The sequence below is a fragment of the Castor canadensis genome, chromosome 13 (genome assembly GCF_047511655.1).
Source record: "Castor canadensis chromosome 13, mCasCan1.hap1v2, whole genome shotgun sequence".
NCBI classification, from domain to species: domain Eukaryota; kingdom Metazoa; phylum Chordata; class Mammalia; order Rodentia; family Castoridae; genus Castor; species Castor canadensis.
In genome coordinates this window covers 37,615,592-37,753,470 of record NC_133398.1, presented here as the reverse complement: position 1 = coordinate 37,753,470, position 137,879 = coordinate 37,615,592, and the positions used below count along the sequence as shown (strand labels likewise).

Genomic DNA, 137,879 nt, shown 5'->3' with positions numbered 1-137,879 from the left:
TTTCCTTTTACCAAAAAAACATGGGACCTTGGGCATGTTACCGATGCCCTCTGGGTCTTAAGTTTCCTCATCTGTAAAATGAATATGACAATGGTACTTTATATTTTTTGTTTCTTTTGTTTTTTGGTAGGACTAGGGTTTGAACTCAGGGCTTTGTACTTGCAAAGCAGGCACTCTATTGTTTGAGCCACATCTGCTCTGCTCTGGTTATTTTTGGAGATGGGGTCTTGTGAACTATTTTCTGGGGCTGGCTTTACCCTCAGTCCTCTTGATCTCAGCCTTCCAAGTAGCAAGGATCACAAGCTTGAGCCACTAGCACCCAGCAGTTTTGTCTTTAATATTAAATACACCAAAAGGAGAGTGATGGAGAGGGTCAATTCAAATATGATATACATGATACATTGTAAGAACCTTTGTAAATGTAAATGCCACAATGTATCCCCGACCAGCACAACAATAAAAGAAAAAACAAAAACAAAAATACACCAAAAAACCTAGCACAGTGCCTAGACACATTAACCATGCAATAACTACTTTAAATGCAGTCTTGATTCTGGAAGGTATTCCCCTTGGTATACCCAAGGGATGAGACCGAGGGAGACTTGGGGGCACTTGTCAGGGCCACTGAACTTGAATTGGGAAGAGCATTGTCACTAATGGGACTTAGTATCTGCTAGTCATTCTCTTTTGAAGATGAGCTGAAAGCTGGAGGTATCCCTCACATAGAAGGAAGAACTTGATAGATAAGTCAAAAGGGGAGGTCACTAGAAAGCTCTAATGAATGGCAGGTCACATACCCAATTGGGCCCACCTTTGATGTAGGAGTGGAAGGGGGAAAAAAAAAATGAAGTTACAGAAAATGTAAGAAGGGCCAGGAATGGTGGTGCACACCTGTAATTCCTTGGGAGATGGAGATCGGAAGGTTCACAGTTGGAAGCCAGGCTTGGCACAAAGTTAAGGAAACCCCATCTCAACAAACAAGCTGAATGTGGTGGCCTACACCTGTAATCCCAGACAGGAGGGAAGTGTAGGTAGGAGGATCAAAGTCCAAGGCTGGCCCCAGGCAAAAACACAAGACCCTACCTATAAAATAACTAAAGCAAAAAGGGTTGGGACATTGTTCAAGTGATACAGCACCTGCCTAGCAAGCATGAGGCCCTCAGTTCAAACCCCAGTACTAAAAAAAAGGCTACAGACCTAAGCCTGGGAGAGGAGGGGCTTTTTGGGCTCTAGGCAGAGACCTCTAGAGGAGTGATACACAACCAGAAGAGCTGGTTTGTACTGAAGGTTTGCAAATCAAAGGTGAGGAGGGGTTGTACTACATATCTTCTTTTCCTACGATTGTAGACTTTTGGTTTTGTTCTCTCTTTTCTGGTCCTGTCAAATGTTCTTTACCTAGGTTAAATGATGTGGGAATTTTCTGTATTCTCTGTGGTGGGCACTGGCTTTAAGCTAGTAATGCTGGGACAGTTAGGTAGACAGGAGGCATTTACTAGAGAAATGCCAAGGCTATTTATTCTTTCAAGGAACATGGATTGTGTGTCTTTTTTTTTGGCAGTAGTAGGGTTTGAACTCAGAACCTTGCTCTTGCTAGGCAGATGCTCTTACCACTTGAGCTATGTCCCCCTACCCAGTCCTTTTAGATTTGTTTTTTTTTTTTGGGTCTCACGTTTATGCGTGAGCCAGCCTGGACCACGATCCTCCTACTTACACTTTCTGCATAGCTGGGATGATAGGCATATGCCACCACACCCAGCTTTTATCAGTTGAGATGGAGGTCTCTTGAACTTTTTGCCCTGGTTAGGGTTGAACTACAATTCCCAAGTAGCTAGGATTATAGGCTTGAGCCACCATGCCCAGTTTCTGTGTGTCTTAATCCTACCGTATATCCTAGCAAAGGGCTGGGTACACAGAAAGCACTTACTGCAGTGAATCATGTATACGTTTAACTGCCACATCCTACACTAGCCAAGGGGCCCTTCCTCCACCTTCTGGCTCTTACTTGGTCCGCGATGACAGTCTGGTGCTGGTATATCCCAGGGTTAAGCTGCCAGCGACAGAACTGGCCTCTCCAGCCGCGGGTAATAGTGCCTCCACCAATGCCACCCAAGGGACAACCTAGAGAGGATCGAGATGGTTAGTGCGGTAAGGGAAGAGGAAAACAAGCCCAGTTCTCACTTTCCAGACCATGAAGATTGCTTCTTTTTAAAAACCCTAGGGAGTGGAGCAGTGCACTTTACATAAACTGGAAGCCTCTTTGCCTAACTCTGCAGTAGTCCTGGGGGTTGGACCCTCTTTGAGTAGGGCAGAGCTGGGGTGAGCTCACCGTAGATCTGTCTCAGGGGTGTGCAATTGATCATGTCGATGAAAGGTCTCTTCTTTTCCACTTGGGTCTTCCGGTACCACCACTTCAAGTACCTGAGGAGCAAGCGGTAGTGTGAGTGCAAGGGGGTGGAGTGGGCAGTTCCTCACAGGCTGCAGTCATCTGGCTTTCTCTGACACCCAGCTCTAACTTCCCTCGAAATGTTTCAAGGTGGCCAATGCCTATAATCTCAGCACTTGGAGACTGAGGTAGAAGAACTGTGAGTTTGAGGCCAGCCTTGGCCACATAGTGAGACCCATCACCTTGGCCCTCAAGCCTCTCTTTCTCTTGATCACTCATGTCTCCTTCATCCTCCCAGCTCCCCCAGCACCAGTGTATGACTGCCTTTGTTTCTCCTCTTTATTCTCCTCAGAAGGGACTTTCTGATCTTTCCTTTCTAACTCCACTATCACTGCTTTGGTTCAAACCTCCAGGAGCTTTTTGTGTGAGGTTTAAAAGGGCCAGTTACATTTTCCTGAACTACATCTTCTACCACCTACCCCTACCTCCCAAAGAAGCCTAAGCTGCCAAAGATAACTTTCTTCTTTTTAAAATGATTTTTTGGGCTGGTGGAGTGGCTCATGCACCTGCCTAGCAAGTGTGAGACCCTGAGTTCAAACCCCACTACAATCTCACAGCAAGAGAACCAGTGTTTATATTTTAGACCATTTCCTCCTAAGTCTTGTTTTTCTCCCCTGTTGTAGCACTGAAAACTGTAAGCATTAAGATTTTGCTCTTTCATAAAGAATAAAAACTTTGCTAAAAAAAAAAAAAAACTCCAGTAAACCCCAACATTTTCCTGTTCTTACCCCTATCTTGTATTTAATAGGGAAATGGTTGGGGTTGCCCTAATAGTAAATGATTCTGTTTTCAAGGCTCGGCCATCTGCTCCAGCCTGTCTTCTAATCTTATTCCCTACAAATTCTCATTAGGATGACCCATCCTAAATGAGACCCAGCCTAGACTCTTTCCCCTTTCTACTCTCCTCCCTACCCAACTGCCTGATGCCCAATGTTCAGTCACATCACTTCTAATCAAGTAATTGGGTGTAAGTAAGCCCTTGAGCCTCAGTTTCCTCATCTATAAAATGTGGGTGCCTCCTGCCCTAGCTATCTCATGAATGATTGAAAGATCAAAGGACATAACAGATAAAAAAGCCATAAAGTAGAATACCTATGACAGGTATGATTACTGTACACACATTATCTCAATTCCTAATCAGGCGCTGCCTTATTATTTCAATGTTTCTCATGTGAGTCTGACCAATTTTTAAGTTCCTTGGGAAAAGGGATAGTGACAAAGACTAGTAGAATGTTACCCTAGCTTTAAGCACAGGGCAGGGCACATAGCCTGCAGTCTATAAATATTTGCTTCATTTATAAACGAAGAATGCACAAGCAGTGGGACATAAGCGCAATGGCAGACAGACTGGAGCAAGGTCAGCATACTCTGCAGGTGGAGAGAAAGACTTGGAAGATAAAAGGTGAGATGATGGGGAGGTAGAAGGTCTTCTCTGCCAGCTTAACCAAAGTCCAGGAAGCTGGACTTTGACACTAGAAGCCAGGAAAAATAGGTGGAGGGAAGGAGGGTGCAGCCAGGATCAGGGGCAGTCAGGGAGAAGCAATGCGAGATACGAAGATAGGCAGAACAAAGGGCTCTCTGGCATAGAACAAATCCTTAATGAACATGTGCTGAATGAGTGCACTCTGGCTGAAGAGAGAGCAATCAAAATTGAGCTTCTACCAAGTGGAGGCCTGGAGAACTGTCTTGCTGGAGCTCCTGATCAGAGTGCCCCAGTTCAGCTCTCTCACTCACTCCCCTGATTTAGCAGCTGGCCATTCTTCACCTATTTGGCCTCCATAATTTCAACCCCAACTTAAGACTTACTCTGAATTCTTTTCCTTGTACCACCCCTACTTTTTCCTCAATACAGGATCTCATCCCATTCCAAAAGCTCTGTGTCAAGCATCCCTACCCTATCCTGGTATGAGGAGCCAGGGTCCAGGGGGCTGAGCAACAGCTTTAAGTCTGTGTGACTCAGCTTGTATTTAGGGCCTAAGGGGTTAGGATGTCCACCTTGTCCTTGACCTCATTTTTTCTCCACCACATGCAACCCCTATGCTTCTCTCAGCACCCTCAGTATTCACTCTGACCCACGGCTTTCTGGATAGAGTTGGACTGCCTCAGTTTCAGAAGCAGCTTCTTCTGGGACAGGCCACCCATAGACACTAGTAAAGGAGTCAGATGCCCAAGCAGCACCAGGCTCCTCCCATTACCCAGGGCTGAGGTTAGCTAAATGGCCTCCACACCAGTCCCACAGCACTGACTGGGGAAGTGAAGAGTCCCTTACTTTAGAAGCTGTCAGGGATGAGTTTCCCAACTTTTATGCATCCCTCCCTAGCTCTGTGTTTATGTGTGGACTGACTCAGTATGACCTCAGGGTGATGCCTTCTGTCCTCACATCTACCTGTTCCTGTTAATAGGTATGGCCCCTCATCACTAGTCTTTGAACTCAGTGAGGATCCAGAAGGGTGTTTTAGTCCAGGATAAGCTCTGGGGTATCTGTAACCTTTGGGTCAGGAGGAGAAGCCAGAGAATACCAACAGTTCTGTGGCAGTGCCTCTCTAGTCAAAAGTCATCTTTAGGGGCCTGGGGATGTAGCTCAATGGTAGACTGCATGCACTCTACCACTGAGCCATGTCCCCAAGCCCTCCTCTGCTGCTTTTTGTGAGACAGGGTCACACTATGTTGCCCACGTTGGCTCTGAACTCCTAGGTTCAGGCGATTCTCCTGTCTCAGCCTTTTGAGTAGCTGCGACACAGGTACACACCACCTCACCCAGCTCCATCTTTGCTTTTTATATCAGGAGTTGTCTATCCCAGAATAGAGTGAACCTCTCATCAACCTCTCAGGGTCAACAACAGGTAGGCTCTCACCTACTCCCTGGAGCTAAAGCTTGGGGAAAGAAACAGATGGGTGCTGGGACTGTGACACCATGTGCCTAAATAAGGTACCTCAGCTGCTCAGGAGAATCTGGGGTTGGGAGCCACCCCCTCTCAAATAAAACACTGTCAGTACCACAGCACCCAGACTATCCTTTTCTACCTTGCCACAAAGTATAGCTAATCCCAAAGGGACGTCTTTGGGAAAGAGGGAGAGCATTGGAGAGAGCCTTAAATGGGAAAGGCTGACTGCAAGACCAAATGTTCTTACATTTTCCTGCTGGAAAGACAAAAAACTGGAGAAGAGTATTACAAAGGGATATGACTTGTTCTCATCCTCCAAAACCACAAGCCTAAAACATGCTGGGGACAAGTGTCACTTGACTGGGACCAGGAGCCCACCTTCTTCCCTACCCTTTCCCACTTCTGTGGGAAGTCCTGAACAGGAAAAACGTGAAGCCCAAGGCATTGAAGACAATGGCATCTACTCACCTCAAGCCCATGCCGAAATGCTTTATCACGTTGCTTAGGGAGACATTGTTAGCTTGAAAGGGTTTCCTCTTCTCTGCAAACTCGTGAGCCAGGCAGATGCGCCAGCCAAAGGGAGGCACCTGGTAGCCCCTAGCTTTACCCTCATAGGAAGCCATCAGCTGCTCAGAGTCCCCTGGATGACAGTAGCCTGGCTCATTTTGGAGTCGACGGTCCACAGGGCACTCGCAGTCTGTATCCTGCACAACATCAGTGTCTGCAGTATCTTCAGGACAATAAACCTGTGGCTCCCCTCTGGCACAGTTGATCTGATCCGAAGCTGGGACTCCAGTTCCCATGTTCCCTGGATCCTGGGTCCCCACGACCTCGATGGCCCCGGGTCCCAAGCCCTCTGACACAAAGTATCTCGCCAGCCAAGTCCAACTGCGGGTGCCGGTTATACTTAGGTGCCGTCCCGGCGGGCCCGGTGCTGGGGAAAACTGAGATGAGCTGGTGTCTCGGTACAACCAGGGAGCTCTTGCTGCAGCGGAGGCGGCGACAGCAATAGAGCCGCCTCAGGCTCCTCTATCGTCGTGTGTCTAGATCCTGGGCGGGAAGGGTCGGGCCCCTTCGTCATTGGGCCGAGGTGACTAGTTCGCCTGGCCGAAGGCCGACTGTCCCGGCGGAGAGGGGAGGAGTCCCGGAACCTGCCCTCAAGGCCCCGCCCCCGGCCCGCAAGGCCCCGCCCCCGGGCCAGCCCGGGAGCGCGCGCCGACCTCGGCCCCGCCCCTGGGCTGCGGCACCAGGCCCCCATCCAGCGCTGGGCGCCGGGTCCCGCCGGCCGGGATCCCGGGGCAGCGCCCACGCCCAGGCGCCAGCCCGTGGGAAGGTGACCCACAGCCCCGGGAAGACCCGACCCTCTTCCGGTCCAGCCAGTCGGGTGCTTCCGGCCGGAAGGGGCTCCTCGGTGGGGCGAGGTAGAGAATTAAAGGAAGTCCCGCCTCTGCCGCGCCACCGACGCCTCGTTCGCCGCGGCCCACCTGGCCCAGTCCTGAAGGGGCGGGCAGGTGAGGGCCTTGATACTCTGAGACCTCCTCACCTCTCCCCCGGGTTCTGACCGTGCGAGGTGACTGACAGGCGGCGGTGGTACTGGGCTGGGACGTGGAGCCTTGAGGGAAGCGGGGGCGGAGGCCAGCTGGGAGCCCCGGGGGACGTAGGGGACCAACCTGGCGCCGAGGGGAGTTGGGGGGTCTGGGGCCGAGTCTACACACTCTCATCCGTCTGCTTGCTCCTCAACCCTCCGCCACCGAAGTGTTGACTGCCACTTTCCTGAGCCTTAAAAAGAAAACACCTCTTGGTCTCTGGGACCCAGTTCTAGGTATACCCCCAGGTGCTCACCTCAGACACCCCTTCCTCCTTTCTTGTTTGCTGACCCCCGACCCCCTGTGTTTCCGATTAGATCCGATTCCAGAGCTGCCATGATTGAAGTGGTAGCTGAGCTGAGCCGGGGTCCCGTATTTCTGGCGGGGGAGGCGCTGGAGTGTGTAGTGACGGTCACCAACCCTCTGCCCCCTACGGCCACTTCTGCATCCAGGTAGGGATGCTGGTACTGAAGGTGCTGGCCCTTCTGGAAGGAAGCCTGATATCTCTGATGCTAAGCCAGAGCTCAGGTTTTTCTCTAGCTACAACAGCAACCACCACCACCTTGCTTATTGTGCTCCCATTATAGAAAAGGGCTGTTTAACAGAAGATGTGGATGACATAGCCCTACACGCTCATTTTCTTCCCACCTCACGTCTCATTCCCTTTTGTACCCATGGTATAATTCTCTTTGCTTAATGGTTTCTCTTTGGGGTTCTGGGTTTCCTGATCATTAGGACACCCACCTAATTTTGTTGGTCTTATCAGACAATGTGGTAGAGACATCGGGAAAGCATTTGTGAGGTCAAGAACTACCCCCTGATGCTTCCTTTTCCTCTTCCCTCAGTGAGGCTCTGGCCTGGGCCAGTGCCCAGATCCACTGCCAGTTCCATGCCAGCGAGAGTCGTGTAGCACTGCCCCCCCCTGACTCTAATCAGCCAGATGTCCAGCCTGACAGCCAGACTGTCTTTCTGCCACACCGAGGTTAGAGATGGGTCATTTGTTTTGGAAGGGGGGGGGTGGAGTTATTGTCACAAGGGTTAAGTTAAATTCTAGTATGTCATGGTCCCTGTTCCATGGAGATGTGGGGGAAGGTAACGATTGCTTTGGGGCTATAAGACTGTGTTCCCATATCACAACAGGAAGAGAAGAGTTAGCAGTCTTTCATTGCCTCCACTTGCTGGTCTAATCTGAACAGGGCTGGACATCAGAGTCATTAAATTGCAGTCTTTCTCGCCTTTTGTAGGTGAGAGGGGTCAGTGTATTCTTTCTACTCCACCAAAAATTCTGTTTTGTGACCTGAGGCTAGACCCTGGAGAATCCAAATCATGTGAGTGACTGTCCCCAGCCCTGAAATGCCTTCTAAGTCTCTTGGAGGGAGGACTTCCCTAGCTTCCTCTGGCTGCCCTGACTACTGCTTCCCAACCAGACTCCTACAGTGAAGTGCTGCCCATAGAGGGACCACCCTCCTTTCGGGGTCAGTCAGTCAAGTATGTCTACAAACTGACCATTGGCTGCCAGCGTGTCAACTCACCCATCACTTTACTCAGGGTCCCTTTGAGGGTTCTTGTGCTGACTGGTAAGTAGGGGTCCTGGAGGTAGGGGCTGTAGTAGAGGCTTGCCAAGGCAGAAATAGTCTAAGGGCTTTCAGGAGGGGCTGCAGGAATGCTTTCTGGTCTTAGGGAAGGTGCTAAGGAGTTGGGGGAGGGGCGAGTGTTCTAGAGACTAAGCTGTAGTCTAAACCCTAACTCTTATCCCTCCCAGTATTACCTTTCCTCTCATTTTCTAGGCCTTCAGGATGTCCGCTTTCCCCAGGATGAGGCTGTAGCCCCATCCAGTCCGTTCTTGGAGGAGGATGAAGGTGGGAAGAAGGACTCTTGGCTAGCTGAGCTGGCTGGGGAGCGCCTCATGGCTGCCACATCCTGCCGCAGCCTCCGTGAGAATTCTTTCAGAAATGCCCTACCCCGTCCCTCCCTTCAAAGTGTTTCTGCCTCAGTTTCCCAACTACCACATACTTTGGTGAACCAACTAATGTCTCACCTAATTCTAAAGAAGAATCCCACCTGTTGGCCTCTGGGTCCCAGTCTTAGACATTCGCAAGTAGAGACTCCAGGTTTACAATGTTTCATTCTTCCCAGATCTATATAATATCAGTGATGGCCGAGGGAAAGTTGGGACATTTGGCATCTTCAAATCTGTGTACAGACTCGGCGAGGACGTGGTGGGGACCTTAAACTTAGGGGAAGGAACTGTAGCTTGTTTGCAGGTAAGAAGGGAACAGAGCTGCTGGGCATAAAGAGCTAGGATGGAAGAAGGTCCTGAATAGAGTATAGGGATACCCTCTCACCTACCGTCTGCACTTCCAAATGCACCATCTTTTCCTGCTCCCAGTTTTCAGTAAGCTTGCAGACTGAGGAACGTGTACAGCCTGAATATCAGCGGCGCCGTGGGGCAGGGGGTGCCCCCTCTGTTTCCCATGTGACTCATGCCCGGCACCAGGAGTCTTGCCTACACACAACCAGAACCAGCTTCTCTCTCCCCATCCCTCTCAGTTCTACCCCAGGCTTCTGCACTGCCATTGGTGAGCCCCTAACTGTTACGAGAAGGGAGTAGGGGAAGTTGAATGCTATGCTTAGGTAGTATGTGATGGGGTTTTACTCCTAACCTACTCCTAGACATACCCAAATGTAGTCTCTGACCTTTCACATTTTCTCAGATCTTCAGCCTCTACCCATTTCTTAGATGCACTGACCCTAAACTCTTAACAGCTTTGTAGAACTGGCACCCTACCCCTACTTAATGGGACCCTGTAATGCACTGATCTTATTCCTCAGCACATTTATTTCAAGCTAACTAGTCTTACTGTCCCACTCTTGGTTTACTAGGTGGTTAACACTCCTAACCTGGATTTACATCTCTGGTTAACATACTAGACTTCTTTTTTTAAATGTTCTTGATCATAGCTCCTGACCTGTGACTCCTCCTCTTCCTAGATTGTTGTTTTTCCTTCTCATTCACTAACCACATCCTGCCATTGGCTTCTACTCCTACTTAATTCGTTTTGTTTTTTTTTTTTTTTTTACGGTGCTGGGGTTTGAACTCAGGGCCCACACCTTGAGCCACTCTACTAGCCCTCTTTTGTGATGGTGTTTTTGAGATAGGGTCTCGCTAACTATTTGCCTGGGCTGGCTTCTAACTGTGATCCTCCTGATCTCTGCCTCCTGAGTAGCTAGGATTACCGGTGCCTGGTTTCATACTTGTTTTTTTGTTGTTGTTGTTGTGGTTTTTGGTTTTTTTCTTGGTTAACTGGAGTTTGAACTTAGGACCTTGTGCTTGCTAGGCAAGTACTCTGACATTTGAGTCACACCTTCAGCTCTTTTTGCTTTAAGTTACTTTTTAGATAGGGTATCACTTTTTGACTGGGCCAGCCTGGGACTCTGATCCTCCTATCTAGTCCTCCCACAGTTAGGATTATAGCATTATAACACCATACCCAGCTTACTTGTTGAGATGGGGGTTTTGCCAGCCTCAAACTGAGATCTTCCCAATCTCTGCCTCCCAAGTAGGTAGGATAGCAGGCATAAGTCACTACATTAGACAAACTTACTTCTAATGACTCTACCTTTGTCTTTTTCTTTCATAGTGTCCCTGAAGTGGCGATTGCATTTTGAATTCGTAACATCTGGAGAACCAGAATTGGCACTCCTGCCCCCTATGGAACAGCCTGAAACTGCCACCTGGACAGGCCCTGAGCAAGTGCCAGTAGATACCTTCAGCTGGGACCTCCCCATCAAGGTGCTGCCTACAAGTCCCACCCTGGCCTCATATGCTGCCCTAGGCCCCAGCACCAGCACCATAACCATCTGAAACTGGCCCACCTGCCCACTGTGGCAGTAGGTTCTTCAGATACTGAGAACTCAGCACCTGGACTCTACTGGGGCCCACTTTTCCTACCTGGGGCCCAATGGCAAAGACAATGAGAGGCTGGCTTTCTGCTATAGCATTTATTTATTCAGAATAAATTGGCAGCTGCTAGTGGTTTCCCTGGAAGTGGCAGCAGCAGTGAGCAGTCAGCAGATGGATGATCAGTTGAGTTTAGCTGGAGTGGGGAGCAGGAGCCCCAGAAACAGGGGTGTTAGCTGAGCCCCACTCTAGGTCAGACCCCCTTCCTTTGCAGGGCAGCCGAGGGTCAGATTTTTGCACCAGGGAAAATTGGCAGGTTCCTGCCTCCTGATGAATCTCACACTCAGCAGGGAAGTCGATGGGATGCTGAGATCTGGGGAATCAAGCATGGGGAAAGAGCACAATGAAAAGCCACCTTTATGGCTCCCCATTCCCTCTCATAGCCATCCTTCTATATCCTCCTTTAGTGTCACCTGGTTCTCCTAACTCAGCCCCCATATAAGGACTTTTTTGTTGTATAGCAGAAGTAGTTTCCCTATAGACCCACCTCAGCATCCCTCACTTTGTGGTCTGAAGCCTTATCTTTCTCACTCTTGTTAGTACCAGTCTCACTCTCTGGCCAGTCTCATCTACTCTTCTGTTCATTCTTACTTCACAGCAACTTAGTCACTCCCTGGCCATCCCCCAGTTACACACATCACAGGCATTCCGTCGGGACGTTCATGGTAACTCACGTGTCACAGCAGCCCACACCGACGGGATGCAGACAGGTGCAATGGAAACAGTCCTTGCGGAGCCAAGACTCACCCAGGGTGAAATATTTCCCCTCATAGTGACAGGGGGCTAGGAAGGATGAGAAATGTTAGTGGGTATAGAAGTGGTGGCAGCAATCTCTTCTAGTCTGGGGTGGGAGAGAGTCAGTGTACACTAATCCCCATATGTAGTGTTTCCTATTTCATGGCTGGAGGGAATCTGGATATTCTGACCCAGGGTTACTCTGAGCCCTTGCCCCGATCCTCTTCCTTTCCTAACACCTGATCCCACTTTACCTTGAGCTTGGAAGTAGCACTTGCTGTGGACTCCTGGGTACTGCAGAAGCAGAGACACCAACAAGCAGACGATTCCCCAGCCTCCCAGGATCTTCTTGGCCTGTCCAGCCCAGAGCATTCCTAGGGCCATTCCTGCAGCTCAGTCCTCTTGGACCCTTCTTGGATTCTGTTCTTCTCTGGTCTTGTCCCCTTGGCTTTGCTTTGCTCCTTAAGTCTTAGTGTTTCTTTCTCCTTGGGATCCTGTCACACCATCTCTGTGCCCTCTCCTCTCACAGGCTGGGGATGTTTATAAAGTGAGGACCCTGGCCCCCTGCTGAGTAGAGCTGGAAAAGCTGTAATTCTGTTTCCTGAGGTGAGGGCATGAAAACAAGAGGTTCAGCTTTTAACAAGCTGTGAGAGCTGATTCATGCCCCCGCACAGCTAGAGGGAGGGAGGTGGCCGTGGAAGGGGCACTGAACTGGGCATTTCCCAGCAAAGAGGTGGGAGGGGTGAGGCTCCAGGTGGTCCCCAGATCTCCTCCTTGACCTGGAGAGAGGAAGCATTCCACCAGCCCTTCTTCCTCCCTGCCCCACTACCACCACCAGCAGTGTGTGCTGGGATCCCTGCCTGGACCGGAGGAAGGCATTTCCTGGGGATGGTTAATCCTGTGCCACAGCCAAACCAAGGAGTTACAGCAGGGTGCAGCAGCCAGAGGCTCCAGGAGAGCAAGCAGGCATCTGGAGTAGAGAGTATATTTCTCTCAGACCTTGGGCAGGGTTTCCCTGATACAGCTGAGAAATAGAATTAACCTCAGAGATTGGGGGGAACCTCACTTTTTCTCAGGTATCCCAGAGATGAGCATATAGAAGAGTGCTTGCTTCAGCAGCACACATACTAAAATTGGAATGATACAGAGAAGATTAGCATGGCCCCTGTGGAAGGATGACATGCAAACTCGTGAAGCATTACATTAAAAAAAATGCAGAAGATGCAAGATTGCTCCATCTCTGGGGATGCTTTCAAAGAGAAGCATCTCCAAGCATCTTAGCAGGATGAATCAGGCCAGTTTCACAGGGGTGCTCCTTCTTTCCTGTTGATGGAATGAATCTTCAAGAATTTATCCTTTGGCATCTTCCTTTAAGTTTCCTGCAGGTTCTGGAGGACCCAGGATGGGTGATTGAGAGCATAGGCTGTAGGGACAGACTACTGGGATTCAGATCCTGACTCTATTTACTATGTGACCTTGGGCAAGTTACTTCACCTCTCTCATCCTGTTTCCTCAACTATAAATCCAGAATAGTAATGCCACCTCACAGAGTTGTTATGAGATAGCACATCATATACTCTTAGCACTGTCTTTGGCACATGGCCTTCAGAAAAGATTAGCCATGATTGGTGCTAAAGCTTGGAGACACAATGGGTGACATTCTTTTCTCTGAATGACATTGATTGAGCAAGCATGTCTATATGCACAGCTGCAGGCTTCAGTTAGGGACTGTTCTCTCCTGACCAACTTCTGACCCTTTTAGATTCATGCTCCATGTCATCCCTACCACCTCCTTCAAAAACAGATGCCTGTTTTGGGGAGGGAAACATTTTGGTTTGGGTCCTTGTATTCTTGAATTCTGTACGTCTGGTTTAAGAAACAACACTGATAAAGCTGCTTTCCCCATGTCAGTATCCCCACCTCCACCCTGAGAAGGGGTATCATTTTCTCATCCTCCTTCCAGCTAACTTTAGGACTTGTGCTTTTCCTTATAAAGATTCTTTGTTTTTTCCTCTATCCCCACTCATATGAACTCTCAAGTTCTCCTTTCTGACCACTGTACTGCTAGCCATGTACTTGGTACTGGCCTGGTCAAATTGGCTTTCTTAGGCTTTTCTACATTTCAAAGGCCCAGCTATTTCCATACCACCTACAGGACATTTACTGTTTTTTTCCTTCTAAGTCTCTAGTCCCATTTACTCCAAGACTTGCTCCCTATCACATAGTGTGTCAAATACAACTACTTCTTGCAGACTTTCAGAGGGCCACTCTGCCTGTCACCTCTACTCAGAAAAACCTGTCAGTGCACCTGGAACTCCCTAGCTATCCTCTTCCAAGATACTTTTTCTCTGGCAGATGATGTAGTTCAGTAGGAGAATGCTTGCCTAGCATGTTTGAGACCCTGAATTTGATCTCCAGCACCACAAAACAACAAGAAAAAACTAACAAAAGTCCACCAAAAAAAAGAAACAACAACAAAAAAACAAGATACCCTTTCCCTTTCAGAGGAGTGCCAAGAAAAAAATGAAAACTCACAGCTGCAGCAGGGTACAGTAGGCTGCTGTGTGGGAGGCATGGCCTTGACCATTCTCTTAACTGGAGGTGTGTGGAGAGGGCATTAAAAGGCCTATCTAGAACAAGGGCCTGTAAGTCTTGTTAGCCGTCAGTAGCTGCCTTGAGGTGGTGGTGGTGTGTGGGGGGGAACCACCTGACACGCAGACGCCTTGCCGTGTAGTACCTTCTGCTCCTGCAACCTGGGGCCAAGGCCATAGGGAGCGGCCGTGGGTGGGGAAGTAGGGAGCATGGAGGTGCTGATGATGCGCAAAGATGGAGGGGCCCCCGTGGGCATTGGTGTGTGAGGCTTAGCTGCCTGGAATGGAGATGGGGTAGGCAAATATTGGGTATGGGGGGGATGTTTTGGAAAGAAGTTGCGTTGAGCAGGATCTCCCTCCCAGAAGCTGGGGTGGGGAGCAGAACGAAGGTGTTGATGTGTGCGCGTGTACCGCTGTCAATGGTTAGGACCCAGTCCTCTGAGTCCGTGGGAAGCGACCGTTCGGGGGCGCGGTAGTTGGCTCGCACTGCCCGCGCAGGGACAAGGAAAACATCCGCCGGAGGCCCGGCCGGGAGGCGCGGCCTGCACCGGCAGGTGCGCGGGGTGAGGAAGTGAGCACATTCCGGCCCGGCCGGCTGCCCTGCGGTGAGTCACCGCAGACCCTCGCCCGCCTCACAGGCAGGAGCCAGAGAGCAAGGCTTTTGGGGATCGCAGAACCGGGGCCTTGGGGCCGGAACCCAGGAGAGTTTTTTGTTTTGTTTTTGTTTTTGTTTTGTGGGGGGGGGGGGCGATTTTGACTGAAGTACCAGGAAGGAAACGCCAGATCGGGCCTCTGGAACCCATCAGAGATGAGGTCTGCCCAGAGGCTGTGTAGACAGTGAAGGGTTGGTTTTAGAGAGTCTTTCGGTTGTGGCTCAATCATCAAAAGCTTTCTTTTCTTTTTTCTTTTTGGAGGCATTGGAGTTTAAACTCAGGGCCTCATGCTTGCTGGGCAGGCTCTCTACCACTTGAGCCACTCCAGCAGCCCTCATCAAAGGTTTTTCAATGCTGGGATGAGAAATGTTGGTTTGGCATCGGAAGTAGAATGGGAACCTTGTTCTCTGACAGAACAGTAGTGGGTGGTGTAAGAGAGAGGTTATCTGTGTCTGCCATTACTGTCTACATCCAGTATTTGCAACAACAAAAAAGCACTGATCTGCTCATCGTTATAGTATTTTTAAATTGCATGATTATATCTATCACTGTTTAAGTAATTCCGATTTTTTTTTTCAGTATTGGGGTTTGAACTCAGGGTCTCACACTTGCTAGGCAGGTGCTCTACTACTTAAGCCACTCTCTCCAGCCCTTGTTGGGTTTTTAAAACAAAAAACTTGAATAAAAATTTTAAAGTTGAAAAATGTGATTCAATATACAATTTAAAAACCTAAGCCCAGCACCGGTGGCTCACTTCTATAATCCTAGCTACTCAGGAGACAGAGATCAGGAGGATCCTGCTTCCAGGCCACCCTGGGCAAATAGTTCTCCAGACCCTATCTAAAAAAAACCATCACAAAAAAGGGCTAGTGAAGTGGCTCAAGGTGTAGGCCCTGAGTTCAAACCACAATACTGCAAAAAAACAAAACAAAACAAAACTTAAGCTCAGCCAGGTACCGGTGGCTCAAACCTGTAATCTTGAGAGGAGGTGGGGTGTGAGGGGGAGTTGTAAGATGCCCCTCCATCTCTAAAATAACCACAACAAAGTGGACTGGAGGGGTGTCTCAAGCAGTAGAGTGCCTGTTTGAGCCCTGAGTTCAAACCCAGTCCCATTAAAAAACAAAACAAAACCTAAACTCTGGCTACTAAGATGTGTCAGTTTCCCCTCATTGACTGCATTGAATTCTGTGGTGTCAGTGTCTGTTTCTGCTTCACCTCTCCTTCATCTTACTATTTTTAACTTTAACTTTTCCCTGACTAGTCCTTCTACCTGCCCTGTGTATCCTGAACCCAGTAAAACATTTCTTGGAATGGGCATTAAGGTTACAGTAAACAGACAAGTAATTCACAATTCTATTATGTTTATTAAGTTACTGTCTTATGTGGATGGGTGTGTAACTAATGCAGTTTCTAAAGATAAAGCTATGTAATTCATGATGGTATTTCCATAGCAACTTATTAGTTTGATTGTTAAAATGATATTTGATGGCTGGCAGAGTGGCTCAAGTGGTAGAGCACCTACTTAGCAAGCGTGAGGCCCTGAGTTCAAACCCCAGTACCAAAAAAAGAGATATTTGATACTTGCCTCAGAGACTGACACTAATTCTTTTATGATTTTTATCATTTGCACTAACTTGGGTGAAAGGCAATTGCAAGGATTGGGATCTTTATGATTTATTTTAAAGATCCTTAAACTTTTCAGTTATCTTTGGTCCCAAACAAGAAAATCTGGGTCAGTTAATTAAAAAGGAGAAAAGAAAATTTCCTATTTTGGGCCCTGTTGCTTTCTCCCATGCTGTTTCAGCCCAGCCCTGCCTTACTCCCAGTGGCCTTTCCCTTCATTCCGTCTTTGCTCTGCTGGGCATCTTTAGAGGAAAACTTCACACTAACTTCCTCTGCTATAAATTCTCTCCTTCCTCTCATCTCTATACTTCTTTCTGCCAACATACACCACTACTTCTTCACTTTTTTTTTTAAAAGCCCACAGCCCTTTCTGGATCTTTTCCATCTTTAACACTCTCTTGTTGAAATTCTCTTTTTCTTTGATGAGCCCTCAGGCTTTTCAAAGGCTAGGTTTCAAGTATTTATTCTGCACGGTCCACTTCTGCCTTCCTTCCTCTTCTATCACCTTTTTTCTTATTCCAGACTGTTTCTAAATTCTGTTATGCTTGCTTTCACCAAAGCCATAACCTTTTCTTCCTCTAGACACAGTAAAAGATGCTTATGGCTCCATTATTTTTCCTGTTCAAAAAAGTTCTGAAAATCACATCTCCTTCTGTCTCTTTTCCCAGCATTTGTGTGTCCAGAAAGACGACATCGCCATTCTTAGAAAGTTTATTGAGTGTCAATTTAAGTTTCATGTTGGGCTGGGCACTGAATAGTGAATTTCATAATCCTAGTATCAGAGTCCTAAATGCTTACAGACAAAAGATGCTATCACGGATGTGTGCATGAATTGTCATGAACTCTCTCTCTCTCTCTCTCTCTCTCTGTCTCTGTCTCTCTCACACACACAGATAATAGAACCATAAGCCACCATATGAATATATATTCATGAGTATATTCAGTACATTACATTATAATCAAGCAAAAATACATTTTGGGGTGGAAGGTGTAAATTAGTAAATTCATAGTTAGGATAGAAATTTTAACCAGTTCAAACTGGAGAAGGGTAAGAGGAGTAAGATGAAGATACTTCCTGAAGGAAGCTGAGTTGGGAGTTGAAAAAATTGACCTAAAGCTATGATGAATGACAGGAGCATGGGTAGAGGGCCAGAGTTCCAATCATATATATTTGCTGGACTCCAAAAGCCCATATATCTTTATTTAGAGAATAGAAAAGATTCCTGTGTTCTTACTCCAACTATACTTAACTTTCTATTAATAACACATATTGAAGTTTTTCATCCCTGTCTCTGTACCATTGGAACCATTCTTACCAAATATTTTTTCTGCTTACAAATCATACATTTGTGATAGCCCCCACCACCAATAATTAATTCCCATTTTGCCACCATTAATTGTTGCTAAATTCCCTATTTACTGATATACTTTAATATTTTTTTGATAGTACTGGAGTTTAAACTCAGGGTCTTGCACTTGCCATACCATTTGAGCCACACCTCCAGCCCCATGCTTTAATTTTTCCAGGTTGATCCACAATCTACTTGTGGTAGTAGTAACTTAAAATTCCATTTATGACTCTTGCCTTTATCTTATTTCTTAAATAATAAACTTAAAACTAGAGACTTTGAAGAGCATTAGTTTTTGTTTTACCCAAAGCAAGATTTATAATTCTACTTATCTCAGATACACTCTGCTGGGCCATCTACTGAATGGAATTGGTCACCTCCTGAGGTCACCTACTGTTGTCTAGCTTTAGTTTCTAGAGAGCTGTGGTGTTGTAGTCTGTTCTTACTCATCTATTTTTCCCCTTAATTCTGCTCTTTGAAATAATATGGCAGAAGTCTTTTTTCCATGTAGCTGCTCTTTAAAGATTTGAAAAGCTATTTGTTTAAGCTTTCTCTTTAACTCTGTCCAATAGAGCTTTCTGTGACAGTGGAAATGTTATCTTTCAGTAGCCATTAGCTAGCTACATGTGGACTGAGCACTTGCATTATGGTTAGTGAGACCGAGAAACTGAATTTTAGATTTTATTTTATTTTAATTTAAATCCAACTAGCAAGATGAGGCAAGTGGCCACTGTGTTAGTGCAACTCTGAACTCTTTGGGAGTTAGTGTCTTCTCACATGGCTGCCTTCTTGACTGCTTCAGAAATCTTATCAAACATGGTAGAGGCTGTAGCTCAGTGGTAGAGCACTTGCCTGGCATGTGCAGGGTCCTGGGTTAGATCCTTAGATCTGCAAAACAAACAGGAAAGCATAGTAAAACATGTAACGATGCTCTTGGATCTGTCTGGAGACCAGGCTCACATTAAGCAACTGAGAAAAAGCTCAAACCCAACTCCCAAAGCCCTGAACAGTAATGTCAGTTTTTTACTGAAGGTTTCTTAGAAGGGAAAATGAGGTTATATTTCACATCTCATATCCTCAAAGCAGAACTTAAAATGTCCTCATCGAATCTATTGCTTTCCCTAAAGTTCCATTCCCTAGTGGCTCCCATAGTGGCTACCAAATCTCTCCCTTTTCTTTCCTCCTCTTTCAGCCTTACCCATCCATTTTCTTTTGAGAACCGCCATCTACCTTCTTCACCTTTAAGGGAAGTTTTTAGATGTGCTCTTCACTTTCCCTTCTTTTTCATCATCTATGCTCAGTAAAGCCAATTGGCATTTTTGGTACCCACCTCCTTGGGGGTGGTTAAGGACTACAGGATGATAACTACACATAATTCCTAACCTGCTTCTAGAAGTTTTCTCATCTTCTTATCTTTACTGGAGATTATTTAAGCATTCTTTTGCAGATATTGCTAATGGCCTCTTTTCATTCTAGATCTATACTTGGACACATCCTAAAATTACTTCTATACATAGTTCTTTTGTCTATTTTCTTTGTTTTTGATTTTCATTTTTTGCCTCTATGTTTTGTTTATTTGTTTTTTGTTTTGTTTGGAGTTCTGGGGTCTGAACTGAGGGCCTCACATTTGCTAGCAGGTGATCTACCACTTGAGCCACTCTGCCAGCCTTGTGTGTGTGTGTGTGTGTGTGTGTGTGTGTGTGTGTGTGTGTGTGTGTTGGGTATTTTAAGATAGGGTCTCTTGAATTATTTGCCTTGAACTTCAAACCTCTATCCTCCTGATCTCTCTTTCCTGAGTAGCTAGGATTACAGGTGTGAGCCACTGGTGCCCAGTCCCTATGTTATTTTTTGTAGACTTGTCATCTCTTTATTAGTCTTCTGGACATAAATATGCCATATCCACTGAGGGAGTAGCGTTCATTTCCTACTCCTATCACTTAGTGTCTCCATCCTTTGATTCTCTTTTAGGCTCACCATCTCTGTCCATACTCCTCTTTATTGTCTGTTTTTCTTATCTCCTTCTTTTGGTAAAATTCACTGTTAAAAAATACTTTCTGGGGTCTCAGTTTTTTGTTTTGTTTTGTTTTGGTTTTGGTACTGGGGCCTATACCTTGAGCCACTCCACCAGCCTGTTTTTGTGATGGGCTTTTTCAAGATAGGGTCTGATAAACTATTTGCCCAGGCTAGCTTCGAACCACCATTCTCCTGATCTCTGCCTCCTAAGTAGCTAGGATTATAGGCATGAGCCACCAGCACCTAGCTTCAAAATCTTTCTATCTCATAAGTATCTGTACTGTGACCTAAAGCTCTATATAGCATTGATTTCCTGTGGGTTGGCACTGATGGGGTTGTGGGGGACAGAATATCCTCTCGTGCACAGAGTTTGTCAGTCTTGGCACTGTTCATGAATTTAGTGGATAATCATTTGTTGTCGGAACCTGTCCTGTACATTGTAGGGTGCTTAGCAGCTGTTCACTAGATGCTATTATACCCTCTCACTTGTGACAACCAAAAAATGTCTCCAGACCTTGCCCAGTGTTCTGTTGGACAAAGTTTTCCCCCATCCAATGTTGAGAACTATTGTGCTAGAATATTGGCTTCCTGAAATTAATTAGATTATTCTACTTTTTCTCTCCAACTGCTGATTTATTTGCTTAACTTGGGCTTTGAAAGTGGGTCTTTCCCTTACTTGGCAGAAGACAGCCTCTTAAATTTGCAGGTCCCCAAGCTTATCCTGGATGCACTGGCTCAGAAACATTGGAGGTAAGGCTGTAGACCACTTGACTAGTAGTATGTGTAAGACCCTGGTCAAAAAAAGGGAAAAAAGAAAAAAAGAAATCAGAAATACCAGAGGCAGAACCTAGAGATTTTTTTGGATGGGGGGGGGCAGTACTGGCGTTTGAACTTAGGGCCTGCTCTTGCCAAGTGCCAAGTAGGTACTATGTTGCTTGACCCATGCCCTCAGCCTTTTTTTGTTTTAATTATTTTTCAGGCATGGCCTGTGTTATTTACCCAAGTGACCTCAGACTGAAATACTCCTTCCTCTGCCTCCAGAGTAGCTGGAATTATAGAAATGTACCACCATGTCTGGCTTATTGATTGAGATGGAGTCTTGGTAACTTATGCCTAGCTGACCTTGAACTGCAATCCTTCCAATCTCTGCGTCCCAAGTAGTTGGCATTATAAGCATGAGCCACTGTGACCACCTAGCCAGAGGTCTGACTTTTACATAACATTCTCCTCTACCCCAATCAGGTAATTCTTATGCCCTAGGCTTGACCCTCCTGTGGCATAACTGATGCATTACCCACATTTTTTTCCTGCAGGTCTTCCTGGTGCTCCAGATTTGCTTCCGCTCTTGGCCCCACAATGCCAACACAAATAGGGAGGCCTCAGGTTACCAGGACAACTGGAGCACAGGAAGCCATAAATGCTTAGCACTCCTGCAGGCATCACGGATGGCTATCATGACTCGCTTTCTTCTTAGGGACTCAGTCATATTTCTTACTCTCTATCCCACAAAGCATTCACACTAGAAGATACACAGGCCTGGACTACAGACCTGGTAGTGGAATGTAAAATTGGTGGGATGAGTAATGGTAAATGCAACTTTTGTTCTAACATTGATATTCCATGTTACTTTCGCAATAATTGAATTTGTAATTGTGAGAATTACATTTCCCTGAAAGCTGGTGAGATTGCAAGCTTTGAAGTCAGAATGCTTTCATTTATTTGTACTATTGATACCTATTTTCTGTGGGACTAAGGTTTGAATTCAGGGCTTTGTGTTTGCAAAGCAGGTGCTCTATTGCTTGAGTTACACCTCCAGTCCATTTTGCTCTGGTTATTTTGGAGATTGGGGACTTAAAAACTATTTGCCTGCGGTTGGCCTCAAACCAGGATCCCTCAATCTCAACCTCCCAAGTAGCTAGGATTACTGGCACGCAGTGACTCTTGGATGTTTTCACATCCTTCTCCCTCCACTGCCCCCCTCTGCACCACACACACATGCACACACTAGATGTCTTCATAATTTGCTTTGGGCCAAAAGGTTTAGCAATCTACTTCTGACACTCAGGAAGCAGCTAATGTTTAGCCAGAAAATAAGAGTTGCCGAATAATAAATTAGGATTCTATTTACACTTTATTATTAGAGTTAAACATTTGTTCAGTGAAGATCACCTGGCTTAAGTCCTTTTATTTTTTTAATCAATGTATATTAATTTATAAAGGGGTCTTGCTGTGATATTTCCATTCATATATAATGCACTTGGATCAAGTTCACCGTTATTCTTTCTTATCTCCCCCCCTGCCCCTTTTTAACCAATTTTTAATGGGTTTCATTATTCTATTTTCATACATGTATCTGAAGTACTTTGATCATATGCATCCCTCCTTCACTATGTCTTTCACCCTTCCCCCTTTAAGTTCCTTTAAAACCATGAATAAATGAAAATCCATTTGCATGTAGATGCTTGAAATTTTGAATTGGACTAAAGCTCCATCTCCATGGAGCTTTTAAGGCAGGCGAGAGCAAGGGAGAACAAAGGATTAAAAATAAGAAGTTCTTGATATTTCTCTTCCAACAGTTGGAGGATTGTTCTGGGGAGGAGGGATTAGATTCACGTAGTTAGAAAGTAGGATAAGAACCTTTACTTAGATGACAGTGATGGGGAGAAATTTGGCTTGAGAAGAAAGGACTTTTGAATGATTTAAGGACCACAAAGTAGAATGAGCTAAATTGTTAGGCAGTGAATTATTTATGCCTTCTATAGAGGTTAGATTATTTTTTTTTATGTAGACATTAGATTTCCATTTTGCACAGGTTTGGATGAGGTTTTTGACCTATAAGGAGACACAGTAAAATTTAGCACAAGCCAATTCACCTCTTATATGATTCTCTGGCAACTATTCAAATTACTACTATTATTCTAGGTATCTCTGTCAAGTTTACCCTCTTGAGCCATTGAATATTAGACTTAGGAGTAAGGTCTTCAGAGATTTCTCAAACTTTGTTCCTTAGCCCTCTAGAGGTTCCTCAAGAAAGTCTCAGAAGGGCTGGGATGTAGCTCAGTGGTAGAGCACTTGCCTGGCCTGTGTAAGGCCCTGAGTTCAATCTCTAGCACCAAAAAAAGAAAAGACAAAATAAAACAATGCCTCAGAAGCAGTGAGGGGTAAAATGAAGAGCTCTGGGCCCTTTACATGTGCTTCAACAAGAACTACCTTATTTTTATTTGTTTGACAAATTAGATTCCCTTCAAGATCTTTTTTTTATTCAGAAAAAAAATGGGGTGCTAAAAAATAAAGACTGTGATGTTCCCATGATCTTCATTTTATTGATAGAGAAACTGAGATATGGAACAGGGACATGTCATGCCAAAAGTCAACATGGCTAGTAAATTTAATAATTGGAATTCGCATCTATCTATTCTAGTCCCCCTGCCCCGTGGTGTGCTGGGGATCGAACCCAGGGCCTTGTACACACTAGGCAAGTGCCCTACCACTGAACATATCCCCAGTTCCTAGCTCTTATAGTTAAATCATTTTTTCTTTCACTTACTAGTCCACCTTATAATTAACTAAAAGTTTCTTTCCATTTGGCTGCCAAAATCTAGAATTTTATTTCTTCTTATCTACTACTCTGGCAGTACTGAGGTTTGAACTCAGGGTCTCACACTTGTTAAGCAGGTGTCTACCTCTTGAGCAACTCCGCCAGCTCGGATTTACTATTCTGTATTAGCCACTTAACTAGTCTCCTTGCTTTCCATACTCTCCTTCTTCTGGTCTATATTGTATACTCTGTTCCTATTTTGCTCTTAAAAGATTGTGTTCATCATAGGACTTTTCTGCTCAAAAACTTTCTATTGTTCATAGGAATTCAGTCTGATACTCTATTTGCGTTCTTTAGAATTCTCCTTGTTCAACAGAATGTTGAGCTCGAATTCATCCTAGTAAGAAGTAATGGCTATATAATAGTGAGATTAAGTGAATCCCTCCCTACTCTTAGACTCCAGCTTTGGCAGGATTGTCATGTGTACAGTTTTAATCAAAATAGAAAGTCACAGCTTAAAAAAGCAAGTTGCATAATAATATAATCCTATTTATATTACACATACATTTTTAAAAGCAAGAATAAGTATAAAATTGTCTGGAAGAAAGCACATCACACTGATAACAGATATTAGACTGAGAAAAGATGGGGGCAGATGAAAAAGGGTGAATTTGAAACATATATTTCTCTACCATGGTGAAGCTTCCCAGGATAGAAGGAAACCTAAGGAATCAAGCTTGGAACTTACAGGGGCTTGATAGCAGGAAAAGCTCAACTGCTTGCCTGCCCTACTGCTACCCATTTTTCCTCTGGCTCTTATATTACTGCTAAAGAAGTAAGTAAAATTCCAGCAGATAATTTGACTGGTTAAGTGCCATCCACATCTCTATCTGGATGCAGAAAGAAATGATCTGAAGGAAGGAACCACTCGCCAGCCCCTTGGTTTCTGTTAGGGGAGAACAAATACTAGATTTTACTCTGTTAACAAAGGCTGTGCATAGAGGGGGAGAGTTAACTGCCTGAAAGGATATCAGTGTATTCAGGAAGGGGACTTGGAGCTGGGGGCCAAAAATGACAAATTTTTAGTGCACTGCACATATACATACCACCACCACCACCATCACAGCCTCTAATCTATTCCTTGATCCTAGACTATTCTTTACCCTTGGCCCAACCCAAGCCCTCTGGGTGTGACTTTAACACTTACTGATGATTGAGAGGCAATAAATTAAGGAGCTAGGGGAGAAGAGAAATGTAAGGTGGGGCATGTAGAGCAATTAGTAGGTTTTACCATTGCTTTGTTCCCTTGCTGTGTTTATTCAGAAAGCCTGTTCAGCATCTGATAGAATTTGTAAGTTGAGTTACCAATAAAAATAATATCCATCTGGCTGTTCTAACAACCTGTACTTCTGATGGTGGAGCCACTCTTCCCTGTGCCATATATATATATATATATATATATATATATATATATATATATATATTCTTCATGCTTGCTAGGCAGGCACTCTAACACTATGCCAGCCCTCCCTATGCCCTATGCTATATGGAGTGTGGCCAAGGAAGCATTTCTACCCATCTTTTGTGGGGTTGGGGGAGAGGACCTGCTAGTACATATGCTAGATGGTTCTCTGCCTTCTTTGAAAGGTCCAGGCTCCTATTAGATTATGTAGTGTAAGTATTCTGTTTTCCCACAATGGGAAATCTTCATTTTTGAAAAGTGGCTGATTGTAAGCCAGACTGAGAATGACAGATATCACATATTCTCTTTCAAATGAAAAATCTATACCTAAAAAAAAAAAAAAAGAATGTAAACTGGGAGGTACTGTTTAGGGATGGGAACCAGCAGGAGGAGAAAGGGTGAAGGAGGGGTAGATATGATTGAAGTACATCATGTATGAGAATAGGATAATTAAACCCATCAAAATTATTCAAAAGGCAGGAATAGGATAAGAAAGAGTAATAGAGGGGATAGATTTTGATCAAAGTACATTATATGCATGTATGGAACTACCACAATGAAATCCCTTTGCAGAATTAGTATATGCTAATAAAAAAAGTGAAAATGGCTTATTGCAAAAAAGAAAAGGCTTATTTTTGCAGCTTTTATCCTAGCTTGGGGCTTATTTTTAATAATTTAACTTGGGTTAATCACAAGAGGGCATGTAAATTCACACTGAAACTCCATGAACTGGAAAACAAATGTCCTAATCTCCATTTCCACTGGAAATGCTATGTTTCAGAAGGCTAGAGGAGCAAGGATAATTCAGTACTACCAGTGGACTAATAGAATCTGCTAAGACTTGGCCAGGCATTATTGACAACAAAAAGGCTTTAGAATAGCTTCTTGTCAAGCCTGTAATCCCAGCTGCTCAGTAGGCAGAGATAGGAAGATGGCACTCTGAGGCCAGTTCAGCAAAACACTGAAAAATGAACTAAAGCATCAAAAGAGCTAGGGATGTGGCTCAAGTGGTAGAGTGCTTGCTGCAGGAGGCCCTAGTCAACCCCCAGTACCACAAAAAAAAATATATATATATATAATGTACCCACATAACAACATATGTATACACGTACAAAGTAACTCCTTAACTATTTCAAAATAATTATATTTCAACTTTGAAATGCAATTTATATACAAGAAGGTGTACCCATTTAAAATGTATGATTCAGTGAGCTTTGACAGACGTAGATAACTGTGTAAAGCATCTCTCCAGTCCAGGTAAAGAACATTTCTGTCACTTTCCTCTACTTACTACTTTTTTTTAACCTTCCTTTTTTGGTAATACTGTGGGGATGAACTCAGGGCCTCACACTCAGACTTGCTAGGAAGGTGCTCTACCTCTTGAGCCCTTCCACCAGCTTTTAAATTTTTTTTTTTTAAGCCTAGGCTGATTTTGAACCCCTGGGCTGAAGTAATCCTCTTTCCTCAGCCTTCTGAGGAAAGAGCTGGGAGGACAGGTGCGCACCACCCACACCTGGCTTTGTTTGACCCTTTGTAATCATTGACTCACCCCATTCCAAATGTTCACTAATCTGGTTTCTTTCTCTGTGGATCTGTTTTGTCTATTTTAGAGTTTCATATAAATGGAATCAAACAGTTTGTAGCCTGTTTGGCTTCTTTAATTCAGCATTCTGCTTTTGTTACTCATGTTTTTGCATATATCAATAGTTTGTCCTTTTATTGTTATTGTTGAGTGGTATTCAGTTGTATGGATATACTATACCATAATTATATGGATGTACTATACCATAATTTGTGTATCCACTCTTTTTTTTTAATGGACAGTTGAGCTGTTTCCTGTTTTTTGGGGGTTTTTTTGTGTTTTTTTGTGGGGGTGGGAGAAGCTATTATGAACATTTACAAACAAGTCTTTTTGTGTACATATGTTTGCATTTTTCTTAGATAAATTACCTCCCGTGGTGAGTGAGTATTTTACTTGGTAAAGAAGAAACTACTGACCTGCTTTCTGAATTAGTTATACAGTTTTACACTTAACAACATTAAATGAGATACCAGCTACTCTCACCAGGACCAGCATCCTCATCAAGACTTTTTTTTTTTTTTTTTTGCAGTACTGAGGCTTAAACTCAGGGCCTACACCTTGAGCCACTCCACCAGTCCTGTGTGTGTGTGTGTGTGTGTGTGTGTGTGATTTTTTTTTTTTTTTTTTGAGATAGGGTCTCTCGAACTATTTGCCTGGGCTGACTTCAAATTGTGATCTTCCTGATCTCTGTCTCCTGAGAAGTTAGGATTACAGATGTGAGCCACTAGTGCCCGGCTAGGACTTTTTTTTTTTTTTTTAACTTTAAAAAAAAATTCTAAGGGCTAGCTCAAACAGCAGAGCACCTCCTTAGCAAGTGCAAAGCTCTGAAGCCCAGCTCAGGGCTCACGCCTGTAATCCTAGTTACTCAGGAGGCAGAGATCAGGAGCAAGCCAGGGCAAATAGTTTGAGAGACCCTATCTCAAAAATACCCCATCATATACACACACACAAAAAGGACTAGTGGAGTGGCTCAAGGTGTAGGCCCTGTACCAGTACTGCAAAAAAAGTCCTAAGTTTGAATCCTAGTATTGCCAAAAAAATTCTAAGTTTCTGGAGGTATCTCATTGTGAATTCCCCTAATTATTAATGCCACTGAGCTTCCATGTGCTTACTTATGGCCAGTATTTCGTACTCAGTTCAATTCATTTGCCTATAAAAAATTAGCATGTTTGGCTTCTTGTTATTTAAGTGTTCTTTATTCTGGATACAAGTCCTTTGCAAGTATATGAATTAAAAATATTTCCTCCTACTTGGTGACTTGCCTTTTTATTTTCTTTACAGTGTCTTTTGAAGAGCAGAAGTTTTAAAGTTCTGGTGAAGTCTAATTTATTACTTATTTTAGGTAATTATTACATTTATTTAGTTTCTTCTTCCCCAAAGTATGACACCATTAACTGGAGCATTTTAAACACACGCCTTGCTGACTTTTTTTCTCTATTTCTGTGCTCTTTTTATTCAGTTTGTTTTATGGAGAGGGGGGAAGCATTTCACGGCCATTGATGTCTACTTTCCTCAAATCCTCCAAGCAATCCTTTCCCCGGAGAGTTACACTATAGAATTCTAACCATTGCTATTATGCAATATCAAAATACCTTCTATACGTAGCAACACTAGCACACGTGCCTCACCCAGTGAAACAAGGTCATTTTCTACAAATGGTATGCGAGAGGTGGCAAGGTGACGCCATGATTATGGATGAACTCACCAGGAAGTAAGTCTGGGAAGAAGAATGCAGAAATCCAATGCCAAGAGCCTAGGGGAAAGGCTACAGTTCAGAGAAGGAAGAGGATCTTCCTATGAGAGGTCAGTTGGACATTGAGAGGGAAGGGTGACTGGGGTATGAGCTGTTGCAGAAGCCATGATAAGAGTTTTAGGAAGGCAGTGTCTATTAACTGTGTCAAATATAATTGTGGTGACATTGGAGAGACATACTGTCATTGTAAACTAGCAACCTCACTATGTTCTTCCTCATCTAGATCATTTATAAAACTTTTATACTACTATTCAATCTATTCAACATGTATGGAGCTGAATACAAACTATTGTGGAGTTCTACAAAAAGGCCATAAAGTTGTGTTTTAAAGTAACATCTTTTTGTAGATAAGTATACTGATAATTTACACATGAAAGCTCTACCAGGTTTTACTGGTTATTTTAGTTCATTCTGTGCTTTTATAACAATACCTGAGAGGAGGACATTTATAAAGAATAGATTATTTCTTATAGTTCAGGTAGGGGCCTTGTTATATTATCCCATTGCAGGGTGCGGGGGGGAAGAGAGAAGGGGGCTAAATATCCTATCAGGAGCCAACTCCTGTGACAATAGTTTTGTTTCATTCTTGAGGACAGAGCCTTCATGACCTAATCACCTCTTAAAGATCTCACCTCTCAGCACTGTTGTATTGTACACTAAGTTTCCAACACTGAACTTTGGGCAATGCATTCAAACCATAGCACTGGTGTATTTGTTAAATAGAAAATAGACTTATTTCAGTGACATTTAAAAAAATGTTTTGGTGTTCTTTCATCCTTGTGATACTTTTAAAAGAAAACCCTCAGAAATTTTTATTGCAAAAGGCACTATTTTTGTGATACAGAATTGTTAAAAATACAGAATATATATACACATATATATATAAACCATACTGTTCCCAAGAAATTTCCACTGTTAACATTTTGATTTATGCTATTTCAAATTCCTACTATATGTGTGTATACATGTATGTTTTATGGAAAGTGAACTATTCCATACATTTTCAACCTGTTTTTATTTGATGTATGGGGAACAATCTTTGATACATATCTGAAATAATACTTAATGGGCCTCTTGTATTTATTTATTTATTTTTTACAGTGCTGGGGTTTGAACTCAGGGCCTTGGGCTTGCTAGGCAAGAACTCTATCACAAATAAATAAATAAATAAATAAATAAACAAACAAAAGAACTCTACCACTTAAGCCACACCCTCAGCCCTTTTTTACTTCAGCTATTTTTTCCAACAGAGTCTCCTGTTTTTTTTCCTGGGGCCGTCCTGGACAGCTGTCCTATTTACACCTCCCTCATAGCTAGAATGACAGGCTTGCATCAGCATGCCCAGCTTGTTGATTGAGATGAGTCTAGCTGATTTTTTGCCGAGGCTGGCCTTACACCTTGATCTTCACGATCTCTGCCTCCCAAGTACTAGGATTATAGAGATGCACCACTGTTGAGTCTCATCCCAGATCTTAAGAGTGATTCAATCATGCCCTTGCCTTTGTTAACAGTTCCCTCCCCATAATGCTTTTTTCTCTCTCCACTAAAACTCCTCTTCTTTTGGGAGTAGAAGGAAATTGGTCTCTTCATTCCTCTGTGTAACTCAGTCTGGACTCATACTGAGGGCAGTTAATTTTAAACTTCTTAATTCTGAAACCAGGGTCTTGTCTTTGAATAAGGTAGTGGTCAGATGTAGGATCCAACCAGGAAAACAGAAACCATTGTACATATTTAAACCAGAGGAGATTTAATCCAGAGAATTAATTAGCTGTAAAGTGACAGAAGAACTGAGAAGCCATTGGTGGGAAGGCCAGGCAGTCCAGCAATGAGCACCAGCAAGGATCTTCTATCATTCTCAGGCTGGGGAAGGAGAGGAAGCCAGGATAATTTAGAAGCTGGAAGTCTGAAGGGCATGTCTTTGGGAAAGAAAGAAGGCCAGAGAGATTCTGTCTGAGATGCTGACCAGGGCTGAGAGAAGGTGAAGGAGCACTCTGACTTTTCTCTTCCTTCTTCCTCCAGTCTTGCCAGGGCCTCCCATTGACTGAATTCAGCAGGAAGCTCAGATGCAGGAGACCTAGGGTGCGAGGGCCTTAGCCAGCCAGGGGAAGTGGGAAGGAACTCAAACTTTCACAGAACCACAGTGCCATTTACTTTTTTTTTTTTTTTGATGGTACTGGGGTTTTGAACTCAGGCCTCCACACTTGCAAGGCAGGTACTCTACTGCTTGAGCCACACCTCCAGTCCTTCACAGTGCCATTTAAATTGTTTCTTGCTAGGGAGCTCACTTGTTAAGGGTGGGCAAGACAGGAAACTATATTCCGACTTCTCATCCCCTAAAGGTTCTTCAGTAAATGTTTGTTTTATTGAGCTGAACTGTAGAGCTCCTCTTATTAGACTTTATAATGAAGAGATGAAAAATTTGAACACTTTTACACAAAGACATAAAAACATGCAACTTTTTTGTTATCCTCATTTATTTTTATTTTTTATTAACATATTATAGTTGTACTGAGAGTACTTTGTGACATTTACAAAAGTGCTTACAGTATATCTTAGATTCTCCCCCTCCATCTTTCTCCTTTATTCCACTTCACCTCCTTCTTAGATCAGTTTCAACAGGTCTCATTGTTCCATTTTTCATACACAACTTTCACCATATTTGCCCTCCTCCACCTTTCCTTATGTCCTCCCTCCTCCTCCTATGACAACCCCCAGACAGGACTTGTTTTACCTTCCTGTCCTTTTTTTTTTAAAAGACATTTTTGTTTGTTTATGATGGCTATTCAGGGAATTGGTTCACCTCTTCCATTATTCTTCTTTTTACCTTATTCTTCTTATTGTTATTGCAACAGGTTTGAATGTTCCTTATTCTTACCTGTGTAGAAAGTGCATCGACCATATTCACCTTGTTTACATTCTTCATTTACCCTTCCCATCCCATTAGTGCCCTCCTCTTAGCATGACCTGTTTTTTATATATTTATTTATTTATTTATTTATTTTATTTATTTATTTTTTTGATGGTACTGGGGTTTTGAACTGAGGCCCTCACGCTTGCCAGGCAGGCACTCTAACTTGAGCCACTCCACCAAACCTTTTTTGTGTTGGTATTTTTCGAGATAGAGTCTTGTGAACTATTTGCCTTGACTGGCTTTCAACCAAGATCCTCCTGATCTCTGCCTTCTGGGCATGATATGCTGACACCTGGCCCGTTTTACATTCTTTTCCTTCATTTTTTAGATTTCTGTTTGTTGCTTGGTGTGATTTTTGCCTTGGTATTTTACCAATAAACATTTGTGATTAAGTCAATCTAACCCCCCTCCACTGCACTTTTTCCCTTTATCTCGTGTTCAACAGTTTTCAGTGTGTTTCATTATATCTTGTTCCTACACAGAGGCGATATTTCCATTATTATTCACTATCTTTCTTTCCTTTTCCTCCTCCCTTAGTCTCCTCTACCAGTCCCACTTTTGTGTACATATTCTGTATATATTTACATGTATATATATATATATTGCTTGTATTTGTATTGGGTCTATATTCTGCATATGAGAGAGAACATGCGGCTTTGACTATATGAACCTCGCTAACTTCACTTAGATGATGTTCTCCAGTTCACTCACCTGCAAATGACAAAAGTTCTTCTTTATTACTAACTACAATTCCATTGTATATAAATATCACATTTTCTTAATCCATTCATCAGTAGTGGGGCATTTTGGCTGTTTCCATAGCTTAGTTATTGTGAATAATACTGTAATAAACATGGGTGTGCAGGTGTCTTTATTGTAACCTTATTTACATTCCTTCAGGTATATCCCTAGGAGTGGTATTACTGGATCATAAAGTAATTCTAGCTGTAGTTTTTCGAGGTGCCTCGATATTGTTCTCCATAGTGGCTATACTAATTTACATTCCCACCAACAGTGTGTGAGGGGATTCCTTTTTCCCCACATCCTCACCAGCATTTGTTGTGGTTATGTAGATTCTTTTTTAAAAAACATTTTGCCCCTTTACTATATGATCTCAAACTGCTAATGGTGAGATGTAGTTCATTTTTAATAGGAAAGACCCTTTATAATTATCATAATTAGCATTTACATAGTGCTTTACAATATGCAAGTTGCTTTCATATTTATTTTCAACATAAATAGATTTGACTGTAGGATTTTGGAATCTAGTTAGCCTCTGTCGGATTAGTTTAAAGCCTAGATTTGAAAGAAAAACATTAGGGTTTTTTTGTTTTCTTCTGAACCACAGGTGATGAGTGGACTTCTTTGACCTTTTTGTTATCAGTTATCTTCAGGGTAGTTGATGGGCGCTTGATGGGAAATGTTCTCAGCTGTCACTTGTCAGGAGAGGTTCATATCACATTACTACTCCTTTTTTCTTTCTCGGTGATCTAGCAGGTGTTTGGGGACAATGAGTGACTCTTTTACTCACATGGTGTTTTTGCAGTTGTATGTATAGATGTATAGTTGTTGTTTTTAGAACCCTATTCTCATCTAAATACATATTTTGTTTTGTTTTTAGATTATCATCCTTGGTTTTCAAGAAAGTTTATGTCAGCTTTACAGTTCAGTTCATCTTGTCTAGTATTTTGTCCAGATTCGCCTTGTGGGAAATCCAAATAATTGAATTTTTTCTTAGGTCACAGATACCACCAACCAATCTTAACTTTGTTTTATGACATTATGCATGAAATGATTTAAATTCGAATTTGAAAGTTTATTTTTCTTTTGGATACCTGTTTCTTCTAAGACTTTTTTTAGTCCTAATCTTCTTGGATTACACTCTCTGTAATACTTTATCTTTTGGTCCCAAATTACTGATCTTTAGAAAAGCCCTCTTAGTTCTGATATTACCATTCTGCCCTCTAATGGTTTTAATGTTCCTGATACAGCCCTTGTTACTGAACCAGGCCTGCTTTGCCTGCACTACAGTATGCCAATCACTAAAATGACAAGTTTTGCAAGAGAGAAAGAAATTATTCATAAAGCACCAAGCATGGAAGTGGAAGATTCAAGTTTCAAATCCATCTTCCTGAAGACAGGGTTTGGGATATTTATGGGAAGAGAAGCACAGTCTGAGGCATGGGCAAAGTTGATTGGGGGTGAAGTAATCAGTGGGAAACACATGTGTAAGCAATTTTCATGACTTCCTACATGTTCAGAAAATGGTGACATTAGCATGATATGAGGGTGGAGTTTTTGGCTTCCTGATGTCAAAAAGTCACCCACGAGACATCCAGAACCAAGGGAAGATTTGGTGATTTCAACAAAAATGTCCTTGAAGTCTCTGAAAAGTAACCTAGGCAATCATTATAACCCACATATCAAGCTGGGCACAGTGGTGCACACCTGCAATCCTAGTACTCAGGAGCTGGAGGCAGGAAGATCAAGGCCAAGCTGGGCCACATAGAGATACCCTATCTTCAAAACAAAACCCACATGTCAGAGGTCTTATCTATTGCAAAGCTAGTAAGAGACTAATATATTACTCAGCTGTGCCACCTCCAAAATTAGTGATTTTAAGTCAACTAAAACCAAGTGAAGCTAGAGGGTTTACTTAGTTTTTCTCTCAGTTTCGCTATGAGGAATTCATCATGTGAGTTTATGCACTTAAGGAAATCCCTTCCTTCCCTTTGCCATCCTTTAAAATTTCAAAATATGCACAGTATATTTTTATACTTCTTATTTATGATTAATGTTAATTTTAATTAAAAATTTTAAGTAGGTAATACTTGCACATATGTTATGAAATTAAAGACATACAAAGTGATAAATAATGGAAAAATTCTCCCTCAAAATTTTTGCTCAGATGTCTCATTCTCCTTCAGGTAAGCAGTCAATATTACCAGTTTCCAGCCCAATAGTTACATTGTAAGGTCTAATCAAATTTCTGGTTTCCTTCTCTGAAGTCTCTCAATCATTAGTAATATTTTACCATGTAGTAGAATATGTCATGACTTAATATTGAAGAAGTTAAATATATAAAAGTGTTCAAGCAGTCAGAATACTTAGAATACTACATTTTGAACATTTGTATCTGGCATGGATTGCTTCTGTGGATGTCTGCAAATCTGCAGATGTCTGGCCCTTCTTCCAGGCATTCGTTTTGCCTCTAATATCTGCCCCTCCTCTTACACAGACAAATGATGAACTATTACCTTCCTACTTGCTTTCTGGTAATCCAAGAATTTGAGAATGTGGGGTCCTTTGGCCTCTAAAGATTTCAGATGATCCTGGGTCCCTGTGCATCTGACATAATTTGCAAAATTTTGTGTGTTATATGTATGTGTGCCTTTTAAAAAATGGGAGAAAGTGAACATGGCTTTCATTTGATGTTCTGTCTGTTTTCTTTCTGTTATCTGCTGGAAACTTCAACTCCTGGTTCTTTCTCTCACTCAGATGACCTTGTCTTCATTTAGGAATGCATTGAGCTCCTTATTTCATACAACCCTCCATTCACTTCACTATTATTCTAGAAGATACTGCACAGATTTTTTTCCTGTTGCCCTGGAATTAGGACCTGGATCTAAGGATAGGGGCAAGGAAGCACTAGGTAACACACATTTTAGAGACAGCTGTGAGTAAGTGGGTCAAATACCCTCTCAGGCTTCCAAAGAAGTAGTAGAAATGGCCCTGCAATTTCCAGTCACTAATCTAACCCATTCCTCACATCCTGCCTCCATTCCCAGCCTATGCAAGATGCCACTTAAGGAGGGAGTCGTGAGCCTACCAGAGAATTCTGCCCCCCCCAGCCCCCAAAATCAAGCAAGGAGCTATCAAAGTGAATCTATGAGAAGGAGAAACTGATTTCTCATTCCAGGGTTAGATTATCTGTTTAGGCGGTGGACTTGCTCAGTGCTGTACCTATCTGAGAAGAGGAAAGGCAACCAGAGAGGTGAAAGGGAAGAGTGAAGTAGTTGTCTGTATTCCTTCTGCTTACATTAGTAAGGATATATTCTGTGCTCAGAAGGATACTGAGGAAGGTAGTTGGGTTTGGGCCACCTTGTTGGTAACCATCCAAAAGACTGCCTCCTGGACAAAAGCTAGGAACAGAACCCTTCAAGATGACTCGAAGGGTTGCAGCTTGGCTCAAGTGCCTATCAAACACGAGATCCTAAGTTCAACTCCCAATGCCAAAGGGGGAGGGGGGGAAGAAAGAAAAAAGAAAAAGAAATGATTTGGCAGGGCATGGAGCCTGGTGGCACATGCCACAACTATAATACCAGCACTCAGGAGGCTAAGGCAGGAGGATCCTGTGTGCAAGGCCTGCCTGGGCTTCATAATGAAACAGAGAGAGGGAGAGGGAGAGAGAAAGAGAGAGAGAAAGAGAGAGAGAGAGAGAGAGAGAGAGAGGACTTGGGCCAGAATTATGTATACATTAGGGTATGCCTATCGAAGACTCAGTGAGGAGGCCTCACATGAGCTTCTATAGAACTCAAAAGTGCCCCATAAGAAAGCCAGTATTTTGACATCTGCCAAACAACTGCTGAGGTAGCCTGTCATCCACAGCGAGCAGTAGTTTGCAAAGGCCACCATTAAATACACAGTTAGTTGTCCCTATCCTTCCTACTTTCCTCCCAGTTCCCAACCTCTGAAGAGCTAGTACTCTTCTAAAGAAACTTCCAGAAAATAGGAGGAGGAAAAGTGACAGCAGGACCACACTCTCCTCTCCATTTCAGGTTCCTTAAGCTATGGCTCAAGCATGGCCTACAAGAGGGGAGGACGTAAACTCTGCACTGGACCCGAGATTAGAATTTTATTTTTTCTTTTCTTTTTTTATTTAAAAATAGGGAAAGCTTCACGAATGTGCGTGCCATCCTTGTGCAGAGGCCATGCCAATCTCCAATGTATGGTTCCAGTTTTAGTATATGTGCTGTCCATGTGAGCACAAGACTAGAATTTTAAAGCAGATTGGGCTGAGTTTATAAATAACCAAAAAGGGCACCAATTATTATGGACCCTGCCCATGGCAGTGAGGTTGTAATCAGGTGTGCACATGACATTTGTCATGGCATAGGTAAAGCTGTGAAGGGGTGGGAACTCAAGTTTATACCCCACTGAATTCAATGCTCAACAGATAAGTTACATTTATCTGTCACTAAATCCATCCTGACTCCATTGTCCCTGAATCTATCCTTCCCTGCAGTCTCAGAAAATTATTTCTCTTTCCTTTAGTGTCAGTGCCTTCATCTGCACCCTTATTTATCCAGTGAGAAAACATTTATTTAACATCTAAAATATGTTGCCAGTGTTGAGGCACAGAGATGAAGCAGGATGAAATTCCTTTTGTCATGGAATAACACACCCTCAATAGGAGAGGTGGTGCTACTTTAAAAACAGTGGATTAAGTGAAGGTCTGAAAGGTGGCCTAGGAAGGCATCAAAGAAGAGTAGTTCTAAGACAAGGGAAGAGAAGATTTTTTCAGGTTGGTGGACTTGGAATATGGAGTAATGTGGCCCACTTACAGAGCCATAAGTAAGTATCTATGTCTAAAAGGCATACATGACTGCCATAAAGCTGGAGATTGTGGTGGACTAGGGATCTTATTCTCTGCTAGAGGCTCTCAAAAGTGTTAGGACTTCCACTGGATGGGGGATTTTAGAAATCTGTGGGCATTTTTTGTTGCTACTGTGATGAGAGGTGGGTGTTACTGGCATTTTAGTAGTTAAAGGCCACAGATGGTGAGCTCTACGATGCTACTCTACATTAATTAAGAATAACAAGAGCCAGGTGCTGGTGGCTCATGCCTGAAATCCTAGCTACTTGGGATTCAAAACTAGCTGCGGCAAATAGTTCAAGAGACCCTATCTTGAAAATACCCAACCCAAAGAAAGAGTGGCTCAAGTGGTAGAGTTCCTGCCTAGCAAGCATGAGGCCCTGAGTTTATAACCCCAGTACCACACCCACACAAAAGAATAATAAGAATGTATTCCATGAAAGAAGAAATTTTTTCTGGTTACTCTTTTTTCCTAGACACTAGCAATATATTTTAGATGTCAAATAAATGTCCTGAATTCTGCACAGTTGAGATATCCTGAGTTCTGCAAGATTTTTGTATGTGTTTCCAAACAGTTGTGTAGTGTGTCATAGATAAATAAGTTTGATCTGCTATCCTAACACTGGTGTTTAATTTATTTATAAAATGGCTTTTGAGCCTATGTTTCTTAATCATTCCTTGTAATTAGGTGGAAGCATCTGAGTCCTTCCTTAAGCCATCTATACATAGCTATATCAAACCATTTACATATTAAAATACTTATTATTTTATTATAAGTTATTATCCCCTCCTTTCTTCCCTCATTCTACCCCTCCCCCCATATGTGTATAGTGCTCAGGATCAAATACCTTGCACATGCTAGGCACATGTTCTACCACTGAACTGTACCTCCAGCCCTATTTTTCTTTTTATATTATAGTTAGAGCATTTTATCGATGTTTTGAACTTATGCATATAGATAGGTTGTGTCACCTATTCACTTCATTTTAGGTTAGTAAAACTACTGTTACAAAATTTGTGTTAGAAGGAGGCTTGGGTTTGACAGCATTAAGGGTCACTATGTAGCCATTGATTTTCAGTGTTATTTTGAACCTCACAGCTCAAATGACTCAAATGTTTTTGTCCATGAGCTCCTTAAAATAATAACCCTTACCAGTTTTAAGTTGAAATCTAACATTTCAACATTTACATAAATTTAAATTTGTAAATTTACTGCTAATAAGATAGTTTAGTGTACCTAAAATTTTGGGGTGGCTTGCGAAACATTTCAGTTGCATTTTTCTGTTTGTTATAAGGCAGGTTATTGAGGTATAATTTGTATGTGGTAAAATTCAACTTTTTAAATGTATTCCAGACTTTTAAAAGAAAATGAATCACTAATATATTCTCCTTGGCTGTACTGATCATAGAGAATCTTAACAAGGGCTGAAACAATTTGGAGATGGGGTCTCACAAACTATTTGTTTTGGCTGGCCTTAAACCGTGATTCTCCTGATCTCAGCCTCCCAAAGGAAGAGCACACACAGAAGTTGAGAGTCTGGAAACAGATTTTTTTAAAGATCACTTCTACATAGTTACTACTTGGAAAACTTTTCTGTGCTATTCCTTTTTGTTTTCCTTTTTTTGGCAATAGTAGGGATTGAACTCAGGGACTTGCACTTTCTAGGCAAGCACTCTACCACTTGAGCATACCCCTAGCCCTGTGTTGTCATTCTTTGAAGGCCACTGACCAGAGTTTCTCTGCAGTTGCCTCAGAGGCCCTGACTGAGAAAGTGGTAAGGGCAGGGGGCTTCTGGGACCACCCCTGCCTTCATCTGGAGCTCCTGGACATTTTTTAGACATCTTTTTTTCTGATTTATGTTTAAATTTTCATTTGAAGGAAGGATTTTGCTGCTAAAAATAACTTCTGAGAAACAGCTTCCATGGGGAACCATTTAAGGATTTTAAGCAGGGAGGTGACATAATTAAGTTTTTGTTTCAGAAGGTTTCTTTGGCGTCGGAACACATTGTGGGGGTTGGATAGGAGGGAGGCAAGACTGGAGACCACAGACTTGAAACCATCCAAAGGAAAAATCGTCAGAACTGGCACCTTGGCTTCATCCCAGAGTGGCAACACCCACTTTAGATGGAGCAGGGGCTTCCTGGATTGCCAAAACCCATTCAGCCCTCCCCCTTATTTGCACTTCCTTCCTAGACTTTGGGGGCTTTTGTGACCCATGCCTTACAGTAGTAACCTTTGAGCCTTTCCTCTTCGTCCTGTAGATCCAGTCTGCCACCAAATCCTGTTGTTTCTTTTTTTAGATTATCTCAGATTCATTTTTCTCTCCATTTCTATCCTACCCTACATTAGGCACTTGCTGTTCTGTACCTGGATTTGGCCAGAAACCTCTCCACTGGTCTTTGCCAACCAATCTTTCATTGCCACTGCTTAGCTACTCTTTTTGGTTTTCATGACATATTATAGCACATGCAAAAAGAATATGTTTTTGTCAGTTTTGCTTCAATTTTTTCTCTTCCTCTTCCTAGACTTTGACTTCTCTAGAAAATTCTAAACAGAAGGTTAGTGACAAATATATTTTCATTCTCTGCAAGCTGTAGTGACTATGTCTCCTTTGCTTCTTTTTATGTGAGGTATTTGTAAATTTAGCAGGACTTAAAGGGAAGGGAACACCTTTTCCTTTTGGGATCTGCCTCTTGCCAATTCTCAAGGAAGGACTTTGTAAAGATAGTAGAATATTAAATGAAGTGGAAGAGAGACTTACAGAGTGTAGTATGTTTGAGTCTAAGGCCATACCACCCTGACCACACCCAATCTCATCAGTGTGTATTATGTTTGAGACTTCATGCTATCAGATGCTCCCCAGCAATAGTGAATAAATAGTGGGGTTGGTAATAATGGGAGGGGTGAGAGTGGGAATAGGGAAGGAGTATGTGTACCTAGAAAGACAGGCCAAGTGTGGGAGAGCAGTGGAGGCCACTAGGACCTTCACGGACACTCACATGGGTCCTGGTCTAGGCCTGGATGGAGCAAATATGGTTCACCTGGAGCTTGAATCATCAAAAATATAAATGCATTTGGTTGCTTCTCCTAAAAATTTTTCAATTTTTCTCAGGTATCATTGGCTGTCTGTGAAGCACTTTCCATTGGAAAACTACTAGTCTGGACTATGTTTTCACTAAAGTTATTTCTGGCCCCAGTCCATCTTTTAGAACACATATTTGAACAGGTAATTTGAAAGCTGATATCTGATTTGAAAATGCTTTAACAGTTTTTTGGAGGGGAGAGAGAGGGTACTGGGACTTGAACCCAGGGTCTCATGCAGGCTAAGCTTGAGCTCTACTACTAAGGTCTTAAAACCTTTTAACTTTAAAAACAAAGAGAATCATGAACTCAAAGTAAAAGCCTTTAGCCTTTAGATAGTCACGACAGCTCTTCAAAGATGTCAAGGTAAACTGAACCCCAGGTCCAGAGCCATCCTGTGTGCTGTGTGGTATGGGAGGAAACTAGGAGTGAAGAGAAGGGGGCACGTGGACTGTGATGGTTTGACCTGTTAGAGGATTCTATCTCTCCTTCACTGAGGTTAAAAGAAATTAATTAATTTTTGTGGTTCTGGGGACTGAACTCAGGACCTCATGCTTGCTAGACAAGTGCTGTACCATTTGCCCCACGTCCCCAGCCATTTTTGCTTTTAGTTTGTTTTACAGATAGGGGCTTGTGCTAATTTTGCTGAGGCTGGCCTAGAACCATGATCCTCCTACCTCCACTTCCCAAGTAGCTGGGAGTACAGGTATGTACCAATACACTGGCCCAATAATGCAGAATTTTTAACACAGTCTTTCTTTGCCTTCTATACACTTCACTACTATTCTCTTTTAACTCCTTTTCCTTACTGAAATGTGTCTTTTGTGTTTTATCTGCTCTTACTTTCCATGGCTGTTTTCTGCCCTCTGTTGGCAGCTTCTCTTATGCAATATTTTAGCCTCCCTCCAAAAATGAAAGAACAAAACAAAAAAATTTCACTGAATGTTAATTTGAAATCTTCATTAAGTCGTTTAACTCTTATCTCTGGCTCCTTCTCATATCTTAGTACACCTGGCCAGTTGGAAGGAAAAGGGAGTCAGCAAGACACTTGTGTTAGTCACTTTTTGCACTGGTTATTTTAGAGATAGATCTTGATTTTTGCCCAGCCTGACCCAGACTGCAATCCTCCTATTGAAGGCTTACTGCTGCACACCACCGCGCCCACCTTTTTTCCATTGAGATGGGAGTCTCACAAGCTTTTTGCCTGGGCTGGCCTTGAACCTCCTGATCTAAACTCCTAAGTAGCTGGGATTATAGATGTGAGCCTCCAGCACCTGGCTCTACTTCTTAGTTTCTACCACCTCCCAATAATGCCATCAAATAATGAATCCATCAGTGGATTAACCTATTGATGATCACAGTCCTCATGATGCAATCACTTCCCAAAATCTCCACCTCTGAACATTACACCGGGGACCAAGTCTTTATCAACACATGGCCTTTTGGAGGGGCACTTCATATCCAAACTGCAATAATACCTGAGTGTGTTATCGTCCTTAACCTAGTGAAGAGTTGTCCTTAACATTGAGAATAATGACATGTCCTTGAAGTTGTCTGTGTAACAATGGCTCATCCTTATTGGGGTCTACAGGTGTTCCAGAGGGACTCATCTGGGTCTTTGGTGGCCTTGACACTGTAACTTTACACTGTACGTTCCATGAGTCAGCAGAATATCTGTAAAGAGCTCCACTTTAGAGACCAAGATTCTAGTCTTGCCCTGCTATTAAAAAGCCATGTGGAATTAGGTGCGGTGGCTCATGCCTGTAATCCTAACCTCTCAAGAGGCAGAGATAGGGAAGACTGGCTCAAGTGGTAGAACAACTGCCTAGCAAGTGCAAGACAAGACTCCTGAGTTCAAACCTCAGGACTGCTCCCTCGCCCCCAAAAGAAAAGCCATGGGAGTTAGGGGAGAGGGAAGGGGAAGACAGTTATGTGACCTCTCTCTCAGGGACTTAGTTTTCAGCTATCTTTAAATATGAGGATTGAACAATAGGTTTACTTATAGAATCTGTCCTATCCCTGACATTCTATGATTCTTTTGAGATTGTGTCATTTTGGATTTGCTTCTCTCATGAAAAGCAATCATTTGGCTTACTGATCTAAAATTGGATTTTCCCATCACCCTTCTGGCTATTCCATTCTTCTTTTTTCCTCCTCAGATAAGACAGAAGTCTTTTTCGTGGACAATGCTGGCAGCCTGGAACTAGAGTTACTATCCCTCGGTGTTGAAGGAACAGTCCTAAGGCTTCCATTTCTACTGGGCTAGAGACAGGAGAGATTGTCATTGAGGTCTTGTCTATGGCCTGTGCGTCCTAGGGATTCAAATCGTATGTTCTTTAAAGACAAGGGCCCTGCCATTCCACGTTGTTTGTAGGGACAGCCAATGTTCAATAAATAAATATCTTGCCTACAAATAAAAGTCCTTAATTTCTGCCTCAACACCACTAGGTGTCGCCTTCATCTCAGAGAAACTGTTGCTCCTCAGCCTACCCTCTCCCCTCTGCTCGGGAGCTCTTAGCCTCTTGGCACTGTGATTTCTGGAGAAGTGGCTTGAAGGGAAGAAAAATTGGCTCTCAGCAAGGAGAAGAATGGGCTTATGTGTCCTTTATGACAGTTTGAGAGAATTCCCCAAGGTCCCATAACAGTCCCCTCTGCAACCATGATGTCATCTCTCACAAGCTGTTCCTCAGAATCGGATCAGCGCTCCAGATATGGGGTACCTGAGTGAACTTAATAGGCTGGAAACTTGGGAATAAGGTGGAATCCAAGGTGGGGTGCGATGGGCTTCCGTTGTTGGGGGCCTGTTGGGCTAGCCTGTGCTGTGCAGGGAGACAAAAGAAAGAACAGGCCCCTTTGAGCAGATGGCCGGTGGAAGCCTGTGGGCAACAAGAGGGTCCATGGAGACAGAAAGAGTGAGTGGAGGGTTGAGTTCCCAGAAAGAAGGAGACTTCATAAGGAATCACTAACGTGGAACATGGGAACCCTTTGGTGTCGGGGGGTCTGTCTTCCAGTGAGCAGGCAAGTCTCCCCGCTGAAGGAATTGGGGTTCCTGACACTTAGGAGAGTAGTATGGTTTCCTAGGCGGGGGAAACCATACCTAAATGGATACCAAATGTCTGGGGATTCCTGCTGCTTCCTGGAAACTGAAGCGATTGAGGGACTCAGGGGTTGAGGGATGGGACCCTAAGAAAAGCACGATAAGTGAGGGGGGAGAAGACTGGCCCTGGGGTCGCTTTAATGAGTGAGATGAAAGAGAGAGGCCGGTGGACCAGGGGCTTTGCAAGAGGCAGGGGGAGAACCTGGCCGGCCTGCGAGGCCCTGGTGCGGAGCCCCCCGCGCTCACTGGGTGGGTTGGAGAACTGGGAGGTCCCCGGGCGCCGGGTGGAGGGTGGGGGGAGGCAGCAGGCGCCGGAGGGTGGGGCCGGGCGGGGGCGGGGGAGGGGCGGCGGGGCGAGGGCGGGGGCAGGCGGCCTGCCCGGGAAGTCACACTCGGCCGCCGCCGCCGGCGCAGCGAGCAGAGACGCGCCGGGCCGAGGCGACCTGACCTGGACCGAGCGGCGCGCGCGGGGGCCCAGGCGGGGGGCGGAGGGAAGCGCGGGGCAGCGCCGGCCGCCGGGGCCCAGGAGGAGCCGAGCGAAGAGAGAGGAGCGGGGACACGGGCGGGGCCGCCGGAGCTCCGGATGGGACCAGCGCCCGGGCCCGTTAGTCCAAGCAGGAGCTTCGGGAGAAGCCTTCACAGGGAGATTTACCCCTGCCTTTCCCTCCCCTCCGGCGCAGGCCTCGCTTCGCTCCCCGCCTGCCCATGTCCCAGTCCTTCCGTGGCGCGGACGCCCTCCCACTTCAGTCCCTGGGTCCTGTTTTTCCCAGCTCCCTGTGCTCCCAGCCTCTTCAGCTGTGAGGTGCCCCCAGGCCGTTTCTTTGTACCAGCCTGCCCCCAACCCCCATCCCATCCCAGGCTCAGATCCCCTTCTCTTTCTGGGCTTTGGATTGTCAGGCCACTTCACCCCTCACTGTCCCCATCCCGGTCGGTCGCAGGCACCCTTGGTCCCTCCCTCCTCCTGCCACCCTACCCTTCGTCCTCTGTCCTTGCCCTGGGCTGGTAGCTCACTCCTTGTCCACCCCAGGCTGCCTCCCATCCCCTCTTCTTGCGGTCCCCAGCACTTTCTGAATCCCTGCGGACTTAGCTTGTCCCTACTTCTTTTCCTGGCCCTCTTCCCCAGGCTCCAGGCTGGGTTGTGCTTGTGCCTGCATCGTAGGCCAGAGCGGCCCCAGGTTCTGGGGGCCCTGGCGCTGCTGCTTTATCCCCATGGCATTGCCATCACTGCTGCTGGTGGTGGCAGCTCTAGCAGGTGGGGTGCGCCCCCCTGGGACGCGGAACCTGACGCTGGCGGTGGTGTTGCCAGAACACAACCTGAGCTATGCCTGGGCCTGGCCACGGGTGGGTCCTGCTGTGGCACTAGCCGTGGAGGCACTGGGCCGGGCACTGCCCGTGGACCTGCGGTTTGTCAGCTCTGAACTAGATGGCGCCTGCTCTGAGTACCTGGCACCGCTGCGCGCTGTGGACCTCAAACTGTACCATGACCCTGACCTTCTGTTGGGCCCGGGTTGTGTGTACCCCGCTGCCTCTGTGGCCCGCTTTGCCTCACACTGGCGCCTTCCCCTGCTGACTGCGGGTGCGGTGGCCTCTGGTTTTGCTGCTAAAAATGAGCATTATCGTACCCTGGTGCGCACTGGCCCCTCTGCTCCCAAGCTGGGTGAGTTTGTAGTTACATTACACGGGCATTTCAACTGGACTGCCCGTGCTGCCTTGCTGTATCTGGATGCTCGCACAGATGACCGGCCTCACTACTTCACCATCGAGGGCGTCTTTGAGGCCCTGCAGGGCAGCAACCTCAGTGTGCAGCACCAGGTGTATGCCCGTGAGCCAGGAGGCCCTGAGCAGGCTACCCACTTCATCCGGGCCAACGGGCGCAGTGAGTGTGGCCCGGGCTGTTTTAGGGTCAGGGGAGGAGGGTCGTTGTATCCCTGGAGCTCAGCACTGGGAGGCTGAGCTTCCCATGGAGGAGCTATGTGTAGTGATTGGGATGGAGAAGCAAATGTGGACAGAACACCTGTGAAAGGACCCTAGTGTTAGGTGGGGGACTTGTGGGCATTGGAGGTAGATGTAGGCAAGGAAAAGGAAGTGGGAGGGGTGAGGCCTGTTCCAGGAGAATGTGGGACTGGTGATGTTGATCAATGTGGGTGCCCCAGAGTGATGGATGTGGATGATGGCCACTCTGAAATATGCATCTGTCTGTGAGCAGAGACCTCCAGCCTGGGACACCCAAACCGCTTTGTAACATAAAAATAGAGAAGACTCCATAAATGGGCTCAGGGCTCAGCAGTCTTGGTTGGGAAAAGCAGGTAAAGCTCATACTAAGAAATTCTGAGCAGCCAGTGTCTGATAGCCTAGGGAAAAGACAGGGCAGAGTGAAGATTGTGGAGGGCTGGTGAGGAGCAGCAGTCAAGGCTTTGGGGAAAGGAGGGGCTTGAATCATCATTGTCTTCCTCTGGGGTCTGGAGTTAGCTCTGACTTCTGCCAGATGGTCCATATGGCCTCAGGGCACTTATGATGTGGGCCCCAATGGGGAAGAGCATCTGCTGGGTGGTTGATTGGTAGGCACTCTTGCTGAGGAGAGACATACAGATGAATCAAAGGGGGCTGGTGGGGGACCCGGATGCTTTCTCAGGGTGCTCCTCTGTCATGTGCCTGCTCCCAGTTGTGTATATCTGCGGCCCTCTGGAGATGCTGCATGAGATCCTGCTCCAGGCCCAGAGGGAGAACCTGACCAATGGGGACTATGTCTTCTTTTACCTGGATGTCTTTGGGGAGAGTCTCCGTGCGGGGCCCACACGTGCTACAGGCCGGCCATGGCAGGACAATCGTACCCAGGAACAGGCACAGGCCCTCAGAGAGGCCTTTCAGGTATCATTTGAGACCCGTTTGAAGGAGGAGGGGAAGAGGCGCTTTGCTGGAGATTCTGTCTCTCACAAGACCCCACAGAAATCCTAGGAACAGGGCAAGAGTTGTGAGCTACAAAGCTTTCCGAGTCTGGTATCTCTCTTCCTTTTCCCCCAGCTTTGTGACTCTTCATGTGTCTGCCACCAAGACTGACTTTGGCTACTGCCAAAGATCCTAGAACACTGGCTTTCTTTCCTAAGTGCCTAAGAAAAGTGCCTACTTTCCTAAGTAGTAGTATAGACTGTGAAGGAGAAAAGTTTAAGAGAAAATCTGAGCCTTGCCTATGGGGGGCCACCACCCTTTCTGGAGAATGAGGCTTAACTATGGTATATAGTTAGGTAAAGTTCAAGAAAGAAGGTGATTATGGGACTGGTGGAGTGTCTCAAATGGTAGAGTGCCTGCTTTGCATGTATGAGGCCCTGAGTTCAAGCCCCAGTGCCACCAAAAAAAAAAAAAAGGTGATTATGTGCCTGAAACAGGTTCATGGTCAAAGTGGGAGAGGGATCCAGGAAACCTGTGCAGACAAAAATGGGGTGGGCATATTTGGGGACATGGAAGATACCGGCCTGGTAAGAAAGAACGGTTCATTTAAGGCACATATAGGAAATAAAATGGCAAAGGTATAATTAGATTAAAGAGAGCTCTTAAAGCACTAGAACTTGAATTTCAGGTCCTTGACAATTTGAGGGGAAGAGAGATAATAAATATAGAAAACAGAATTCAGGTTGAATTAGGAGAAACCAAGACAAAAAGAAAAGGAGACTAGGCAATGAGACTGATAAGCTAGAAAGGAGTGAGGTGATGATATGGCTTAAACCCAGGTGAGGATAGTAAGAATGGAGAGAAGTGGACTCGAGAAAGAATTTGTAGAGAGCTGGCAAGACTGTTTATTTCCCTCCTCTGCTCCAAACTTTCAGTGACTTATTTCCTGCAGAATAAAATCCTGACTCCAAATTGTGATGTTTAGGGGCTTCTATAGTCTGTTCTCAAACCACCGTTGCAGTCTCATCTCCCAGTGCCCTCATGCCCAGAACTCCAGCTGACTAGACTTCTCTCAAGTCCCCCCAGCACTTTGTGCTCTTTGCTCCCTTTCTAGGTGGTGCTGTTTCATCCCTCTCTCCAGGTCTCTGCTTTACAAAATCAAACCCGTAAATTCTCATACCCATGAAACCATATATTATCGACTCTTTCCCTGGCTCGCTCACCAACTTTTCACTGATTTATATATATATATATATATAAAGTATTTTTTATTTATTTATCCATATCCCTCACTTCTTCCAAAAAGGAGGTGAGATGGTTTATGGAATGACTTTAAGGTCTGTTTTCACTCCAAGATTCTTTGGTTCTAAGTAGATGTGTACAAGGGCTGGACCTGGGTGGCCATTCTTCTCCAATGAGTAAGGTTTTATGTGGCTGTGATTATACATTTGGTTGTGACTGATGAGTGTGTCTGACTGTGAATGACATATCTGTTTGCATGCCCAGTATGAGTCTGTGACTGTGACACTTGAACATGGGCAGGACAGGTTTTGTTTACATTATTAATTTTTCCTAAAATAACCTCTTACCTTTTGTGTCTGAATGATGCCTCCATGTTCTTTAAGACTCAGGCCAGTTATTTTCCCTTCTAGGAAATAATCCCTGAATCCCAGGCTGGGCTGAGTTTCCTACTCTTGCTAACTCTTTCTATCATAGAACATATTATTCAGTCCATATTTGACTTATTTGAAGACTGACTTATTCTATTAGTATTTATTGAGCACCTATTATGTCCCCACCACAACACAATAGCGATATAATCCTTGCCTTTTTGGAGTTTATATTTAGTAGGAGAGATCAATAATAAATATATAAGTAAATACATGCAAGTATAGTAACATATTCTGATAAAAATTACCAGAAAGGAAAAGGAAATTCATAGCATATAATGAGAAGAAAATGACAGAGGGGATTGTACCATAGTATGGTCAAGGAATGTCTATGACCCTCTTGGATAGGAGGACTCTGTAGTACTCTGGGCCATATTCTTTTTATAGAAGAAAAACCTCTTTCTTGTGAGATTTCCTCCTATCTAAGAGTCCCCAGTACTTGGAGGAGGAGGAGGAGGGAGCTAGTCAGCTAATAATCAATTATATTAGTGAATTCTTAGCTCTCCTCTCACTTTGGACCTTATTTGATCAGGAAAATAGAGATTTTGCTGTAATACATGAGAAGGGAAACAGTCAGTGGAGAACATGCTGAGGGGAAACTTGAAGCTTGAAATGGAGTGAGGTGGGGGTGAGAGATAATGAGGTGTTCTCTGGGAAAGCTTCCCTCATTCTTTCCTCGTGCTGACCCAGGACAGGGGATAGGGCAGGAAATCTGGGTGGTTAGTGCCAATCAAGGATGAAAGAACAGAGAACCTTTCCTCCAGAGACATTGACCCAGACCAGTCCAGCAGGAAAAGGTGTTAGGTGAGGTGAGGAGGTCTTGGCACAGAGGTCCAAAGCCTTTCTAGGAAGGTATCACCCTTAAGGTAAAGGAGCCAGCATAGGCTGCACACCAGCTACTGGGGGAGAGGGCTCTGAAGTTAAGTATGTTCATTTGGTTTTCCTCTTCCACGCAGCCATAGCTGCTCAAGGGCAGGGATCAGGTTCATCGTTGTATTCCATGTACCTAGCATGTAGTGGGTGTTCAGTACATACCTGTTGAATTTAAATGTGTGTGGGACAAGGTGCTAGTGCTTCACACCTGTAATGCTAGCTACTCAGGAAGCAGAGATCAGGAGGACTTCGGTTCAAGGCCAACCCGGGCAAACAGTTCTCAAGACCCTATCTCAAAAAAACCCCTAACAACAACAATAAAGGGCTAGTAGTGTAGCTCAAGTGGTAGAGTGCCTGCCTCGCAAGTGTGAGGCCCTCAGTTCCAACCCTAATACTGAAAAAAAAAGTGTGTTGAGGAGAGGGGGTACAGGACTAGGAATTTGTTTAGAGAGTAGAGAAGGCTGGTTTCTGCCTGTAATCCTAGCCCTCAGGAGGCTGAGGCAGAAGGGTTGTGAGTTCAAGGCTAGCCTGGGTTACATAGTGAACTCCTGTCTGAAAGGAAAATGGAAGAAAGCACTGTGAACCAAGGTAATTAATCAGGACAGGGATGAAAACTAGAGTGGAACTTAATAGGCAGTGACCAAGCTCTGAGGATTTAGGGACCCAAGCTGGCCAATTGAGGACTGTAGGGTTAGAAATACAGGCAGAAGTCACAGCCCAGATGGCTAGCATGAGATTGGGTTATAGTGGGAAACACCTGCAGCAAGAGTGGAAGAAAGGAGCTGGGTGTTGTGTACGGCTGTGATCCCAGCACTAGGGAGGCTGAGGCAGGAGGATCTAGAGTTTAGGACTCTGTCCCAAAAAAGATGTGTATGGGGAGGGGGGCATCACTGGTTTAGTTTAGTGGTTGCCTAGCATATATAAGGCTCTGGGTTTAATCCTTAGTCGAGGATTAAATGGAAGGAAGGAAGGAGAAAGAAAAGAAAGAATGGAAGAAAGCACTAAATTTAGGGCTGTAGAAGGCAGTCAATCTTCTTATAGACCATTTGTTGTCTCTTCTGGCCACTGTTGACAGCACTTCCTCCTGTGGCCAGAGCCGGTTTCAGCGTGGGTGACACAGGTAGAGGCAGGCAGCTTGGGCTCGCACATTTCCTAGGTGTACTCTTGGCTTCTACTCACCACCAAACCCATCTCTGGCAGTCTTTGCTTGCTTTTATTTATTTTTTCCACACCTGGGGTCCACCGTGAAATGGGGCTCATTTACCTACACCTTCTCTCTAGAAGCAAGCTCAGAAACTGGTTTTTTTTTAGTAGCTAATTAGTAACCATAGTAAAAACAGTCTAGCATGGCCGAAGTGTGGTCTTGGGATCCTAGAGGTCCCTGAAATTCTTGCAGGGAGACCGTGAAGTCAAAACTATCTAAAAAATAATGCTAAGATGTTATTTGTCTTCATCACTCTCGTTCTTCCATCTGTACAGTGAAGTTTTCTAGAGGCTGCACGACGTGTGATGATGTCACCTCTGAAAACCATGGAAGAGTGCTTGTGCATTCTTGTGTTTTCAAAATTTATCAGTTTTAATTTCTAATATTAGTGGATATAATCCACTTAACAGTTCTTCGGGGTTCTCAATAATTTTTAAGAGCGTAAAGGATTCCTGAGACCAAAATTTACTTATTGTTAGGCTAGCAAATATACCAACCCAGGAAATTACTAAGTGTTAAAGTATTTAAAACTTATCATGAGCCTTTATTGAAATATAAATTGTCTTAAGTCTGATCTTTCCTAGCTCTTTTGCTGACTTTACATTTGTCAACAATGTCCTATCTCTTTTTCCTTTATTCTTAGAAGTGTTACCAAGTGAACCTTTTCAGCCCTACTACCCTCAGTAGCACTCTCTTTTTTTGTTTTAACTGAGAGTGGAAGAATATTGGAAATGTATAATCAAGCTTGTAAATACTACAGTAAGAATAATTAAGCCAGGCGTGGTGGTTCATTCCTTAATCCCAGCACTCAGAGGAGATCGGTCAGGTTCCGGGTGGGATGGCCATAGATAATCCTAGCACTCAGGAAAGTCTGAGGCTAGCCTGGCCTACATAGCAAGACCCTGTCTCAAACTAACAAAGTAATTATATCATGAAGCAAACTCCATCCTATATAATGGATGTATGTTTGGAATTGGCTTCATTGTTTCCTGCCTCTAATGAACTGATTACAGATCACATGTAATAAATCTAGTATGTCTGTGATTTACATGCACTTTCCATGACAAGAATGAACAAAACTGGTAGAAATGACTAGATTTTAGCCTATCATTACACAAAGTCATGCTTTACAATATATTGAACTGAAGACTCTTCCTGAAGTTGTAACGTAAGTTTCCTCTAAAAAGAGGAAACATGAGGCTTGATCAAGAGGGTCAGGCCAGCACTTTGGTGAGGGACAGAGGCACATTGACTTGTGCCAGTAAGATGTGTACATGGCTGAGACCACATGTATGATTTACTTATCTATGCAATGTGTGTGTGGGAATGCGACTTGTGTGTTTGTCCCTGTGACATACTTCTGCTACTCAGTAAGCAGGACAATGTTGCTTATGGAAGGTGTTCCATACATGTGAAACAAGAACTCGTAGCTTTTCAGAGGCAGAATCACTGTCTCAAGTATTTCCCACAGTCCTCACAGGCCCTGAAATCTCTTTCATTCGCTGTGTAGAGGCACTGTGTGCAAGTGGCTGACATGAAAAAGTCAACATTTCACTGATAACATTAACAGTAGTTAACAACTCTGAGAGGCGCTGTTGATTAGTGTTGTCCTTGATAGTGATGGGTACCCAGAAAGGATGGGAGGGAGGAGCCTCTGTGAGCTGTGGTAGCTTGACAGGAGGCCTGATGGTGCTAGGGAGTTGAGGAAGATGATGGGCTTTGGGGATGCAGTTGACATCATCTATTACTTTCCAGTCTCACCTTCCTAGAACCAGCCCTATCTGCCTTTCATGGAGGGGTACGACTACTTCCCCAACCCCCATTGCTCAGAGTTTAGTACCCTTTCACCCTTCACACTCCGCCATGTATATTTTGCATCATGCATATGTTACCAAGTTTCCCTGTCCCACCTCTTCTCTTCCCCTTATGCTTATCTTGAAATCTGTTCACTCTTCCTTATGTGCTGCTGGTACAGACTGTATTGGTGATCACATACCGAGAACCCCCAAATCCGGAGTATCAGGAATTCCAGAATCGTCTACTGATAAGAGCCAGGGAAGATTTTGGTGTAGAGCTGGCCCCGTCCCTGGTGAGTAGATCTCTCCCCGCCTCAGAGTTCAGACTATGAGGAAGGGCTCCCCTCCCTAACTCAGCATTAATTCTTGGCTGTGGATCGAGCCCCAGTTTGGGGCTGTCTGCTTCTATCCTGTGTATTTTCTTTATGCTCCAGGGACCAGGGCGCTTTAGGAGTGAGAGGAGGGAAGAAAGGATAGGTGGAAGGATACCGCAGAGATGGGAAAGGGGTCTGGGGAAAGGGCCTCACAGGACATTTGGAGAGCACTGCTAAAGTTGCTGTCCCCAGATGAACCTCATTGCTGGCTGCTTCTATGATGGGATCCTGCTCTATGCTCAAGTCCTGAATGAGACAATACATGAAGGAGGCACCCGGGAAGATGGACTTCGAATTGTGGAGAAGATGCAGGGACGAAGATACCATGGTAATGAGGTGGGGCAGGTAGAGGCTTGAGGGCTGATATCTGGCTTAGGAGTGGAGTGGACAGAAGAAAAAACATGCCAGTGGCAACAGGGAGAGTCAGTAGGGGTTGGGAATAGGGCAGAGGTGAATGCACATTGAGAACAGGGCTGGGGACAGACTGGGGTATGGAGGGAGAGAGGCCTAGGAAAGGTCTCTTAAGTAAGGGGTACTCTTTTTTTTATCCTAGGTGTAACTGGACTGGTTGTTATGGACAAGAACAATGACCGGGAGACTGATTTTGTCCTGTGGGCCATGGGAGACTTGGATTCTGGGGACTTTCAGGTGATAGGGGAGGGGTCAGGGAATGTTGGCCCTACAAAATCCAGCTTTCAAGGGTTCCTGGGGGCAAAAGCAAAGGTTCTTGGGGCAGGGACTTATTTCCTTTGCTACAGCTGTATCCTGGCTAGGTGGCCTAAGGAGAAGAGCAGCAGGTGGTTGGAGTCTGGGGGAGGTATTTGGAGGGGGAAGGCCTGTGGGCCCAGTGTTCTGCTTCCTTACAGCCTGCAGCCCACTACTCAGGAGCAGAGAAGCAGATTTGGTGGACGGGACGGCCCATTCCCTGGGTGAAGGGAACCCCGCCCTTGGACAATCCCCCCTGTGCCTTTGACTTGGACGACCCATCCTGTGATAAAAGTGGGTGTGTGCAGGGACTGGGAGCAATCATTCCTCCCTCTCCTCCACCTTCACTGACTCCCCCTCTTAGCTGTATTTTTGTCTCTTTGTCTACAGCCCTCTCTCCTATTTCATTCCCTCAAGAAAGCTGTCTACTCCTTGCACCTTCACCTTCCTCCCCCCCCCCCACAGTCTTTCTCAGGGTCTGTCTCTCCATTCCAGCTCCACTTTCCACTCTGGCAATTGTGGCTCTGGGCACAGGAATCACCTTTATCATGTTTGGTGTTTCCAGTTTCCTAATTTTCCGGTGAGTTCTGGGCTTTTTACTGACCTACTCTTACCTCCCCATTACCAAGGGAAGGCCAGGGGTCCCTGTAATGTGGCGTAGGGGCAACAGGTCCCCTAATGTGATGGCTGTCTGTTAGACATAGCAACATCCTCCTCTCTAGCATTCTCCTTAGCTGTCTTTCAGCCTAGGTGTTTGTTCTACTTGTTTGGGATGCTAAGTAGTGATTTTTCTTTTTGAGACAGGTTCTCACTATGTAGCCCAGGTTCGCCACAAATTTGAGATCTCCCTTACTGGAATTGCATGCATGCAACACCTTGCCCAGTTTAAGTAGTGATTTTGATTAGGGTTAAGGTCAAAGATGAATTTTCCATGGATGCTTCCATTTTAAGAAAACTATAGGCTGGGATGTTATTCATTGGTAGAATGCTTGCCTGGCATGTGCAAGGCCCTGGGTTTGATCCCCAGCACTGGGGGAAGAAAAGAAAAAGATAAGAACTGTAGCAAGGCATGGTGGTACACGCCTGCAATCCCAGGACTCTGGAGACTGAGGCAGGAGGGTCCCAAGTTCAAGGCCAACCTGGGCTACATAGCAAGATCCTGTTTCAAAACCAAACCAAACCAAACCAAACAAATAAATTGTACCACAAAAGCCAAACAAAAAACCCCCTTTCACTTCCAAACTCTGTGTTTGTGAGTATGCAAAGCACGTACCAGAAATGTCGAGAATGTGTCCTGATGTCACAGTCCTGTCTCCCCAGTGTTACAATTATAGCTTCAGGAGTTTTAGTTGGCTTGAGGGGTGGCATGATTGGGCTTGCCAGTCAGCTGAGGTGTGCAGTCCTTACAGAAAACTGATGCTGGAGAAGGAGCTGGCTAGCATGTTGTGGCGTATTCGCTGGGAAGAGCTGCAGTTTGGCAACTCAGAACGTTACCATAAAGGTGCAGGCAGTCGCCTCACGCTGTCACTGGTGAGCCCTCGTCTCAGCTGTCCCCTCCACTCCGAGTTCCTGTCCTCTTACCCTGAACCTTTCCCAACACATTGGCCTGTAATGATAACCCCTGCACTACCACCATCATCTAATGTTCCTTTCATCCTTCCGCCTCCATGTTGCCCTTGGCCCCAGCGGGGATCCAGTTACGGCTCGCTCATGACAGCCCATGGGAAATACCAGATCTTTGCCAACACCGGTCACTTCAAGGTGAACAGTCATCTGCTTGTTCTGGTCCCCACCATTTCATCCTGTCTCATACCCATCTGCTACCTCTTCCCCTGAACCTCTGCCCCTCATAGCCCTCTCTTTGTGCCCAGCTGAGCTCCAGTAATTTCTAGCACCCAGAAACTTCTAATGATACCCATTTTCCTTTCCTTTTTCCACCCCCACCATCAGGGAAATGTTGTTGCCATCAAACATGTGAATAAGAAGCGCATTGAGCTGACCCGGCAGGTTCTGTTTGAACTCAAACACGTATGTAATGGAATATGGGTGGAAGGCGGGAGTAGACAGGAAGAGGAAAGGGAGAGACTATAGTAGCATTGGCTAGGAGGGCAAGGGGTTTATTTAGAATTGATTTCAAGTTGTAGGAACAACTAAGAGAAAGGTCCTCTCAGATAGCAGTAGGTTTCTGTATTTAATTTTTAGCTCTTTCAGTTTTCTTGCTTTTCCCATTGTTTTTCTGCTAGATGAGAGACGTTCAGTTCAACCATCTTACTCGGTTCATTGGAGCCTGCATAGACCCTCCCAACATTTGCATCGTCACTGAGTACTGTCCTCGTGGGAGTTTACAAGTGAGGGATAGGTGTAGATTTTGGTGGGACTCAGGGTGGTGGGGGGATGCCCCAAAGTTACATTAACTCTGCCAAATGATAGGCAGTGGGACTAGGACAGACACATGATCTCTTCCATGTCACCAGGATATTCTAGAAAATGACAGCATCAACTTGGACTGGATGTTTCGTTATTCACTCATTAATGATCTTGTTAAGGTGAGTTTTCTACATTCCTTCTTAAGAGTTCATCCACTTTTTTTGTGATAAGATCTCACTCTATAGCCAAGACTGGTCTGGAACTCCTGATCCTCCTGCCTCAGCCTCCTGAGTGCTGGGATTACAGGTGTGCCTCACCATGCCCAGCTAGTACATCCACTTTAAAATGCCTCCATAATTCAGTCTTTGCTATGATTTCTCTCCTTCTAGCCCTCTGAAAGTCTTGTTCTCACAATCTCCCTTCATTCCTGTGGTTGGATGATAAAGGATAAACAGGGAAGTGGGGTTTATAATTGAGGGAGAGAAGTTTCATCTACCACAGGGAGTCCTGTCCCCTGGAGACAGTTTTTGTTCTCTTGCCTTAGATGTCTCAGATATCTTTCTAGCATCTCTTTTTATTTCTGATTAAAAATCCCTTAGAAGGGAAAAATGAGTGAGGTCTCCAAGCATTTATCTCTGATTTTTCCTCTCCTCATTTTACTTTCCAACCAATATTTGGCATGTCTGTTGTTCAGAAACTAAAATTTAAAAAAGAACACTTAGTGGTTAAACTAGGAGAAACCAAGGAAACCCGTACTAAATCTTTGTTATTTTTCCAATATTCTAGGTTTCAGTTGTTTTCAAAATGACCCAGAGGCCATAAATTGTGGAGGCATAAAGTTGAATCCTGCATGGGTTGGATAGGTGTTTAGAAGCAAGTCTTAGAGCCAGTGAGCAAGTCTAGTCAGTCACCCTGCACTGTACCTGAAGTTGGTTTTGGTTTTGTGTTAAGTTCTCATGGAGTTACTCTTTTAAAAAACTTGTGTGTGTGAAGGTTTGCCATCAATGAGAAACATTAAAGTTAACATACTGTTCAGCTAGAGGTGTGATGATAAATGTAAGAAAAACATGAGAGAATAATGATTTAATGGGAAAGTGGTTTTGGAAAATCTCATTTGTACAGTCTTCACACAATTAAATTCACTGATTTGGAGATTTCCAAAGGTTTTGTTGATAGAAATAAACAGGAAGAGTTCATAGAAGCTAGTTATAAATTGTTCAAATTCACAGGTAAATATTAGACACTGGTGGCTTTGGCTAGCACACAGAACCTTCTATCCTTTCTCTGTCCCACCTGCACTGATTGGGTGGGCTCCCAGGGTTTTGGTTTTGGGAAGCACCACCCTACCCTCCTACAACCTGTCTTTTAGCTCCTTGTAGGCAAAGGTTCTGTCATTTCTGGCTCCATAGTTCCAGGTTTCTGCATTGGCCTGGAAGTTGTCTCCTACTTTTGTCCATTTTCCAAGTTTTTTTAATTCACTATTTTCTGTTCTTCTCTCTGGTCCAGCATCCCTCCTCCCTGCCTTTTCTGCCTCAACATGGTTATGTGTTAAAGTTTGCAACTGATTTGTCTTCCTTGGTGCATCTAGCTAATCATGTACTTGGGTTTCAAACTGTCTTCCTAATTAGCAATCAGGCATTTGAGGCCACTGTGGCTATCAGATTATTCGTGGAGTTCACCCTCATGGTTCTGTTCCTTTTACTGTTAAGAAGACTGACATCCTTTTCCAGGGCAATCATTAGTAGCTCCCCTTATCCCTGCTTTTTCTTATTCTTTTTATTTATTATTCATTAATAATATGAGGAGAAATATTGTTTTCTGTCCCTAGTACCTGGGTATCTATATCCTATTTATGGTGCCAAAAAGGATAACTTTCTGATTTTGCCTACTTCCTTGGATAAAAACTATGCAAGGGATATCTTCTAAGATCAGCTTCTTGTTTTTATGATCCCAAGATCTTTAAGCAGCTAGCTGGTGTCCATCTTATGGAGAGGAGGAAGTATAAGCCAGATGCGATCCAGATACCTGATCTGTATTCCGCAGGGCATGGCCTTTCTCCACAACAGCATTATTTCATCTCATGGAAGTCTCAAGTCCTCCAACTGTGTGGTGGATAGTCGTTTTGTGCTCAAAATCACAGACTATGGCTTGGCCAGCTTCCGATCAACTGCGGAACCCGATGACAGCCACGCCCTCTATGCCAGTGAGGCTGGTTCCCACAAGCCACTTAGTATATTGTTCCTCTGGCCTTGATTATTTTCCCCAAGGAGGGTGGGAAAGGGAGGTGGAGCAATATCAATATGGAGATGAGCCTAGAGGTGCTTGGGGGTACCCTATTTTAGGGATTTGGCTAGCCTGCTCCCTCTTTTCAGAGAAGCTATGGACTGCGCCAGAACTGCTCAGTGGGAACCCCTTGCCAACCACAGGCATGCAGAAGGCTGATGTCTATAGCTTTGGGATCATCCTACAGGAGATAGCACTTCGCAGTGGTCCTTTCTACTTGGAGGGTCTGGACCTTAGCCCCAAAGGTGAGAGTCAATCCACTACTCACAGCCTCTTCTGGGGGACTCTCCTCTTCATCCAAACCTTTTATCACCTTCAGAGATTGTCCAGAAGGTCCGAAATGGTCAACGGCCATATTTCCGACCAAGCATTGATCGGACCCAACTGAATGAAGAGCTAGTTTTGTTGATGGAACGATGTTGGGCCCAGGACCCAGCTGAGCGGCCAGACTTTGGACAAATCAAGGGCTTCATCCGCCGCTTTAATAAGTGAGAGGGCATTAAGGGGCAGGGGCTCCCCAAGGATAGAAGCTTCATCATTCTTGGTGGATGAGGTGGGGCTGGTGGGCTGGATAGAAAGTCCTGATAGTCTTGAGAATCTTAGGTGTCATATCCTACCCTTCTTGCAGGGAGGGTGGCACCAGCATATTGGACAACCTCCTGCTTCGTATGGAACAGTATGCCAATAACCTAGAGAAGCTTGTGGAGGAACGCACACAGGCCTATCTGGAGGAAAAACGCAAAGCTGAGGCTCTCCTCTACCAGATTCTACCCCAGTGAGACCTTTGTCTCCTTTTCTGAATTTTCCTTTGGGATCTGGCTCTGTTGGGTTCTGCTTCCTGAGAACTCACCTCCCAACCCTGGGAGCCCTTCTTACTATAGGCTAATGCTTTTGTTCTATCTGTGCTGCCTTCTGGCTTCTCACCCCTCTTCCTACTCTACCTCACTGTTGCTTCAGCAAGTGTAAGTGAAACAATCCTAACTTGATACACTTAGCCCCCATGCATGTATCCCCTCAAAGCCCCCCACCACTTGTGCACCCTACTTTGAGCTAACATCTTCTCAGCCACTTTCCTTTTCCTCCAGATATCACTTCACTCTGCTGCAGTCACATATCCTTTCCTCTCCCTCCCTCCCATCTTCTTTCTTGAAGTAGGGCTCACACTCACCTTTGCTTCCTATAGTTCAGTGGCAGAGCAGTTAAAACGGGGAGAGACTGTACAGGCAGAGGCCTTTGACAGTGTTACCATCTACTTCAGTGACATCGTTGGCTTTACAGCACTGTCAGCTGAGAGCACCCCCATGCAGGTGAGAGTCATAAGTGAGAGGCAGAGAGTGGGATAGGGACCTAGGAGGTTCACTGGAAATAGGAAAGACCAGTTTGTTCTAGAATTCCTATAGTTATGGCTTGTTGGTTGAGAATTCTTAGAAAGTTGGGCACAGGTTTTAGAGCCTCTGTTTTCCTATCCTCTATTAGGTGGTAACACTTCTTAATGACCTGTATACCTGCTTTGATGCCATAATTGACAACTTTGATGTCTACAAGGTGAGAGCTGGGACTGCCCTCCTATCAAGACCCTTTAAAAATCAAGTCTCCTAGATCCCCACATAATTTATGCACTCCATGGTCAGTTTTCCCTCCAGGGTCTCCAGCATCCCAGTGCTGGAGTACACTTTGTAGATAGCTGTAGCCTCCAGCATTGTGTTTGTACACTCTGATCTAATTACTGTGAATCCTTAGGTTTCCCTAATCAGTGTTAGCCTCTATCTCCTAGGGGGATATAAATACAGTGTATCCATTTTTCTCCTTTCTCCTCCAGACATGGAAGAATCATGCAGGATGTAGGTATATATTGCTGGGTACAGATTGATTTACTGGGGTGAAGGGCAAGAAATGAATAAATGTTGTAAAGCTCTTTGTTGAAGTCATTGAATTGGCAGAGGGCTAGCTTTATTGTCTTTAAGAGTAAGAATGTGCTGAATTTGAATATTGGCTTTGTAGCTAAATGTGTGACCTTGCGTAAGTAACAGGATCTCCTTGAGCCTCAGTTGCTTTTATCTTTAAGAATAGGTTATATGGAAAGTGCCTAACATTGTGTGTGGCACATAGCAGATACTACATAAATTCCTGCCAGGCTTGGTGCCTATAATCCCAGCACTCAGGAGGCTTCAGCAGGAGGATTGCAAGTTCAAGGTTAGCCCACTGTACAGCAAGACCCTAACTCAAAAAAAAAAAAAATCCTATTCCTCAATTATTTTTATTTTCCTCTATTTACTTCATTAAAAAAAAATCTATGTAGCTGGGCACCAATGGTTCTCATATCTATAATCCTAGCTATTATAGAGGCAGAGATCAGTAGGATCTCAGTTTGAGGAGAAAAAAAAATCAACCTATATCATTAGAAAGTTTTAGATATAGTGTTCCTTTACCCCTAAATACTTAGTATGTATATCCTAAATATTTCACTGTGTATTTCCTGAAGTAAAGGGCATTCTCTTACACAGCTTGGTACAAGTAGCAGTCACCTTCTGACAGTTGGGGCTATCTCACTGGCCTCTGTGCTCCTCAGTTTAGCTTGTTTTCTTACTTCCCATTTCCTGACAGCAGAGTCTATTTGTCTATGTCCTATTGCAGTTAGGATGTCCACTCATTTAGTAAATGTTTACTGAGTATTCGCAGGAGCTAGGGTGGAGAGGGAGGATTTAAAGACTCCTCTGGCTTCCCCTTCCTCCCTGATTATCAGAATTGTGGCACCTACTTTCTAGTCAATGTTCTGGCCTCCCAGGCTGTCAGAATGACTCCTGGTGTTATCTAGCTTGTCCCCCTGTGCTCTTTCCCATTCCTACTCTAGAGGTGACCTTTTAATCCACCCTTTTTAATCAGGTGGAGACAATTGGGGATGCCTACATGGTCGTATCTGGCCTCCCAGGTCGAAATGGTCAACGCCATGCACCAGAAATTGCTCGGATGGCCCTAGCATTATTAGATGCAGTGTCTTCCTTCCGCATCCGCCACCGACCCCATGACCAGCTAAGGCTACGCATAGGTGTCCATACTGGTAAGGACGACTTTTATGGAGGCCTAGGCTCCACCTTTCCCAGGCACTCCCAACCTGTTTCTTTTCATAGGGCCAGTCTGTGCTGGGGTTGTTGGCCTGAAGATGCCCCGCTATTGTCTTTTTGGGGACACAGTAAACACTGCTTCTAGAATGGAGTCTAATGGTCAAGGTGAGAAATTAGCCTTCAACCACAGCCTCGGTCTGGGTCTATCTTGCTCCTTTCTTCTGCTCTGGGTTTCTCCAAATCTCTTAATTTGAGAAACTACAGTTCCTAAATGCTGCATTCTTGGACATATTTTGGTTCTAGTAAATGTGCACTGGGAGGACCAGGAGCCTCCTGAGGGGAGGCTGGTTGGGTAAAGCACTCTCCAGTACTTCTGTTGCCTTTTCTTTGACTATTCTTTCTGCCATTCCTCTATGCCACCCTAGCCCTGAAGATCCATGTCTCCTCTACCACCAAGGATGCTCTGGATGAGCTAGGATGCTTCCAACTAGAGCTTCGGGGGGATGTGGAGATGAAGGTGATGGCAGGCCATGGGGAGGAGGGTCACGGAAAGGGAGGATGCAAGTGATTGTGGGGTTCATGGGGAAAGATAGGGAGATAAAGTGCCTAACACAGAAGAATCTGAATTATGTTCACTCCCCTGCTTCCAGGGAAAAGGAAAGATGCGAACTTACTGGCTCCTAGGAGAGCGAAAAGGACCTCCTGGACTCCTGTAAACCTCACTTCTTCCCAAGTCAGACAATCTCCTGCTGCTGGTACTTGGGTGGGCAGTGGCCACCATCTCTTCACACACCAGAAAGAGACATTGTCACACCAGATGGAAAGTGTGCACAAAAAACCTACCTTATATGAAAGTTGTAGCCCTCTGAACTCAGCCTTGTACATATACCTGACCCTTTCTGGCTTGGTCCACTTCCTCCCTGCCTTCTGTAAATATCTGTATCTAGACCAGAATATTTTGACCAAGTATAAAAGAACAACAAGAAGTCATGGTGTCATAGTATTGGCTATGGATAAGGTAACTCAGTGAATTAGCAGTCTCAGGATGAGGAAGAACTCTTTATATAAAGCCCTTCCATCAAGTATAGAGAGAATTAACTTTCTCCCCACTCACCTCTCTAGTACAAACAGAAACAGGATTCCAAATTCCATATCCACTTCCCCCCTTAACCTTTAGACAGGAGTCATTTACCCCCCTTGATTCCCCTGGCCTCTTCCCTGACAGGCAAGGGAAGACATTTCTCCCAATCAGTGGGAGTAACTGTCAGATTCATAGGGCAAAGGATGCCCCAGAGACAAGGGCACTGGTGTTGAGAAGCTGCAGTTCTTCCGGAATGGTGTGTCCCATGTCTTGATGTTACTGACACCCTGGAGGAATGCCCGTTTGAGGACAGATCCCATCCTTTCCCAAGCCAGAATAGAATAGCCTCTGATCTGCTTTCTTTCCCCCCACCCCCAACACCTAGTTACCCTCACACACCAGTAACTGCGGTGCATTCTGTTTCCAGAAGGTTTCAGGCTGCTCTTGGCGGTAGTCATGAGGCTGTGAGGGAGAAATATTGAGAAACTCCTGGCCTCTGGCCCTCTCTCAACTTCTCAGCCTCTTGCTTTCCCATTGCCTGTCATAACCCAGGTGTGCAAGTTGAGTGGGATAGGTTCTCACCTTTGTTGGGGCTGGAGGCCCTGCTTGCACCAGCTCCACTTGGTAGTCATGGTGTGTTACTGACTCGACTTCAAAGAGCTTCCTTGTGGGTTCCTGCTCTTCCAGAACCTCTTTACTGTGTAGCCCTGGGTAATGTCAAGGCCATATCCATGGTTTATTCCCCCCCCACACCTCTTTCCCAGGCTCTCACCAGATCTGGTTGTGCAGAAGCATCTCCAGTATGGCTTCACGCTTCCCTGTGGGAGCACAGAGTGAAGGTCTGATTAAGAATCAGGCCCAGAGAAATAAATTTGAGAGAAGGAAGGGAAATCTTGGGGTTTTGCCCTTATTTTTCAAACAATCCACAGTCCCATGAGAAATTCCTTCCTCTCTTTTTTTCTCTGCCTAATGGACTCATTCTGGCCTTCTCTTTGATGATTCACACCTCGAAGTGGCCGACAGAGGTTTCTTGGGGGCTGGTATGAGTCTTTCTGGGTGGTGCTGGAGGGCATGGGTGATTGTAGGTGCACTGTCAACAGTCCCTGGTGTCCATGTCGGAAGAAGAAACTCTCGGAGCCATCCTGTGACTTTGGGACTTGATCCAGGTGGTTGGTGGCTCTCTGTGGGTCCCAAGTTGAGTTACTATGATTTCCTTTCTGGTACCCACCCTTATCAAAAACTACTGGCTCCCCTAGGAAATTGGGGTCAACATTCCTGAAAAGGGAGTAGGCCAAAACCTTAATACCTCTTCCTCCCAGTTGTAGAGGAGACACTGTCCCCGTGGCAATGTTTCATGGAGAAACTTAGACTTCCCTTCAACCTCTGGGGGTTTCCATATTCCTCGGGTACCAGGTTCTGAGATTTGTAAAAATTCCCAGCGTGGTTGTTTCTGAGGCTCCGAGTAGCAGTGATGACACCAGGAGGTATAATTAGGGTGCATATCTGGCTTGAGGTTTTTGAGCCTTTGAGAAGTGCTGAAACTGAGCTCTGGGCCAGGGCCAGGACCAGAACCTGGATCAGTTCCAGAGGCAAGACCAGGACCAGAGCCAAGGACAGACCCATGGCCAGTACCAGAGGCATGGCCAAGACCAGAGCCACGGCAAGGAACAGAGCCACGGCCAGTACCAGAGCCAGCGTGAGGGACAGAGCCATGGCCTGGACCAGAGTAAGGGCCGACACCGGGGCTGGATCCAGTTACAGGGCCGGCGCTAGAGCTATGGTCAGTTGTAGTACAGGGATCCCCACCAACACAGGAAACATAGAAGGGTTCAAGGCCAAGACTCCCATGGCCTATGTGGTGGGATCTGGGATAGGCTGTCCCAAGAAGACTGTCAGAGGAGGGTTCTGTGAACTCAGAATAGGGCACTGGGATCTTTGTATACAATGCAGCCGCTCTGGCCGTGGAGGCAGCTGCAGCGGCAGACCCAGCACTGCCGCCTGAAGAAGAAAACGGTTGGGAAGTGGTTCCTAGTCCTTCCGAGCTGGGCTGTACGTCTAAGGAGCTGAAAGAAAACGAATGCGTCACGATTGTCAAAAGCACAGCAGAGGAAGTCCTCTGACCTTCCTTGTCCCCTTACGCCTGCGGCTCTTACCACGACCGCGATCCCTCCGAAGACTCGTTGGTCTCCATCTTCCGTCTCCAGCTACCGGGTTGCCATAGAGACGGCAAATAACTCCAGGAGACTGCGCAGAACCAGAGCTGGGCGGACGTGGATGGTGGGGGTGGAGGTTAGCCCTCTGCGGGGCGGAAGTCTTAAACTTGGTGCGCATCCCATCGCGACTCGGTTCTGCCGCAGCCAGAGTTTGAAGGTTCCGCTGGTCCGTAGACCTTGTCCTCCACTCTCAAGCATGATTCTTTGTGGCTAAGGTGGTTCTTTACAAGGCTATGTAGCATTAAAAGCCTACTTGGTTGTGTTTGTGGAGGAGCAACAGTAGCTTCCTCTTAGTTTTCTTATTCAAAGTTGGAAGTGGGGAAGTTTTTTTTTTTTTTTTGGTGGTACTGGGGTTTGAACTCAGGGCCTCATGCTTGCAAAGAGCGGGGAAATCTTGATGAAAACATAAAATAGCTAAAGCAAAACGGTGAGACCTAATGAAGTAGCATATAGGGAACAGCTTTTTTGTATGTGGTGTGGTTACTTCTCTGCCAATAGAAGGCTCTTGAATTGACCACCCTCCTCTCAAGCCCCCCCCCCCCTTTAGAATCTGGTATGGTCTTTGTTTTTGGTGAGTTTTGGTTTTTTTTTTTTTTTTTTTTGGCGGCACTGGGGCTTGAACTCAGCCTCATGCTTGCTAAGCAAGTGCTCTATCACTTGAGCCGCACTGCCAGCCTGGTACTGGGGTTTGAACTTAGGGCCTCCCTCTCGCTAGACCACTGAATGAGGTCTAGGATTGTGCAAACCTTACACTTGGGTTTCAATCTCTTCCTACTCATTCAGGCTACATTCAGTATTCATTTCTACTACTAGAAACTTGACCCAGGGTGGACCACTAGACATGAGGCAGATCCGCAAGAAAGTGCTTTTACAGAGCTGGTCTTTGTGTCTCACTCTGACCATTTTCAAAGGATCATAGCTCTGAATCAATTTTCTTTTTCCTTTGGGGTGTAAATCTTTTTATACATCTTTTGGCATATATTATTTGTACAGGGGGATTTCGTCGTGCTTACAATGTACCTTCATTAGATTCACCCCCTCCATCATTCTCTCTCAACCGTCCTTCCCTCATGGTATAAATCTTACATATATTTAAGACAAGGATGCAAAATTGACAGAGAGGAGGTTTATTAGCATCATGGGCTTCCTTTTTCCCTTCCCCATCCAAGCATCCAGGTCTGGGGGTCCTTGGTCAGTTGGCAGGTTCAACCTGGAGGCCACTGGAGCTGCCGGCCCCCAAGCACGTGAATGTGCAGGTGATACACAGATTGTGCGCCCATCTTCCCATCATTGATCACTGAAATGGAGCTTGAGATTAGGGGTCAGGATCATGGGAAATGTCAAGGAATGAAAGTCATACTGAGGAGCAGAAATTCATACAGGAGCCCAAGGGCCAAAGTCCACTCACCAAGTCGGTATCCATCTCCTAGGCCCTTAGCCTTTGCTATCTTCTTGGCCACAAGGAGAAGATGTCCTAGAAGCTACAGGGGATTGGGGAGGGGCATAGGTGGCTTCATTCATAGGAAGCAAAACCTCTAGCTTAGTCCAGGGATCCTCCCAGACAACCCCTGGCCTTGTTTTTCCCACCTGCTGGTCTTCTTCTTCGGCTTGACTAATCCGAGGAATAGGTTTCTTAGGAATGACCAGGAAATGCACAGGAGCCTGAGGGGCCACATCACTGAAGACGAGACACTGGGAGTGGTTACAGGTCAGAGACCATCATGTTACTTCATCAGGCCAGATGGTATCTACGAAATTCTTAAGGGGGTTGGGCCCTAAGGGGGACCCCACCTGCTGATCCTCAAACAGAATGTCAGCTGGAAGACTTCGGTCCAGGATCCGGGAGAAGATGGTTGGTGCTGCTCCTCCAGGAGCTGCTTTCTGCGCCTTAGCCACTTCGCTCTCATCACTCACACCCGAGGCTCTCCGGACCTGAAAGTGGGTCAGACACACCCCAGTGAGAGAGTTGGCAACACCTCTTCCATGTATTCAGCTGGGGCTGGCAGAAACTGGACTTTAAGCATTATTAACTTCATCCTTTTATGAACCTATTAGTGGGGCCAGATGTGGTGGCATACACCATAATCCCAGCTACCTGGGAGGGGGAGATAAGAGGATCTCCATTTACAAAAAGTTAGCAAGACCCTATCTCAAGAACCAGCAGGATATTGTGGTACATGCCTCTAGCTTCAGCTTCTCAGGAAGTGGAGGTAGGAGGATCAAGGTCTGAGGCATAAAGCTTCAGACCCTATATGAAAAATAACAAAAAGGCAAAAGGGTTGGGGGTGTGGCTCAAGTAGTAAAGCACTTACCTACCAAACATGAGGTCCTAGGTTCAAACTCCAGTACCAAAAATAAATAAATACAATAAAATTCCTATTAATCCTTCTTACCCAAAGGGAAAAGTTCCTGAATTTCAGAGCGTCTGCAACAAAGGGTAGGCCAGATGGTACTGGGCCTGTTTAGGTAATAGGCAATATTACTATGCAGGATTCAGGAGTGCAACTGATTCCTGCTACTATGTCTGTGAAATCTAGCACAGTTCAGGAAAAGGATCCAGAATGGGAGTCTCAAGATTGAGGCCTCAGTTCCTTTATCACCACTGAATTACCTCAGCTAAATCCCTCTGCCAGCTTCAAATATAAAAGGGTGGTTTGTGTCATCTTTTTTTTTTTCTTTTTTTTTTTTTGTGGTATTGGGGGCTGAACTTAGGGCCTTGCACTTGCTACTTGAACCACTTTACCAGCCCAGTTTGCATCATCTTAAGAGAGCTTGAAGTTCTTTCTGTTTACTTTTACCTATTTCCATTACATGTTTTCTGATCTATAAGGCCATTAGCTGTTTTCTTTAGGTTTTAATAAATCTGCCCTGTTTGTCACCAGGTGATCCCGCCACCAGGTTTCATGTCAAACCTCTTACTGTGGATTTTAATTCCATTAGCTTGAGTTAGTGGAGTTATGTAAGAGTTCAGCTAAGTGAACTCAGTTCCCCCAGGCCAAAGGGATTGGAGGTAGGGCTGTCCCACTTTCCCACGTGCTCAAAAAAGCCTGAAGTCAGTGCACTGAAGTTAGGCATTGGGAGAAAAAGGGCAGGATGAATTAGGCTCTGACTCTTCGAGTGGCTTCTGGAAAGTGGGGAAGATAATATATTAACACCAGTGCTCATCAGAAGGCCAGAGGCCCGAGAGGGGCAAAGGACTGGCTTCAAGAAGACAAAACTTCATTCCTGCAGGGGGCACTGAGGAGGCTGCCGGGAGTAGGGGCCAGGCCAGCAGGACTTGAGACAGGCGAGAGCAGCAGCCGCTACACTGACCCTGTCCCAACCTCGGCGCCTGGCCTGTGGAGAGAGGCAGTCATTGCTATTTCGCTTCTCCGGTGACCGCCAATCGGACCTCACCGCACAATCCCAGGGCTTGATCTTGGGGAGGAGCAGCAGCTTCGCGAGGCTTCAGAGTTGCGTGAGCCTTCGGGAGCCGCGAGCAGCGCGGCCCCCGGCCCCCAAGCGCGCCAGAGGCTGCGGGCCCCTTCCTAGTCCCCGTGGTCACTTCTCACCTGCGCCCCCCGGAGCCCTGCGAACGCCACGGCTCTCAACACCGCGGCTCGCACCACAGCCGCAGCCATCTTCCAGGAGTACTCTGTCCTGTCGCCAGCCAGGGGTGGGCAATCGCGCAGTAGGAGTGCAGAGGACATTGGCCCTCCTCGCGGCCGGAGGCGGGCCCTGCCGTCCCATTGTAGCGCGCTCCTGGGCACTATTCACCCTATTGGTTCCACCGCCACTTTAGAGGTGGAATCTTTTCATCTCATTGGCTGCTTCTGTCAACGCAGGATTTTTCCATTCCCTTGGTTTCTTCCTCGAGTCAACGTGAAAGTTTTTTCCTTTGGATCCCCCTCCTAGTTTCGCTGAGATGAATTTCCACTCCATTGGAGTGATTAAACCTGGGGCTGGATTTCTCTAGGTGGATCTCATTGACAACTTTGGCTAGACTAGGGTTGCGGATCCCCGAATGGGTGGGGCTTTCACGTGGTTGGCTCCTCCTTTTCAGGTCTGGCCCCTACTGGTGGGCTGGAGGAAGAGGGCGGGGCCCGGTCACCTGCTGCATGAAGGGCTAAATGCAGTTTAGATCCTTTCACTGCATTGGCCAGGAGGAAGGCGGGGTTCTGAGGGCGTTCTGCACTTACTGGCTCCAGGGGTCACCTGGGCGGGGCTATACGTGAACTGGGATGGAGTCTTTCAACCAAGGGGTGATACCTCTTAGCCTGTTCTCCAGGGCAATTTCAACCTCTTGGCTATTTCAAAGGTTTTAAAGGGCAATGCCACCTTAATTTTATGTTCTTAACACATTCACTCCATTGATTAAATATTATGCAATTTTCAGGTTAGTTTTTTTTTTTTTTAAACAGGTGAGGATGGGAGTGTTCTATGTTGGCTGCACTGCTAATTTTGCAAAGGAGTATGTATCCCATGTTCTTTTTAATAAGAAAAGGTGTGATACGATTAGCTTAGTGCCTGACATTTTCAGTGAACCACGTTTGCTCTGTTGGAATTTTTGTTTTCTATGTAAGAAACAATGTATCACAAATTACTCAGAAATCAGGTAAGTTTTAGTCTGACGCTTAACACAGGGTAAGTTACCACTTATCTTTAGTTTTTGTTTGTTTGTTTGTTTTAAGCAAATGGTCTGACACACATAGGTACTCAATAATTGTTGAATGAATAACATGTGGTATTTGTTTCATTTCCTTTAATAATATACAGTAATATGCATGACATATTTATTATTTTCATAGTTTTTCAAATTATTACATAGTATATGTAAAAACACTTTGTAATGGCTGCTGTTTCCTTGAACAAGTTCATTATAGTAACTCTTCTATTGTTGACTATTAATTGGATTGATTTTAGGTGAATGGTTATCATGGTGTGTATAACTAGTGTTGAGAAGCTCTTTACTTCTAAACTTAGTGCAAACTCTTTTATATAGCTACATAATTGTTAGAAAGTATTCTCTTTTTCAAAGGGCAGACATTTGATCCTGCAATTTTGCCCAGGGTCTTTAGCAGTCCAGACTGCATTCCTTCCCTTGCAAGGACAGATGGTCTCCCTAAATGAGGACAGTAGTATGGCCTCTTCTCTGTGCCACAGAGGTTCAGTTCTCTGTCAGTTTGAGACACTGGGAGACCCTAGAGATAAGTGAGGCTGGGATCTAGAAGAGGAGGGAAACCAGCTTGGATGGTTAATGAATACAAAGCACTTTGAAACTGTTTATTTTTTTGGGATCTCATAGATAGCAGGTTGGTTTACACATCCAACAACTGGGGCCCAAAGAAGGAAAGTTCTTCCCTAGATCACGGAGCCCATCAGTGTCAGACTCTCCTACTCCCGAGGAATCACCTCTGAGCTGCTTTGTCCCTCCCTGACATTCATGGTTTTGATCCCTGGCTCCCAGTCTTTTTCAAGCACTCATCAATCTTCTGCAGCTACTCTCATCTGAAGGCTGCAGTGCTTTGCAGGTTCTGACCACTGTCTCCTGTACTTCAATCCGTGCCACTACATCTGCCACTGAACCTGCTTAGAAACTTAGTCTTTTGACTGCTCCCTTTTTCAACCTGTCAGTTGTTTTCTGGCATACTTTCTTTCCCTTATTTGAGTTGCTCAATCCCTTCATAGCTTCATATCTCTTTCTTTTGCCTTACTTTCCTGATTATCCTTCCTGACACCCTCCTCTCACCACCCATTAATCTAAATATTTTGCTTCTCTTCTCTAACTGGGTTCTCACTTCCAACTGTACCTGAATCCTAAACTATACACCAATCAGGACTTTCTCCAATTCCCCACATTAGCCTTCCTAAACCTTCGCCTATCTCTTCCATCGCCTACTCCCCTATTCCCTTTCCTATGTCAAATGATATATATATATATATATATATATGCCATCAGATCAGAATTTCCATAAAGTCCTGTTCCCTGAAGCACAACAGACTCCATCCTCCTTTTTCTTGATCTTAGGAAGTGATGTTTCTCTTGAATAGAGCAAATCTCTTCACCTCTGCCTTGACCTCATCACTTCCCTCCATCTCTGGGATCTTGTCTCACTAAGTATCTCTCCTCTCTCCACTGCATCTTTCAAGGTCTTTTTAAAAGAGGTCCATGGGCCTCTTTCCCTTTTCCTACCTAAAAAACTGCTTCCATGGGCTAGTGAAGTGGTTCAAGTGGTAGAGTGTCTGCCTAGCCAGTGTGAGGCCCTGAGTTTAAACCCCAGTACCACCAACAAAACAAAACAAAACAAAAACAACTGGTTCCTTGGCTCCACATCTCTCTCTGAATATTGTCTGGCTTATGTCCTGTACTTTTCATCCAAGCTTCTTGACAGGACTCCTTCACACTCACTGCTGTTGACTTCTGCCTCTGCTGCACCAGTATGATGCAGTCTTTGAAGTCCCCAAAGACCTTCTAACTGAAAAATCCAAAGGGTACTTTAAATCTTTATCTTATGGATGCTCCAGCTACTTCTGAAATCATTGTCTACTCTATTCTTTTTGTGTATGTTTGTGGTAGTAGGAGTTGAATTCAGGGTCTCATGGTTGCTAGGCAGGCACTCTACCACTTGAGCTGCTTTGCCAATCCTTTGTTTGCGTTGGTTATTTCTGAGACAGAGTCTCACATTTATTCCTGGACTGCAATCCTCCTAGTTGAGCTTCCCTGTGTAGCTAGGAAGACAGGCACATGCCATTGGTTGAGATTGGAGTCTAACAATTTTTTTGCCCAGGCCAGTCTAAAACCGTGATCCTCCTGATCTCAGCCTTCCAAGTAGCTCCCACTATATCCTTGTTGGAACACCTCCCTCCTTGGCTTTCTCCTCTTGCTTTAGCCTCCCCAGTGCTATGGTTAGAGGTGTGTGCCACCATGTCCAGCTCCTTCTTAAAGCCACTTTGCTTTTTCTTTTTTTGTGGGACTGGGGTTTGATCTCGGGACTTTGCACTTGCAAAGCAGGTGTTCTACCACTTGAGCCACACCTCTGGTCCATTTTGCTCCTGTTATTTTGTGAAATATTTGCCTGGGCTGGCTTGAACTTTGATCCTCCCAATGTCAGCGTCCCAAGTAGCCAGGATTGCAGGTGTGAGCCACCAGTGCCCAGTGGTACTCTCCTTCTGATGTTAGAACCAGCAGCTTGAATGTGGCCGTGATGGAGGCAGATGGCTGCATGCAGCCTTGATCTTGCTTGGTGCTGTCTTTCACCCCAGTAAGTGCTGACTCTAAGGTCTTAGAGTTGAGTTTTGGCTCTACCTGCCCCATACAGAGCCAGGTCAGATTCTAGTGCTTTCTACTTTATTGCTGATCTAGGCCAGGTTCAGAAAGGCCTGTGCCAGTTGTTTACAGTGTCTGACCCTGGAAGAAGAAAGAGCAGAGATGAAAGGGTCAGGTATTGGATCAGATGTGGGGCCAGGCTAGGGACTGTGTGGGCCAGAGAGTGCAGAGGGACTAGGGTGGGAACTGGGACAGCCAGGGAGCCCATGAATTTGGAGGGCCCTGCAGTCAGATTTGCTGAGGATGGCTTCTTGGAGGTTAGGCATCTATGCAAAAGGCAAATAGTCTGCTCCTATGAAACTAGTGCAGACATGGGATGTATGTGTGTGTAAACTGCAGGAGACTAGAGGGGACAGATAAGCATGTCTTTCTGCCTGGGCTTCTGACTATAGATGCTGGGATGGGCCCCTGTCCCAGGTTGTTCTCTGACCACGAGGCTTTCCTCTTCGTTGTCGAGTCTGCTGTGTCTCAAAGAAAGTCTCATGTTCCTCCCAGCACCGGTCACAGGCCGCACAGAGGAAATTAGACTCAAAATAGTTACAGCAACATCCTGGGACAACCAAGAAGAGTATAGGGAATTGGAGCATCCCCACAGGCTGACTACAGTCTCATCTTTCCTTACCAACCACACACCCAAACCTATCTATTTTCCATCCTCATCCCCAAACTATTTGAATCTTATACCCCGTCCCATCCCAATACTCTCCTTGCACTAGAAGTTACCATGATGCCTGCAGGGATGGGTCCCAGTGACTGCATGCTCTTCATGGCTATGTTTACAGCGATATTGGGCCCTCCAGGCCTTGGGGTCAAAGGTGGCCCGTCTCTTGACCCAAAATTCACCCACTTCCTCTGGGCGAGATGGGATGAAACAGAACATGGGGCAGCGGCACTGACTTACGGTACAGGGCACAAATGTGTCTAGGGGAATGGAGATGAATAGTAGAGTTAGACCAGGACCTGATAGGTCCTGGCTTTCCCATGCCAGCACTCCCTCACACCAGTACATGCACACCCCAACACTCTCTCTCTTGTACATCCCAAGATACGACCTTGTGTAATTGTCTCTCCATACTTGAAAGAGGCTGGCCACTTAGCACCTACCTGAGATGATCTGGTGCTCTTTCAACAGGTGTCCACAAAAGCACTTGGATTCTTCCCCAATCTGGAAACAGTCCCAGAGGTAATGGGGACAGCGCCATCTGATGTAGACACCTAGGTGTGGAGTGATTAACAGGGAAAAATGACAAAGAACACCTGGCTCCCTGCCAGGTGTTCTGACCTATCCTATGGGGTCAGGGGACTCACCTCTACACCCAGGCATATTTATCTACATGCAGGAGTCCTCACCTTAGTCTTGTCCTTTAGACTTTTTCCCTCAAGGTTTTCTTACTACCCCATAAGTGACTTAAGTTTCCTTCCCATCCCAGGATTCACTCTATCTCTCATAGCCTGTCAGAAATGATTAAAGATAGTCTTCAGCTTCTGAACAGGAAGAGTATAGGTGCAATTTTATTTCAAGATGAACATGAATCTCACTGAGTTCTCTGAGGCTGTGGGGCTTCTCATATCCTTCCCTGTCTGCATTGGAATCCAATTTTCCTTGCAGTGTCTATGGTGAGGAAGAGGGAAGCTGATTGACCAGTGTACAGTAGGTGATGGAATTTGGCTCTTAAGGAGATTAGTGAAGGACCCTGAGGATAAGGAGGATTTTTGGCACAACTGGGGCCAACAGGTAAAAGGAGGCCTTTCCCTCACTTCTCCAGGTTGGCACCTTCATACATTTCCTTCTGTGTTCTTGGTGTTATGGAACTAATGTCTTCTATAAACTCTTGAGAAAAGCTGCTTATGGTACTCTTAAAGGTCAGGAGAAAAGGGCAGGTCAGAAGTTATGACTGGCGAAGACCAAAAAATACAAGTTGTGAGGCATGGAAAGGAGGCATGAAAAAGAAAATGAGGCTAGTAAGTATTCCCAAATGCAGTCACCAGCAGGAAATTACAACCTATGAGATCCTAGTTTCAGTAGTGGAGTCTGAAACTGCCCACCTTCATAGCCAGTCTCACCAAGAGGCAAGGTTGGTATTATGTAAATATGGCAGGAAAACCAGATGGCACCTTCCACTCAGATTTTCTTATTCTCTACCAAAGGAGAAAAGTATCCCAACTTCTAGCCAAGAATCCTGCCTGAGTCTCCATGGGATAGGACCTGCAGCTGCAGGACTCTTATTCCCATTTGAAGTCTCAGTTGAAATGTCACCTCTTCTAAAAAGTTGCCCCTGACTTCTGTCAGTCTGTTTGGGCTCCTCCTGTTGCCTTCCACAGCTCCTTGTGCTACTGCTGTCACTCTTACTGCATGGTAACAAACTGTTCACTTGTATTCCTGTTAGTCTGTGAGCTCCTCACGGGAAAGGTCTTTCTTTTCTCCCATATCGCTAATCCTAGCATAGGGCCTGGCATAAAATAGATACCCAGAGAACATAGACTCCTTGACAGAATAGGCAAATGAGCAAATTTTTTCAGGAAAGAAGAGATACCCAGTATTCTAGGTAAACACCTGAAGTTCCATAAAAAGAAAAGAATGAAATTCTTTTTGTGTGCTGTGGTCTTTGACTATGACCAGGGTCACAGTTCACAGTTCTGTGCCTCAGGCCAGGTTTTTTTTTTTTTTTTGTCTTACCCATTTCTCAGAATCTAAAGCCTATTCACATGTAGCTTTTGGCTTGGCTGCTTCTGTCTTGATACTGAAAGCTGGTACTGTCAGGGCCCTATTACACCTGGGAGGTTTGGTTGAGAGCACAGGGTATAGGCAGAGTCACAATGGGGGTGGGTGGGAGCCAGGACTGCACTACAGAAATTCTGAACTCTGTCTGGTGTAGCAGAACACAGTGGATGAGCAGATGAGGTACAGAGGTACTTGACTCCTGGAGGAGTCAAGTTTAAGCATTAGTGTAGGAATCAGTGCCCAGCATTCAAAGAGTTTGAATAGGGAGACTGGCAACAATACCTCAGACTCTGTTCCACTGTTTATTCAATGCTCTTAAAGTAGGAAAATAGGTATCTGGCTGTGGGTTCCATTTTCTGCAACTGATTTTAAACTTCCTTCCCGTTATGAGTGGACAAGGACTGGTAGGGAGAGGAGACATTATTTGGCACACTACTGTGACTTTGTACAACATAATCCAATTCCATAATTGCATAATCACACTTGCATGTGAACATCTCCATACAACACACAGCCGTCTCTACATGCCTCCAGCCTAGACCTGTCTCCTGAGCTTCAGACCCATATAACCAGCTGTTGACTCTATCACCAGCATGTTCCATAAGCACTTCAACTGTGTTATATTCCCTCCAAACCTAGCCCTCTTGTCCACTGTTCATCCAACACATATATATCCTGTATCTACTCTGTTTTTGGCATTCAGTTAATCCAATCAACTACATAAGCCAAAAAACCTAGGTGTCATTTCAGGCATTTTCCACTCTTACTTATTCTGCACATTCAACAGTTAGCTTTACCTTGTTAAACATTTTGTGAATCTGCCCGCCTTTCTCCACTTCCACCCATACACCTCTTACCTGGATTATTACCAGTGCCTCACAGTGCAGTCTTCCTGTGTTCAATCTTGTCTTTCTCCAGTCTATTCTATTGCCAGAGAGATCCTTCAAAAGTATGACTCTGTTTATGTTATTGTCCTATTTAAAATCTTTTGGTGATTCTCAGTAGCCCTCAGGATATAATCCTAACTCTTTAGCTTGGAACAAAAATGCCTGAGCCATTTGTACTTCCAGAACTCAACTGGGCTTCTCTTCCTACCATTCTATGCACCAGGTAGAATGTGTTGCTATTATTTCTTAAGGTACCTTGTTTTGTCCTGTTCTCACCTTACTGTACTCTTTTTTTTTTGGTGGTATATGGCCTCATGCTTGCTAGACAGGTCCTTTACCACTTGAGCTACTCCACCAGCCCTTTTTTGGTTGGGTATTTTTGAGATAGTCTTATGAACTATTTGCCCAGGTTGGCTTCAAACCAAGATTCAAACCGAGATTCTGATGGCTGCCTCCCAAGCAGCTAGGATTCCAGGTGTGAGCCACTGGCGTGCAGTTCTTACTCTTGAGTTAACCAGTTCTTCTTACCATTTTGTAGATATCAGCTGAGAAATCTTTCCTTCCAAAGCTTATTATTCCTCTAGTACCCAAGATAGGGTGCCCTCTTTCTCTGCTGTTGTAGCACTCTGGGTACAGAAATTATTAAAGTGAATTATAAAGGTCCTTTTACTTATTGGTGTTGTTCATTAGAGTGCAAATTATTTGAGAGTTTTTTGTCTTTAGAACCTTACCAGTCCTACTACCTCCATAACTAACTCAGTACTCAGCACATATTGGCGCACAATAAATGTTTGCTAAATTTTTAAAAAAGCTTACATTTGATATTTCTGTATCTACTGTATGATGTCATGGAGTCTTGACTTTCAATGGACACAATATCCTCAACATTATAAGGAGACCCCCAAATATCTTTATTCAGGATTGAACAACACATTTCTATATAAACTTCCTGTTTAACCAGGAAAATGAAGACATTAAATTCAAAGAAGAGTTGAAGAGTTGGGAGTTCTCTTCTTGGACAGGGGGGTCCAAGAAGAGCTATGAGGGGACTAAACAGACCCTGCATTTGCAAGAAAATAAGCAAGAGTAAAAGAAGATGTTAAAATAAGCAAAAAAAGCTATTTCAATATCTGAATCAAAACTGAGAAACAAAAGAGATCATTGACTTTCTTGGCTTGAGGTGGAGGAGGGAATGGGGAAAGTAAATTACATAGAGGAAAGATAAGGATATAAAATTAACTAGTTGTCTTTATATCCTAGGCTTTTTGACATAGTTATATTCCCATGATAAGGGGAAAGAAAGTGTGAAAGACCAAAATAAACGTAATGATGTCTATTGAATTCAATTTAGAAATCCCATAATCTCTAACAGGTTAGTAATTCCTATAGATAGCAAGTCTAGTAACACAGGAAGACATGCTCACACAGAGTGGCAAGTAAGTATTCACACAGCTCATCTGCACACCCATTATAGAGACATTCACAGCGTACCACTAACAGGACTGTCAAAGAGTACTAATTCTGGGCTGACATTTGACACTTTATCTTCAACAGGGCTAGAAGATGAAAACACAGCTCTCCTCTTTAGTGGGGAGACCCAGATTTTGAATTCCAGGTGATCGTGGATCTGGCATTCAGGAATGACAGCCTTTAATACTATTCTTTCAAGGGGACCAAGACCTTTGCCACAACAAAACGAGACTCCCAGAGACTTTCCAGGGTTCTGGGCATTCTTTGCCTGAGAATCTGTGTGGTGAGAGTTATCTTGGTCCTAGATCTGAGGCTGGTCCTTAGCCCTTGGTGTTTTTTTTTCTTTTAAAATAATTTTAATGAGTCATCTGCCCTACCTGGGTTTTATCTGAATATTCCCACTTTTTTCAGACCCATCTTGGTATTCCTTGGTCTGCCTGTCTGCTCCCCTTCCAGATCTCAGGCAAGTGGCATTACCATTTCCACAAAGGGCACTATCCATTGGATGGGCAGCCTCCCAGATCCTGTTGGACTGGAAGATATCCATTGGCCTGTTACAGGCCTCTCAAAGGCCACCTGGGCTTATCTGTCTGGAAGGCATTCAGGATTGCATTCTTCTCCCATTGGAAAAGATGGTTCAACTGAGAACCAAATCGTTTCCTCTGCATTGCCTTAGACACTTCCACTAGCTCTGCCTGCTTAGCAGGAACCTCTGGGAAGCTTGTATAACCTGGGAAGGGAATGAGGAGGCCCTAAAACTAAGAGAAGGGCCATGTCCAAGAGTAACCCAGGCCCTTCCTTCTGGGGCAAGTCAAGGACAGTGGACAGTCACGAGAGGGGAAAAGGTAGGAGTAATTACAGCTAACTCTTTTCTTCTTTTTCCCCAGATGGTGTCCAGGCTGGGCTGTGTGAACAGAGAGGTCACTGGTATCCACACTCTGCTCATCTTCTTCTGCCTCTTCCTTCTGCTTTGAAGATGTCACTATGGGGACCCGGAATGAAGGTCCTGGAAGGGAATGTTCTGGAAGGTGCTCAAATTCAGAGACCTGGGTGGGCCACCTTGTCTGTGGGACTTCATTGGAAGAAAGCTCAGAGAAGTCTTCCCGCAAAGCATCAAAGGAGAGCACAGAAATACTGCTAATTGACGATGACTGAGAAGAAAGGTATTTTTCTGGGACCTCAGAGATGTGAGTCTCAGAGGTAGAGGTCTCTAAAGGGATTGCAGAGATGGAGGGCTTTGAAGGGCTTTCAGAGGTCTGGAGCTCTAATAGGGTCTGGGAAGTTGCTGGCACCAAAGGATATTCAGAAGCTTGGGGCTCTAAGGGGATCTGAGAAGTGGATGGTACCAAAGGAGGTTCAGAGATGGGGAGCTCTGAAGGAGTTTCAGAGCTAGAAGGCTCCAAGAGGCCCTCAGAGACATGACTTTCTAAAGGAGTCTGGGAAGATGGCACAAAAAGGGCTTCAGAGGCCTGGGGCTCTAAAAGAGTCTGGGGGATGGAAGGACCCAAGGGGGGTTCAGAGATAGGGAGCTCCTGTAAGTCTTCAGCAGAAGGGTCCTTTGAAGAGGGGTGTTCCTTTGCGTCCTTGGTAGTATGAGGCTCTTCTGTGACCTTGTCTGCTTCCATCTAGTGGTAGAATAGGGTACAAAGCTTCATTAGGTTGAAATTAGAGGGTCTTCAAGGTAGGGCAGAGTCCAGGGTTTACAGGGGGTTACAGGATTAAGATAAGGTTCTTAATGTACCTGAGACACAAGAGGGAAGCAAGAAGAGTTCTAAGTCTCCAAGATGTGATGCCAGGAGACTCATTCATATGCCTAGATCTCATGTAGCATGCTGCAGTGGGTTGTTAGGGTGCTGGAACTTATCGACTGAAAGACTGAAGTAGAATTCCATCTGTAGATGGAAGTAGAGGACCATGCCCTGGGAGAGAGCCTGAACATAGCTACTTGGCTAGTCCAAGGGCAGGGTCCTGGGAAGGTCTTAGGATGCTAGAGGTCAGGCTATGGAGTTCCAAAGACTGGGAATACCAAGCCAAAGGTGGGGATGACTTCCCAGAGTGTGAGAATGCCACAATGCATAAGGCAGGACCCTGCCTGTAGTGTCTTAGAGACCATATGTACCCTCCCTTGACAATCTCATTCATGTTCAAGACTTCAACTGCTTTTAACTGTATGCTTCTTATTTCTAAATCCATATTTCTAGCTCAGACCTCTTTAGAGTCTTGTACTTTACACTCATACCCAACTGCCTACTGGACATTTCTAACTAGATATTCTTCAGGTATCAAAATTGAACTCTGTGAATTATCCTAGTCTTTTACTTCTTCCCTAGCCCCTAGTCCTCAAATAGGTACCAAGAACTGAATTTCCTATCTCCTAAATATTCCCCTAATGCACTCTCTCTTTTCCCTCTGATTTTGTTCAAGTTCTCATAATCTTCTGCCTGATTGTGTGATAACTTTGTCCCTCCACCACATCTGCAGCATATTTTCCACTCACTAATCTCTTCATTCATTTATTAAACTTACACTTTCACAAAAAGCCTAATATTACACTTTTACTAAGGCACTGTGCTAAGCAATGGACCCAGCTAAGTTTGGGAGAGAGGTTAATTAAAAGTGACAATATAAATGAGTTGCTGTTGTGCTGAAGTTAAGTCCAAGATGCTGTGGGGAAGGACTATGCCTAATTTATCCTGGAAGAATGTCCAAAAAGGTACTTCTCCTTCCTGATCCAATCAAGATCTTTCCAAAATGCAGAACATTTAGTGACTCAAACTAAATGATTAAGTCCAAATTTACTGGCGTTGGCATTCAAGGTCTGTCACCCACCAAGCATTCTCCCACAGAGCTGTATCTCCAATGTTTTTTTGAGACAAGGTCTCACTATATAGCCCAGGCTGACCTTAAACTCAAGATCCTTTTGCCTGTCTCCCAAGTGCTGAGATTACACGTGAACACCACTACCTCCAGCAAGGTGCAACCACCTGAGGAGTCCCACCTTAACTTTTCTCTGCTCCCTACTTTTCCTAATGCTCTACAGACACTAGATATATTGTTTCTTAAACTCAGTAGAGGATTTGCAAAGGGGAAGTTGGGGAAGAGAAGTAGGGGCAGAGGTGTAGAGGAAGATGACTAGAGACACTTGAGGGAAAAGGGACCTGAAGGTGGAGAACCAGAGGATGGGAGGAGAGGAAAGGGAAAGAGAGCGGAGAGAATTGGGTGAGGGGCAGGGTCAGGATGAAAAGTAGGAATGGATGTCTGAGGGACAGAAGGTGTTCAGAGGAGGAATGGGCTGAGGTTTTTTTTGGGTGGTGTGGGGGTAGGAGAGAGGACTGTTGGAGAAGTTACATACCTCTGAGCTTTGGCTTGGTCCTTAGGTCAGGATCTTGCCATAGTTCGGAGAGGGAAGTGTTAGTCCCATGGGAGGGAATGCTCTTGGTGTAAATGAGCCCGGCTGCAGGCGCTTAGAAGTGAAAGGCCATACTTGGAATTTTATTATTTGGGGAGACTTGGATATCTGCAGGCCTTCGCAAAGAGGATCTGAACTGACCAGGAGCGGGGGAGGGGAGAGGGAAAGGGGGAGAGGGAAGAAGGGTGGAAAAGGGGAGGGGAGGGACAAGAAGGGTCCAGGGGCGATGAGGGGATTGACTGAAGCCTCTAGAACCCGGGCCGGGAGAGGAGGGAGCGGTTACCAGGACAACTCGAACGCCCAGTAGTCTCCGTGGCAACAGCAGTCTGGTCACTTCCCGCGTGGGTGAGTTTTCCTGAGGGGACTGCATTGGACTCGGTTGGGGGTGTTAAGTGAATCTCTGGGTAGGATGAACGGATATTGTGGGTACCTCCGTGGGGAGTCTGGGTTTGTGAGTGTTTCTGTAGGGTTTCTATGAGACAAGGCGGGGAATTCAGTGGGGACTGTTAGGCTCTGAGGGGTCTTTGGAGCACTGTAGTCGGGGTGAGAAAGACAGGGTCTCAGGTTACTGGGACTGGGGCGGAGTCTGCCTCAAAGCCCAGCAGGACCAAATCAGAGGCCAATAGAATAGGGCAGGGGGCGGGCTTTACCGAGAGGGACCAATCGAATTGAGCAGGGGGCGGAGCGCCATGCCAACGTCAGGCCGAGGTAGCCGCCGCGGGGCCTGGTTATCGCCGGTTCAGCGCAGCCCGGAGTCGCCCAGGCCTGAACTCCTACCCAGGTCCCGGCCCCCGGCCCCGGGCCCGCGAGGACACCGGAGGACACCCCCTGGGGGTGGGGAGCGGAGCCGCGGGTCAGCTCTGCGAGCGCCCCGCGCTGGCCTGTCCGGCCCCGCCCCCGCCCCGGGCCATGGCCCAGCCCTTGTCCCGGCCCCTCGTCCTATCCCAATCCCAGCCTTGGCCTCCGGCCCCGCCCCCGCCCCGCTTCCCAAATCCGTCCCAGCCCCGGCGTGGGTCCCAGCGAATGCCAAGGTCCAGGTCTCACTCCATATCCCCCCTCCAGTCCCAGTCCCAGCCCCTGACCTGGCCCCTATCCCCGCCTCCGCCCTTTTTCCACCCCCTGTCGCAAATCCCAGTCCAGCCTCTGTCCCCACCGCATTCCCACCATTTGCTTAAGCCCCCGGTCCAACATCAGCCCTTGCTCCCATCACACCCCCTGCCCTTGTTGAAACCCCATTGCTCAGCCCAACCCAGCCCATTATCTCAGCCTCTGCCCTTTTCTCTGTGTTTATCCAACTGTCTCCCACTGGCCACCCGCTTTTCCCATACTTTGCACCTCTCCAAGCCTCGATTCAGGTTTGGGCTCCAGCTGCCTCCAGCTCTATTGCTATTGTTGCTGTTCTCTGTCCTTGGCCCAGGGGCTGGTGAGTGCAGAAGCAGGAAAGATTGAGAGAAGGATGGGGTTCCAGGCTGCTGGGAGGGGTGGGCTGGAGAGATTAAGGAGAGGTGGGATCTGGGAGAAAAATGGGGAGAGATAGGGAGGAGAGAGGTCTTACACCACAGTGGAATTGTTAGCATCAAAAGAGTGGTACTGGCTTTTAGGCTCAGCAGGTGGCTAATAGTTCCTAAGATAGTCTTCAAGATTGTCTTTTCTGGTGTCTATCCTGACCTCACTTGACTCTGGCTTTCCCAGGGAAGTCTTGAGGGTTTTGCTCTTCCTGCTTTCAGTTTGATGGGAAGACATTAACACACCAGAAACCTCTAGTCCAGTCTGAGAAGATATGACCTAAACCTTTGAGATACAGGGCATGCATTCAGAGTTAAGCAGACAGTTATGTTGCAGATAGACATGGATTCCTGTGGTGTATGTTTTCCAAAATAAACTTGATTGGTTTAGGAATAATTCTTGATACTTTTAGAGAGGGTTGAAACTCATGGGCCATTTTACAGAGGGGGAAACTGAGGCTTGGTGAGGAAGAAATTTGTTCAAGGTCATGTATTTTATAAGTGGCAGTTGCTGGGGCTAGAAAAGGGGTTTTTAAACTCCTCCCAACTGCAATTTATGCCCTATAGAAAACCAAGCCCAAGTGGGGAAAAGCTCATAGCACAACTTCTCCCTTTTCTACCCACAAGGAGGCTTTATTCACAAGCTGTTTCTCATTTGCCAGGTACTATACTTGATCTTAGCCAAACGGCCAAGAAGTGATTCTCATTTGCCAGGTGTCAGCCCAGGGCCACCATCCAGCCCAGTAAGTCACTTGGCTAGGAGAGGGAGAGGTCCGGCTTCTTTATGGGTGGAATGAGGGAGGAGTAAGGGATCTTGGCCTGGGGGATGGCCCCCTCACAGATGGCCCCATTGTGAGATGACTGATCTTCATTGCCTCAGCCCCAACCATCTCTGCTGGGTGGCACTCTGGATAGGATGGAGTTGTGCCTGATAGAGTCTTTGGCAGTAACAGTCAACGGAGCAGCCGGGTTGGGAGTGGAGGGGAGTTAATTGATCTCAGTGGGCCTGGTTTAGTGTATGAGCTTGAGGAGATCAATGTATGCCAAAGGTTAAGTCCCTGCAGAGATGTCTGGGCATGTAAAGGCTTGTGTGTATAACAGGAATCTGAGGGAGTGCTGGCATGCACAGTGTGTGGACATGCTTATGTGTTGGTGAGTGTAGGCACGTGTATGTTGTATGGAGAGCTGATGTGTCTAGTTTATTTTGTGAGGGCAAGGAGATGTGTGGTCCCATGCACATTCCTCTTCAGTCTTGCATGTTCCTCTTATGAACAGATCACTGAAGTGTTACCTTCAGAAGTGGGTAGTTCCTAGGAAGAAGGCAATGTTGAGTATCTCTCATAATATTTACTAGTAATCCAGCCTTCTCCAGTCAGTTTCCTGAAGGAAGAAACCCAGGGCCACGAGTGTTGTTAATAGTGCCTTGGCAACTGTGGCATGGCACAGCAAGGTGCTGTGTGACCTAGTGTTGGTAGTTAGTTTTGCCTGGGGAGTGGCTGGCAGTGTCATAGGGCTATCATAGCATAGGGCTGCACAAATGCTTATTACTGACTTCAATCTCATTTCAGGAATGGAAGTTACTTCCTAGGTCTCCTGGTACCACCTCTGATCCTTGGATCTTTTCTTTGGGTTTAGCTGACTGTGACTGATAACTCAAGTATGCCTTACCATTTCAAGAAATGACATTTTCTTCTACCGAGTGCTGTTAGGGGCAGGGCCAGCCTCAATTTGTGTGTGTGTGTGTGTGCGTGTGCTTGAGTGTGTGCATGGTTTGGGTCTGGTGGTTGTGAATCACCCTTGCTTCATCACAGAAGGGACATTAGCACAAGTTCTTCTGAGCTTGGCTAGGTGCCTTGCTTGCCTATGCTTCCTCTGGGACACAGCTTTGGTAGGCCCTATTCAAATCCCTAAATCAAAGCTTGAGGTGTGAATAGGGCTGTGGACCCTTTCTCTAGCATCTGCCCCCCTGAATATTTTTTTTTTTTGTGGGACTTGAGTTTGAAATCAGGGCTTCACACTTGTGAATCAGGTATTCTACTGCTTAACGCACATCTCCAGTCCATTTTGCTTTGGTTATTTTGGAGATGGGGTCTTGGGAGCTATTTACAGGGGCTGGCTTTGAACTGTGTCCCTTCTGATCTCAGTCTCTTGAATAGCTATTATTATAGGCGTGAGCCACCAGTACCCGGCTGCCCCTGAACTTTTTATTGTTTCTTCCCAAAATTTCCAGCTGTTTTTCACTCCTTTGCTCTCCTAGTCTGTTCTGTGACCTCCATAGCCCCTGGTGATTTTGAGAATGGCAAAGCTAATTCCTTAATTCTCCAGGCCATGCCATCCATGGTCCTTTCAATCTCAGGGCTCTTTGTACTTGTATACCCATGTTTCCAAAAGGTCAGTAGCTGATGTTCACATTAGCTCTAAGGGTCTGCACTGCAGGACTGAAGGACTGATCCACCTGTCTCCTAACAACAGCAATGGCTGATGAGATAGATGACCCTTTCCTGATATCAGGTTTGAGAAGGAGCAGCCCTTCTCTAGGACCAGCAGAGGGCACTCCAGAGCTCTTCATATAATAATGGTATTCAAAGCTGTTCTGCTCTTGGCTTTCTGCCTCCCAGGGCCCTTCGGAAGTCTTGTCTTCTCTATCAGTTAGTCCCATCAACCGTCATCTGTCTTAGTTGCATCTATACTGCTCTCTGAGTGCTGCGCCAAGCCTTTCTAGATTCCTGAGCAATGCTCAGCTTGTAGGTTGACAGGGCTTCCTTGCTGACAGTGGACTAATCCTGTGGTCAGAACTGAAAGACTAATCCTTGGACTGGCCAAAGTGGCCTCCATCTCTATGGGTACCTCCTTGAGCATGACTCCTAAAGTTGCCCCAGTTTAGTGGACAACTTAAATAGCCTTCACTCCTTCAGCAGTCAGCCTTTTCCAGAGGCCTCTTTCTCTGTCATTTCAAGCACCTCATTTTTGGGGTTATGTCTCCCATCTCCAGAGGTGGAGGTCATCAGACTAGGTAAGCCCGCTGGGTATTTCCTACTTGGCCGAAAACCCCCCTCCAGAGTCTCCTCTTCCCAGGATCCTACTATGTCCTAAAGATGCTTGAGTTCCCCACCTCACCTGCCCTGAAGGCATGTTCCTGGGCTCCTTTGGGGCTGTTCTGAAGTCCCCAGAGCAGTCATAATTTCAAGAGCTTTATTTCAAGGCCCTCTTTTATTCAGCTGAGCTACTGGGTTACTTTCACTACCACAACAAACCTAGTCTCCATGGTTTTTTTGTTTGTTTGTTTGTTTGTTTAGTTTTTTATGGTGCTGGGGTTTGAACTCAGGGCTTCACACTTGCAAAGTCTACCACTCTACCACTTGAGCCATACCTCCAGTCCATTTTGCTCTGATTATTTTGGAGATGGGGTTCTTATAAACCATTATTTCAGGCTAGTCTTGAACTGTGATCCTCCCAATTTCAGCCTTCCAGTTAGTGAGGATTACCAGCCTGAGCCACCAGCGCCTGCCTCCTAGTCCCCATATTTTTGCCTGCTAGTGCTGATATGACTTTCCTGCTCACCTTGGCTCTATTCCTGACAGCCATGATCAGGTATCTCAACATTTCAGCTAGAGATGACCACTTTCTCCCTACCTCCCAACCTGGCCTGCTCTGAATGTTCCCAAGTGATCCGGGATTCCTCTGGGTCACCAAATGTCTGCTTCACTGGGCCTTCTTCTGGGGAAACGCCCCTGGCAGCTCATTCTGACCCTAGAGGTTCTGATGACTCTCCTTTCCCAGGCACTCTCATGGTGGCCTGCCAGCTCCTGTTTTTGCCTCTGCCACCCAAGCAGGCCCCTTGCAGCCTCACCACACCTTCCCCTCCCCTCTTCTGCCCTGAGCCAGTACACAGACAGCTCTTGTGAAGCTTCTGAGGGTTTTTATTGCTCCTGACCACCGGGGAACAGAAAGGGGCAGAAAATAAACAAGGAAGTTAAACAGTTCCATGCTGACTCCCAAGCCCCACAGGTGGAGTTCTAGCCTGCTTAGAGGCATTAGAGCCCATGCCAACACACACACACACACACACACACACACACACACCCTTCTACACTTCACACACACACACACACACACACACACACACACACACACACCCTTCTACACTTCTGTTTTGTTAGGCTTGGTAAGAGGAGAGCAGCTGACTCCTAAGTGAGGGGGCAGCTGTGAGGTCGTATACAAGTGTCTGGCTTTGCATCCTCGACTTGGAATAGGTTTGAGCCTCAGTTTCCCTATCTGTAAGATGAGGTTTTTTTGTTTTTTTTTTGTTTTTCAAAGCAAGGTCTCTATAAGGATTAAACAGGTGAGGGCAGCACAGACCTAGTTCCTGTCTCATAGGAGTGTGTTTGTTGAATTGGTGCTGTTGGTGAGGGAGACAGGAATGCCTTTTGCCTAATGGAAATTCCCTCTGTCCTGCCCTACTCCTTTCTCTCTCTCCTGCTTCCCAGGAGGCCTTTTCCTGACTGATTACTCCACCTGCTCACCCCGAAAGCTGAGTCCTTTCCGCTCCTTTGCCAGCACCGAGCTCTTCCACTTCCATGTTCCAGAAGACACATTCCTGGCTGTTTGGAACCTTATCATCTTCAAGGAGCAGGGGGGAACCTTTGGGGACCACTGCCCAGACCAAAGTGTGACTTTGTGAGTGTCTGAGTTACCTCCCCAACGCCCATTTCCAATCTCAGGTCACTTTCCAAACTAAAGTATGACTTTATGAATATCTAAATTTACTTTCTAACCCTGACCTTGACCCTTATCTAGATAAAAGTGTGACTGAGCAAGGGCCATGACCTCTGTCATCTGACCACTTCCTGACTACTGTATAACAGTGTGAGTGCCTGACCTGACCTTTTATTTTTTTCTTTTTTGGTGGTACTAGGTTTGAACTCAGGGCCTCACGCTTGTTAGGCAGTGCCCTATCACTTGAGCCACACCCCCCCAACCCTTTTTTTACTTTAGCTATTTTTTCATAGGGTCTTGTGCTTTTTGTCCTGGGAGGCATTTGACTGTGATCATCCTATCTACACCTCCCACAGAGCTGTGATTACAGACATGTACCACCTTGTTGAGATGGGGTCTTGCTAACTTTTTGCTTACTCTGGCCTACAGTATCTCCACCTAATCTCTACCTCCCCAGTAACTGGGATTATAGACATGTCCTCCAACGCCCAACCTCTGAGCTGACTTCTTGACCCTTATGGCCTGACCCCTGATATGGAACCACTTGTTTGTATGTGTTAATATAGGGAATCTACTTGGTTTACTGGTGTTGAGTGACAGTTCTCCTTTCTCTTCCCCATTTCCCACCTCCCACCCCACTCCTCTCCTAATTCTGGTCTCTCAGGTATTTCCGGTCTGGGGCACCTCCTGTCATCAATCCCCTGCACACACACTTCCCAGGAGATACTGCTGTACCTGGGGTTTTTTCACTGAATCTTAGCTGGACACTCCCAAACCGCACCTCAGGCATCTTCAACGTCAGCAGTCCCTTACCTGGGGACTGGTTCTTGGCTGCCCACCTTCCCCAAGCCCACGGCCACATCTCTGTCAAGGTGGGTGGATGATGTGTGGGGCAGGAGGGGTCAGAGCTGCCTCTCCTTTTCTGCTGAATTCTCCCCACAGGCTACCTGGCACACCAGTCTTGTACCAGGATGGACAACAGCATCGGGTGACTGGGGAAGGGTGTGGTTAGAGGCCAGGAGGTCACCTGGTGGGACAGTCTGCAGCTGGCAACCTGGGAACTTTAGGTGGATATAGTGGTTCCAGGGTAAGCTGAAGAGAAAGTCCAGAGTCTAGAGTCAAGTACTGGCATGGGGAATAGTGTTCCTTCCTTCCTATTGGAGGAACTAGGTTAATCAAGATGGTCAGAAGCTAACCAGGGACTGGTTGAATCTGCTGCACAAACCCAGCATAGGTCTTAGGCATTTTTATTGATGATAGCTCTGAAGTCTCTCAGGCCACCCCTGAATCTAGTCCATGTAAGAATACATTCCTATCCTATCATGCTTTCACCCTAGGAGAAGCCATAAGAGAAAGCTGTTTCTTATTAGAAGGAGGCTTTGAGCAGCTGGTGTCTTTACTGACTGTTGCCTCCCTTTCCTGTGAATATCAGCAATGATTTCATAGTGCAAAGATGGTTAAAGTCTGAATGGTAGGTTCAAAGTACAGAATGCTTCTCTGATTTTTAGGGAAAGGATACACCATAATATTTTCCTGCTGCTCTTGTATGTTAGTCAGTTGGCTTCCTCCTTGTAGTGAGGGGATCTTGTAGGTTTCCTACTCCTGTTCATTGCAGGAGAGGGAAAGTGTGATGAGGTGGCCATGCATTTAGGGTCTTAGGTAATGAAGAAGGACCAATCATGAGCAGAACAAGGATTTAAAGAACAGGACATTATAGAGCAAGAAAGCTAGTGGGATTTGGTCATTGAGAATTGAGAGGGGCAGAAGTTCCTAACCAGGTGAAAATTGGACTCGGGTATAGCTCTCCAGGCTGAGTTCCTTGAAGGCAGGGACTCTTTGTGTCAGTCGTACCTGTCGTCCTCCTGCTGGAGCCCAGTGTTCAGAGCAGGTGTTAATGACTTTGAATGAGCTGAGAATCACACAGGGACAAGGTCACTGGCCTTGCTGTTGGTAGAGATGTAAACAAGGGCTGAGGTAGTCTTCAAGGGCCTCAGTGATGTACAAGAGGGCTTGGGAACCCTCTGGATAAGATCATGCTGAGATGTGGAAAAGGCTGTTAGTGCATTGAAACTGAGGGTTCTACTAGGAGGACTGTCTTCATAGGTTTTGGGCAAATCTCAAGGTCTGCCCCTGATCCCAATTCTGAAAACTGATGGGAAGAATCCTTGGGCCCACCTCTAGTTATCCACAACCTTTCTGGGTGAACAGGAGGTACCTAGAGCCTAGGTCTGGGCTAGGATTCTAGGAGCTAAGGCCTGGCTGGGAGTGGTCAGGGTTACTTACGACTTCCAGATTGGGATAATGGGGAATCAGATACAGCAGTACAAAGGCTTCTCAGAACCTAAAGCATGATTCAAAAGGGAGCTGAAGATCTACATATAACAAGTGGGGTCTGGGGGACTTGGTGTGGTGAGGCAGGGAAAAGAAGAGGGCACAGTTCTACCTTGCTCATGGGTGGCAGTAGGTGTGGACACCATGAAGATGTAGCTTGTTAACTAGGCTTGATATTGAGTTTAGTGGTACAAGGGTCCTTCTAAGAATTTGATTGCCTTCTGGAATCTTATATGGGCCTTTAAGAATGCTAAAGTTCTTCAGATCCTGGTCAATTTCTCAGACTCAAGTCTGTGGGTTCTTTGTCCAATGTGTAATTCCACCTTCTCAACTTGTGTTCTCCTTGTATCACGCTTATTCTGACTTCCTATGAGGCTTGGCAAAACACAGGAAGTTATGTTGGTTCAGGAATAGCCTTGGGTGGAGCCTAAAGAGTGATAAGAAGGCAGTACAGTTTCTGGAGTTCTCCTCGACTTTGGGGATGAGCTCAGATCTCCCATTAGCCCTTAATCTTTTAGCGCTTGCTTTGTACTGGGCCTTGGGTTAGTTGATGGAAAAACTGAGATAAATAAGATGTTTATTGGTGAGACACAGGAGATATTTTAAGAGAATGAAGAAGAGATAGCTAACACAGCTTGGTAATATGGTAGAGATAGTATTCAGAAACTGTTAGGAAGTGAGGCCTGAGAATCAGAAGACAGGGAAAGGCATTTGAGGTGGTGGGAGTAGCATGGGTCAAAGATCAGAGTGGAGAAATAAAGTGGTTCAGTGTGGGCTGGGTGAAGAAGGTGGAGGAATGAGTGGAAGCCAGATCATGAAAAGCCTAGAAGTTTGAACCGTCCTGAGTGATGGAGAACCTGGCAAGATTATAAGAAGGAAGCGACTTACCAGGTCCAGGTCAGTCTCCTGAACTCCAGTCCTACACTCTGCTAAACCCTGTGTCTGTATTATTCACTACACATTCCTTGCACCAATCATGAAGCCTAGCACATAGTGGGGTGCCTTTCTGGCACCTTTTCAAACTCAGTGTCTAAACCAATCTAATTTCTCCTCCTGCCCTGTCCTCTTCTTCCTATAAACTGCCTTTATCTTGTCCCCCGGTATCCATCTCTTTCTTTCTTTCTTTTTTTTTTTAATGGACTTGGTTTTAAACTCAGGGCCTACACCTTGAGCCACTCCACCAGCTCTTTTTTGTGATGAGCTTTTTTTGAGACAGGGTCTCTCGAACTTTTTGCCTAGGTTGGCCTCAAACTGTGATCCTCCTGATCTCTGCCTCTTGAGTAGCTAGGATTACAGGCGTGAGCCACTGGCACCCGGCAAACTTTCTTATCTTGAAGCATATGTTCATTCTATGGTGTCCAGCTGTTAGCCTGCCTTGAACAGCTGGCCTTTGGGTTTTGGATATCAGCTGAAATCAGAATGGCTCATAAGGAAAAATTTATCTCAAATGACTGAGTGCAGGTTCTCCTCGAAGGCTTCTTCCCAGTCTAAGATTTGAAAGTAAATAAAACAGGTAAAATAATGAAAATTATTGCAAGGAAAGCAAAGAAGTAGATAGTATAGAAGACAGGATTCTGTTCAATCCACCAATTAGGAACAAGCATGACTTAATATCTCAACTGGAGTAGTTAAAATCTGCGCCTCTTCTGCTTTTCCTCCTCCTAAGTTATTTTATTTATATTCCCAATAGGTAATAATATGCATCTGGTACAACATATGAAAAGTACAAAAGGCATACAGTGAAAAGTAAGTCTTCTTCCTTTCATCTCCTTCCAGTTCCCAATTCCTCTGCCTAGAGTTAGCTAATAAATAGCTGTTAGCCAACTCCTTATATTAGTCTTTACTTTCTGACCTATCTCTTCTTGGCCTTTGACTTTACATCATTGTCCAGCCTTTCTTCTGCCCACTTCTTCTTCTCTATCTCCTTTCCTGACATCTCCTCTGCCTGATCTGTATATGTTGTAGTGACCTGATGCTTGGTCCTTTTTTTTTTCCATTCTCTTGCTTGCTATCTCCTGCCCCCTGCAGTCTCTCCAGCCCTCATTTATGAGTTAATGTCTGCTAAGAGTAGTCAGCCAGTCCTAATTTCTTTGAATCTCAAACTTTATAAGCAACTGCTTACTTGATATCTCCAACTGCTTATCTTAGAAATGTCTCAAGCTTAGTATGTACAAATCACAGCAAGGTTAAAAGTAAAAAACTCTCTGATTCCAATTTCATTTTTCCCAGTCTAAGCTTCTTTGTATAGTTGTCTTCTTCCCAGTAAATGGCACTGTCATCTATTAATTGCTCAAGTCCCAAATTTATCCTTGATTCCTATTTTCCCCTTATCTCCCTGCAATAATTCTGTAAAGAGAAAGTCATGTTGCCTGTACTTGTAAAGCATGCCCTGGATGCATCTACTCTCCACTTCCATTTTAGCACATCCTCCCTGAGCTTTTTTCCTGGACCACCACAGTAACCTCCTAAATGGCCTCCCTGCTTCCACTCCTGCCCCTGCAGTCTCTCCTGTCCTCATTTACTTCTATTTTGATTGGTGCCAATTGAGAGCACCAACTGGGGCAAGAGAGCTGTGTTGAGTACCGGGTTATTTCCACAAAGGAGGCCAAGAGTCCTTGGCCATCTTTAGTTTACAGGGCCTGGTACTTTTAAAAGAAACTCAGCCCACCCATATGAGGTGAATTCAGGAATCCATCTACCTTGCCTTCTACTCCAGGATCTTTTGGACTTTCCCATCCACTTCTCACTTTTGGCTCTCTGGTTTCTTGGGCTTCCTTGCTTTGGCCATACGTTCCATGGCTGCTGATGTTGGCTTGGCTTGTTGCCTCAGTTTAAATTTTCTCACTTGTTTTCTGCATTGGCAGCTCTTGAGGATTTGATTTCTGTTGCCTTTTCTCTGCCCAACCACAAGGGGGGAGGTTACTGCTTCCCTGAACCTTGCCTGGTCTCTAGTCCACATTGACATAGGGGATTGGATGTGCATGTTTTACAGTTGAAGGAAGGAGCACATCTTAACCAGACAGGGCACATGTTCTGATACTTTACTAAATCCAGTGGCAAGAAATATGTGAAGCAGTGTTTTTATCCCCCTAGACTATCTAGCAAGGAAATGAACCACCTCCTAAGCATAAGTTCCTGCCCTTGGGAGTCATTCACTGCAAGATTATTTTGGATTTCCTTAGGAAATGAGGTCACTGAAATGACTTTAAAAATTTTTTTTTATTATCATGTTATTGTACTGGGAGTACATTGTGACATTTACAAACGTGCTTATAATATATCCTAAATTCACTACCTCTTGTGAGAGTATTTCTGATCCTTAGGATTTGACACCAAACATGAGGGGCATCCACTTTGGGTATCAGAGATGGAAATTTATGAGCAACTAGGTCAGTTCAGGAGCTCTCTGAAGGACATCTCTCTTTCTCTCTTTCTTTGGTGGTACTGGGAATTGGACTCAGGGCCTTGTACTTGCTAGGCAGGTGCTCTATCACTCAAACCCCATCCTCAGCCCCAGGATCTCTCTTTTTGATCAATCCACTCTTCAACTTGACAGCATCTATTTTTTTTAGCACCTAGTGTGTGTCTGGTGGTGTGCTATGCACTAGGTATGCAAATGATGAACAGGCATGGAAAAATTCCAGGCAGAGGGTAATAATAGCTTCTGGCCTAGCATCTACTAAGTCTGCCTTCCAGCCTCATGGAGCTTTGCTGGAAGTCAGTGCCTTTGGTTGGCTTGTTCCATGGCATGGATGAGGGCCTGGAACTTTTGTCCAAGAGCAAGGCTTAGTGGTATGTCATGGTCAGAGTAACCACATAAGTGAGTCATGGTTTCTACTGTTTTTCTAGTAGGTTAGAGAGGACTAATGAGGAGATCTCTGCCCCTTCACAGGATTGTAGGGCTTATATAGCTGAAAATGCTGCAGAAGAGAAACTATAACAGATGTTTCACTGAAGAGTGATGGAGCTCTGTGGGCTTGGAACTGGTATCGGTACAGAAGAGCAGAAGGGACTAGGGAGTTTGATCAAGATGAGAGAAGCCCTAGGGGATGTGGTTGTTGTCCTCCAGTGTCAGAAAAAAACAGTCTGAGGTTGAAGGAGCAGGTGTATCTGTGGGTCCCAAGGGCAGAGTAGTGGAAGGGGAGTCAAAATGACAGGTTTTGGTTTCATAAAGGTCAGAGCTGCCCCCAGCTGGGCCTATTCATTTATTGATTCATTTACTTGGCAAGCACTCATCCTGAATTGTGCACACTAGGTCTGTATCTGGAGGAACAAAAGTAAAATAAGACAAAATTCCTATTCTCAGCCTGGAGGTTACCTGGGATGTAATGAGTAATCCTCATTGGGGTGTTGGAGCAGAGGCTGGACAAGCACATGGGAGGGGACAAGGTGGGAATAAAGACAATTAAGGATTTAGATTGGTGGTGGTAGTGGGAGGGTTAGACTGGAGGTCTTGAAGGAAATTTCCAATTCCCCCAACACAGCCAGTGTTCTGGTGGAGGGATGATGATTTTGAGACGACAGTGATGTGGGGTTATGGCTTTCCAGGCATGCTCAAGAGGTAGGGTTGGATTGGGAGAAGGTACAAGCAGGGCCTGATGTCAGTTTGGCCTGGACTTGAGTCCCTAAACCTTATTCAGTGCTGAGGACCACAGCAGGCTTTGCAGACCAGGCAGTTCAGAGGTGATCAGAAATGACTGCTCAGAGCTTACAGAGACCATGGTCAGAGACCTGGGAGTAGGAAGCCAGAAGAGTTTCTTTCCAACCCATTCAACAGATTCTGTTAGCCTTGTTTTAGTAGCACCCCTGCTCTCTCTCCCCCTCCCGCTACCCCTGCTTTTGTCTCAGGGTCTCCAGGATGAGTGCCAATACCTCCTTCAGCCACAGCTAATTGTCCGACGTTTACTGGATGTGGCTGTGCTGGTTCCTGGCCGTCCCTCAGAACAAACCCTTTCTTCCCACAATCGTTCAACCTTGTACAAGTAAGTCAAATACTCCCCAACCCTGTCCCCTTCCCTCTTCCTGGTCTTAAACAGGTGGCAAGGGTCTCTTTGCTTCTTAGCCACCTGCCTGGTCCTGATCTCCCTGAAGCCAAACTGAACTGCTGGGTGATTCAGAGCCTCTAGGGTGGGTTGTATTACTGCCTCCTCTCTCCTAACACAGAGGGGAAGACCTGAAAAGACCACTTGTCCTTCTGTGTCCCATACCCCCTCCCTGTACCCTCTTCTTCTTCTTCATGTTTCCTTCCTTATGGGGTCCCTCTCACCTCTCTGTCCTTTCTTGCTCCCAACCTCTCCTCTGCCCAGGGTCTTTGTACCCAGCTTCACTTACAGGGTTTCAGCGCAGCTGGTATGTGTGGGGGGCCGAGGGGTGTCTGCCTGCCCCCTGACACTGCGTCTACGTCCCAAGGCCCCACCCCTGCACAACTCAAGCTCTGTGGCTTGTGAAGGTGCCTCAGTATGCCAGTTGGAGCTGGCGCTGCCCCCCTGGGGGCACTGGGTCTACATGCGTGTGGAGACACCATCCCGTGGCCCTAGCAGGACCATCCGCTTCCAGCTGGTTGTATGGTTGCAAGGTGAGAAACCCCACATCTGCACCAGCCACCCAAATATCTGCGGCTGGGAGGTGACCTGGATGGCAGTGTTTTGTGACCCTCTATTATGTCCTTATAGTATCCCCTTCTCTACCTAGGCTCTTTCACATACCCTGAAGCTACCTTCCCCCTTGGAGCTCCAAGTCATCGGACAACCTTCAGTTCGTTTTTATTTTTGTTTTTTTGGTGCCTGACTTGGGACAACTAAAGACTCTCAATCTTTTTCTTTCTTTTTTCTTTTTTTTTTTGGTAATACTGGGGTAAAAGGGCCTTATGCTTGCTAGGCAGATACCACTATCACTTGAGTTACATCCTCAACCCTATTTTTCAGATAGGGTCTTGTATTTTGCCCCTAGTCCTCCAGATCTTCACCTCCCAAGGAGCTGGATTAGAGGGCGTGAGCCACTTCACCTAATTGTTTTTCTTGATTTTATCTTTCTTTCAGTTTCCTGGGGGTAGGCAGGGACAGTCAGGACTTCTGAACACTGTATTTGCCAAAGCCCACTGCAAGTTGAAACATTTATTTCAACAGCATTTTCACTGCCCTTGGGGAGGGCCAGATGACCTCATTTTCCTCCAATGTGACATTTTATTAGCTAGGACCACTTGGAAACCCTTGGGCCTTATTCTGTGATCCTGGATGCCCCACACTGCCAAGGGACATCACATTTAGTTCTCAACCTACCCTTTGCTAAATCCTGTCTGGCTCACTTCTGGTTTATGGTAGGGCTCCAGGGCTACAAGGGCCACAGGCCTCAGCTCTGTTTTCCTTTGCTTCACAGAGTGCCCACAGCCCAGCCTGTCCCGTGCCCTGGTCCCTGGAGCTGCTATGAACATGCCCCAGTCACTGGGCAACCAGCCACTGCCCCCAGAGTCACCATCCCTGGGGACCCCTGTGGAGGGGCCTGGGACCACATCCCCACCTGAGCACTGCTGGCCAGTGCGTCCGACTCTGCGCAATGAGCTGGACACCTTCTCCGTCCACTTCTACATCTTCTTTGGCCCCAGCGTGGCCCTTCCACCTGAGCGCCCAGCCGTGTTTGCCCTGAGGCTGTTGCCAGTGCTAGACAGCGGAGGTGTCCTCAGCCTGGAACTCCAGCTCAATGTGGTACTCTGTGAAGAGTGGGGTGATTGCTCTGTGGGGGAGCCTGAAGGGGAGGTGTCAGGGGCACCTCCTCCAGGAAGCCTGTCCAGGGTGCTTCTACTCATCCTTATAATTAGGAACCATGTCTCAGTCCAGCTCTGGTCAACAAGAATGCTCTGAGTATTGACTGTACTGTGATATATTGTACTGGGTCAGTCAGGGCAATTCAGAGGGGTCAGGTGTTCCCAGTTTTGTAGGGTGACCTCCCACTCAAAGGGCTTCTTTCAGTGTTGCTTCTTCAATTTTCCCGGCCTATGGTCTATAGTGCAGGCTCACCACCTCTTGAGGCCATGCAGTCTGTGTTCAGACAGTTCCTATTGCTCATGGTACTCCTGACATTCCATCAAAATCTGCTTCTGTGGATTTTTATCAGCACTGATCTTTGTTTTGCCCAGAAGCCATATTAAGTAAATGTCTTTTAAGAACATTAATAGACTTTGTTTTTTTAAAACAGTTTTAGGTTTAATTGAAAGATTGAAAAGGGCTGGGATGTGGTTCAGTGGTAGAGCACTTGCCTAGCATGTGCAAAGCCCTGGGTTCATTCCCTAGCACCACAAAAAAATGTGTATAGAAATAGTTGAGTAGAAAGTACAGACCTTTCATATGGCCCCTCTTTTCCTGCACAGTTTCCCCTATTAATAACATCTTGCCTTAGAGTGGTACATTTGTTACATCCCCATCCTGTTTTTTTCTTTTTTGAGGTACTGGGGCTTGAACTCAGGGCCTTCACCTTGAGTACTCCACCAGCCCTATTTTTGTGAAGGGTTTTTTGAGAGAAGGTCTCATGGAACTATTTGCCTGGGCTGGCTTCGAACTGAGATCCTCCTGATCTTTGCCTCCTGAGTAGCTAGGATTATAGGAGTGAGCCACCAGCGCCTGGCTCCCATCCAGTTTTTAAAAATTTTGTTTGCCTATTTTTTGAGACAGGGTCTATCTCTATAGCCCAGGCTGATCTTGAACTTGTGATCCTCCTGCCTCTGCCTCCCTAATGTTGATATTACAGGTGTGACCACCATGCCTGGCCCTGTCCTACTTTAACAGCCCTTCATACATGTTTCCTCAATCACCCAAAAGCTGAAACAATCTCTGTGTCTTGGGGCCCAGAGATGTCTCCCCATCTGCCACTGTCTCCTGTGGTCATACACCTTCTGGTCATTGTGTCTCTGATATAGATGATCTGAGTCAGTTAACCAAGTGGCAGCCAAGCCTTGCATTTGTACATCTTGAGACCATGTGATCTGTTTTGAGTTGCTGCATCTCACTCTGGGATTATTTGGGGCTTGTGGTAAATGAAGATCCCTGGGTCTTTTTCTTTTACTTCCTTTTTATTTTCTTGAGAATAATCTTATACATTTATTTTTATTTATTTATTTATTTATTTATCTTTTGATGGTGCTGGGGTTTGAACTCAGGACCTTGTGCTTGCTAGGCAAGCACTCTACCACTTGGGCCATGCCTCCAGCTACATTTATTTTTATTATGAAAGCAACAGGATCACATAAAAACATAAAAGGACAATAAGGGAAAACATTCCCTTACCAACTCTTTAACTTTCTGGCATGCTTCCTCACAGCCTTCTCCACATTAACTGCTTTGTTTATCTAGTGGTAATTCCTGGGCATATACATTTTGGAGCCTTGAGCCTGTGAACTGTTGCCAGTTCCCATCTTGTGTTTTTGCAGTGAAGTTTTGAACCTGAGTGGAAGAATTTATGTCCATCCTTGGGGCATTGCCTGATACTGGTTTGGGTCTTGGGCCTTCTCCACTTTGTGTAACTCACATACCTGCAAAGCCAGCCTTTTGTACCTCTGGGTCTTTATTGTACCACTGAGAAAGAGCAGAATGAGGGCAGAGTCTTGTGGTGAGCCACTGGAGATTAGCTTCAGCTTGGCTTTGGTCCAGTAATTTATATACTGTTTCCTCTCCTCCCCCAATCCCAAACCAGGGAGCCTTTTGACTCTACCATCTTTCAGCTCTGAAGGCAGGCACCACTTGCCCATCAACCAGTCTGAGATGTGTACTGTGGTTTGATGTGGCCTTTTATAGGACATGGTTCAGGACTTTCTAGTGATCCTGCTTGTCAGAATGGAATTGGTTCTTCAACCTGAATATATGCCTTATTTTCATACTCAAATTCTCTCTGATTCTGTTCTGGATAAAATTCAATATATTTTGTGTTTGCTTATTGCCACGACTTTGGGCACTGATAGTGAGGTCTTAATTTGACCTTGAATCTATAGAGCCCAAATCAGAGGCCAGTCCCACCATATTCTTTCTTCCTGAGTACACAGGAGTAGGGGTCCAGCCCTCTGCAGCCCTTTTCTCTCTCGCCTCTCTATCCTCACTCTAATGATTATCTGCTTTCATTTGGCTGTTTGTGCATTTTGAGACTTGCTACATACCTCAGACAGCCTGTTAAATTTATTCTGAAAGGTATGTTAGTACTGCTGCTCTGATAGTTCCCTCCAGATGTTTTCCCTCTTAGATTAAGAGCTGCATACCTGGAGGATAAATTATTTTTCCTTTTGGTTCCCTCCTAGAATGACTGTTACTGAGTGATACTTTGTTATATTGCCCTGGGCTTGCATTGAGGGTAGTTATAAGCAAGTTGTACCATGTTCACTCTTGTGGTTGAGGTATAAAATCTGTGTGAGATTTTTAGCTGAGGACCACCCTGTGAACATTGCTTCCCTGGAGATGCTGATTATCTTATGTACTCACAAATCTGGAAACTTACCATGTTTCCTTCTTTGCTTTGGTCACTTGGAAGTCAGTATCAAATATGTCACATTTCAAGATAGACTTTATTTTCTGTCTAAATTTAAAATTTCCTCTCATGACTTATTCCATTTTATGTATTCAATAAGCCTCCTCAAAATCCTTCATGAATGAGGTGAGCTTATGGCATCCTGTTACTTTTATTCTTGTAGTCAACCCCTTATATTTACTCCTGGGGGTGTCTGGTTTCTTTAACTCCCATCCTGGTTGCTATATTTAATCCCTCTGGCATTTGATTACCACCATTCAGAATTTAGGATCATTTCACCAGTGGAGTGAGTTTCTTTATAAGCCTCCTGCTCTCAGCTCTGGGGCAAGATGACTGAGAACCTTAAATTTCCTTTGTCCACAGCTAGTTTCTACATCTAGCAACAGCTTCCCTGTCCCCCAGTAAACTGAATAGGATTGAAAAGAGGGTATGCTCTCTTCTGAAGGGAAGAGTAGAGTTGGGCCTCGCTCTCAGTTTTTCAAACATTTCCTGCTGTGGAGGTGCCAATGCTTTTTCGATTCTTTGGTTCTAAGAATAAAGGCTAGAGAGCAGCTTTGTTATGGAGGCCTTGGAGGACTGGACCCTGACAGGTGTAGGAGTCTGAAGGTGGTGATGGTGGGCCCACCTGATGTGTCTGACAGCCTCATCTCCATACCTGTCTCCCCAGAGCTCCCTGCGCCAAGAAAATGTGACAGTGTTTGGATGCCTGACTCATGAGGTGCCCTTGAGCCTGGGGGATGCCGCGGTGACCTGTTCCAAAGGTGGGGTGAGGAGGGGGAAGGGAGGGGAAGCCTGGAATCCCTGCAGGACTGAGCTGTGGGGGGTGGTGTGGAGGAAAGACAGGGTAGGGTCTGGGGGAAGGAGGGGCAGGTGGGTAAGAGTTTTTGGGTCATGACCTCACATTGACTGCTCCCCTTCCTTCTCCAGAGTCCCTGGCTGGCTTCCTCCTATCAGTCAGTGCCACCTCCAGAGTGGCCAGGCTGCGAATCCCGTTCCCGCAGACCGGGACCTGGTTCCTGACCCTCCGCTCCCTGTGTGGAGTGGGGCCTCGGTGAGTGACGGGGGTTGGTGGGGGGCAGGTTTGGGGCTGGGTAGGGCCGCCAGGGCGTCAAGTGAACCTGTTTGTGCTTGCAGGTTCATGCGGTGCCGCAACGCAACGGCCGAAGTGCGGCTGCGCACCTTCCTGTCCCCGTGCGTGGACGACTGCGGACCCTATGGACAGTGCAAGCTGCTGCGTACGCACAACTATCTGTATGCGGCCTGCGAGTGCAAAGCTGGTGAGTGGGCTGGCGGGGAAGTGGCCGCGCTGGGCTTCCTGGGCTCCAGAGTGGCGGACGTGCCAAGGACTGGGGTGGGCACAAGTACTTGCTGAACCCATGGTTGCCTTCTGTCTTCCTCCACCCTGTGCCTTCCCCAACTGCAGGATGGCGGGGCTGGGGCTGCACCGATAGTGCCGATGCGCTCACGTATGGATTCCAGCTGCTGTCCACACTCTTGCTCTGCCTGAGCAACCTCATGTTTTTGCCACCTGTGGTCCTGGCCATCCGGAGCCGATATGTGCTGGAAGCTGCTGTGTACACCTTCACCATGTTCTTCTCCACAGTATGTGGTGGTATCTCTGTCTTCACAGGGGTGGGGAAGGGGTTTCTACATTCCCACCATGTTGTCTGTAGCTTTGGGGATGTCTTGGTCTTCACTGTGTCTTCTAGAGCAGTGCTTCCTAACCCACCATGACATATATAGAATGTGATAATTTTTGTAAACCACCTTGGGATAAATGACCAAAGCTGTTTGCAACTTAATGTAACAGTTGTGTGGCTCCAGCTGCCCCACACTTTGCCCACCTGGCTGGAGTCCCTAGACTCCACTCTACTGGAGAGAAGCTCAGTAATGCAGTATGCAACTATGTCTCCACCTTCACATGTTCTCCTCTGTGTGGGGGGCAGGAAATCTGCACTTTCACCCCCATCTCTGCGTGGAGAGCATTTCAGTTTGCTCCTTCATGATCTGAGGGCTAGCTGCTCTGCACTTGTAGTCTCCACTGTTTTGGGAAATTTGTACTCTTCAGCGTGTTCATTTCTGTGGTCTGAAAGTGTGCTACACCCTATTCAGTCACCATTGCCTTTTCAATTTCTCATGGGAATTTGTAGAAGACAGAAGGGATCTTGATATTTGGGGATCTATAGGAAAGTCTGGCTCTCAGAGTCCTGAGAAACTCTGTCTTGAGGCAGCATGGGAAGTAGCAATGTGATACAAAATTCCAGCTCAAAGGAATACATTTTGATGTCTATTTGTGGTTTATAACTTCTCCATTCCCACTACAGAATCTCTGCAATTCTTTTCTTGAGATTTCCCACTCCTCACAACCAGAAAGTCTCACATGACAAGTAAGCTTATCACATATTATAAGGAAAGGTGGAGAAGTGGATCTGCTAATGTGACTTAACCTCCAAGTAGGTTTTTTCCCTACCAGTATTCTGCAGCTAGAGATCTTGTCATCTCATCTTGGGTGCTTGGAATCTTTAGTGTCTGCCTATGAGCACCACAAAAATCTTAGATGGATTCAGACTCTTCTCATGTCTGGAGAACAAGTATATCACAAAAAACGTTATGTGCCTCCCTGGTATCCAGGATTACTACATCAGACATATATCCAAATTACAAAAGTCCTATTTATTATCTGGGAGAAAGTAGGAATAAATGTGCTGAAAGTGAGGGTGACAGGTCTTCCTGGCTGCTCATCCAGGAATGGGCAGAATAGGCCGTGACCATGGTGCTAGAGAGACCTTGGCCCTTTTAGTGGGATGAGACAAGCATACCCCAATTTTGCTTGAGTGGGCCCCTTTTCAGGCCTGCTGTAATTGTGTCATTCTATTTTTATATTTGATACTGTTCCTTATTTCTATATGCCCTTTGTACTGTTGCTTACTAAATCCTGTAATGACAGCTGTTCTACCAGCCTGATCTTGGCTCCCTGCAGATTTAATGTGATTCCCAGTTAGTAAGAGTACCTTAGTGTATCAGGAGCCTGGAGCATGTGGGAAGAGCACGTTCCTTTCAGTGGATTTGGCACAGCCTCCTGGGCTTTGGCTCCCATAGTATCTCAGGCTAGATGACTCTTCATTATGTGGATGCAATGGCATGTCAACCTTAAAAGACCTTTCCCCTTGTAGGAACACTGGGGTAGCCTCAACTGCCTGGCACCACATAAAGATCCCCTACTTCTTAAAATAGTCATTAAGCAGGAGAATAAGGAAGAGTTATTGACTTTAGGCTCTGACTAAAGTCCTGCTCTAGCTCTAGTTCTTTCTTCCCAAAAATTCTATGCATGGCCCAAACATAGAGCTACTAGTCATCCAGTTTTCCTATTGTCCCTCCTTTTGTATTCTTTACTTAGTTTAAACTTCTTTCTTTCTGTAGCACCATCCATTTAAGGACCCATTAGTCATATTGTTATCCTCCCTGTCTTAATATCCAGAACATACTGTACCTTGGAGTGGCAAATGTGTTCCTATCCAGGGTATAGGAGCAGATTATAGGTCTATAATTCAGGAGTTTACACGTATAAAATACATATTTTTTAAAAAAGTAAAAACAGGCCACAAACCTAGCAGTTCAGTTTTGTATATAGGAAAATAGTTCAGTTAGTGATCACAGCAAAATAACATGTACTGAATATGTGCTATATCAGACACTGCTAATCTAATCCCCACAATAACACTGTAATAATGATTAGGCACTTTTATTATCATCTTTTTTTTTTTTTGTAGAGGAAGGAAGTTAAATGCTTTGATTAAGGAGAAGGTGAATGGTAGAGCCTAGATTCTCACTCAGCCTGACTCTGGTCCCTTGTGTGTAATCACAGAACTATAGGGCGTGAGCATGCAATGGTAAATGTCTAATCTGACTTCAGTTTCTCAGAAGTCCTGGGGGTATGTAGAGAAACACATGACCTCAGTTTAGTATTGCTCCCCGAATTCTTGTGTTAGTTCCCCTCCCTTTCTTTCTTCTTTTTCTTTTTGTTTCTTCCAATGTTAGGGATCAAACTCAGAGCCTCATGCATACCAGGTAAATGGTCTATCATTGAGCCACATTGCCAGCCCTCCCTAATTTTTAAAAGATAAGAGCCAATTAGGAGATCAGAAAATAAAACCAAACTAAATATAAAACACCATCAGTTGCCAAGCAGGCATGGTGTTTCATGCCTGTAATCCTAGCTATGCAGGAGGCATAGGAAGGAGGATTGTGGTCTGAGGTCGGTCTTGGGCAAAAAGTTCCAGGCCCTATCCGAAAAAATGACTAAAGCAAAAAAGGACTAGGGATGTGGCTCAAGTGCTAGAGTGCCTGCTGAGCAAGTATTAGGCCCTGAGTTCAAATCCCAGTACCACCAAACAAACCATCAGTGAAAATATATCAAACATTGTAGTTGAACAATTCTAATCTACACAGTCCAAGATACATACCTTTCACAATGCTATTTAAGTCTTATAATCAGATCCCAAAAGCCCAGATGGAGTCCATACCCTGAAACTGTGCAGTCTTCCTTGGTGATTCAATTGATGATATCTGGCTGCAAGCCCACCTTCTCATTACCTCTTCTGTTCCTTAAACCATCACGAGTAAATCTCAGTGGCCCTTGGCAAAAATCCCACAGCTCCTTCCAAGAGAAACTGGAATTAGAAAACAAAAAATAGCTCTCTCTCTCTCTCTCTCTGTCTCTCTCTCTCTCTCTGCCTCCCTCCCTCCTCTCTCTCTCTTCCCCTTTCTCCTTCCGCCTCCCTCTTCTCCCCTCTCCCCCCCTTCCTCTCCTGTTCTTTTTGCTTTTGTCCTCCTCTTCTTCCACCTCCACCTTTCACTGTCCCCCTTGCCACTGCGGACACCCCACCAATCCCCCTGTAGTCAGACATCTCCAAGGGCCACAAGATTGCTGCTCCGGAGTGGGGTGAGGGTGGGGCAGAGGTGGAGGAAGGAACTCAAAGGTCCCATCCTTGGGAAAGCCTCTTTGGTTCCTCCAGGGAGAATGGGCACACTCCTCTACCGGCTCCTGGCGGCCCTAGAGGAACCCCTGTTTCAGTCACTCCTCCCTTATATCCATTTGCTTATGTCTTGCCTGTGAGAAGCTCCAAGACGGGACCACCCACTGCCAGATCATCTTTGCAGCCCATGGCAATAGTGTCACGAGCACTGGAGAACTATCGGTGTACAGAGTGAGCCAGGCCCTCCTAGGGGGTCAGGAACCCTCTGCTCTGGACTCGGGGAGAAGACTGCTACACGATTGCAGTGGGCCCTAGGTAGAGCTCCACGTCAGGAGGATAGCAGTTTGAAGCCAGTCCTGGGCAAATAGTTCAAGAGACCCTATCTTGAAAATTCTCAACACAAGAAAGGACTGGAAGTATGGCTCAAGTAGTAGAGCACCTGCCTAGCAAGTGTGAGGCTCTGAGTTCAAGTCCCAGTACTGCCAAAAAAAATAAAGCATCTCAATGTCTAGAAAAAAAAAGAAAACAAAAAAGAGCGCAACAGTAGGTTCTATTATATACTGAATGCAAATATTCCAATCTTCACATTGATTCAATGTGTTTGCATTTCAAGTTTGACATTCTGTGATGCCTGGATACCCCATTTTTGGACATTAGATGAGCTATATAGTTACTTTGTAAAAGTGTAAAATTCCATGTAAAACAATTTAGAATAATTGTTTTTTTTTTTTTTTTGGTAGTACTGGGGTTTGAAGTTAGGGCTTCATGTTTTCAAGGCAGGTGCTCTACCACTTAAGCCATGCCCCCAACCCTTTTCTGCTTTAGTAGTTTTTCTGGATAGGATCTTACATTTTTGCCTGGGGCCAGCCTTGAACGGAGCTCCTCCTACCGATGATCTCCCATGTAGCTGGGACCCTAGGCATGTGCCACCATGCCTGGCTTTTGTATTAAGATGGCTTTTGTATTAAGAATGGGCTCATGCCAACTTTTTACCCTGACTGGCCTCAAATCATGATTCTCTGGATCTCTGCTTCCCCACGTAGCTGGGATTATAGGTGTGAGCGACTGTACCTGACCCAGGATAATTTTTCTAAATTGCCTCCTATATAATGTCCAACACTATAGTGTCTAATTTGAACTAGTATTACAACAAAAAACCAGTTTGTAGTCTAAATTTGTTTTCTTAAATTTCCTTTCATTTCTACTACTTTCTATTGCTGCTACAAAAGAAATGCCAATCTAAAATGTAGCCCAAAAATTTTAGTAGAATAATTCCTTCACAGCAGTTTTAATTTAACTCTACTCTGTGGATTTTTCACAATCTTAAACAATCACTTTGAATTTTCAGTATATTTAGAGAATAATCAGCCATAGAATATTAGTGAGATGATTTCTTCAAAACCCCTCCACTCCAGAGACAATATCCCCAATTTTCCCCACCCTTTTTAGTATGGAGAAATTCCTGGGAGAAAGTCAGCTCTCGATTATTCTCCCAGCTGTGTCTTCTATATGTAGTGATTCAGCTTCACATTTTTTTTCTGTTGGTCTTGTGTCCTCCTTTATCTGAGATTGGAGGATTCATTACAAGTCCCTATTCTAGAAACTTCTGGGCATTTCTTTCTATATACACAAAAGTCAGGCATATGGACCAAGTGCTTGATTAAACCTAAAATGTAAAATTAATGCTTGAAAAGAAAATCCAAGCCATAAAACAGTATTCAGTAATTTAGTGACCTGTAGCATTTATGCCTGGTCTTGAAAATAGAGAATAATCAATGTCCTATATCTAAAGTAGAAAAAGACCAAAATATTGATGTTTAGGAAATAAATCAACTCTCAATGGGCACATCTAAGTGAGCTGAAAAATGAACAGATCTCTTAGACATAATCAAATGTTAATTCTCCACAGTGTAGGAGAGATGGGCACTGCCCCTTCATATTGTTCCCCATGATGTGAAGTGCCGATTTAATCCCCATGGGCTTAGTGATTGCCTTTTTTCTTACTGTGCTCTCTTTCCCCTTGGCATTGGATGGAAGGGATGAAGAGGGTCAGTTAGTAGAAGTCATGAGAGTGAAGTCCAGTTCAGATTCTGAGCTGTCAGGAGAAACTGGGGCATGTAGGGAAGGTTTAAGGTCTAGGTTGACCAAGAAGCTAGAGCTGGATTCTAAAGTTTGGGCCAAGGCTGGGTATTGGTGGGACCCCCAGTGAACAAGAAGTTATAGGACAGGGATTAGCTTTGGTTTGAGAGATCTGGACATTCTCCAGAGGACATTCCAGAAGGAAGGTGAGGACTAGGGTCAGAGACCTATGTTAGATACATGTGACTTACAAAGCAGATCAAACCTCTCTACCACATGCTTCTCAGAATTGGGGGAGTCAGGCATTTCCTAGTTCTGCTTATCTCTGACCTCTGACCTCTGCTTCACTGACGGAGAAGCACCCCTATGGCCTTTTTCTCTAGTTTCATAGACTTGGACCTGTGCCTCAAGTGCTTTCAACACCTGTTATTTCTTTCTTTAGTTCTATCATGCTTGTGACCAGCCAGGCATCGTGGTTTTCTGCATCATGGACTATGATGTACTGCAGTTCTGTGATTTCCTGGGCTCCTTAATGTCTGTGTGGGTCACTGTCATTGCGATGGCTCGTTTACAGCCCGTGGTCAAGCAGGTCAGTCAAGAGTGGGCCCTGGGGGACAATCATAGCCAAGGTCTACTTGAAATCCATTCCTGGGGGCTTTCCCAAGTGCCTCTCGTCACCTTGGTCCAGCCCCTGGAGTGCTGTCACCCATAGCACTAGCCCAGCCCCTGGAGTCCTCTTTCCCTAGGTGCTGTATTTGCTGGGGGCTATGCTGCTGTCCATGGCTCTTCAGCTTGACCGGCATGGACTCTGGAACCTGCTTGGACCCAGTCTCTTTGCCCTGGGGATCTTGGCCACAGCCTGGGTAAGGATGGGGATTCTGAGGAGGGGGGCAGGACTTGGGTGCAGGTAGGGCCCTGGCTCTCTGGTTCTCAATATAAGGGACTGTGTCATCATCACCTACTGCCCATAGCACCCACTCCAGTATTAGTAGCTGCCTGTACGTCATAACCAGGGCTCAGGGGAAGCCTGAGAGTAACCAGCTCTGGCTTAGGTTCCACAGCCTTGCATCCTGAGCCCCACTTCTCTACCTCTCCCAGACAGTACGCAGCGTCCGCCGCCGGCACTGCTACCCACCAACGTGGCGCCGCTGGCTCTTCTACCTGTGCCCGGGCAGCCTTATTGCAGGTAGTGCCGTCCTACTCTATGCTTTCGTGGAGACACGGGACAACTACTTCTACATTCATAGCATTTGGCATATGCTCATCGCCGGCAGTGTGGGCTTCTTGCTGCCTCCTCGTGCCAAGACTGACCGCCGGGTCCCATCTGGAGCTCAGGCCAGGGGCTGTGGTTACCAGCTGTGCATCAATGAACAGGAGGAACTGGGCCTTGTGGGTCCAGGAGGGGCCACTGTTAGCAGCATCTGTGCCAGCTGAGAGGGGCTTTGGGGTAGGTCCCTAGGTGATATGAACCCTTCCTAGGGTTCGTTCTTCCTGGGGGTTATGGAGCCCTTCTGGAGACAAGAGACAAACTGTACTTCTGAAGACATGGAGTCTTTCTCAAGGATATCAATCTCTTTCAGGGACATGAAGGCCTTCCCAGGACATAGGGAACTTCTTGAGGGCCTGGAGTCCTTCTTAAGGACTGGAGCTATGCAGGGCACAGAGCCCCCTTAGGATCAAGTTGTCCCTCCTGGGGTTGTGGAACCCTTCCTGGAGATCAGGAGCCCTCCTACAGACCTGAATTACTTCCCAGGAAGACAGCCCTACCAGGAATGTGTCATCATTCCAGAGGAAATGGAGTCGAACTTAGAGGAAATGGAGTTGAACTTCGAGAAATTGAGTCTGCAGATTTTTCCAGAGGCTCAGCAGCTCTGGCCTCAGGCTTCCTTCCCAGAGGCAATGTCTAGGCTGGGCTGTGCTGGACGTGGGGGATTGCAGGAAAGATGGAGCTGGGATGGGGCTGGAGGTTGGTATCCTGAGAACCATACAGGTGGAGTTTGATGTGTCTCTAAAGAAGTATGTGCTGGTCTGTGCTGCCTTTGTTCTGGGGGGTCACAGTGTGGGGAAAGGAAGGAAATAGCAGGGGTGATAGCTGACCAGCTTGAAGATGAGGCTTCTACCCCATTATGTACACATCTGTATCCCTCTCATCTGGTCCTTGTGCTCATTTTCAAACACTTCTTGTTGCCTATTTCACAATTCCTATGGATTCCAGTCTGCAATAGTTAAGAGGTGTGTGTGCATGTGTACATGTGTGTACCCAGTGTGAGTGTGCATGTGTGCTTATGTATACTTGGTGTGAGTATATGATGTGTACTCAGTATGAGTGTGCGTGTGCATGTGTGTGTATGTACTGAGATGAATTGAATTAGTGAGACAGAGCTCCCCCATGATGCCTGTACTCACAGAGAAGGAAGTCAAGGTACCAGGAAATCGGAGTAACAGACACAAGTTTTAGATGTGTAAGAACTACCACAAGAATGTTAACTTCTATTTTCAGCCTCCACTTTTTCCCTGAGTGCCAGAAATAATCTTTTGTCAACCGGGATTTCTTCTCTTTCAGTAGTGGTGAGGGGTTGTGGGGTGGCAGGTCACAGCTGAGTTCTGAGGGCCAAGAAATTCGGAGAACATTCTCTCTGGTTACAGTGTCCATACTTCACCCATCCCCTGAGATTTACATCATCTCATGTGGTTTCCAGATGGCCAGATGGGTTAGCTGGATGCTGGGAGGTTTCTTGTTCCTATCTTCATAACCTTTTCAGTACTGAAGTTCTGTGCCCTACTTCTGTGCCACATGTGAAGACCTGTGAGATTGTCTAAGGCCTTGACTCCCCAGACACACCCTGAAGACATTTCTACTCTGGGGTCCTGCTCAGGGTTTTACTTAACAGACAAAGCGTAAGTTGCTCCATCTTTTAAATTCTGCAGATGTATTCAGGGAGTTGGCTTAGGACCCCTCCCTTGTGGGAACCTTCTGTGCCAGTGCTCACACTACATTCCTTCCTCCTCTCTCTTCTTTCCCCTATTTATTTGTTATCTGAATCCTTCCTGTTACATTCTCTCTCAAATCTTTTGTCTGTGCCTTAAGTTCTTTCTGTTTTTTTCAGGGCCCAGGCTTTTAAAGCTCAAAAGCCAGGAAAATGTACCCTTATTCTCTGATTTCTGCAAGCACATCTCTTCCTTGGGGCATTGAATAGAAAATGATGTGGTTAACTGAATGGCAAGGAGTGAGTGTGTTTGGGCTATGGGTCTCTTCCTCTATCAGAAATGTTATTCCTTCACACTGAGATGGATAGGTTATTAGGATACTCGACCCACATAGCTGAGATTCAGAACTGAGTCAGCAGAGTACAAAAGCACTGAAGAGGGAAAGAACATATCCCTCCCAGCTAGGAGGGGTTGGAAGGGACTTCTGGAAAATGGACCTTGAGTGAGGATTAAATGAGTTGCTATGATGCCAAGATGTTGGAAGAATGTTCTCTGTGGTTACAAGTGCCCATCTTTCATTTCTCCACTGATATTCCCATTTTCCTGTCAGGTCACCAGTTAGTAAAGTACTTAGAACACTTAGCACAGTACCTAGTCTGGTGTGTGACATGTGTCCAATATGTGCTAGCCAAATGTCCCGGGATGTTTGAACATGGGAGCAACAGTAAGGGGGAGACAAAGAGGCAGGAAAACTGATATTTACTTAGGGAACTGTGAAGAGTACAGTGTGTCCGGGCCTGTGTGTGTGTGTGTGTGTGTGTATAGTGGTGTGGAGTCAAGAAGCCAATGATGTGGTTGGACAGATAGTTGGGGTCTGGTCTTTACCCCCATGGAAAATGAGGAGCCAGTGGAGGATTTAAGTAGAAGGGTGGAGTAAACAGATTGGTATTTTGATGGCTGGTACAGGGGATGGGTTTTGAGGGGAGTTTGGAGGATGAGAGTGCAGTGAAAACTGCCACACTATTTGGGAAAGAAATGGTAAAGGCTTCTTTACACAGCGTTAGTGGAGAGTAGGGATGCAATATAAGAGCTCTTAGAAGGTAGACTCCTAAGAGACAGATTGGATGTGTGTAGTAATGAGGTACTGAAAGAAAATCTAGGATGGTCACCATGTTTAGGAGTTGAGGTGATGGTGGCACTACTTGGAGTTGGGGATAATGAGTTCAGTTTTGGACATTTTAAGGTACATGTGGGATTCCTTGGGGTGAGGGCATAAACGATAAGACAGGGCTGGGTATAGTAGCTGAATCAGGCCTGGAACTCTTGTTTGTCTTCTGACTTATCTTATTGCGGGCAGCCCAAGATCCAAAACAGCCATGACTGTCTTGGAGACAGGACTGTGACTGGCAGGTACTGCTGATTACTTGCACATATCTGTACACACAGTCACACTACTATATCTGCTCACCTATAACTGCTTGCAGCATACTCAGCCACATGGGACTCAATCCCTAGATGGTGATACTGTAAGAGCTTCTGAGTGACAATTCAGTTCCACAATCCTGCTATAATGAAAGCCCTGTGGGAGTTGCAGAGATAGTCAACATTAGTGGCATCCTGCTCTGAGGAAACTCATGGTAAAATGTCACGAATGCAAGTCAGGATGAGATAGGTCACAAGTGAAAAACCCAGACAAAGTGCCATAGGATGGACAGAGGACAGTCCTAAAGTGCATCAGAGAAGAATGCATGAAAGAGATGATGTCTTAAGTTTGGTTTGAAAATGTGTCTGGTGTGATTCAAGACAGAACAGCATGAGCAAAGGCCTGGAGGTGTAGGCAGTACAGATGGTGTAGTAAGGGGCCAACCCATGCGAAGGCCCAGTAGAAAGTTAACCTGAAGAGAAGCAGGTTGGGCCAGACTCTGGAGGGCCCAAAGAACTTGGGCTTAGTGCTGTAGTAATGAAGAGCCAGGAAAGGTCCTTGATCAGGAGAATAATGAACCAGCTGGGGTTTGACTCAAGAGAGAGAACTACTATGAGTGATAGAAGGAATTTACTGTAGATTTGACCTATGCACTCCTGGGAACAATTGGGGAAGCTAATGCAAAGCTGTTACCTTGGCATTTGGCATTGGGCCTTAAGCTGCTACAGGCCCAACTCCTCTGGCAGTTGGGAAGGAACACGGGGTGTGAGTGAGGGAGAAAAAGAGCCCAGGACAACAAGCTGGAATCTGTCTAGCTTTCATTGCCTTCAAGCTTATTGGCACAGGTGGCCTGAAGAAACTGGCACTTTTTGATATGGAGCTGCACTTGGCCCAGACTGAGAACAGCTGAGAGAGGTGATCTGACCAGAACTGGACAGATGCACTAATAAGGTAAGCTGGCACATTAGTGATACGAGGTCTTTCACAGGGCCTGTTGCTGTTTACCTTTGTCTTCCAAGCTCATGTGCATGTCTCCTGTGGGTGACTAACCAGACTCATACAGGTAGGAAATTCAGGGAAGCACATTTCTAACCCAGTTTGGTTGACCTCATACAAAGCCACCACAAGTGAGCTAACCAGAGCTTTCTTGAGATGACTAACCTGGCAGTAGTCCATGAAAGATGGATGATCAGGGCAAAGGAAACCAAATCTTTAGTAGCTCTTGGGTTGACTATGCAGGACAGTGTGAAGTCATTAGGTATTCAGAAATCTCTCAGTCCTCTTGTCTTCCAGACATGCTAGCTGGGCTTCTCTTCCTTGATGCTGGGTGTGGGCCTGTTCCTTGTGTTGGCCAGTGAAATGCTAGTGGAAGTAGCATGTGTCACTTCTGAGTGGAGGCTGTAGGCCCTGCTAGTTTCTCTTTTCCTTTTGTCATGGTGGCCAGCAGTGTTCCAGTGGTAATTGCTTTGTCATCCTAAGTCCCAGAGGGATGAAGTCAATGATGCAGAGTAGAACCCCAGCCAAGTTCTAATGGACCTGAAGCATGAGCAAAGAACAAACCTCAATAGTTTTAAGCCACTGGAAATTTGAGGTCATTGCCACAACATAACCTAGCCTGTGCTGACTGATAGAGATGGAGAGCAACAGAAAAAGTGGGACATTTTCCTGGTGAGCAGACCCCCCCAGCAGAGATGTGACAGCAGCTTTCACCTCTGTGTTTCTCAGGCTGTAGATAAGAGGGTTCAGTGAGGGTGTCATGACTCCATAGAACAATGTGATAATCTTATCCACATCAGGGTCTTTGGCCTTGGGCTTGAAATACATGAAGGAGATGGTACAATAGAAAACCACTATCACTGTGAGGTGGGCAGAGCAGGTGGAGAAGGCTTTGTGGCGGCCTGAAGCAGAGGGTACCCTAAGGATGGCAGATAGGATGAAAATGTAGGAGAGGCAGATGAGCAGGAGTGGAATCAGTGTCAGGACAGCTGTGGCCACCAGCAATGTCAGTGCATTGAGGGAGATGTCCCCACAGGCCAGTTTTAGCACTGCCAAGATCTCACAGAAGAAATGGTTGATGACATTATGGCCACAGAAGGGTAGGCGCCAGACAAGGATGGATTGCAGCAGTGAGTTGGCAAAACCTATCCCCTAGCTCAGTACTGCCATCTGCATGCAAATCTGTCCACTCATGAGCTCTGTGTATCTAAGTGGCTGGCAGATAGCCACATAACAGTCATACGCCATCACAGCCAGGAGCAGGCACTCTGTAGCTCCCAGTGCCAGAGTCAGGTACATCTGTAGGGCACAGCTGGGGAAGGAGGTGGTCCTTTCGGCTGCCAAGAAGTTGACTAGCATGAGAGGCATGAAGGAAGAGGTGCCACAGATGTCTATGAGGGAGAGATTGCTGAGAAAGAAGTACATGGGTTTGTGCAGGTGGGGGTCCAGCATGATCAGCCCTATGAGGAGGGAGTTCCCCAGCAGAGTCATACAGTAGATGCTCAGGCAAAACACAAACAGGACGACCTCTAGGCTGTGGTGCTTATGGAGCCCCAGCAGGACATATGCCGTCACAGCTGTGTGGTTTGCCCCAGTCATCTCACTCTCCTTTTCCATCTGCACCACACAGCTTTTTAAAAAATGCTCTGTCTGACTTGCGGGCCAAGAGAGCTGGATATGTGACCTGTAGCAGGTCAGCCATCTTCTCTGGAATTTATTTTCACCAGTATAAGGAGAGAGGTGGACTTCAGGTCTATAGCTGGCCCTCAAAGGTCTGCGGTTCTATAGACATAACTTAGGGGAGGATGTGGGACATTCTGGCTCCTCACTGGTCTCCCCAGGGGCTGCTCACAGGAGATAGCAGAGTAGGATTCATGTTCGATATGCTTCTTTGGAATATGAAATGTTCTTTTTTCTTGAGATAAGTTCTTTCTAAGTAGTTCATGTTGGCCTTGAACTTGTGATCCTCCTGCCTCTGGTTCTCAATAGCTGAAATTATAGGCAAGCACCACCTGGCTTCTAAAGTGTTCTTAACTATACAAAGAAAGCTTCTTTTCTAGGTTTATGACTTCATATGGCTGAATTGTGCCCATAGTATTTCAGATTCATTCATAGCACCTACTCCGTACTAGATATTGTTTCGGGTGTTAAGACTATAGCAGTAAAACAAATAGTCAACAGAAAGCTTCTAAACCTGTTACAGTTGCTGTCCCCCTTCTTTGAGGTGAGATGAGCTCTGGAAGGCAGATGTGTGATGAATGCTCCAACTTAGTGTTCCTTTCCATGAAGATGTAACATTTTGGCTCTCCAGGATGTGAGAGTCTGGTTTCTGTTTCATAGACCATTCACTGATTTTTAAAATGACATACAAGAAGACACATTTCTTAATAGAACTTTAACCCTGGTTTTGAAAGTTGAGTGACTCAATTCTTGATCTCCGTTTTGCTTTTTAGGATAAATGAGATTGGTGGAAATGCCATGCATGGAGGGACCAGACACTCATTCGGCAGAGTGTGGTCAGTCATTGACTAGCTTTGGAAAGGGAGGGATGGGAAGAGGCTATAGCTTTTTCCCAGGCAGCCTCCACAATCTGTTGAGATGGTCTCACTGCCTCCTTAGGAAAAGCCAGTGTCAATTAAGTGGGTCAGTGTCCTTCCCTCACCGGTAGGGAGCCCAAGTGTCCCCAAGGCACAAGTCTATTTTTTTTTTCCAGTACTGGGGTTTGAACTCAGGGCCTATACCTTGAGCGACTTCATCAGCCCCCTCCCTTTTTTTTGTGAAGGGTTTTTTTGAGATAGAGTCTTGCGAATTATTTGCCTGGGTTGGCTTCAAACCTCAATCCTCCTGATCTCTGCCTCCTGAGTAGCTAGGATTACAGGTATGAGCTACCAGCACCCAGCCCAAAGTACAGGTCTTGTTAGGAAAGGAAAGCTATCATATGGCCTTGGTACCCCTGTTCTGAAGGAGAAATAATTGCTGAGCATTTGTTCAGAAAATAAAATGCACTTCTTCCCCAACTCCTGGATTGACTGTGAAGTTAAAGTCCTGGGACAGCCACTTTGGCTCCTTTTGAGCTGTATTTTTTTCTGCCTTTCCTCCTGCTTAATTGTATCTACCATTTGTAGTGGCCAGAGCCCCCACCCCTGGTCTGAACAAATCATGTCTTTTCCCTGTTCTGCATTTTTTTACGGTACTGGGGTTTTTCGGGGCCTTGCACTTGCTAGGCAGGTGCTCTACCACTTGAACCACTCCATCAGCCCTTGCTCTGTATTTTTGTTCAAGACATAAACATGTCCTTTCTCTCTTCTTCCTTCCCATCCTTCTCTTTCTTCTCCCTCCTCCTCCTCCTCCTTCCCAGGAGGACATTTGTCCTTATTATTTTGAGCCAGTTCTGCATCCTCTCTTTTCTTCTCCCCTCTGCTCTTTGCAGTTACCTGTCCCCTTCTTGTGCCCCCACAGTCCCTGGTGGTCCTTCCAAGATACTGTGCAGTGCATGGTACACCTGCCTTTCTATTACTCCTTGACAACAGGACTTTGCCTCCTTCCTTCCAGTACTGCAGGCAGTGAGTGCTGCCAAGGGCAGGCATGCAACAGGTATTAAATGCATGATCTAGCAACCCAGCTTTGCACTAGGCATGGTGGTGCATGCCTGTATTCCCAACTCCTTGGAGATGGATGCAGGAGGATTTCAAGTTCAAAACTAACCTGGGAAAAGTTAGCAAGACTCTATCTCAAAAACAAAATACAAACAAAAAGGCTGGGAGTATGATGCTTTAACTGGAGGAGTGGCTTGCCTAGCATGTGCAAGGCCCTGTGTTCAATCCTCAGTAGGGAGAAAAAAAAAACCCAAACAGAACAAACCAACCCCTCCCCCCAAACCCAGCTTTGCTTCCTAGATTCAGCACAAAGTATGTGATATTAACTAAGTCACTTGGGCTCTCTAAAACTCCGTCTCTCCCTTAAAAATTAGGGGTGTTGTGTAGTACAGAGGAGACATAACCTGAAGGTGCCTGAAAGCTACCCAGGTGGTGCATGACATGTTAAGGCTATGGATGGAAGACCGTATCTTCAGCCCAGGCACTGGTTGGGTCTGTACTCGCTGCTTCCTGGACAAGGGATCCAGAGTCTTCTCCCCTGAGAGCTGGTGCAGGTTTTCCTTTCTTTCTTCCTTTTTTTTGTGGGCTGGAGATTGAACCCAGAGTTTCACAAATGTTAGGCACGTGCTGTACAATTGAGCCATGTGTTCAATTCAGGTTTTCCTTTCCTTACCCTGAATTAAAGTGACTGTTAAGAGACAGTTTTTGGAACATACTGGAGGCAATTGCTTCCTCTGGGTCAGTTACTCACCTTAAATCTTATTCATGTGAACATTTAAAGTCATGGCTTCTTGCAAAAAGAAGAATTGCCCACATGTGATGGCTCTTTCATTTGCTCACTCAGTTCATAGTTATTGAGCACATATATTTTAGGGCTGCGCTAGGTGCTGGGCATACAGCAGTGACAGACATGGCTTCTGGCCTCATGGAGTTTACAATCATTCACTCACTGTCCCTTCTCAGTGACCTTGGACACATCCCTTCCTTTCTCTGGGCTTCAGATCTCTAAGAAAGTTTCAGTCTGGGACATACAGACAAAGTCAAACCTGAAATCTAGGGGCTAGGGTATAGCTCAGTTGTAGAGCACTTAACTAGCATGCATGAGGTTCTGGGTTTGATCCCTAGCACCACAAACAAAACAAATTGAAAACCTCTGAAATCTGGAAAGAAGAGCTACAAGGGCTTTGTCTTTGCTGGGTGTGTGGTTACTTATGTTCATTTCAGCTTCTGACGGCTCTTTTCATGCAGGTAAAGGGTGGGAACCCATCTGGCTCTTCATTTCTCTTCCTCACCCTTATTTCTCACAAAAAGACCAAGTGGGAATGGCAAAGGCATTTGAGGCTTTTGTGAGCAGCCTCTGGTCTACTTTCCTTTCTCATTGTCACCACATCCCTCATGCACATTTGCTTCAGCCTTGCAAAACCACTCCCATTGTTGGACAAAGTCCACACACTCCAGTCTCATCCCTCTTCCTGAGCGGTTTCCTCTGGTTGGACTGGCCTTTCCCATCCATTCATCTTCTAAGGCTCAGCTCACACGCTTCTGTGAACCTTCCCAGAGGCCTCCGCAGAACTGACCACCCCAACATCAGGATGAGCACCCCAGCTGTAAGCACAGATGAATTGCATTCTGCCTTGCATATAGTTCGATTACTCTCGCTCTTTCTCTCTCTTTGACTAGAATATTCAATATGAACTATTGGATGTGCCCCATTTTTCACTGTCACCCTCCAGTGTCCTGCACCCAGGGTGACTATTTATTGAGATCCAGTGCTGCTGTTCGGCCCAAATTCTGATCCCAATGTCTTCCCTTGACCCCTTCTCTCTCTATTACCAGAAAACCAGAGACACAGAGTGATAGGACATTCAGTATCTCCAAGAATAATTTTCTGCTTTCACTCTATGGTTTTACACCTCCTGAGAGGCACAATGATGCATGGAAGGAGTCTTGGACTGGGAGGGAAGGGACCTGGTTTTGATTATTGGCCTTTGTTCCTAGTCTGCTGTGTGACTTTGGTCAAGTTTCTCCTTCTGAGAAATGGAGGCATTCAACTAGGTGATCTCTGGTACTTTGTAATCTCCAAAACATTTCCTCACATCTTTCTAGAAAGTTCTAACTCTGAAATCTGACAGACGAAGGTTACTTTGCAAGGTAAATATCACATCAATCTTATTGGCTGGTAAATCTAACTTTAACCATTTAATACTTATTTTAGGCTTCACACATTATTTTAAAAGAAAGGAAGGATGTAACAAGCAGAAAGTTTCAGGTATAGCTTCCCTGAAATGCCTGGATCTGGGATTCCTGTGTCATTGCTTCCTCCCTGTATGGTAGGGGAGTTGAGCGAGGGCTTTGGAGTCAAACTGACCAGGGTTCGTGCCCAGCCCTGCCACTAGCTAACAGTTTTCTCAGCCTCAGTTTCCTTACCTGTAACAGAAGATAGTAGTATTTCTTTGGAGAGGGGGTTATTTTGAGGATCCGGTAAGATGAAGAAAAGCTCTTTAGCACAGAGCCTGGTACATAATAAACATTCAGTTAGTGGTAGGTATTATTATCATTATGTCCCCTTCCTCAAGCAAATATTCTGGCTTTAAAATGTTTTAAAAAGCTTCCATGAGACTAAGATGCCAGATGAATGTTCCTTACCTCCTACCTGTTGGCCTGGTGGTGTAAGTGTATGCAGGGGGCTAGAGCCAGGTGAACTGACCTGAGGCTTGGGGCAGCCAAAGGGGAAGCGCTGAGTTCATTACAAGCACTTCACTGAGCAGCCCCAAGGCTGGTCCCCTGCCACAGACAGCTCGCCTACTCCCTGCTGTCAGGGACCTTGAATGTCCCTGCCCAATTTAAAGTTCAAACTGCAGGTTTGGCAGCCTAGGGACATGGGCTTTAGGGACTCCAGGTTCCTTGTCCTATCCCAGAAGGCCGCTACTAGGACACAGGAGAGACACTGGACAGAGAATGTGAAGACTGGGCCTCATTGCAGTGCTGTCTCTTGGATGCCATAGGCTCCAGGCCAGGACTCCCTTTCACTAGACATGGGTGCCTGGACCATGGAGTGGATTTTCTCCTTCCAAAATTGCTGGGACCAGCTGTACCTAGACCCAGCCACATTTAAAGAAAGCTGATTGCTTGGTAAGGTGTGAGATCCCTAAGTATGTGTGAGGGAGCTTTTAAAGTCAGGAATGTACTTAAGCACATGAGTTTTTGCAGATTATTATTTTCCTTCCCCCTCCCTTTCCTGTCCTTTCAATACAGAATAACAACTTGCTGTTTAGAGACTAAAAAACAGCAGAGACTAATAAAGCAGCAGAAACTGCAAATTGGCATATTATACTATAATATGTTTTCTGGAATTTTATTAGGAACACAAGTCAAAGAGGAAAATTGGAAGATTGCTAGCTCTTATTTTCTATCTGCTCATAGACCAGTGAGTGCCCTTTTACTGCCCCATGGATACCTGAACTCAATAGGTCTGAGACAAACTCAGCATCTCCATCTTGCCCCACCTGCTGTGCTGCTTTTCATCATCTCAGTGTCTGGTGGTGGTATCTCTATCAATCCCAAAACTCAGGCATCAGCCCTCAGTCCTCCCTCTCCCTCACCCACTTCTGTAATCCTAACAGAATAAATAATAATACATATTACACCACATATTATATCTCTGTCCCCCAAATACTGTGTGTATGTGTGTGTGGGGGTACATCTCTCAGAATTTCTCAGCTCCACTTTCCTTTCTTCTCTGCCCACCTGACTCAGGCCTCACCAAGTAGGTGGCTATAGAACCAGCTTCCTCACTTCAGTCCTATGCTGGAGTCTTTTTTGTCTATCTTTGCTCTGGGGCAAGGTGATGTCCCATTTTTAAAAATAAATAGCATCTTTTTTTTGGTGGTGGTGATACTGGGTCTTGAACTCAGGGCCTCACGCTTGCTAGACAGGCACTCTACCGTTTGAGCCACTCCACCAGCCCTTTTGTGTGGGTGTGTATGGGGGTGGTTGGGTGTTTTTGAGATAGGGTCTTGTTTTTTGCCTGAGCTGGCATTAAACCATGATCTTCCTGATCTCTGTCTACTGAATAGCTAGGATTACAGGTGTGAGCCACTGATGCCCACAAAATTTTTTAAGTTTAAAGTCATGTTCACTTTAGAAATATTGGACAATATGGAAAAGAATGATTATAAAAACAGTTCTTGTGTGTAACCCATCTCCCAGAAGAAACAACTGTTAGTTAATATTTTGTCATAGTTTTCCAGAATTTCCTGCCTACTTATTCATATATCCATAAGAAAAAAATACTTAAGTCAAGCACTGGTGACTCACACCTGTAATATTAACTACTCAGGAGGCAAAGATCAGGAGGATCACGGTTCGAAGCCAGCCCAGGCAAATAGTTCACAAGATCCTATATTGAAAAACCTTTTATAAAAAAGGGCTGGCGGAGTGGCTCAAGGTGAAGGCCCTGAGTTCAAGCCCCAATACCACAAAACAAACAAACAAACAAGTAATTAAGAAAGTACTGAATGCAATGTTTTGTGTTCAGATTTTTTTCTTTTAATTACTTGTGGGCACTTCCTGTCATCAGATATTCTTTGAAAGTTATGATTTCTAGTGTCTGTAGCGCATTCTATCATTGAATTCCACAGGGTTTATTTGGACTTTTTCTATGGTTCTATAACAAGATTCACACACATTATGTTTTTGTTTCTATAAATCATGCTGTGACTAATATGGTTATACGTAAATCTTTGTGCTCCTAATCATTTCCTTACACTAGATCCTAGAAGTAGCGGTGTGGGGTCAAAGGGCCTGGAAATTTTTAAAGATCTTGACTCATCGTATAGGAAGTAGATACTAATTTATTCCCATCTCCACCAGCAGTGTACAACACTGCCTACTTCCCTGCCCCTCATGTAATGATAGACATGAAAAGGGAAAAAAATAAATTTTCATTAAGCATGTAGAGGAAGATGGTATCTGATCAGTGACCTGGTTAAAAGCAAACCACACTGTAGCCCCCAGACTCCTGAGAGAACATCCACATTCCTGTCTGGGAACCCAAGCAGGGTGGCCCAGCCTTAACTCAACTCAGAGAATAGCTGAGAGCAGCTCCTCCTTCTCCTTGGGCTCTGGAGAAGGCCTAGAAGGGGAACTGAGGTCTCAGGTGGGGCTGTGCTGACCTGTGGTCAGCAGGCAGAAGGGCTGGACTGGTCTTGGAGGCCAAGCCTAGCTCTCCCATTGTACAGATGGTACCACTGTGGCTGGAGAATTGGGAAGTGGAAGTGCACTGTGACTCTGGGTGTGTTTCCCCTGCATGCTCATGAGTTCTCAGAAAGGGAATCTGGGAATTGGGGAGGGGCAGGTGTGGCAGGGATGGGGTGATGAGGGGCAAAAAAAGCTCCCCCAAGCCAGGCAAGGCCAGGATATCAAACAGGAGGCAGGGGAAGCTGCATTTGCTATATCTACTGATGGCTGGGTGGGAAGGAGGAGCTCCACGCTCTGGAGCTCTTGGTGGTTGATATCCCAGGGCCAAATAGGTCTGAGAATCTTGGACTTTGGGCCTCCTTGCTGCCTTTACTGTCACTGCCCAGAGGGACTGGGCCTTCATCCCAGCTCTGCTCAGATTTGGGGAAGACCCTAAGCTCTTCTGTGTGTATCCCTACATTGTCATGTTCACATATGTATTTCATAAACTTGTGCAGGGCCTGGGGTAGGGCAAGGCTGGATGTTGGGACAGAGTGGGACTGGACACTCCCTGCTCTTGGAGGGAGCCAAGCGCACAGGAGGGGCACAGTGAGAGGAACAAAGTGGAGGCAGCTTCCTGGTGGAGGTGGCACAGGGCTGAGCAGTTCATTTACACTGTAGTGTGTTCTGGGAGGAGCTGCTTCATGGGGGAGAATCGAAGAACTGAGAGCCAGGCAGAGGCAGGAAGGGTGAGGCTCACATTTGACTGTGGAGCAGAGGACTGGGGATCCAGTCAGCAGGGCCAGCTATTAAAGGCTCCAATGCCTGGCTGAAGAGTGTTCCCTTTTTCCTTAGGGCAGTGGGAGCCATTTATGGATTTCAGTCAGAAGAGTGATGCTACTAATATACTTTACAAAACCATCCCTCTGAATGCTTCATGGAGGAGAGATTGGAGGAGAAGAAAGATTGAAGTCTTGAGACCAGCCCAGAGGGTGCTGTGGAGGCCCAAGGAGGGACACCTGGGCCACAGCAGAGTAGGAGCCGAGAGCAATTTGTGAGCTATTCTATGGCAGTATTAGTGGAACTTGGTGCTGTATATCTGAGATGAAAGATATGCTTAGCCCTATGCTCTGCCCCACTTTTTTTTTTTTTGATACTGAGGTTTGAACTCAGGGCCTTATGCTCACTAGACAGGTACTCTACCACTTGAGCCACTCTACAACCTCCTGCCCCACTTTGACACTGACATATGAAGGCCTTACCTACTAAGCTGAGACCTGCCTCTCCTCACCTACGGGCCTGTCTGCTCCCCCATACCTTCCTGATGGCCTCCTTCACCTCCTTGTTTCTCAGGCTGTAGATGATAGGGTTCAGCATGGGTGTGACCATGGCATAGAGGACTGTGAAGACCTCATCGGAGATGTGGGTCTCCTTGCTCTTGGGCTTCATGTACATGAAGATGACAGTGCCATAGAAAAGCAGCACTACAGACAGGTGTGCTGAACAGGTGGAGAACGCTTTGCGGTGCCCAGCAGTGGAGGGCACCCTCAAGATGGTGGCCAGGATCTGCACGTAGGACAGGCAGATGAGGGCCAGGGGCACTGGCAGCAGCAGGATGGCACCTACCAGCAGGAAGGCCTCGCTGATCGACGTGTCACTGCAGGCCAGCTTCAACACTGCCAGGATCTCGCAGGTAAAGTGACTGACCACATGGTGGCCACAGAAGGGCAGCCTTATGGCGATGACTGTCTCAGTCACTGACTTGAGGAGGCAGAGCACCCAGGCGGCTCCTGCCAGCAGCAAACAGAGGTGATGGCTCATGAGCACAGGATACATGAGTGGCTGGCAAATGGCTAGATAGCGGTCAAAGGCCATGATGGCAAGCAGCAGACATTCCATGGAGCCCATGGACAGGCTCAGACACATCTGGATGGCACAGCCAATGAAGGAGATGGTCTTCCTAGATGATAAGAGGTGGACCAACATCAGGGGCACAAAAGTGGACGTGTAGCAGATGTCCAGGATGGAGAGGTTGCCCAGGAAGAAGTACATGGGCGTGTGCAGGCGGGCATCCAGCATGCTTACTGCCACAATGGCCGTGTTCCCCAGCAGAGTCACCAGGTACATGGCTGAACACAGAGGGAAGAGCAGGCACTCCAGGGCTGGGTAGCCAGAGAAACCTTTCAGGAAGAACTCTGAAACCATGGTCCTGTTGACAGGCTCCATGCTGCACATTGTGGCAGAACACACAGCTGGGGTGGAGAGAAGGGTGCAGGGTGGTGGAAGCTCACAGAACCTCTTCTGGGATGATAGTGATTGCTAGGGTATTTACCAGTGTGGACACACATACTCTCTCTCTCTCTGACTTTGGAGCAATCCCCTCAACCTCTGTAGGCCTCAGTTTACTCATGTCAAAAATGAGGATTGATTTAGATCAGCATTTCCCTAAGAGAATGTGAAGGGATCTGTAGATAGGCAATCTGAAAAATCAATTGTATTTTTATGCATAATGAACAATCAGAAAAAGGAAATAAAATGCAAATTTAATTTACAATAGCATCAAAAAATAAAATATTTAGCAATATATTTAACAAAAAAGTGTAAAACTTGTGCACTGAATACTATAAAACATCATTAAAATAAAGACTTAAATAAAAGAAAAACATTTTATGTCATGAATTTAATATTTTAAGATGGTATTACTCCCTAAACTTACCTACACTCAATATAATCCTTACCAAAATTGTGGCTGCCATTTTTTGGAGGTGGGGAGGGCAAAAATGGATAAACTGGTCTTAAAATTCCTATGGAAATTCAGGGACCCATGATAGGCAAAATAACCCTGAAATAACTAGGAGGACTCACAGTTTTCAATTTCAAACCTTACTACAAAAGTTATGGTAACCAAGACTGTGTGGTACTGGTGTAAAGACAGCTATATTGGCCTGTGGAATAAAATTGAGACTGTAGAAATAAACTTTCTCATTTATGGCCAACTGTTTTTGACAAGGGTACTACAACAATTTAACAGGAAAGAACAGACTTTTTAACAAATGGTAAAGCAACTGGATATCCACACATGAAAGAATGAAGCTAGACTACAACCTAACACTGCACAAATAATTCAAAAGGAATCAAAGGCCTAAATATAAGCCATAACTATAAAAGTCTTAGAATAAAAGGACTTAATCATCACAATCACTGATTAGATAATGTTTTCTTAGAAACAACTAAAAGTATAAACAAAAGAGTGGGACTGCATCAATAAAGCTTTTTATTGCAGGGCTTCTGAGAGTCTTTAATATACTAATGTGATTTGTGACTCTCCAAAAGCAGTGTAGCGCATAGGCTCCCCAAATTTACTTGACCTTGGATCTCCTTTTTACGGAACACCCTTAAGTCTACTGTAGCTAAGTGATCTACAAACATAGTTTGGGAACAAATGGGCTGAGCTAGGGGTCTTCAAACTTGAACATGCACCAGCAATTACCTGTTAAAACACAGATTGTTGACTTGGCTCCCAGAGTTTCTGACTTAGTAGGTCTGGCTGTTGCTGGCCTGGGTACATCATATTGAGAACCCCCCCTGGTTAGAAGTTCTCTGAGGCTCCTCCTGGCTTTTAGGCAGACTCTGAACCATTGCTTACTTTGTTCCCTCCGCCTGGAACATCTTCCTCTTTTATCCCTCATCTGCTGACGTCTACTATGTCTTCTTAGGTTAGCTCTGTGCCTTACATTGGGGAGGAACTGCTGGCCTCTGAGCCAGTCAGTGAGTGTGTCCCTCTGTCCCCCGCAGAATCTGCCTTCATTGTGGACTTTCTAGCTAAAATGTCACAGATCTCCTGACCCATCTGCAAGCCCTGTTTTCTCCTGGCCAAAGAAGGGCTGCTTTGACTTCATTAACACCAAGGCTGTTAGCATGCAAAGTGCACCGAGAGGTCAACTTGTTGTGTCTCCACAGTGCAGGTGGGGAAACTGAGGTCCCATAGTGGGTCTTTGGGAGGTGAGTCTTGAATCCTGGCCTCCTGGCATTTGGATACCTACCCCGTGCTGAGAGCAGATGTTTTCTCTGTTAAGCCTCAAATGCCTGTTTTTCTAGATGGACACCGTTTTCCTGAATTCTTCCCATAATCCTTTCAACAGTCAAGGAGCAGAATTCAACCTCTCTTCTGCTACCATTGATCTCATGGGGGACACTGTCAAAGCCTGAGTGTGGGCTGAGCACCAGTTCCTCTCCAAGACTCACTCGCTCCAGCTCGTTTCCTTCTTTTATTCTTCCCTTCTTTATTTATTCCAAAATCAAAAAATGACTGAGGGCCCACTATATACCAGGCACTGTACTAGGCACTGTGCTAGGTGGACAAGTGTGCTCCCAGCCACACTTGTGCCAACCTTTCCCACACAAAAATCCCCTCCACTCTCCCATGCCTGGCTCCACCCTGCTTCTGTCTGCACACCCTAGGGACGGGTACATAGTCTTATATGTTCTCTTCCTTTTGCTGTCAGGGTCACACTGGGCCTCCAGCACCTTCAAGTGACCAGGCTGGGTGACCCTTGTGGATACTTCTCACACAGTGTACATGCAGGTACACACGTGCCTGTGTGTCTATGCCATACATAGGTTCACGTGTGGTCAGTCACATGAGTGTATGCGTGTAGCCCTCCCTGCCACATACACAAGAGAACAGGGCAGATCCTCGGACCTGTGTCAAGAGAGCTTCAAGGGCTAGGCAGGATGAATTAATTCCTGGGACGGGGTGTGTGGAGACCATGGCCACGCAGGGGCCACAGGGGAATCACTAATGATGTTGCAGCCCTGAGGGTGGGGAGCAAACTCTGCCTAGGATGAACCAGGGTAGGGACAAGGTCACCAAACCAGCTCAGTGTCCTGTCTGCTTCCAGCCTGTGTGGAAGGATGAGTCTTGGCCCCAATAAGCTGAGGGAGGAGAAGAGGAGGAGGGAGCTTTGTCTGTACAGCCTTTTCTGTGTCTTTTCTGCCTTCTCCTCTCTCCTGGCCAAAGCCACCTCAAACCCAGTTCAAATGGCATCTCCCCCAGGGAGCTTTCTTTCTCTTCCCAGGCCAGGCTGAGTCCTCCCTTTGTGCCCTATGGTCCTGTGTTTGCACCTCTAGGGTGATGCTCACCCTCTCTCTTACCTCCTTCCTGTTGCCCCCTGCCCCCGCAGCCACATGGATGCCACCTCCTTTCTCCTCCTCTATTGGGTTCTGAAGGCCAAACTTAGACCCCAGCTTGGCCAGAGCCAACTTCTTCCATCTTAACTGTTAACTTCCTGGACTAAGGTAGTTTGAATGGGCTATCCCAAACTACATTTGGCTACTGCCAAACATGGGCTATCCCCAGCCTTGATGATACCCTGAAAGACTGGGAGGGGACCTACAGATCAGACAGACAACCTACTAGTTATACATGGGGAAACTGAGGCCCAGAGAGGGGAAGAAACTTAGCCAGTGTAGTACAAGAATTAGAGAGGGAAACCAGGAACTTTTCAGGGCTCTTGGCTCCTTCCTCCATCTCCACGTCTCCATTTCTTACCTTCTGGCTCTTTCAATCCATGTCCCTGCCTCCCTGGATGTTGGTTCAGAGGGCTCGAGATCAGGGACTGGCTCTGGCTGGAACCAGGGGGACTCAAGTCAAAGAAGCAGTCTGGGCTTCCTGTGTGAAGGGAATCCTGATGGGCAGGCCCTGCTTTTCAAACTGTGAAATCATACCTAGATGTCTATGGAATTCATGAAGTGTTTAAAACTTGATAGAATTAAGTGGAACTTTTAGAATGTGGCAGAATTACTCCAGAATTCAGTGGGATTCTCCGAAGTGTAAGATTGGGCAGAACTAAGAAATCCTAGCAGGCTCAAGGCCGAAGAGTCTACAACAGTTCGCTGTGGCTAACAGAGACTCCTGGGCCTGGGTGGCTCCCACCGCCATCCTGGCCCACAGCCTCCAGGGTAGAGGGAAGCCGGCAGGGCAAATGAAGGTAGCACCTTTCAAAGTTCCCTGTGTACCAAGGGACTATGTAATTCCCAAGGCAAGTTAGAGTGAGGAGAGGAAATGTGCCCAGTTTAGAAACTTTGGGGTGCTTCAGGGATGATGTCCCAAAGATCCAATTACACAGAGTCTATTTAGAGATCTTAATTGGTGTGGAAAAGTTGGAGGAAGAGACTCAGGGCCAGGGATCCAACCTCCCAATCAGTCCTCAGCCAGAATGGGCCCAGTAATGTTTCTAGAATGAGCAAATGAATAGACAAATGGCCAATTAAATGGATAACTTTAAAAATAAATGAATGAGTGAGTGAATGACAGGCAGAGTTGCTTCCCAGGTGGTCAGTGAGAGGTCTTGGCTCAACTCTCCTAGTGATCATATGAAAGTACAAACTCTGGAAAGAGTGTTTTAATAGGGGAGTGACCCGGATGAAGAGACAAACGGAATTCGAGAATATGAGGATAGTACTTAAAAGCCACCATGGCCAATACCCTTCGCACAGATAGCAGCCTGCCCTACTGAGTTTCAGGTCCAGATCAGTGTCAACGAGTGAAGCAGAAGCTCAGGCTTTGGTTGCTGACACGGGTTCGTCCACCCTCAGCTAATGTCCTTCAGCCAATGCAGAGGCCCTCTTCCCAGGATGGCCAGTGCTCACACATCCGTTCCTATGTTTCCTCCTTGAGGCACCTTCTGTTTTTCAGAGGCTGTGCCTCTTTTTTTTGTTTTCCTCGATACTGGGGTTTGGACTCATAGCTTGCGAGGCAGGTGCTCTACCACTTAGCATCATAGGGCAGAAGGATGTAGCTTGTGGTAGAGTACTTGTGTGGCTGGGCTTGACCTCCAGCACCAAAAAAACCACCCAAACAAACCAAAGATGACAATGACAACAAAATCATAGTGTCATTTTATTTTGGGACTAGTTATTGTTATTAGATTTTTGTTTAGCTACTTTTAAAAACACAAGTAATTTTAATTAGCATTTTATTTCTTTGAAAAAACCCACATATAGAACATTCTTTTTTTTGTGTGTGGGATTGGAATTTGAACACGGCTTCATGCTTGCAAAGCAGGCAGTCTACTGCTTGAGCCACACCTCCAGTCCATTTTGCTTTGGTTATTTTGGAGATGGGGGTCTTGTCAACTATTTGCCCAGGCTGTCCTTGAACCTTGATCCCCCTGATCTCAGGCTCCCAAGTAACTAGGATTACAGGCGTGAGCCACCGGCACCTGAATGTATAGAACATTTTAATAAAAATTTAGATAACACAAAAGCACATAGTGCAAAAATGACACTCTTTTCAACCCCTGCACCTCCCCACCCCACTTCCTTTCTCAAATGTAACCAGCATTAGAAGTTTCATGGATCTCTATCTCTTCTGGTCATTTGCATATGTGTATCTATGCATAGAAATAGATTTTGTGGTCATATGCATATACAGCTTTTTTTTTCAGTACTGGGATTTGAACTCAGGGCCTTCACTTTGAGCCACTCCACCAGCCCTTTTTTTGTAATGGGTTTTTTTTGAGATGGGGTCTCTTGAACTTACTTCCCTGGGCTGGCTTCAAACTTTGATCCTCTTGATCTCTGCCTCCTGAGAAGCTAGGATTACAGGCGTGAGCAGCCGGTGCCCAGCTCATATATAGCTTTTTAATATGCTTTTTTGGGCTGCAGCCTTATCAAAGATCATTGATGTATAACTGCACATAATTTGATGAATTGTAACAGGTTTACAGTCATGACATCATGACCACAGTCGAGGTAATGAACTTACCTATTCCCTCCTCCTCAATTTTCTTCTGCCCTTAGAGGTCTATTCCTCCCCATCCCAACCAGGCAGCCACTGATCCACTGTCTGTAGCTGTAGATTGCCTGCATTTTCTAGTTTGGTATGTAAACAGGATTATGCAGAATGTACTCTTTTAAAAATCCAGCCTCTTTCAGTCAACATAATTATTTTGAGATTGTTGTTTTGTGTGTATCAAGCATTCTTTTTAAAAATCGTATTATTATTGAGCTATAACTAAATATCCTATGATTCAACCATTTAAAATATACAGCTAGGTAGGCATGGTGGTGCATGTCTGTAATCCCAGCACTCAGGAGGCTGAAGCAGGAGGAACAGAATTTGATACCAGCTGGGCTACGCAGTAAGACCATCTCAAAAACCAGAAAATAAATAAATAAAGTATACAACTTAATAGATTTTAGTATATTCAAAGTTGTGCAACCATACCACCATCAATGTTAGAGTATTTTTATTGCTTTTAAAATAAACCCCATACCTAGTAACAGTCACCCTCTACCCCTTCGGCTCCTCAAACCAATTCTAGTCCTAGGAAACCTCTAATCTCTAATCTACTTTCCATCTCTTTTGTGTTGCCTATTGTGGACATATGGAATCTTAAGATATGTGCCCTTTTGTGACTTATTCATTGCTAAGTAATATTCCATTGTGTAGACATACCACATTTATTTATCCATTCACAAGTTGATGGTCATTTGGATTATTTCCACTTTTTTTTTTTTTTTTTTTTTTGGGAAAGGGTCTCACTAGGTAGCTCAGGCTGGCCTCAAATTTGTGATCCTTCTGTGTCAGCCTCCTGAGTGCTGGGATTCCAGGCTTGTACCACCATGCCTGGCTAGATTGTCTCCACTTTTTGAAAATTATGAATAATGCACTATGAACATTTGTGTATGAGATTTTCTATGGAAATACGTTTTCATTTCTCTTGAATTTTTTTTTAGGGATGGAATTGCCTAATCACATGGTAATTCTATGTGTGTCCTTTTGAGGAACCATCAGCCTGTTTTCCAAAACAGCCTGTGTTCCACCATTTTACATCCCATTAGTCAAGTATGAGGGCTCCAATTTGTCCCCATCCTCACTAGTCAGCTTCCTCCTTGATGAGAGCCATTCCAGGGAGAGTGAAGTGGTTCTGATTTGCATTTCGCCAGTGGTGAGTGATGTTGAGCACTGAGCACCTCTTCGTGTCCTCATTGGCCACTCAGATGGCTTTCTTTGGAGAAGTACATATGGAGGTCATTAGTCCATCTTAAACTGGGTTATTTGTCCTTATCACTGAGCTGTAAGAGGTTTGGTGGGGTTTTTGTTGCTGGTTTGTCTTGCCACAGTTCTTCCACTAGGCTACTCACTCAGCCCCTCATAGTGTCTGTTGTTAACAACATCAAATTTGCTAGTATTTTCTGCTGCTGGTTCTAATCTGCTATTAATTCCAACCAATGTATTAAAAAAAAAAACCCTTTTAAACAGGGCTTGGTGATGATGCCTGTTGTCCCAGAACTGGGGATGCTGAAGTGGGAGGATCACTGAGTCCATGAGTTCAAGACCAGCCTGGGCAACATAGTAAAGCCTCCACACTGCAGCCCCACAAAAAAACCCCAAATAAACAAACCCACAACTTTTAATTTTAATTTTGAAATAATTCTAGATTGGCAGAAGAATTCTAGAGAGAGCATATAGGATTTCTTGTATACTCTTTATCCAACTTCTAATGTGGTACATTTATCAAAAGCAAGTAATTAGCATTAGCACAATTAATTTAATTTACTAATTTAGCACATTAGCACAATTGGTACTATTCCTTAAACTATAGACTTTGTGCAGAGTCTACTAGTTTTCCACTACTATCCTTTTTCTGTCTTGTTGTGTTTTACAGTAGTGGGGATGGACCCAGGGCCTCTCACCTGCTAATGCCCCCCGCTTTTTTTTTTTTAAGAACACAACATCCTCCTTCTTCATCCTCCCGACTTCTGGGATTATAGACATGCACCACCATGCACAGTCTTCTGTTTGGGTCTTTAAAAATACACTGTTTTTGTTTCCTTAATATGTGAGACTTGCACTTGCTTTTAACAAATTATAGTATGTCTTTTAGACATTTCAGTATAATGATTTCTATAATTATAATCTATTGTTTATTTGAATATTTTCTGTTATTAGACATTTAGGTTATAGCCAGTGTTTTTCTCTTGCTAGGCAAACAAACCAGTAAAGAATGCCTTTTACATAACTGTTTGGTATGTGCTCAAATCCTTCTCTAGGAGAGAGCTCTTGACTGGGAATTACTGGATTCAAGGCGTATTTATTTGTATTTCTGAAAGATGTCTCCAAAGTGTCTTACTTTAAAACATTACCAAGGGTATGCAGTGCCATTTCTCCATACTGTGCCTGGGCTGGGTGTTATCTGTTTTCTTTTTGCATATATGATGGAGGACAAAGGTTAAGCATAATTTCTTTTTTTTTGCTATGAAAAGTTTCCTTTTGTTTACTATACTTTTAGGTCCAGTTTTCTAATTTTAATACTGATTTCTAGAGCCCCTTCTAGATTCTCTGTAGTGTTCTTTTGTCTTATATTTGTTACTGTTTTTTTTGGCGGCTTTGGGGTTTGAAATCAGGGCTTTGAGCTTGCTAGGCAGGTGCTCTCTTACTGCTTGAGCCACTCCACCAGCCCCCCCCCCCCATTTTTTATGAGACTGGGATTTGAACTCAGGGCTTTGCACTTGCAAAGCAGGCAGGCACTCTACCACTTGAGCCACAACTCCAGTCCATTTTGCTCTGGTTATTTTGGAGGTAGGGGTCTTGAATTATTTTCCTGGGCTGGCCTTGAATCTCTATCCTCCTGATCTCAGCCTCCCAGTAGCTTGGATTATACAGATGTGAGCCACTGGTGCCCAGAAAAGTTTTGTTTTTTAATTTGATCTTGGTTGATCTGGAATTTATTTACTTATGCATTGAGTGAGGTCAAGCTTATTTACTGCCAAGGCAGAATTTATAGTGAAGACCATCCTTTTTCATTGATTTTAAAATGCCACTTTTGGGTCAGGTGTGGTGTAATCCCAGAACCTATGAGACTGAGGAAGAAGGATGGTGAGTGGTGCATACTGAGACCCAGTCTCAAAAAGATAGAAAAAAAAAGCCACCTTTATTACATAATTTCACATATATTTATGAGTCTTTTTTGGACCTCCTGCTATGTTCAAGAGAAATTTTACTATCTCTTGTGCTGTCCTCTTACCACACTGTTTTAATTATCATAATTACTTTAGTGTGATTTATCACTTTCTATTGCTATCTGGAAGGCCAAATTCCTTCTCATCAGCCCTTTTCAACAATTTTTTTTGGCTATTCTTGCACATTTTCTTTTTCCAGAAAAATTTTTCAGTCAACTTGTCATATTTCATAAAACTTCTTCTGGGATATATTCCTTTAATTGATTTGCTAATTTGAAGCAGATTTGATATCTGCACAAAATCAAGTTTTCTCATCCAAGAACACTGTTTCTCCATTAATGCATGTTTTTACTGTGTCCTGATCTTAATATGTTAATGAAGCCAATTTACATTAACTTTTTTTCCTGATGTTCAATTCTCTTTGTATTTCTGGAGTAAACTGCTTCCTTGTTTTAGTCCCAGGTTGGATTGGAGGTGCGCTGACCAGCTCCCCAGCTCCCCCTGGTGGTCATGCAGCCTTTCTTCACCACCTCTAGGGATGCGATTGGGACAGCTGTGCAGTCCAGGACTCCAGTCAGACCCAGGTAGGTCACTATGGCAGCAGGATCATGGATGTAGAAATCTGGTGGACATAAAATTGGAGTGTTCCAGTTATATCACTGTCTATCTTGCCTCTTTGGCCTCTGCTACTTTCTCATTGCTGGGAGACTCTGAGGGCAGAAGTCACATGGGTGACCTGTGTTAAAAGAATCTGTTCTTTTCAGAATCAAATAGTCCAGTCACTCCTAGGCCCTCTTCTCTAAGCTTTATAATGAACTTCATGTCACCTTCTTTTCCTTTCTCCTCCTTTCCTTCCTTCCTTCCTTTTTTCTTAGTTCTGGCGATTGAACTCAGGGCTTAGTGCATGCTAGGCAAGTGCTTTGCCACTGAGCTAAATCCCCAGTCTCACCTTATGTCATTTAACCGCTCAAATATAGTTTCATTTTTATGTATCTGAATGGCTTTTTGTATCAGTAAACTTACAAATCAGAAAACAATGTCCCAACTTTGGTACAGAAAATAACATTTTGGGTCACTACTATTCAGTTCAGTCAGAGGCTCTACAGTTGTTTGGAGATCTTCCTGAAAAGTTATAGAAATTGTATATGCTTAAACAAAAAAAAATAGATTCTTAACAGGACTGAAAAACAAGAGAAAGCACCAGTAGCCAACTAGAAATGTTGAGAAATTCCTGAAAAATGGTGAGCAAATGAGATTGGATTGTTGGGAGAAACCATAGCTGAACCAAGGAAGGAGGAGGGGAGGGTTCTGGAGGCATTCTCGCTCAGGGCAGCAGTCATAAGGGACAGGAATGGCCTGAGGCTAGCATCAGGATATCTGACCAGCCACTCTAATTTGCAGTGGGCATCAGCTGAGTCAGTCATTGGCAGTGCTTTCTGGGGGCACAGAGAAGCTTCCGGAGGAGTGGGAAGCACAGATGACTCCCCCAGTAACTCTTCCAGTTCCTCATCATAACCCCCGGAGACAGTCCATGGAAACCACAGGCACAGTCAGGCCAATGGGAATCGTGGTAAGAAGATGAACCTGCCAATGAGAAGCAGCCCACACTTAAGGAAAAGCAGCACCGGAAAAGAGAGGAAGCAAACCCAGCAAAGAGGAGTACCATCAAAGGAAAGGAAGTAAGCAGATGACTTTGAAGGATGTGGGACTGATACCAGCAGAGGGCAAGAATGGATTTTTCATCCATGGAGCAGTAAACTAATAAATCAAAACCTTTGATTGCTGAAATAAAGAAAAATAAACAAATTAAAACAAACAAACCCCCCCTAAGTGGATGAGCTGAGAGCACTATCACATTGGAAGAGCGGATTTCCTATCATGACAGACGATCCAGTTGAGGAATTTGCAAAGGCAAATGTGTGGACATATCAGGTTATATGAAGGATAAACCCACCATTTCCAACCCAGATGATAGGAATTACAGGTGGAAAGAATGACAAGAATAGGCATGGGGGAAGGTGGGGGCTTGGTGGGAAGCAATTATTTCTCTTTGCTTCTTTTGTTTTTTGAGACGGGATCTCATTATGTTGTCCATGATGCCCTTGAACTCACAATCCTCCTGCCTCAGCCTCCAAAGTGCTGGGATTACAAGTGTGCAGTGCACACCCAGTTTTGCTCTGTCTCTCTGCAGAAGAAAATGTGTCAGGGCTGAAGGAATATGTTATTCAGCAACAATCTCCCTGCCCCCCAAAAAACCCAACTTTTTTACATAAAGGATCAAGAATTGTATCAACGTTAGGGTCTTCGTCACATGTCCACTTGGATATCCATGAGGATAGAAATTTAACTTGGCTGAAACTCAACTATTGGTTCCACCCCCAGCCCACACCTCTGCATTCCTCTGTGAGCTTCTCAGCTTCAATTCTAGCAGAGATTCTACCGATCTTCCTTTCCCTCACCAATGGACAAGTCTTATGGCTCCACCAGTCAATCATGTCCTTCTGCCTGCTTTCCTCTTTCCTTATGACCACCTAGTCTCACCAGATGTCACCCATCCAGACCCCCTGCTGGTGGTGATCTCCCTCCACTCTTCACCTTCCTACTCCATTCACTCTCCTCTGACAATGTCATCCTTCTCTTCTGCCCCAACCAGCCAGACCCATTCTTATCTTTTTTTGCCTTCTACTTGGAAAACTTTGCACTCTGATCCCTGACTCCAGGCTCACTCTTCAATCAGATCTCAGCTCAAAAGTCATCACATCAGAAAAAACCATTAGCAGTACCATTTTTCTATATGCACAACCAATTTTCCCACGAGATTGGTTAAAAATCCTGTCTCTTTCCCCAACATTTTTCAGTGCCAGCTCTATAATAAATCAGATTTGCTTGGATATTGGGTCTTTTTTGAGCTCTTTATTGTGGTCTGTTTGTAGCGAGGCTGCACTGTCTTGATCGTCATTCTTGGTATCTGGTAAGATGAGCACCCTCGCACAGTTATTCCTTTTTCATAAGTGCCTTGATGATTTCATATACATTTTAGAATCAGCCTAACAAGTCCTAAACAAAAAAAACTTTTTAGAATTTTGATTAACATTGACTGTATTGAATCTTTCAGTCAATTTGAGCATAACTGTTTATAATATTGAGGCTTCTAGTCTATGAGTTGCTCCATTTGTTTTAATTTTCCTTAAGTGTATTCCAATGAATTAAAAAATTTCTTGGGCTGGAGGTGTGGCTTAAGTGAAAAGAATGACTCCCTTGGAAGTTTGAAACCCTGAGTTCAAACTCCAGTCCCACCAAAAACGAAAAAATCTTTGATAAAGTTTGTGTATAGCTGGGCACCAGTGGCTCATGCCTGTAATCCTAACTACTCAGAAGGCAGAGATCAGGAGGATTGTGGTTCAAAGCCAGCCCTGGCAAATAGTTTGCAAGACCCTAATCTTGGAAAAAAACCCTTCACAAAAAAGGGCTGGTGGAATGGCTCAAGGTGAAGGCCCTGAGTTCAAGTCCTAGTACTGCAAAAACAAACAAACAAACAAACAAATAAATAAAAAACGTTGTGTACATCTGTTATTTTGGGGGTAAATCCTAGCAATCTTATATTTTAGTGTAATTACAAACTGAATTATTTTTAGGAATTATATTTGTATTGCTTATTGCTATTATATTGAAATATAATCAAATTTTTGTTTATTGCTTTCGAAGGCAAATAATATTGCTACAATGCCAGGGCCTTGGGTATGCAAGCAAGTACTCCACCGCTGAGCAACATCGCCAACCTCCACAGTGTTTTAGTAATTATATTTTATTTATAGCTTGTTTTGGGGTTTCTTATATATAATGATACCATCCAGCAATAATGACATTTTGTTTCTTCTTTTTTAATCCCTATGACTTATTACATATGTTTTAACTTGCTTCCTGTACTAGCTAATATCTTTGAGAATGATGTCAGAAGGAAGTCGCAAGAGCAGCCATCTTTGTTTTGCTCTTCTTACAGTTCTAGAGTGCTTTCAAATATCAGTGTTAAGAATGATATTTGATTTTAGATATTCTTACTAATTTTTTTTTTTTTGGTGGTGCTGGGGTTTGAACTCAGGGCTTTGTGTTTGCTAGGCAGGTGCTCTACCATTTGAGCCATTCCACCAGCCCTGATTTTAGATATTCTTTATCAGATTAAGAAAGGTTCTTTCTATTCCTTTTTGGGTAAGAATTTTTACAAGTATAATTTAAATATTAAATTAAAATTTATTTTTCATAGGCAGTTCATTTTTGCAGTATATTAAAAAGGTAAAAGAGAATATGCAGACAAAATCTCCCCCAACCTCATGTCACCTCATATCTAGTTCCTCTCTCTCCCTAGCCACTCTAATGATACCACTCATCTCTCTCTCTCCTTTTATACTGAGATGTGATGTATTACTATCCTTCATCTGATTTTTTTCTGTAAGAGCTTTAAAATCATGAATGAATGTTGAGTTTTACACAATAGTTTTTATGCATCGGATGAAATGATAATGTGGGGTTTCTTTTTAATTATGTTAATATAAGCAATCACATTAATTGATTTTCTGATGGTAAATTATCCTTGTACTACTGGAAGAAACCCAGCTTTGTCATGATTTTTAAGTTTTCCCATACACTTCTGGATTTAATTTGCTAAGATGTTTTTAGGATTTTTATATCTGTGTTCATAAATGATGTCTCATAATTTTCCTTTCATATAGGGTCTTATCAGATTTCAGTTTTGAGGTTATGCTAGTTTATAATATTTCTATTAAAAAGTCCCAAGCTAGAATAGTTTCTGCAAGTTTGCTCGAAGAGTTTCTTTTGTGGAATGATTTTAATAACTGACTTAGTTTTTAAAAAATGGTTATAAGTTTTCTTATGCATCACAAATCAGTTTAGGCAAATTACATAGTTCTGGAATTTTTCTACTTCATCTAGGTTTTCAAATTTATTCATTAATTTTCTGTCTCATGTTTTTGCAGCTTTATTGAGATATAATTCACACGACACTCGATTCATCCACTTAAGGCACAGAATCCAGTGGTTTTTAGTATACTCACAGGATTGTGTGCAAACACTACAGTCAATTTCAGGACACTTTTATCACCTCAAAAAGAAGCCAGGTACCTTTTACTTATCCTCCTGTGCTGCCATCCTCCGATCCCTGAGCAACAACTACTCTACTTTTTGCCTGTATAGATTTTGTCTGTTGTTCACATTTCACATAAATGGAATTATACAGTATGTGATCTTTTGTACACATTATTATACAGTTATTATAATAATATATATACACATTATTATACATTATTACACTTATTATACAGTAAGTGACTTTGTCACTTAGAATAATGTTTTAAAGATTCATCTATGTTGTACCTTGTATCACTACTTCATTCTTTTTTATGCCCAAATAACATTCCGTTGTATTAATTCATTCATCAGGTGATGGGTTGTATCTGTCTTTAGTCATTTTGGTTAATGTGCTGTGAACACTTGCGTTCAGGCTATTGTTCTGGCATATGTTTTCATTTTCTTGGGCTTATACATAGGAGTGGGATTTCTGGATCAGATGGTGACTTGATGTTTAAGCTTTTGAGCTGCCAGTTTTTTTTTTTTTTTCTAAAGCAGCTGCTCAATGTTAGGTTCCCACCAGAGGTATATGGAATTCTGACCTCACACTATTGTCCATACCTGCAATCCCCTGACGTTTTAATTTTAGCTGTGCTAGTGGGTATGAAGCGGCATCTCGTTGTGGTTTAGCGTCAAATCCTAGTAACTAATGCTGTTGAATATCTTTGCATATGCTTATTGATTATTTTGTTATTTCTGAAGAAATGTTTATTCAGATTCTTTGCTGATTTTTCTTGGCAGTACTGGGGTTTGAACTCAGAGCCTCACGCCTGCTAGGTACTCACTCTTACTGCTTGAGCCACTCTACCAGCCCTTTTTTGTGAGGGATTTTTCATGATAGGGTCTCGTGAACTATTTGCCCCTGCTGGCTTCGAACCTCAATCTTTCTGATCTCTGCCTCCTGAGTAGCAAGGATTACAGGCGTGAGCCACTGATGCGAGGCTTCCTTGCCTATTTTTTAATTGGGTTGTCTCTGTTAATGTGATGTAAGAGTTGTCTATATATCCTAAATATATTATCAGATACAGTATTTGCAAATATTTTCTTCCATTCTGTGGACTATCTTTTCACTCTTTAAATATGTCTTTGAGGCAGGAAACTTTATTTTTGATGAAGTACAATGTACTTCACAAACTTATTGTTAAGTCACACTTCAGACTCCCTTGCCAAATCCAAGGTCACAAAGATTTGTGCTTATGTTTTAGTCTCAGAATTTTACAGCTGACTTTAACATTCAGGCCTTTGACTTAACTTTGTATTTGGTGTGAAGGAAGGATACAACATCATTCTCTCCTGTGCGTATCCAGTTATTCCGGCATCACTTGCTGAAACCATGATTCTTTTTCCATTGACTGTTCTTGGCATTGTCTTCTAATTTTTTGAAGCGTACTTTCTTTGTGGGTATATATATTTTTTGTGCTAACTCAATCTCCTTACTTATTATAAGTCTATTTAGATTTTTTATTTCTTTTTAGTCAGTTTTGGTAGCTTTTGTTTTTCAAGAAAGTTGTCTACTCCATCTGAGTTATCAAATTTTTTGGTGTACAATGTTGAAAATTTAATTAATTAACTTATTTAATTAATTAACAGATAACATTGTTGTTACCCTGCACAATACGATGTTAAGTTAAGCTAATTAATGAATGCATTCCCTCACATAGGTATCATTCTTGTGGTGATTAGAAGATGGCACCCACTGTCTTTACATTTTTCAATAACACAATATATTGTCATTAACTGTAGTCACCTTGCTGTGGAATAGACTTTTCAAATTTGTTTGCTCCATCCAGCTGTACATGTGCATCATGTGGATAACCTCCCGTCGCTCCTGCTTACCCCCCAGCCTTGGCGAGCCCTGCTCTGTCCTCTACTTCAGCAAGGCCAACCTTGCTGAGCTCCTGTGGCATTTGTCTTGCTATGGCTGGCTCATTTCCCTAGCATGGTGTCTCCAGGTCATGCACGTTGTTGCGAATTGCAGGGTTTCATTCTTTTATATGGCAATTCAATTATCATGGTATTCATTTATAATCCGTTTTGTTTTTATAAACTTGGTGATAATGACTCTTTTTTCGTTTCTGATTCTAGTGATTTGAGTCTTCTCTCCTTTTTTTTCTTGGTCAGTCTAGCTAAAAGGTTTGCAATTTTGTTGATTTTTTTTTAAAGAACCATCTGGTAGTTTTACTGATTTTTCTCTTTTGCTTTTCTCTTCAGTTCCACTAATTTATACTCCAATCTTTATTGTTTACTCCCTTCATCTTGCTTACTCCTCTGTACCTTCTGGGAAAGGAATTCTGATCCTTCTGGAACTGGTAGTGATCCCCCTCTGCTCTGAGACCTCACACCCTTACCTGTTCTCCAGTCAAAGCTTTCTGGGATCTGCTGCATTTGGGACATACAAGTTCATCAGATGGAGTTCTATGGGGCACCCACTCACACTCCCCAACTCCCATAGCTCCTGTCCCCAAGATAGACCAGAGGGATGACTCATTTCTCCTGGGTCCCATCCCCAGAAGTGCTGTGCCCCCGCATTTCAGTGCCTGAAGCTGGTGTCTGGTGTGCTGGAGCCCTGGAGGCCAATTAGGTGGGGCTAATTGAACAGTGCTAGTGGCACTCTTTATAATCAAACAGGTTCCCTGCAGGAAGCCAAGCCCTTGGGTGGTCCTGACTGTCCCAGGTGTTTTCTTATCCTTAAGGAGACACAGATTTGGATTGTGTGACTCAATAACCCAGGAAGCTCCTTGCGTTTACCTCCATCAGTAATGCTGCCTCAGTGTTGATTGGAGAACAAGCTTCAGAGTCTTAAACCAGAGGACAGGTGTGTCATTTCTTCTACTTTTAGGTTTCTCAAAGGATGCACACTTAGTTGGTGCATCCGTCTTCCTCCTCGGGGACTGTTACATTCACTGTAGGATATTTACCCTCCCTGCCTCCTGCATACTAAATGTTGGCTCAGGTATCTGGTGACACCAAATGTCCTCACATATTTCCAAGTGTTCTCTAAGAAGGTGGTTATGGCCACACCTAACCAAAAGGTGCCAAGTAAACACCGAGAAGCAAGGAAGTCACCAAGATTCTCAGGTGCTGAAATACCTGATGTCCTCAGATCTATCTTGGTTTGGTGGCAGGACCTAGACCTTCAGCTCTCTGAAGTTCAGTGACTGCATCAGAAGCATCTTTCTTCCTCCTGCTCAGGGCTTGGTCCAGAGCACCAGGTGTGAGGTGTGGCACCGTCCAGGAGAAATACAATGCAAGACACATATATAACTTAAAATGTTCCAGGGACCACATTAAAAAAGCAAAAACAGAGGTAAAATGAATTTCCATAATGTGTTTTATTTAACCCAATGTCAAAACACTATCACGTCAATG

General features: G+C 45.1%; 9 protein-coding genes, 2 non-coding genes and 1 pseudogene across 36 annotated transcripts in view; 4 read left to right on the top strand and 8 right to left on the bottom strand.

The window, feature by feature from the left end:
* The window catches only part of Gba2 (glucosylceramidase beta 2), a 13,160-nt gene extending 6,641 nt beyond the window's left edge, over window positions 1-6,519 (bottom strand). Inside the window, exons 1-3 of the mRNA XM_020174649.2 lie at window positions 5,797-6,519; window positions 2,327-2,418; window positions 2,003-2,118 (exon numbers count right to left, since the gene is read on the bottom strand). Coding sequence (XP_020030238.1) covers window positions 2,003-2,118; window positions 2,327-2,418; window positions 5,797-6,131 — 543 coding nt within the window. The 5' untranslated portion in view covers window positions 6,132-6,519. The remainder of the gene's footprint in view (window positions 1-2,002; window positions 2,119-2,326; window positions 2,419-5,796) is intronic.
* Rgp1 (RGP1 homolog, RAB6A GEF complex partner 1) lies at window positions 3,765-10,962 on the top strand. 3 transcript variants are annotated; one of them, XM_074051501.1, is made up of 9 exons: window positions 3,765-3,845; window positions 7,232-7,366; window positions 7,760-7,896; window positions 8,159-8,242; window positions 8,342-8,491; window positions 8,702-8,848; window positions 9,051-9,178; window positions 9,304-9,493; window positions 10,556-10,962. In XM_074051501.1, the coding sequence occupies exons 2-9, from the start codon at window positions 7,251-7,253 to the stop codon at window positions 10,777-10,779; spliced, it is 1,176 nt and encodes a 391-aa protein (XP_073907602.1). In that variant the 5' UTR covers window positions 3,765-3,845; window positions 7,232-7,250; the 3' UTR covers window positions 10,780-10,962. The 3 variants fall into 3 exon arrangements, with proteins under 3 accessions (XP_073907602.1, XP_073907601.1, XP_020030240.1); XM_074051500.1 differs by lacking the exon at window positions 3,765-3,845 and adding an exon at window positions 6,555-6,839; XM_020174651.2 differs by lacking the exon at window positions 3,765-3,845 and adding an exon at window positions 6,556-6,898.
* Window positions 10,963-11,007: 45 nt separating this feature from the next.
* Msmp (microseminoprotein, prostate associated) lies at window positions 11,008-12,421 on the bottom strand. The gene is made up of 3 exons (XM_020174654.2): window positions 11,865-12,421; window positions 11,550-11,658; window positions 11,008-11,188 (listed from the first exon to the last, which is right to left on the bottom strand). Exons 1-3 carry the CDS (start codon window positions 11,992-11,994, stop codon window positions 11,008-11,010), a joined length of 420 nt encoding a protein of 139 aa, XP_020030243.1. The 5' UTR covers window positions 11,995-12,421.
* A 292-nt stretch (window positions 12,422-12,713) lies between these two features.
* LOC141415898 (U6 spliceosomal RNA) lies at window positions 12,714-12,820 on the top strand. The gene has a single exon (XR_012440849.1). It is a non-coding gene; the product is annotated as a U6 spliceosomal RNA (small nuclear RNA).
* A 23,146-nt stretch (window positions 12,821-35,966) lies between these two features.
* Window positions 35,967-36,073, bottom strand: LOC141415916 (U6 spliceosomal RNA). The gene has a single exon (XR_012440867.1). It is a non-coding gene; the product is annotated as a U6 spliceosomal RNA (small nuclear RNA).
* A 7,216-nt stretch (window positions 36,074-43,289) lies between these two features.
* Window positions 43,290-61,066, top strand: Npr2 (natriuretic peptide receptor 2). 2 transcript variants are annotated; one of them, XM_020174658.2, is made up of 22 exons: window positions 43,290-44,736; window positions 45,523-45,728; window positions 51,469-51,582; window positions 51,856-51,991; window positions 52,217-52,311; window positions 52,530-52,662; window positions 52,864-52,948; window positions 53,778-53,898; window positions 54,055-54,129; window positions 54,319-54,396; window positions 54,612-54,716; window positions 54,843-54,914; window positions 56,779-56,938; window positions 57,108-57,263; window positions 57,338-57,506; window positions 57,647-57,793; window positions 58,202-58,325; window positions 58,495-58,563; window positions 59,902-60,076; window positions 60,147-60,245; window positions 60,506-60,597; window positions 60,731-61,066. In XM_020174658.2, exons 1-22 carry the CDS (start codon window positions 44,070-44,072, stop codon window positions 60,794-60,796), a joined length of 3,144 nt encoding a protein of 1,047 aa, XP_020030247.1. In that variant the 5' UTR covers window positions 43,290-44,069; the 3' UTR covers window positions 60,797-61,066. The 2 variants fall into 2 exon arrangements, with proteins under 2 accessions (XP_020030247.1, XP_073907576.1); XM_074051475.1 differs by lacking the exon at window positions 54,055-54,129.
* A 325-nt stretch (window positions 61,067-61,391) lies between these two features.
* Spag8 (sperm associated antigen 8) lies at window positions 61,392-63,793 on the bottom strand. The gene is made up of 6 exons (XM_020174659.2): window positions 63,315-63,793; window positions 62,468-63,224; window positions 62,168-62,342; window positions 61,934-61,979; window positions 61,744-61,858; window positions 61,392-61,623 (listed from the first exon to the last, which is right to left on the bottom strand). The coding sequence occupies exons 1-6, from the start codon at window positions 63,350-63,352 to the stop codon at window positions 61,543-61,545; spliced, it is 1,212 nt and encodes a 403-aa protein (XP_020030248.1). The 5' UTR covers window positions 63,353-63,793; the 3' UTR covers window positions 61,392-61,542.
* A 692-nt stretch (window positions 63,794-64,485) lies between these two features.
* Window positions 64,486-67,086, bottom strand: Hint2 (histidine triad nucleotide binding protein 2). 2 transcript variants are annotated; one of them, XM_020174666.2, is made up of 5 exons: window positions 66,926-67,086; window positions 65,166-65,306; window positions 64,962-65,066; window positions 64,783-64,855; window positions 64,486-64,671 (listed from the first exon to the last, which is right to left on the bottom strand). In XM_020174666.2, exons 1-5 carry the CDS (start codon window positions 67,061-67,063, stop codon window positions 64,580-64,582), a joined length of 549 nt encoding a protein of 182 aa, XP_020030255.1. In that variant the 5' UTR covers window positions 67,064-67,086; the 3' UTR covers window positions 64,486-64,579. The 2 variants fall into 2 exon arrangements, with proteins under 2 accessions (XP_020030255.1, XP_073907603.1); XM_074051502.1 differs by having other exon boundaries at window positions 64,486-64,682; window positions 66,926-67,063.
* A 3,217-nt stretch (window positions 67,087-70,303) lies between these two features.
* On the bottom strand, window positions 70,304-79,429 carry Fam221b (family with sequence similarity 221 member B). 3 transcript variants are annotated; one of them, XM_074051497.1, is made up of 5 exons: window positions 79,112-79,429; window positions 76,619-77,384; window positions 71,785-71,895; window positions 71,404-71,601; window positions 70,304-71,230 (listed from the first exon to the last, which is right to left on the bottom strand). In XM_074051497.1, the coding sequence occupies exons 2-5, from the start codon at window positions 77,382-77,384 to the stop codon at window positions 71,067-71,069; spliced, it is 1,239 nt and encodes a 412-aa protein (XP_073907598.1). In that variant the 5' UTR covers window positions 79,112-79,429; the 3' UTR covers window positions 70,304-71,066. The 3 variants fall into 3 exon arrangements, with proteins under 3 accessions (XP_073907598.1, XP_073907599.1, XP_073907600.1); XM_074051498.1 differs by having other exon boundaries at window positions 70,304-70,761; XM_074051499.1 differs by having other exon boundaries at window positions 70,304-70,761; window positions 71,582-71,601.
* Tmem8b (transmembrane protein 8B) lies at window positions 76,787-106,501 on the top strand. 20 transcript variants are annotated; one of them, XM_074051483.1, is made up of 16 exons: window positions 79,496-79,513; window positions 80,513-80,591; window positions 85,161-85,350; window positions 86,054-86,261; window positions 92,569-92,702; window positions 93,027-93,295; window positions 93,412-93,474; window positions 94,096-94,421; window positions 97,892-97,985; window positions 98,152-98,275; window positions 98,359-98,501; window positions 98,648-98,826; window positions 104,722-104,868; window positions 105,026-105,142; window positions 105,382-105,726; window positions 105,860-106,501. In XM_074051483.1, the coding sequence occupies exons 6-16, from the start codon at window positions 93,226-93,228 to the stop codon at window positions 105,884-105,886; spliced, it is 1,635 nt and encodes a 544-aa protein (XP_073907584.1). In that variant the 5' UTR covers window positions 79,496-79,513; window positions 80,513-80,591; window positions 85,161-85,350; window positions 86,054-86,261; window positions 92,569-92,702; window positions 93,027-93,225; the 3' UTR covers window positions 105,887-106,501. The 20 variants fall into 20 exon arrangements, with proteins under 20 accessions (XP_073907587.1, XP_073907589.1, XP_073907581.1 ...); XM_074051480.1 differs by lacking the exons at window positions 79,496-79,513; window positions 80,513-80,591 and adding an exon at window positions 76,791-76,922; XM_074051484.1 differs by lacking the exon at window positions 80,513-80,591 and having other exon boundaries at window positions 79,493-79,513.
* A 3,739-nt stretch (window positions 106,502-110,240) lies between these two features.
* On the bottom strand, window positions 110,241-111,225 carry LOC109693366 (olfactory receptor 13C7-like; annotated as a pseudogene).
* Window positions 111,226-119,685: 8,460 nt separating this feature from the next.
* LOC109693381 (olfactory receptor 13J1-like) lies at window positions 119,686-120,771 on the bottom strand. The gene has a single exon (XM_020174667.2). It carries the CDS (start codon window positions 120,633-120,635, stop codon window positions 119,688-119,690), a length of 948 nt encoding a protein of 315 aa, XP_020030256.1. The 5' UTR covers window positions 120,636-120,771; the 3' UTR covers window positions 119,686-119,687.
* Window positions 120,772-137,879: the final 17,108 nt, after the last annotated feature.

Excerpts from the sequence above, each read along its gene's own strand:
- Rgp1 (XM_074051501.1), top strand. The coding sequence starts at position 7,251 with ATGATTGAAGTGGTAGCTGAGCTGAGCCGGGGTCCCGTATTTCTGGCG. Across the intron at positions 8,243-8,341 it reads CCCTGGAGAATCCAAATCAT|ACTCCTACAGTGAAGTGCTG; the intron begins GTGAGTGACTGT and ends CTTCCCAACCAG. Across the intron at positions 9,179-9,303 it reads GAACTGTAGCTTGTTTGCAG|TTTTCAGTAAGCTTGCAGAC; the intron begins GTAAGAAGGGAA and ends TCCTGCTCCCAG.
- Msmp (XM_020174654.2), bottom strand. The coding sequence starts at position 11,994 with ATGGCCCTAGGAATGCTCTGGGCTGGACAGGCCAAGAAGATCCTGGGA. Across the intron at positions 11,659-11,864 it reads GTGCTACTTCCAAGCTCAAG|CCCCCTGTCACTATGAGGGG; the intron begins GTAAAGTGGGAT and ends CATCCTTCCTAG. Across the intron at positions 11,189-11,549 it reads GGTGTGGGCTGCTGTGACAC|ATCTCAGCATCCCATCGACT; the intron begins GTGAGTTACCAT and ends TTGATTCCCCAG.
- Npr2 (XM_020174658.2), top strand. The coding sequence starts at position 44,070 with ATGGCATTGCCATCACTGCTGCTGGTGGTGGCAGCTCTAGCAGGTGGG. Across the intron at positions 54,397-54,611 it reads TTCTGTTTGAACTCAAACAC|ATGAGAGACGTTCAGTTCAA; the intron begins GTATGTAATGGA and ends TTTTTCTGCTAG. Across the intron at positions 57,264-57,337 it reads TCTGGACCTTAGCCCCAAAG|AGATTGTCCAGAAGGTCCGA; the intron begins GTGAGAGTCAAT and ends TATCACCTTCAG.
- Spag8 (XM_020174659.2), bottom strand. The coding sequence starts at position 63,352 with ATGGAGACCAACGAGTCTTCGGAGGGATCGCGGTCGTG. Across the intron at positions 61,859-61,933 it reads CTTCTGCACAACCAGATCTG|TAAAGAGGTTCTGGAAGAGC; the intron begins GTGAGAGCCTGG and ends AGGGCTACACAG. Across the intron at positions 61,624-61,743 it reads GGCCTCCAGCCCCAACAAAG|CCTCATGACTACCGCCAAGA; the intron begins GTGAGAACCTAT and ends TCTCCCTCACAG.
- Hint2 (XM_020174666.2), bottom strand. The coding sequence starts at position 67,063 with ATGTCCTCTGCACTCCTACTGCGCGATTGCCCACCCCTGGCTGGCGAC. Across the intron at positions 64,856-64,961 it reads CCGAAGAAGAAGACCAGCAG|CTTCTAGGACATCTTCTCCT; the intron begins GTGGGAAAAACA and ends AATCCCCTGTAG. Across the intron at positions 64,672-64,782 it reads AGGAGATGGATACCGACTTG|TGATCAATGATGGGAAGATG; the intron begins GTGAGTGGACTT and ends GCTCCATTTCAG.
- Fam221b (XM_074051497.1), bottom strand. The coding sequence starts at position 77,384 with ATGGAAGCAGACAAGGTCACAGAAGAGCCTCATACTACCAAGGACGCA. Across the intron at positions 71,896-76,618 it reads AAAGAAGAAAAGAGTTAGCT|GTGTCTACATCAGATGGCGC; the intron begins GTAATTACTCCT and ends CTCCACACCTAG. Across the intron at positions 71,231-71,403 it reads CCATCCCTGCAGGCATCATG|GATGTTGCTGTAACTATTTT; the intron begins GTAACTTCTAGT and ends TGGTTGTCCCAG.
- Tmem8b (XM_074051476.1), top strand. The coding sequence starts at position 80,078 with ATGGCCCAGCCCTTGTCCCGGCCCCTCGTCCTATCCCAATCCCAGCCT. Across the intron at positions 80,592-85,160 it reads TGTCCTTGGCCCAGGGGCTG|GAGGCCTTTTCCTGACTGAT; the intron begins GTGAGTGCAGAA and ends CCTGCTTCCCAG. Across the intron at positions 93,475-94,095 it reads AAGTCATCGGACAACCTTCA|AGTGCCCACAGCCCAGCCTG; the intron begins GTTCGTTTTTAT and ends TTTGCTTCACAG.
- LOC109693381 (XM_020174667.2), bottom strand. The coding sequence starts at position 120,635 with ATGTGCAGCATGGAGCCTGTCAACAGGACCATGGTTTCAGAGTTCTTC.